This window comes from Cheilinus undulatus, linkage group 4 (genome assembly GCF_018320785.1).
Source record: "Cheilinus undulatus linkage group 4, ASM1832078v1, whole genome shotgun sequence".
NCBI classification, from domain to species: Eukaryota; Metazoa; Chordata; class Actinopteri; order Labriformes; family Labridae; genus Cheilinus; species Cheilinus undulatus.
In genome coordinates, this window is record NC_054868.1 from 49,243,075 (window position 1) to 49,380,777 (window position 137,703).

At 40.8% G+C, this 137,703-nt stretch overlaps 1 protein-coding gene and 11 non-coding genes across 12 annotated transcripts; 1 reads left to right on the top strand and 11 right to left on the bottom strand.

Moving 5' to 3' along the window:
- Positions 1 to 22,732: 22,732 nt before the first annotated feature.
- si:ch211-79m20.1 (bromodomain-containing protein 4) lies at positions 22,733 to 60,417 on the bottom strand. The gene is made up of 7 exons (XM_041785667.1): positions 59,538 to 60,417; positions 36,034 to 36,136; positions 33,062 to 33,127; positions 32,721 to 32,917; positions 29,270 to 30,368; positions 23,794 to 23,932; positions 22,733 to 23,676 (listed from the first exon to the last, which is right to left on the bottom strand). Exons 1-6 carry the CDS (start codon positions 59,622 to 59,624, stop codon positions 23,802 to 23,804), a joined length of 1,683 nt encoding a protein of 560 aa, XP_041641601.1. The 5' UTR covers positions 59,625 to 60,417; the 3' UTR covers positions 22,733 to 23,676; positions 23,794 to 23,801.
- Positions 60,418 to 72,831: 12,414 nt separating this feature from the next.
- Positions 72,832 to 72,903, bottom strand: trnac-gca. Its single transcript has one exon. It is a non-coding gene; the product is annotated as a tRNA-Cys (tRNA).
- Positions 72,904 to 73,298: 395 nt separating this feature from the next.
- Positions 73,299 to 73,370, bottom strand: trnac-gca. Its single transcript has one exon. It is a non-coding gene; the product is annotated as a tRNA-Cys (tRNA).
- Positions 73,371 to 73,999: 629 nt separating this feature from the next.
- trnac-gca lies at positions 74,000 to 74,071 on the bottom strand. Its single transcript has one exon. It is a non-coding gene; the product is annotated as a tRNA-Cys (tRNA).
- A 1,225-nt stretch (positions 74,072 to 75,296) lies between these two features.
- Positions 75,297 to 75,368, bottom strand: trnac-gca. The gene has a single exon. It is a non-coding gene; the product is annotated as a tRNA-Cys (tRNA).
- A 399-nt stretch (positions 75,369 to 75,767) lies between these two features.
- Positions 75,768 to 75,839, bottom strand: trnac-gca. Its single transcript has one exon. It is a non-coding gene; the product is annotated as a tRNA-Cys (tRNA).
- Positions 75,840 to 76,234: 395 nt separating this feature from the next.
- On the bottom strand, positions 76,235 to 76,306 carry trnac-gca. The gene has a single exon. It is a non-coding gene; the product is annotated as a tRNA-Cys (tRNA).
- Positions 76,307 to 76,479: 173 nt separating this feature from the next.
- Positions 76,480 to 76,551, bottom strand: trnac-gca. The gene has a single exon. It is a non-coding gene; the product is annotated as a tRNA-Cys (tRNA).
- Positions 76,552 to 76,950: 399 nt separating this feature from the next.
- Positions 76,951 to 77,022, bottom strand: trnac-gca. The gene has a single exon. It is a non-coding gene; the product is annotated as a tRNA-Cys (tRNA).
- Positions 77,023 to 77,410: 388 nt separating this feature from the next.
- trnac-gca lies at positions 77,411 to 77,482 on the bottom strand. Its single transcript has one exon. It is a non-coding gene; the product is annotated as a tRNA-Cys (tRNA).
- A 200-nt stretch (positions 77,483 to 77,682) lies between these two features.
- Positions 77,683 to 77,754, bottom strand: trnac-gca. The gene has a single exon. It is a non-coding gene; the product is annotated as a tRNA-Cys (tRNA).
- A 1,369-nt stretch (positions 77,755 to 79,123) lies between these two features.
- Positions 79,124 to 79,195, top strand: trnac-gca. The gene has a single exon. It is a non-coding gene; the product is annotated as a tRNA-Cys (tRNA).
- Positions 79,196 to 137,703: the final 58,508 nt, after the last annotated feature.

Consider the following 137,703-nt stretch of genomic DNA (forward strand, 5'->3'; position numbering starts at 1 on the left):
AAAATATGCACGAAATACTTGACGGATGCTGAAAAATATATTAAAATGAGCATAAAAAAGGATGATCTCATTTAGATGTCAGGTGTTGTTTAACTTTGTTTGCCTGGATACAAACTCACGTGACCAATAAAATACGAACATTCTCACACTATCTAGATTAGCATGTATATATTTAGCCTCATTTACACCATGTTTACATGATCTTTGTATATCATATGCACAGCTGCAGGGATCTGGCACGTGTCTGACAGCGTGTGACCTCATTGTTGATGGTTTAACCAGCCAGACTTGCTGAATCAGTACTGAGAAGTCTTTAATCAAAAAGTAACGCACACTCAGACACTCTCGCACGTAGAAAAAGGGGCACCATGTGTGCACACGCCCTTTAAGGACAGGCTACGACATGGCAACTGTGCTACATCAAAATAAATGGGCCAGTGAGGACACCAGCGGATTAAAGAGTGACACAGAGAGATCAGGGTCATTTAAGAGAGCGAGAGTGTTCAGTAGGACGAACAACAAAACCAAAGAGGAACAAGGGGAAGAGGGTGAAATACGGGGGAAGGGATGAGGCCAAGGAAGTTGCTCTCAATCCGGTCCATTTGGCCTCTGATAATCAGTGTTTTGAGAAAAAAAACATTCAGTCGGTACTTCACTTTCAAACTTCGGAATTCATCGCCATAATGTCAGATTGATAACCAAACCAAAGTGAGAAAAATTGTGACTTGTCCCGGAGCAGGTTATGTTGAGGAAAACAGGTCAGCTTGCATGAATCTCCAACTCTCTTTGTCTTTATCCTGGAGGTGTTTCCAACAAATGGAATCTAGCCCTTGGTGGTGGAGTTTACAGGGAGCATATATACAAATGATAAATTCCCCACTTGCCCCTTAAGGCCAACATGTGTCTCCTTAAAGCTCTGGTCCTCCACCAGAGGCCTGGCAGCCTAAGGGTTCTGCACAATATCTTAACTCTTGCTCTCTTCTGGACAGAAATCCAATATGTCCAATCACAACAGGTACCACAGTTGGCTTTTCACCCCACATCTTCTCTAGCAGTTCTTTCAGTCCTTGGTATTTCTCAAGCTTCTTGTGTTCCTTGTTCCTGATGTTGATGTCCCTTGGGATTGCTACATCAATCCCCTTGATGTCCATTTGATTAGGCACCACCAGTTTTTTAACCATGCAAAGTTGATGGATGTATCCCTTTCCTTGTTTCTCACTGGCAAATCCATCTTGCAAAGCTCCCATCTGAATTGTTTGGGTCCGGTTAGAAAGTGACAGGACCAATCAGCAACGAGGGGCAGTACTTTCAGGTGCTGCAGAGTCTTGACGTAAGCAAGTAGCAACAAGAGGCCGGTACAATTATGGTGGAAGACATTAGCATGGATGCTGCTAAAGTGTAAGTTTTATCAGAATTTGATGACATTTTTTCATTAAAAGAAGAACAAAGAACAGCAGTGAGCTGTTTTCTTTTCAAAAATGACAAAAGTCGTGTACTGACATGTCTACAGTCGCCATAGTTTACGTTTTGCAGTTCTATATGGAGTTTACTCATACATCCAATCCATCCATCATCCAATCGACCTCCAAATTTTTTTCAAAGGCTCTGCCCTTTCCCAAACACTGTCTATAAGTGGTTTACCAGATAGATGTTTAAACAAATCCACCTGGCATGCCAGGTTACAGTTTATTGGTTGGGATCTGGAAATCCCACAGGACCTTGGCTCTGGTATTCAACAATTTTGTGGATGTCCTCCATCTTGATCCAAGAACCTCCAGCCCATACTTGGTGCATGTGTTTCTGCATACTACTGTATGCCGGCCACTTGGTATGCCTTATCTGCTTGCATCTTACATCAAACTTCCCTGTACTCTGTCTGCACAGTGATCTGCACTTGCAGCATACTGCAGAGCAAATCGCTCTCTTTCTAGCTAGTATTTGCTATTACACAGCGCACGTTCTGATCCGTCTCCTGTCTAAAGCACCAATCTGCTTTGTGCCACTTGAGAGATCAATGTTCTGTGGTGGCTGCTGCGAAAACACATCAACAACATATTGCATCGACTACAGATTGTAAATATCATCACTGTATCAACAAACGTCTCCTTCTAAAGCAAATGCCATGAGTCATCATTTGATCAGAGGGTCCAGAGATAACACAAAACCACAACCTTTATTATGAAACCACACATCCTTTCAAGCTTACATAATCCTTTCTAAAGGTAGAAGCAAAAACCTCAGAATATCATTGAAACTAAGAGCAAATCAACCTCAAAAAGGCGAAATAGTATGTTCATTTTTCATGCAAATTCACAGTTCTTTTGTGATCTTGTGATCTCACGTCTCCAGCTACTCAGGGTTGCCCTGGATTTCTCTAGAAACACATGCAGTGGGCAAGGGCGTGCATCGCCGGTTGGAGCAAAACCACTGCAACACTACCGGTGGAGTATGTGGAACTTGCAGGTTACACCCTGCTGTAATGTGCTGCACTGTCTCAGGGGCATCTATGCATAGCCTGCCTCTGGAGTCCTGTCAAATGTGGTGGACCTCCACCTCTACTGATCCTTTGCTCAGGGTCTGTTCTTTTTGAGGCCTTCCACCCCAGCCTTTTCCAGCCATTGGAATGTTTTCCCAACATCAGCCTCTTTTCCAATCTGTCAATAATGCATGCCCTGCAGGGGCTTGTCCTTCCAGGACAGCTCCTCTGGCTCGTAGTCTCCCCTGGGTCTGTGCTGCCTGGGATATTCACTTGACTGGTCGTCACTAGGGGCCATCTTTCTTATGTACTCTTGGATGTTTGCCATTTCATCCTGGTTGGTAGTAGTGCTCCCAGCATTGACAAACAAGTGGAGAAGAACATCCTGGCAACCCAGAAAGAGTTTGAAGCTCCATTATTTGCATGAAGATGGTACAGCTTTCAACAGGAAATCCACTGAGGGCAGGCTGGAAAAACCCAGGGTTTAGTGGAGGTGAAAAAGTTGGCAGTATGCATCCACATTTGAAGCTTTTCTGGAAAACTTAAGAGTTTTGTGTGTGTGTAAACTTAAAAAAGTGTGCTAGGGCCACTCAAAAACAATAAAAAGTACAGGTGGTTGACTTATTTTTGAGAAAAAAAAAGTATTTGAAGGGTGTAAATTAATGAGACAGAAAGTCAAATTTTTGTTAGTTTAAAAAGCTGTATTTTTGCAAGATTATACAGTTGGAAATAGCCGATGATTGGCAGAAAATCATACCAGATGAAGCAATTCCTTGCACAAGGACTGCAGCTGAGAGCATAATCAGATTATGCTTCAGTCAGGAACACTCTTATCATACATTTAACCATTTTGTTGCAAAATGGATGCACAGTTTTACTTGGTGGAGAAGGCTCTGCTCTAAAGATGCTTACTGGGATAGTCAAGCAGCATGCTTTGGATGGCTAGGAACCCCTATATGGATGGATACATTTATGACAATGCATACTGGATACAATAAAATAAAAAAAAGCTATATGAGGGTGCAACATGTTTTGTGCTATAGGGGAGGAGGCTGGGGTGGAGGAGATTAAGCTTTGTCAGCAGCAGCAGCATGGTGCATCAGCATTAATGCAAGCAGGGATTAGTAAGAAGTACATCACATTTAAATACACCACTGTGTTGAGAGAAAGGGCTGTGATTGGCTGTGGGAGCTGGGAGGCGCTAACTGGTATGAGCTGGCCGTCAGCTGATCACCACTAGGTATATCCAAAACTAACACTCGCCAATTACGAGTAGATTTTGTCTCTGGCTGGTAAAAATATAACTCGCCACTCTGGCGAGTTATATTTTTACCAGCGAAAGATTCATTTTTTGTTCCTGGAGAATGATGCTGGTATTGGCTGGTTTCCTGGCAGAGTAATGTGTATTTCAGGCCGAGACGATCTTTGGTCATGTAAGTGAGTCAGTCATGACTTCATTCACAGCGCGCCAAGGTGGATAGCTGGTTGTAACTGTGCCTGTACCTCCTTGCAGTGTTGCTAACTTAGCGACTCTGTCGCTATGTTTAGTGAGTTTTCAGACCCCTCAAGCGACTCTTTTTCAAAAAAGCGACTAGCGACAGATGTAGTGACTTTTTCTGGTGTTACTGGAGACTTTTTAAGACTCTGACATGAAAGCACGTATCGTTGTAGTGCCTCTGAGCAGCGGGTGCTGCCGTGGGCCCCGCTCCGTCCCAAAGCACTGACAGGCAGCCCACTCCTCGCGCAGCAGTCCCTCTGAGCTGCAGTCAGAGCAGGAGATGCTCATGCCTCCATGCCCAGACTACAGATTAAGCGCACTGTAACGGTGCCTTGACAGTTTTTGCTATTGTCTCTTTTTGGTCCATTTAGATTGTTAATGAAGACTGTATACAAAAAAACAAAAAAAAAAGATTTGTTGTAGGCTCTTAAGTGGACCATAAGGTTTAAAACTAAACCAAACGTAAGAAAACTAAACTTCTAAGAAATGAATAATAAATAAATGATAAACCAAAAATAAAATTTAAAGTAACTCTGCCAGAGTGTCCTTTGAGTCATTTTGCCTAGCCCAGATAAAGGAGGGTTGGAATTGTGACGTTATAAAAACAAGAATCGACAGAAGCAAGTTCATTTGTTGTTCTAAACATAATAAGGGTCTTTTTACACACTTTTGGTCTCTTTTAGCAAACATTATTGTTAGTATTAGTGTATACTATGAAAATATTAATTGAGAATCGCATATAAGACCCAAATGACATGTTAAATAACCCTGATAGCAAATTACAGCACTTAAAAGCAATTTTTATTTGGTTGGCTGGTAAATTATCTGCTTGGCTGGTACAAATTTCCCTTACCAGCCAGCCTGGCTGGTAAGGGAAATTTTCATTCTTCTAGTTTTTAAGAACTGCCTAATATGCAATATGGTCCTATTTTGAACACCAGAGACATGAAAATGCTGACATCCCTAACCAGTGTTGTTTGATTCTTCACATGATATGTTGGCATTCGAAGGTTATTTTTAAATGTGGTTTTCTTGATTCAGGAAAAAGTCCTTGCATAAACATAGACAATAATGTTCATTAGAAAGACAGGGAACCTAGTGACCAATAAAACCATGCATTGGGGTTATTTTCGGTTATTGAGTCATAAAAAATCTGGGTTTCGACTTCTGCACAACAAAACATCAGGAAAAGTATGCAAGTTATTTTTGAGGAAATGAATATATGAACAGTGTTGCAACATGGAGGCCACCTTACACCACATCCCCCTAAAAACCAGAGACAAATATAGTCCCAGTAAGAAGAACAATCATTTCCTCTTTCTTTGCTGCTTCCCTCCATTTTTTCATGTGCAGAGCGAGTGCAGAGAACATGATGAGAACAGCGTGGTGGAGAAGAAAAGGGGATTGTAGGAGGGAAAGAATGGATTGTAGCACTTCTCTGCAAACAAAAGGGCGGGAGGAAGACATGGAGGAGCTTGTACTTCTCGTTTCACTTCTGTAAATCTGACTGGATATCTGGAAATTAGCTAATGCATGGCTACGGTAACCAAGAGCCCAGGGACAAATAAACTTGTTCTGAAAGTACTAGAAGCTGGAGCTGTCCTGATCTGCAGGCTCCTTTAACACTCCTGCTTTCTTTTTTCCAAGGATTAAAATCAGGGTTAATGATGAACCGGCTTTAAGTCCCAGAGCAAATAAACTCTCTTCGAGTATTTTCAGATGAAGCATGAAGGCATGGCCACAAACCTGTTCAGACCCTGTGAACCCAGCTACCAGAGGAGGAGCGCTGATTTCCCAGTGGACTTTGAACACGTCCATTATGACCCCTTTTACAAATGTGGACAAGTTGTACATCTACTTAGCTCTTTTCATTATGCAGAGTGAATGGATCTAAAAGTGTTGTAACAAAACGCGACTTCTCTTTTTTTATAAGAGAGAAAAATGACTGGAGAAAATCATCTTTCCATCTATAGATTTTTTCCTCTCCCACACAAACACAATCCAGTAATTATGACTTCATCTCTGTGTCAGATAATAACAGGAAATCATACAGGATGATGTGCAGGAAGACTGAGTACGAGGCTATTGTGTGCTGGGCAAGAATGATGACAAATATGGAGCAGCTGAAGTGCTTTAAATATGTGCTGTTACTGGTGAAATTTGTGGGAGGTTCTCATGAGTGGAGTTTGACTATTATTGGAAAATGAGGATACTATAGTCCTGCACCTTTCCAAAGAAATATGTAAGGGTTAAAAGTTGATTGTAGAGTTTTAAAAAGAGTTGAAGTAAGATCTATAAGATTCAAGGCACACTGAATACTCACTTTCATAATAAATGCTCAGTATTCTCAAGTGTGGATTAATCAAATTGTGTTGGAAATGTTGTACAGAGACACAAATTTAACCTGTTAAGAACTTGCCTCCATTTTAAGTCCCTGCTGTGCCTGACCTATACACTGACAAGGACTGCAGTGAGATTGTATTCAAATACATGTACTTTAATGTGGAGTCAACCCCTCTTTTGCAGCTATAACAGCCTTCACTCTTCTCTTCTTGGAAAGCTTTCCAAAAGATTTTGGAGTGTTATATTTTTTTGCTTATATTCAGTGTAGAATCTATTGCAATGCCCACATTTCCCCCAGGAATTAATGAGTCCAATTCTGATGTTGATAAATGAAAATAAGTTTGGTTTAGTATTCAGAGCCCTATTTGAGATAAACATACTTATGTCCTAATGAAGGGATTAGCGCTCCGGAAAAGGCCCCTAATCTTAATTATGCCCCTATGTGCTACCGATAAGTTACATAATCTACCACACCGCCCTTAGCTGCCACAGAATCCTAAACAGCATCACCACCTTCAACAGACTCAGGCTCTGTAATGTAAGCTCCAGGTAGCAACAATACAGAAGCAGCCTAAGCTTCCTCATGGCCCCCCCCACGATCCCACTTCCCAAACTACATAGACTGATTGGGAGCAAGAGCCAGGACCAAGGTTAGCAAGAGGGAACCTCCCTTCAATGATATATGAAGCAAGGCCAAAAACACCAGGGACCAGCAACATTCAAAGCAGTGGTTCGCCACTGATCCAGCATCAGGACCAGAGTTTCTGCTTTACTGTTTTCTCTCCAGCCAAAATGACCAGCAGTCCTCAAGAATTCAGCCATTTAGAACAACTACTGTGTTTGAGAGAGCCATATGTGACCAATAGCCTGAATTTAACAGCAATAAAAAACAAATTTACACCTCATTTCCACATACGAATGGTTGTGGAGGTAAGTCAACAGGAGGTTCATTTAATTTTATGGGAAACTCCGTGGTGTCTGACCTGCCTGTGAAACTCCTCCCCTCTGTGGTATCTTCATCTGGAATGTTCTACATGTAAGCAAAAAAATTTAACTTTTTCAGTAGATTTCAGAGAGAAAGTACAGCAGTGTGCTAACTGACCAACAGGCTAAGACAAGTCATAGTATGACATGCAGTCAGATTATTCACTTTGATATGAAATAAACCAGGATTTATGAGTCAATATGAAGTGCTTTTGGATCATTTTGAGCTTTTTTTCTAAATAAGGAGCTGTGAAAATCACCTGCCAAGCCAGATAGAACAGTTTCACACATGGGCCAGCTTTCCTTCAGATAGAGCCTGAGGTATGAATGTAAAAAAAAATGTCAAGAAAAATCACTGCATGAACACTAAAATCCCAGAGGGAGAAAAGTGGGGACTTGTTAAATTTCACTCTGGTAGATTATGATGCAAAGGTAAGAGCAAATGCCGGATTCACATTGTTAACGTCAGGTTAATTATCTCACACTACAAGGCCATTAGATGAGACACAACACAACACCCATGACTTCTCAAGAGACTGAACAGTGAGCTAGAGCATCCCAGATCCATCCTCCTCCGTTTTAGCTTTCAACATACCAACATGAAGATGTCCTGTATGTTGCCCATCCTACAACAAGGCCATCACAGCTGAAACAACATCGCCATATCAGACAGACCCAGGCTCTGTACATGCAAACTCCAGGTGACAAGCTGATGCAGCCATCGGTACACAAGCCCCGCCCGAAGAACGACCGCTCCTGTGGCCAACATTAATGGCAAAGAGAACCTACCTGGGGCAAGAGAGATGGTAAGATTAGAAAGTTACTGTTAGTTTCATTGACCTTCATTGTACCAAGCCTCAAATAGGCTGCAGAAAGTTTGGCATGACTTTAGATTTGACTTGGACTTGTCCCAAAGGGGTCAAGGTTAGGGTTTTGGGTTGGTTTGTGTTTAAAAGACTAGAGTTGATGGCTATGCCAAGGGCAGCCTTGAAGATCAGAGATTTACAAGAATTCCCTTTCAAGAGCAGAGCATTTCCTTTGGTGTAATCTGGTTTATCCACAACTGTCCACAACAAAGCTCTGATCTGTCTCAGAGACAAACTCACCAGTGAAAGCCCAGAAAAATGTGCACATGGGCCTGCATGTGTGTGTCCTGTGACAGAGGGCGGACAGAGGACAAAGCAGAAAGGGGGTTAGACAAGGCCGACATGGAGCCACAACACCCCCACAGCAAACACTGGGGAGACCAAGCTAGCCGCCCTGCCCATACAAACACAGTCCCACCACATGACAACACCATTGTGGTGGAGGGAGACTGCGTCTGTGTGTGGGAGTGCGTGTTGTCTGCCGGGTGGGGTGGTCATCTTGGTTTCCTCTGGAGAGTGAAACAAACAGGGTGAGGGAGATTCACTTCCCTGTTAGGACAGACAGATAATATTGACACAGTCTGTCACAATTACAGGCAGACCGACCCCAAAGACTCAGCTGGCAAGACGAGGGGCTGCCGAAAGTCTGTCCTGAATATGAAGATGTTCAGGAAATTCATAGTCTCTCAAGTTGAATAAGTTACAGTCAGAACCAAAAATATATAAAAGCAGGTCAACAAATTAAATGTGCAATAAACACCATATGATATTCATCCTTCTTGGGTATAAGGTTTCAACAGTTTATTCCAACGTATGCTGATGACACCAAGCAATTCTCCCTCAAAAAACAGTGATGAGCATGCAACTGGTTGCTGAGCTATTTAAATGACTGATATTTATATGTTACTATAATGAAGGTTAGACCTTAGAAAAAGACCATTGACCAAGAGCAGTGTGAATGCGAACCAAACCAAAGGAAAGTGCAACAATGTTGCAATTTTCATTCCAAAACAGACCGAGTCCCCCGGACTATCAGGTGTGAAAACGACCTTGGACATAATGGGCCTCAGTTTCCATAAAGCTGAGATTATCCTGAAAATTTTTATATAATAACACTTGGGTATTGTGATATTTGGGAGTACCTTAAAAAGGTGAATTAAAAACTTATGTAAAAGTCAGTGAAATACCCTTAGACCTCAGAGGGTTTAGGAAGTGAATCTGCCTGCTGTGGTGTCACCCAGTGGTTTGTGGAAATCTCTGAGGAAATGACCATATTTGGACAGAGGTTTGTTATGAATTGCAGTGCTTTTTTTCTCAATAAGGAGCTGTGAAAATTGCCTGCCACACCAGAGAGGACAGTTTCACATACGGCTCTCCTTTAGATAGAACTTGAGGTATGAATGCAATAAAATGTCAATAAAAATCACTGCATGAACACAAAAACCCCCAGAGAGAGAAAAAGTGGGGACTTGTTAAATGTCATTCTTTTAGACGATGATGCAAAGATAAGAGCAAATGCTTTCCTTTTAGTAGTTGTCAGGATTCACATGGTTAACGTCAGGTTCATTATCTCATACTACAAGACCATAAGTCATTCCTGATACTCATAATTGAGTCAGACTTTTGACAATGACAACGTTGCAGTCGGGCCAAAATCTGGCACAGAATGCTGGGTATCGACTGATACCAAGTACCGATGTGATACCTTTGTAAACCTCATGGACCGACTGTGCTGTGAAAGACTATCTTTATTTTAAAGCTTGGGTATGTAACATTCAATGAGAGCCACGTAGAATCAACTCTACTCCCCCTCCCTTCCTGTTCTTCTCCCTGTTTGAGCTCCGTAGCTCCGCCCCTCTTCTCACGTACCTCCTCGCGAATGTGCATGTCCGCTGGATAGCGCCAATGGGACGGCACAACAGCTGTCTTCAAGAGGACAGACATGTAATAGGCTATGATTTATGGTTCAGATGTTATTCAACTTTAATGAGCCGTGTCACTTCTCGTTGTGTATGACAACACCTATCTAGAAGATTTGTTTTAAACACACATACAGAGGATAATCAGCCTCTAAATTTTGCTGCTGCAGTGGGTCCTTTGGTTCTTCACTGCTCTATAAACAGAAGCTCATGCATGCAGTGTTTTGTGGCAGTGTAGAAGAATTGATTTCCAATTTAAAAAGCTAACACTTAGCATGGCTAGACGTAGCAACATTTACAGTTAAACAAAACGGTCTTGGATGGGTGCATGAATATGTGTACTCACTGATACCAGTACCTGCATTTTAAGCACAATCGGACATATTTTAAATACTGGAATTAGAATTGTAACAACTCTAGTACTGGCCCTGTCAATGAGAGAAAGGTATTAGGAGATAACTTAACACAGTGGTTTCCAGCATGGAGTCTGGGGCTAGGGTAAGGGGCGTAAAAGATTTCGGGGGTGGGGCTGCTGTTGCCAAAATTAGATGTTCATATTTTTAAAAAAATCATGATTGAAAACATAATGTAAAATGGTGTATAGGGGCCAACCTAAAAAATTTAGACTATAAGGAGAATCTGTCATTTTCAGATTAAAAATGTCAAAATTTGGGTGGGAAAAAAATCTAAATTTTTAAGAATGTAAAGTCTTATATTTACCACATTTCAGTTTCAAAAGTCAGGAATTTCCAAGAAAAAAAAATCAAAATTTCAGAGTTCAAAAAGTCTTGAATTTTGACATTATAAACTGAGAAATTTAATTTTTTTTTAAATAATATCTTTACAACAGTGTAAAGTCAAAAATACAAAACAAACTGAAACAGTGGTCAGGTTTTGACTTTTGGGCTTTATAATCTCAAAAGTTGTAATCAGTGTTCAGGCACATTTAGTGCTTTTAAAGTCATAAAAATGTTTTTTTTTTTTAAATCATATTAACATTTTGAACTTAAAAACATTTTGTTTTTTCCTTAAAATTAGCATTTCTTTTCTCCTAGAGTGGCCCTAATACACTGTTGTAATAATGGATAGTTTGGAAATAGATCTATATTCAAGAACAAGTCTATATGTCTATATAGGCCTGTTATGTCAGGATTTTCTCAATGAAAATAATTACAAATCATGTGAACTTTTTCCAAGGGGGGTCCAAGGGGGCTTGGCTTTCTTAGATGGGAATGGGGGGGGGGGGGTTAAGGAAAAAAGGATGGGAACCATGGACTAAAGACATAAATCAGTTCAAACTTGTGCTGCCAATAGATTAAAAAAATTATTTAAGTTAATCACATCACTGTGCTATGATTTCTTTAGTTTTAGTAATTTTTAGATTTTTAAACATTCTTATTATCAAGTGTTTATTTTCATTATTTTAACTTTATGTACAGCACTTTAAAGGCTATTTTTACAAAAATGTATTTTTATTATTATTATTATAGTTGCCTTTTTAGCTGTCATACAGCTCACAGATTCTTGTGTCAGTAGTTCTCGTAGGTGTTCTGTGGTCATCCGAGGCGACCTGGATGATGTCTTGAAGCCCCTCATCGTCAACGATGTCGATGATCGCATTAGTTAGCTTATATGTTGTCATTTTGAGGGACAAATCCATGTCTGCTGGACTGCACCGGTGTAGCTTGACGTTAAGGCTTGGTCCCCTGTTGTTGTTAGTGTCTTTGCTAACATTAGCAGCATTAGCTATCATGGATTGGTCCCGTGTTGTTGTTAGTGTCTTTGCTAACATTAGCAGCATTAGCTATCATGGATTGGTCCCGTGTTGTTGTTAGTGTCTTTGCTAACATTAGCAGCATTAGCAATCTTGGGCTGTGTCCAAAACAACACACTCATTCCCTACTTCCTAGGGAACATCATCGTCATCTCACAATTAAAACGTTTAGCAGCAACGGCTGGTAAATGTCCTTGACAACGGCTGAGGATCGAAATTAATGGTAGAATTTCAATGAAAACTGATACAAAATGTAACGTATTTTCGCAAACATGTACTAATAGATAAAAAAGTTGTCTCTATAGTGACAAAATAATATAAATTTTTTGTTTGTATTATCACTTATTTTTGCATAAAGATGATGGTCTCATGTCTTGTAATGACCATAGGGGAAAAAGTTACTGTTTTGAATCCTTAATAGTTTCTTACAGATTTGGTAAAACCAGCAAACAAAAAGACATTTTGAAGAAGGTTTTATGTATGTTCCTGTGCTCCTCTCGTTCGTCCCTCATGTTTGAGAGCAGCAACCACGATGCATTACGGTAAATATTGCTGGGCTAGTGGGCATGGGTTGTTCATTACTTTTCACAATGCATTGTGGAATGGAATGAGTGCACTATATAGTGAATAACAATGCTCATTCTGAATTCACACACCACTACAAAATTGCGTATTCACTACATAGTGCACTATATAATGAATAAGGAGTGATTTTGGACACAGCCATGGCCTGACCCTGTGTTGTTGTTAGCATCTTTGCTAACATTAGCAAAGAAACTCAGATGCAAAGAGGTGGTACTTCAGACTCGCTGTGCTTCAGTGTATAGACAGTTCATCACTGCAGTATGTATACGCAACTTTTGTTTCATCCATTAGGCAGCTTTTTAAATTGAAATTTTCTGTGAAGCAGACCTGCTGTCTCCTCACTCATCACTGCTGGCTGCGTTTTACCCGCCTTTAACCTTTTCAACCCAGGGATGTAAACATCCACGCAGGGGGACTATGGGAGGAAGTTGTGGTCAAACTTAGTCATATGATTAAATTGTGTTATTTTTCTTTTAGCGCATTAAGCTTTCCAGATTAATCACAAGCATTAATGCATTCATATTAACAGGCCTAATTTAAACTGAATGACTGTAGGGGACAATGCTCTGGAAACAGTGCAGCTTTTAGAGCTGAACTGGGCTTTAGATGTCATGAAAATTCCCAATTTTACACGTCCTCCTTAAATTCCATGTCTTCCCTTTTTTGCTTTGCTGTTGTTTTAAATCTGGACCACAGATGCAGACAAAGGTGCAGATTTGACAGATATTTGTAAGATGAATTAAGAATAGATGAGACATTGCAGGGCGTGTGTGCATATTCAGCTGGATTAAAGTCAACGTGAGTCATCTTCTGGGTAAGTGTGTCCCCTCAGGTAAAAGGGATCTCTCTCTCACTCTCTGAGTGGTGAGTCAGGAAGGTGTGTCGGTGTGTGCGTCTGCTTTTATGGATGTTAGCATCTCTGTTTATCTGCTAAATCTGTGCCCTAACCACTGCGACCTCTCCTCTAAAGTGTCTGTCTATGTCCTCTCAGGTGTTTGTCAAATGTAGGCGGGACGACCACACTGTTTACACACGACGCCATGGTGTGACCTCGGAGGATGCCGGTGGCCATGATTGGCTGCCAACAACCAGCTCATTAAGCCGCTCGCAGGGGGACACGGTGCCAGGAGACACACTCTCCATTTGTTTCACAACACACGGACACAGTCGCATGCAGTCGTCAGAGGGACACCGCAGGTATGGCAGCCCGCCACTTGCACACTCCCACTCATGCATGTGCACACACAAACGCCACGGCTCATCAGCAGGGGGGTCCGTCTGGCCTCTGTGACCCGGCTGAACTTTGGCTCACCCTCATTGGTTCATTACACCGCGTACACTCACACCTAGCTGTCTTTGGCTACTGGACCAAACTGAAGGGTCATGACTTACAGGACGAGGAGAGGAGAATCAGAGGATGATGTGGGAATGTGTTCAAGTAAAAAAGACTAAAGAAGTGCAGAGTGGGAATAACATAATTACCAGGGAGATAACATGAGAAGAAAGAGCTTGAGGAACTAAGAAAATAACTGCTGGATTATATCTTGATGACTGTGTATTTTTCACACAGTCGTGTGCTTCTGAAAGAGTTTGGTCAGCAAAACTGGATGAGAATTTTCTCATCTTAGAGAAGGGAACGGCAAATCACTGTTCAATGGAAATTCCTGTTAACTGTCACATGGGACAGATTGCTATTTTTAATAAAGATGCATCTCAAAAACTCTAATACTGTGAAAAAGTTTGTCTTTACGGTAAAGGTCTTTGCACTCAGAGTCCGTCATTTTCATTGTCTTTCATTTTTGTTAACGGATGTGTTTTTAGGATTTGTAATAAATAATTTCACACCTAAACTCTGCGCACAGACTCTGATTAATTCAATTCTATTCATTGGAGTTCTAGTCACTGGTTGTTCCTTTACCCCAGGGGGTCAAACTCAATCACAGCAGAGGCCGGATGCTAAATTTAGATCTAACCAGAGAACCCTACAGGGTCAACATCTAACTATAAACCCCTCTTTTCACCGGAAATGAATTATGGAAAAAAAATTTTGAGTTTAAAGAAAAATCTAAATCAGTTTAAAGGCTCAAAGTCTGAGAAAGAAAGTCAGATGAATTACTCCAAAAGGTCTAAACACAAAATTAAAAGTCAGTAATATTTTTAAAAAGTCAAAATATGAGATAAAATTTGAAATCATGAGTTTTTAAATGGCAACACATGAGTTAAAACTTTAAACGATGAGTTCAAAAGGCCAAAAAATGACTTATAACTTAAGATTGTTCATCTCAAAGGTCAAAATCTGAAAAAAGGTCAAAATTCTAAGTTTTAGTCGTGATTGTGAGATGCAGAGTTGGAAAAAAGAAACTAAAACAAATTAAATTTATTTTCCCACATTCCTGACTTGATTGCTCTGACTTAAGGATATTTTTAATCATCAAGGTTTTTATAGGTTGTGGACCAGTTGTAAAAAAAATATGATAAGACCTTGCTGGCCAAGTTTTAACTGTGCCACGGGTCGCATTTGGCCCCCTGGCCTCGAGTTTGACATCCTTGCTCAACTCCGTCTGGTCCATCCATCTAGACAGTGCCCTTAATGTGGGACAATTGTGCAAACTGATGTAGCATAGAGCCATGCCAAGTTTAGAGACAGAGCACAGCTTTTCACTTCAGTCTTTACTACCTGGCTGTATGCTCCACTGTCAAAATCCTCGATGCATGGGCAAATTACTACTGATGGGAATTTTGGCTCTTTTCAGTGATCTGGATCATTTGGTTATGCTCAGCAAGAAGAGCCGACTCTTTCTGCTCCCAAACGGCTCTTCATTCGGGTACCAGTTATGTTTATTTGACCTGCAAGATTTAGCAATATCATGACATAAGATTGATATTTGTGCTGGTATTTTAGTCCAACTATGCTCAATTTATTGAATTGATAAAAATATAATGCTTTTATTTTTTTAAAATATACTGTCGCCCCGAAACGTCTTGCTGGTTAAATGAAATCTGCTCACTGGCTGGGCTGTTTGACACACCTGATATAAAACATTAATGTTATACCATCAAGCTTGTGTCCCTAATTTGAGATGTGCCTGTGGAAGTGAGGAAAAGAACATTCCTGATAATCGATCACATAACACAAACAACATACAAATAAATAGTAAAAGTAATAGTTAAAATGGTATAAAGTGGCTCTCAAACGGGATCTGGATCTTCTTAGTCACGTAAAAGAGCCAGCTCTTTGAACCGGCTTGTTCACGAACGACCCATCACTACAAATAACAGTGTTAAAAGTGAGGTTTTTACCACCAAGGAGAGAAAAAGAAGATGGAGGGAAATTGTTAACCATTTTAAATGACTTGGATGGATATGAAAAAGTCGAATCTTTTCAGAAAACTACAATGGCTTACAAAAGTAAGGGGTCAGTGTGAAATAGTGTTCCCCACAAAATGTCGCTCCACATTGGTGGCCTCTGCTCTTTTGACAGTATCCATCAGCAGTAGATTGTATAAACACTAGAGCAGATTTTACTGCCTCATTCTTCATGATTTTGAAGCTTAATTTTTCAAATTTAGAGAAGTTTTATGTGACTGAAATTTGACCTGGTGGTTCATAACACAGTAACCCATCATACAACAAACCTAAATACAGATTTATTTTAAACTCTTAGGAGACAGAGAAAACTAATCTTAAGAGACACAAATGCCACCAGACTGGTGTTATCAGAGAAACAAAACTGGCTTCCAGCATTTACACACTGAAATCTGCTAATTCTTTACCAAGGTTCTGAATTGTTTAGGGAGATTGTTGCATTCAATAAAAACCCAAGAAAACCCACAAAGATGCTCTCCTTACCTCTGAAGGCTTGATAGTGATTCAGCAGTGCGCTGCAGTTGAAGAGTTTATGCAAGCTGGACACACCTGGGCCAAATCAGGGGCAATCAGCAACACACACCTGGCACTGCAGTGACACTCAGAGAGAACCGGCTGATTTCCTCACACTTATGGGCATGAAGAGGGCATTTCTCTGTGCTGATTAGATGAAATGTGCACATGCTTCCAGCTTAAGAGTACCTGGCATTCATCATCTTAAGAGCACAGGTGCAAAAGATTCATCAGTTTAACCTGTCATGAATACTATGTAGGTTTCTTTAAGAAACTTTCATAAAAACAAACGTAAGATTTTGGCGATTAAGGCCCAAAGTTAACTCATTATCTGCAAATCCTGTGTCCTGCAGGTCTTGATTATTGACCAGAATGCATCACACTGTTTGAAGTGCAATTGAATTTTAATCCCATGGGATTGATTGTGCATGCCCTTAGCCTGGTGGAAAAAGGAGAGTCTATTTTTCCAAAGTATTGGCCTTTTTCAGTTTAATCCCTTGAATCAAATGACGTGCATCTGTGCCGTATCATTGTCACATGCAAGGTTCTTGACATCATCGGAAATGGAAGAGCAAATTAAAAGTGCTTGGTTTAGAGGTTTCATTTTTAGAATTCACTATAAAATGTTTCAAAGGGAATCACATTTGTTAAAAAAGAGAGATTTCAACTCCTTCCAACCTTTTGAGCCCACCCGCTACAGTTGTTGTGTGCTTTAAAATGATCAGCTTGTAGATGCTCCACATTTTAACTTTTCATCCAGATCTCTCATCTGCTCCTCACACCCACTAATCTCTCCATGAATTTTCCTTGTTTATTATTTGGCACAAACTGCACCTTTTCATAACTTCTAAGCCCTGGACAGGATCACGGGTTATTAAGCGTCTTTTGATTATTTATTTATTTCCCTAACCCCTGAGTTAAGTACAGCTTGTGCCTACTTTGACAATTGAGATTTTTACTGGTGCCATCTTTTCCACAGTGACTCAGTACTACACCCTCTGGCAGGACTTGTGACACTACAAAAATAGAAAATCAGGATCAAAAACTGGGAGGAATTTTCATGTCTGTTTCCCTCAAACATCACATGAATCACGCCATCTTCATGTCAAAGTTGCTTTATCCAGACTCCCTTAAAGTGTTTGTGTTTTTCACCTCGAGGCCTGGTAAAGTACACGCTGAGTCATCGTTCTTAAAGAGGAGAATTTGCTGACTGAATTGGCTTTGCAGGGGGAACCCCGTTACTCTCCTGAATGACATTTAACTTGCTCTCTCTCTTACATTTTAGTCCATCTCTGCTCTGTCTTGTTCTTTTGACTGCGTCATTTATTTTCAGTGCTTTCATCTTTTAGTACAAACATATATTAATATTTTTACGCCTCTTCTGTTTTTTCTTGTTGCTGAGAAGCTTCAGAACGCTTTTCCCCTCTCAGGGCCTTTCTCTCCCTCTCTGCCGTTCATCTTCTCTCCATTCCTGGACTGACACTCCCCCCTCTCCCCCCCCCCCCCTCCCTCGTCTCTCTTTCACCATACGATACTTCTCTGTTGACGGGTCCGTCTGCAGGTTCCTATAGCAACCAGACATTTCTGCTGACCCCTGCCTCGCTTTGCGTGACAGAGCTGCAGGACGTTCAGGGCAAAGGGGGTCTCCTGTATGAGTGTATGGACACAACTGAACACGCACACTATTTACAAGCTTGAGCTCATAGACATGCATGCACTTGTAGGAGGTTAAAATTGGCTTTCATTGTGGAAACAACTAAATATTTACAGACAAAAAACTTTGCACACTGCAGTACGAAAGTGTTGCAATAAGGGCAAGGCTAATTTTCTTCTGAAAGTGTGAGTTAATCAAAAACTTTTTTAGCTTTTGAATCAAAAACAGTGAATTTACTGAGTATAATTTCAAGCAGACATTCCCATCCCAACCCCAAAAATCTTCCTAAGAAAACCTGAGCCTTCCCTAGACACTCATAATAAAGATATGCCTTCTTTTTTCTAAATAATATTTATTGATATATTCCCTACAAAATGGGCCCACACTTGCCTCCAAAAGGCATTTGTATAAAGCGCTATGCAAATCTCATTTTGACAGCCTCAGTGCAGGCTTTGCACCCCCCTGAAATCTATGGCCCTCAGACCAGGTTGGGAACCAATAATATGGAGGGTCTTTCATCTCTTCAAATTCTGCTCATTAACAATTAAACAATGTGTTTAAAAACGCAAAAAAAAAAAAGAAAAAAAAGAGGAAGAACTAAATAATGAGCATCAAACTAAATTATTTAATTTGCAAACCAAAATTTTGCATTCAGGAGCTAAAGAGCTGCAGACCTATTTGCACACACGAGTTATAACATGAAATCTACCCCGTTTTAGCACAGTATCCTCAACAATTTGGCAGCTGAGTGCAATTGTCACCTGTTTTGCAACTAGCCATGTGTCAAATGAATGTCTTTGCACCAAGATCCCACCAGAAATGACAATAACAAGAGTGAAATAAAAAATACAAACTACAGTTTTCAGACTGAGTTGTCTGGGCTGACGAGTTGCAGAGACATGCATCCAAATTCCTGTCAAGAGATCCCCCAAAAAACTGAAACAGTCTAAGTGAACATAGGAGCATAGGAGCATTTTATGTTATGAACATAGGAGCATAGGAGCATTTTATGTTTATGTTTATGCTGGATGTAACATAACATTGTTTTATTTTGCTATGGCAGCAATTTGCACCTTAGATAAAAAGCAAAGACAGACATGAATGCACATACACTATATTGCCAAGAGTATTCACTCACCAATACAAATAATTGAAATCAGGAGTTCCAATCACTTCCATGGCCACATGTGTGTAAAATCAAGCACCTAGGCATGCAGACTGTTTCTACAAACATTTCTGGAAGAATGGGTTGCACTCAGGAGCTCAGAGAATTCCAGTGTGGTACTGTGTTAGGATGCTGCCTGTGCAAAAAGTCCAGTCATGAAATTTCCTCACCCCTAAATATTCCACAGTCAACTGTCAGTGGTATTTTAACAAAGTGGAAGCGATTGGGAACGACAGCAACTCAGCCACCAAGTGGTAGGCCACGTAAAATGACAGAGCGGGGTCAGTGGATGCTGAGGTCCATAGTGCACAGAGTTTGCCAACTTTCTGCAGAGTCAATCGCTAGAGACCTCCAAACTTCATGTGGCCTTCAGATTAGTTCAAGAACAGTGCGTAGCGAGCTTCATGGAATGGGTTTCCATGGCCGAGCAGCTGCATCCAAGCCATACATCACCAATTGCAATGTAAAGAGTCGGATGCAGTGGTGTAAAGCACCCCACCACTGGACTCTAGAGCAGTGGAGATCCGTTCTCTGGAGTGGCTAATCGCGCTTCTCCATCTGGCAATCTGATGGACGAGTCTGGGTTTGGCGGTTGCCAGAAGAACGGTACTTGTCTGACTGCATTGTGCTAAGTGTAAAGTTTGGTGGAGGGGGGATTATGGTGTGGGCTTGTTTTTCAGGAGCTGGGCTTGGCCCCTTAGTTCCAGTGAAAGGAACTCTGAATGCTTAAGCATACCAAGAGATTTTGGACAATTCCATGCTCCCAGCTTTGTGGGAACAGTTTGGGGATGGCCCCTTCCTGTTCCAACATGACTGTGCACCAGTGCACAAAGCAAGGTCTATAAAGACATGGATGAGAGAGTTTGGTGTGGATCAACTTGACTGGCCTGCACAGTCCTGACCTCAACCCGACAGAACACCTTTGACATGAATTAGAGCGGAGACTGAGAGCCAGGCCTTCTCGTCCAACATCAGTGTGTGACCTGACAAGTGTGCTTCTGGAGGAATGGTCATTCCCATAAACACACTCCTAAACCTTGTGGAAAGCCTTCCCAGAAGAGTTGAAGCTGTTATAGCTGCAAAGGGTGGACCGACGTCATATTAAACCCTATGGATTAACAATGAGAGTCACCTAAGTTCATATGCAAGTCAAGGCAGGTGAGCGAATACTTTTAGCAATATAGTGTATGTATGCATGCAAGTTATATCAATATTTAGACATGCAAATACCCAATACTGGAGTGTTTTTTCAGAAACAAACTTCACAGGCATGTTTTGGGGACCTTTGAGACCAATATAAACTTGTCCTAAAGGGGTAAAATTTGTGACCTTTAAGTGTTACCAAGATTTGCAATTTGCTCAAGGAACCTCAGAGATGTTCACATCTAACTATTAGGGCTTCCAAAAGATTAACATTTTTAATTGAGGAATTTATCATACCATTTTTAGCACATTTATTTGGGGCAGCAGGAGCTCCCTCTGTAAGGACTTGGGCTGGGAATTGGCGAGTTGCCAGTTCAAGTCCCAGTTGAACCATATTTCCACTTTGGCTGGTAGCTGGAGAGGTGCCAGGTCACTTCCTGAGTACTGCCAAAGTGCCCTTGAGCAAGTTACTGAACCCCAAACAGCTCCTGGCAGTGCTTCAACGAGAGCAGCAAGGCCATCGCTCCATTAGTGCATGTCGATGGGGATGCTGTTTGCGCGTGTGTATCTGCATGTACTTCAGCCTTATGTGTGTAAACTGTGAATTTCCCTTCAATGATTAATAAAGTATGGCTTCTTCTAAAATTCCACTGTTCTGCATTTTAAACAGTTTTAAAGTCATATTTTTTACTGTTTGAAACTAGGGGTATTTGACATCCTGTTTGGATACAAGTCTGATTTCATTAGTAGTCAAAGATTTTAACATGAACTTGACTGTGGAAAAAGGAAGTTGTTATGGATTTGAAATGAAATAGGAGACAATTTAAAAGATCCAGATGACTTTGACTTCCACTGAGCTGTCTGTAAATTCATTAACACCGAGGAGCAGTGCTGGACTTATTTTACATCACTGTGGCTGCAGGGAGACGCTGACAAGCCTTGATCAAAGTATATTAAAAGGGACAATAAAGCATGAGATTAAAGACCCTGTAAAGTGAAAACCCAAATTTGTGTCTTAACACACTAGATCTGTTGGAATATGGTTGCTGTAAACATGTGAAAACACTGAGACCAACATGTGACATGAATCTGAATTTAGACTGTTAGAAAGTTTTTCCTCTCTTTCCTGGCTTGGTTTAATGTCGGTGGGGCCAACATGTGGGCTCATGATGTCACGAGCCCACAGTGGGGGATGACCTCACCCCTCTGATACTATAATTTAAAATCACAGAGCAGTTTATCTCAGTACAGTCTGTTGTTAGCTGATGTCACTGCCTTTATTGAAAGTAAACAGTCAGTTAAATGCTGTTTTTTTGTTCATTGTGAGGTAAATTTGCTAAATCTATCAGCTACAGTGGTCTATGGATTATTTAAAGCACGGGTGTCAAACTAAAGGCCCTGGGGCCAAATCCGGCCTGTGGAACAGTTAAATCCGGCCCAGTGTGCAGTATACTTGATTTCCTCAGGTATAAAAACGGAAACTTTTCCTTGATGATTTCAGATATCCTTGTTAAGTCATCAAATCTGAAAAAGTAAGGAGTAAATATAATTAGATAAAAAGTCAGGAATGTGGGAAAATAAAATGTTTTGTGTTTTAATTTCATATGCAACTCACAATAAGTACTCAAATTGGGATTTTGACTTTTTATTTCATACTTTGGGCATTTCAGCCCATAATTTTGACTTCTTATATAACATTTTGAGCTTTTAGATTCATAATTTAAAACTTTAAGTCATGTTTGACCTTTTTAACTTATGTTGTGTTTTATCTCATATTTCAACTCCTTACTTTGACTTCATGATCTCTCATAATAGTTTGACCTTTTAGGCTCACAATTTAAAATTTTGAATCATATTTCGACTTTTAATTTCATGATTAAAAATTTTATTTCATATTTTGACATTTTAAACTTGTAATTTTGACTTTCTTTCTAATGTATTTGTCTTTAAAAAACATAATTTTTCCAATTCAATTTCATGTTTTGACCTTTTTGAACTAATACATTTACTTTTCTCAGATTGTGAGCCTTTAAACTTATCTTTTTTACTTTTTTAACCTCAAAGTCTTTTATCATCAGTGCAAAGGTTTTTTTGTAATCATATCTTATTACTGGTGAAATGAGGATGACAGCTTCCGGTTAAAAAGGTGACCCTGTTAGGCCCTCAGGTTAGACCTGAATCCCAAATCTGGCCCCTGCTGGGATTGAGTTTGACATAATACAGTGACCTGTCATACAACAAAGCTAAATACAGATTTATTTTCACTTTACAGGGTCTTTAATCGTGATTAAAACTAATTAGTGCACTAATAGTTGAACTTGATTAATCATTTGACATCCCTACTGTCTATTATTTATACAGACAAAACCATGCATGCAGTCAAACATACATAGAACTAAGAACACTAGAACAACAGCATATTTGTTGAATATTTTAAATTTTTTATTAAAAATAACATTCATAACAGTAAGAGTTGTACAACCAATAATTATAATCTGAGACATGTCTGCAACAATAATTACACTTGAGAACTGGAGGACTTCAAATCCTCCTCTTTTAAATAAGTTAAGAAATAAAGTTTTTTTCTTCTCCCCCCCAGAGATAATTTTCTAGAAGCGTTTATACATACAGTGTTGGCTATAGCTGGCTCACAGCGATCTCTAAAAGCCAGGTCTTTAAGACTTGCTTTAATGTGGATATTCATAGCATGTTTTCTAGGCAGGCATTTGGTTGATATTTCATTTTGGATCTGGCAGTAGTACAAAATGAGCAGGCTATCAATATTTTCCAGTACATTAAGCTACAGTACACAGTAGAGCTTTTCTCTAGTCAATGTAGTATGATCAGTGTATGCTACTCCAGTGTTAAATACAGTTAGATTTAGACATTGTAGGATAACAGTAATGTTTGGCATTGAGGCCTGAGCTGCACACTCCAGTTTCCAGTCTTCATCCCAGTGTAGAAATCCAGTTCCTCACATCTCCAGTCCAGTCTTTAGCTCCAAACACAGCCCCAATAAAGACTCCATTTGTGGACCAATCAGTAGTTAAGCCGTCTAAAGTGTTAAAGCAGCCAATCAATGGCTGCAGAAGAGTCTGATAACCTTCCATCGTCACTGGATTTGTGGTCCATATAAGTTACATCCAGTGTTTTGTGTGACTGAAATCCTCCATTACAAGGAGTTCATAAGATTGCACTTTTTTAGATCCATGAAGCTTGACGCTCTGCGGCAGCTCTGGAGAAGGGAAGGTGACTCTCTCTGAAGATTTCCATCAGCAGTGTCCATCATGTCTGCATCAGTCCACAGTGTCAGTCTCCCCACATTCAGACATAACGTTCTCTGTGTTCCTTTGGTGCAGTGCCGAAGCTCATGGTAAGCCTTTACATTTCCTGTGTGGGGGGAAAAAAAAAAAAGGATAAGATGATCTTTTCCTTTTTTCCTTATAAACAAATGAGTGCAACAACCACAAGCTACGAGGATTTTCTCTATCAGGCTCATTCACTTACATGCAGCTCTACATGATCATGGCTCTGATGGCTTCTTTGCTGATGCGTTTGCGGTGTTTCCTCCTCCTGCGGCGAGGGGAGGCTGGTCGGAAAGGGGCCTTTTGGGCTGAGGACACAGCAGGAGACCCTGTGGAGAGGGCTGGAGAAAAACCAAGAGAAGGTAGAGAACACAGTTAGTATACACACTCTTTTAAGGGAAAACACTTTAAAGGTCAGATCACATCCATGCAAAAAAGATAAAAAATTTTTTCTGCATCCAACTCATCTATCGTTCTGCACCTCCCTTTTTTATCTCTCTGCATCTGCAGTTCCTCCCAGTGTTTTGATTGGGGAATTTAATAAATACAGAGAGATGTATTCTCTGATCTTGACCTTAATCTACTAATCAAATGAGTGCTGAATGGCTGCTAGGTCTGAAACCATAACTTAGAGGTATAGATAAAGAAATATGCAGGAGTGCATGTACAAAATGACTCACTGATGTCCAACATTACCCAAATGGTTGGACTAAGAGTTTCTCAAGCAGCGGTTCTTTCTTATATATTTACTTTTTAATTTTGTACTGTCTAAAGCAAAGAGTACTGTTGTTCTTGCTCAGATATAATCTGCTTTTATTTTGAAAGATAACAAGGAGCCTACTAATAAATTGACAGAAAGCTTTAACCAGTGATACTCAAGCCGTGGGTTTTGAGCCACATGTGGCTCTTTTGTCATGATTTGTCACTCTTTTCAGTTTCTAATTTTGAAATATTACCCCAGAAAACCATAAAAAGGGAAACTTTGACCTCAGAAATTATCCATTGCAAGTCACTTTAACCGTTTGTTTCCCACACGTACACAGATGGCTTTAATTGCCAACCAATTATTATTGTCTGTGTATTGCCATTGCCCTTATTTGCAGTTTTTTGCCCCTTGTTTCAATTTTTTTTTGCCACTTTCAATCCATTTGTACTGCTTTAAGCTGGCTTTTGCACTCTTTTTTTGCCACTTTAATCCCGTTTTTGCTCTTTTTCATCAGTTTTTGCCCCTTTTCATCCATTTAAGCTGGCCTTTGCCATTAAATGCCCCCATCCCTCCCCCACCCCTACCATTTTTGCCATTTTGCTGCTTTTTGCCCATGTTGCCCACCTTTGTTGCTGCTTTTTGCCTGTTTCAGTAACTTTTCACTTGTTTTTGGCCATTTTTTGTTGCTTTTTGACCATTTTTGCCTCCTGTTACTGATGTTTTTGTCACTTCTCACCCATTTTTGCCACTTTCTGGCTGCTTTATGCCTACTTTGCCCCTTTTCACCCACCTTTGCCACTTTTTTGCTGCTTTTTGACCATCTTTTGCCACCTTTAACTTATTTTAACTGCCACTTTTAACCACTTTGATGACAGTTTGGTTCTTTGGTTGAATAGGGTTGAGTAACACTGGCCTTACCAAAAAAAAAGAACTTGCTATGGATATAAAATTGATTTAAAAAAAAAAAACAACAACAAAAAATAAAAAAAGACTGAGGGGGACAGCAAAAATGTCAAATGTTGATATATGCAAGCTTTAAAAGTGAAATGAGACATTCAAAGTTGCAGTAGTGTTCTTGTTTTCAGTTTTTACTCTGCAAGAAGACACAACAGCGACTAGGATTCACCTGCAGCCCAGCTTCAGTAGCTTCACTGGTGCAACCAAAAGGATCACAGAGCACAAAATTAATGCAATTCTTAAGGTTTAAAGCATAGTTTTGGACTTTAGTTTCCTTGTGATTAACATGTTAAAGCTGATGGTTGAAATGGAGTCCTTTAAAAAAAACAATAAACTCATAGGAAGAAAAAATAACAGAAAAAATCATATTATACCATACACAATACTATAAACTGCATCAAATGAACTAGAGCTTCATCTTTGGTTCAGCAGCAGAGGGAAGTGCCAGCATGAAATTGAAGCTGGGCGTGTAGCTCCTGTTGTGGCTCTAAAGGCGATGTGAAGGGCAGATCATAACCTTGAGGTCTGCCTAACAAAGCCTGTGACGGCCTGCAGGTTTAAGTCAAACATGAAGCTGTGGGAAATCTCGCTCTCTCACTGCAGAGTTCTCAGGGGATGGTGGAAGAATAGCAGGACACATGTGGTCCAATGTTTAGTCATACATGTTCAGGGCGCTGCTTCCTGCCTGGGAAACTGGCCTCTGATTCTCACATACATTAAAGCAGTAATTACAAGAAATGCTCAAACACAGAAACAATACACACATGGCTGCTGCAGAGGAGTCCAACTGCTAATACCTGACTGGCATTTGTTTTAAAGTCTTGACTTGAAGCAGCAGTAGTGCACAGTCAATGTTATCAGTAACCTCAGAATCTTTAGAGGAGGCTTCTCGGTTTGAGAATATCATCCTCAGGATGCCTTGTTTACATGCTTGAATGCAGTTAAGACAATCTACAATTAAAGCTCCCATAGAGAATTGTTTTTATGATGGCAGTGTGCCTGATTTCTTTTTCAGGAGTCTACTATTGTAGTGAGCAGTGACTCAACGGAAGAGCGAGTGCTACTCTGGGATGTCTTGCACCAGAATGATGGGGTTTATGTTAAATATGTTGATGCCACATGGAAAAGGAAGTTTTGCCTGGAAATCATTTGATGGCATCACAAGAATTGATCTCTAAATTGATGTTGTTCATGGAGGAATACACCATCTATCTGGCAGTGATACTGGCTGAAAGGTTGGGATTGCTTCTTGGCTAGCTTGCATACAGAGCATGGGTTTGTTAAAGCTATCGATGCTGTTTGGGCTGTAGCAGCCTTTTTTTGTCATGCAGTAGGCTCTGTGCCAGATCTGGAGGGAAAATAAGCATACTCAGGGTGGAGAATTTCTTCATGTGATGCTCCCAGTGACCTATTTCAAGTAATGCACATGATTAGCTGGCTAAATGGTTTCATTTGGATCAATCTGGAGGCAACACAAGAATGACAGGTTGGTTAAAGTAATTACTAATCAATCCCTATCAAACACTCCTTCTAAACTGTAACACAGCAGCCGGACACTAGTACCCCCACAGTAGCTGTTCTTAATGACAACTGCCTTGCTGCCACAATTCTCTTTAACCCAATTTAAACAACTACCTGCTATGGCGTGGATAGCATCTAGAAGAAACAGCCCAGCTCAGAACTATTTTGATCTAAAAAATGGGAATTAAGTTGTCCAGAGGCTGCATCAGGTTATACTTGCATGTAACCAAAGCATTTAGTGATGACATTCAGTTAAACAACAAAGAGAATCAAAGGTCTACAGTGCTAGCACTGCTGAAGGTAACTATTTTAAATGCAATAATGTTGTGTGTTTAATTGGATGGGATATGCCAACGTCTGTGGAATATTTAGGAGCAAGGAAATTTCATGACTGGACTTTGTTTTTTTACAGGTGGCATTAGCATCTGATTAAATGTAAATTATAAATGCATGAAATCAACCAGTCTAAAGTAGAAAAAATACCCAGAATAAAAATCAAAACCATGCACTTTTTACAGGACAGAATCATAAAAAGAATGGATCATAGTGGCAATTGGAAAATGGTGTAAAGCAGTGATTCCCAACCCTTTTTCTACTGAGCCTCCCCTTCACATACCTAAGAAGAGCCGTGCTCTCTCAGGACCCACACAGAAAAAAGTGACATGTTGCTGTAAAAAAAAAATGTAAATTTGAATTGTTTTCATCGTTTAAAGCCAAACACAACAGCCCAAACCACACATTATCAGCAAAAGACCCTGGTATGAACCATTTGTATGGGTTTGAAGTAACCTAATATTAACAACCTCGGAGCAGATAGGCCATTGCAGACCCCCTGAAATCTGTGCTACCCAGGTTGGGAAACAAGGGTGTTAAGTGTACAGAATGTGGCCACCACTGACCTTCAGTCCATTTGGTAGTTGCCATCAACATTCATGTACTGAATGTCATCCTTCAATACTTCAGTTATATGTGTAGTATGTACAACTTCATCCCCGTTTTCTAGATCTAAATAGTGTTAAATCGTTGTTCCTACATGATGCAATTGATGCTATGCTATTGTAGGTTTACTGTTTTAGATTAAAGATCGTTGTGGCAGTAGGGCAATAGTTATTGCATAAGTTAAAGTGGCAAACAGCGGCATACAACTGGATTACAGTTAAGATGGAGCATTTGAGGAGTGCAGATGGCCTAGTGGTTGGGTCGTGCCCGATGTACGCGGTCTGGGTTCAAGTCTGTGCCTGTGCATGTCTTCCCCCAGTCCCTTGCCCCTTTTTCTGGCTCTATCCACTCCAATAAAGGAAAAAAGCCCCATAATAAACCTGAGCTCATTCTTGTTCAATTGTTATCTATACACTACGCATATTAGTGCAACAACCTTGAGCTACTAAGATCAGGAAAAATAAGCATTTGAGTGGCATTGTGGGCCTGAATTAATTTAACAAGTCAATGAGTTAACTTGACTAGTAATTCTAGTATCGACTCCCAAGGGTCCAACTTCATCCGTGAAGCTGGCTAGTTGCATGCATTCCTAGTCTTTTCTCTGACTTTTTTCACTCATCTTTTTTATTAGGGAAAAAATATCTGGTGTGTATTTAAAATATTATGTTATTTGTGTGCAGATATAATCAGTAGACAAGTTAGGACAAGTATCTGCATAATGTTACGCAATCCATTAAATGCATGATATTATGACAAGATGAGTAATGGAGAACATCGGGTTTTAACAACATGTGAGCATCAGATGTCAAGTTTCATCACCCAGCACTGCAAGCTGACTGTCCAACCCGCATCCCTTAAAGATTTAATTCTCTGCATTGCAGTTTTCCATTGTTTAAAAATGACAACTGTTCCTTTCATTTTGATTGCACACATAAGCTGAAGAGTGGTGCTTTTCATTGACGAGCATTTGACAGTTGTGAGCCGACTAGTTTTTCCTGTGTTGACACAAGTTAGAGCAAAATTTTCAGTCATGGATTTGGATGTCATTGATGTACACCTTTCTCCACTTTGCAAAGCAAGCTAGCGAGCTCTGTTGAGTGTGGTTAAAAAAATAAAGTCAAGGATATATTCCTATCAGATGCTCCTGGTGTCTTGTCATCTCCCCCTTTCCTTATTCTTCCTCATCTTAGGACGCCTCCATGGTTGCTTCCCATTAGGACTTTCTGCAATTTGGCTACAGCAAACCACACATTAACTCCAGTGAAGTCTTGGTTTTCCTATTTGTACTCTAACACAACTAACACTGATGATTTCCTACAGCAGCAACTTCTTGGGTGAATAAGAGGCAGCACAAAAGCTGGGATATCTCAGCCTGTGCTGTTTCAATTCGAACACTAATGAGGCCAAACTTAATGAAAGATTGTTGCTAAGATATTCAACAGCCCCTCTCACAAGTTGTCTATGTATAATGCTCATAAAATGTAATATTGCTAACAACACTCAAAACCCACCTTCCATTCATAAAGACATAGATCTACACTTGGCTGAGCAGTACCTGTTTTAAATGTGGTCGGTTTTGGTCTCTGCTGAGGATGATGTGGATGAGGATGCGTCTCTCGGTCCAGCTCCCTCTGTATTGTCTCCAGAGTGAGCCGTCTCCTCTCTTCCTCTGTTAAATGACCATACCCACTGGTCACTTTAGAGTCTTTTTCCTTCCCCTGATTGGCCGGCTCTGCCCCGGCCCCACTATTTGCTGACCCACTCTCTTCCCTCTCCTTCCCTTCTTTCTGACTGGCTGTTGCAGTCTCAGTCTGTTTGTGATTCGTGACCTCTGTTGTTGTAGTTTTTAGGCTGGTCACTGAGTCTTTCTGGTTGGTGCTTAGAGGAGGGGTGGGGTTTTGTTCTAATGTGGGCAGAACGGTGGGGCCGGCAGGTGGAGAGGCGCTGTCTGATTGCGGAGCGTCGAGTCGATATTGCGTCCTCAGCCCTTGCTCATGTGTAGCTCCAGGGTTGTATTGTGTTGGATAATGTGGCTGTTGATGATACTGATATTGTTGCTGAAGTTGCTGCTGCCTTTGTTGATGCTCTAACAACTGCTGCTGCCTTTGCATGTGATCTGGATGATGCACTTCCCCACCGCTGTTTGCTACATGCATGCCACTCTCCTCCTTACTTCCATCATACCCGCTCCCGTGCCCAACAGGCTGTGTACTGATGCTATGCTCCGCCCTGGCTTCAGACGGCCAGCTGCTGACTGGTGCGAGCCCCCCAGTGACCGGCTGGTGCACCCTGGGCTGGGTCCAGTGAACCAGCTGGGTGTAGCTGCCCTGCTGCCACTGCCTCGCCACTGGATCTCGCTCATCAGGGCGGTAGTGCTGCTGGTTGTGTTTCAGGTCGTCATGGCGGTGGAGGTCGGCCTTGGAAGTGTGAGTCTTAGGAGGAGCTGGTTGGACAGGCCGCAAAAGGTGCGAGGATTGTGGAGGCTGCTGGGGTGGAGGTGGGTTGGGGTTGATCAGCGTGGGAGAGCGAGGGATGGGAACAGAAGAGGAGGAGGCAGGGGAAGGGGCCTGGCACCTGCAGGTGACATGGTCCTCCACTGAGATGATGGCTTTATCATAGTGGGGTTTCCTGTTTATATATTGGATCTTATACACCTGGGAAGGACATAAAAGGACAAATATTAGAAGACAAAATCTTTAAATATCCAATGAGGCTTTTTTCCTGATATGATGGAAATCAAACAGACACTATTTAGACAGAACCGGAAAAAACACTCAGTTGGTTTGGTGTCATTTAAATGAAAATACTTTACTACTAATGCAGCTGTTGTAATAATTCAGCTTGCCATCATTTGCCTACCATAATTTGCCCTTATTCTACTGTTTTGATAATATACAGTATTGAATATACTTTTCTTTGAGGGTTTTTGATGTTTTTCTTACAAGTTTCCACAGAGCCTGGTACTTCATGTGACATGAGCGCCCTTTACTGGGGCCCCTGCAGACATAAGTGGTTCAGCCCATGTGCCATAGTCTGTTTGCTCCCCTTTGTAAGCTGATTTAATTGAAGTCTCTCTAAAATACTTTAAAATAAGTTTGTTTCTCTTGGTAAAAGTGCTATTTATCAATGCCAGAGGTTCTCAAATGGTATGGCAAGGCACACTGGTGAGCCTTGAGGCAAGTCTTGGTGTGCCGTGGAAATTTGCACAACCATGCATTGATACTACCACTACACAATGACTAAAGATACAGTAACAAGTACAAAACAGGCTATTTAGTATAGCTATGAGGATGGTATGTCTTGAGATTTTGGCTTGATCTCAGGTGTGCCTCTCACAAAGACTTTTGAAAACTTCTGATCCATGCCATGTGATTGTAAAAACCTCCTAAATCAAAATCAAACATTTCTGTGACCATATTGATTTGTTTCTGTGTGATTTAGGCTCATCACATTATGCTATGCTACCAAAACTGATAGCTTCACTGTTGACCACTGTGGTGCAGATCATGTACCCAACGTCGCAAAGCAAAGCCAAAAATGGATTGGCCAGCTTCCACCTCTGTCACCAGGCAAATCTATCCTGCAAAGCTTCAAGCTGAAATGCATGTTTGTGGTCAGAGAATGACTGGACCAATCAGCACCATTCAAGGAGAAGGAGGCGGTAGCTATGGGTGGGGCTTAGCTGCACAGCAAGAATGTAAACAATGGCAGCCAGGTAAGAAACTGACACTATGGTAGTAGTTTTATCTGAACTGGTGATTAATGGTGATTAATGTTGGTCTGTATTGTAGGGTATAGCCTTTGTTATAATGTTGATAATTAACTGGTCTATTATAATAGGCCACAACAGGGTATGGTCTAGAACTGCCCTCTTTGTGAAGCCTCTTGAGGTAACTCTGGGTATGAACTGGCGCTGTACAAACAAAGATTGACTGACTGATATATTATGCATTTTCTGAGCCCATCACTTAAATAGTAGCTGTAAGCAACCTAACATTCTTCTGTTCTTATCAGAAAAAAACAGCATGGTGCAAAAAGTCAAAGTTTCTGCCTGGTTTTTCACACAATGTATGAGAGGAGTCAACCCCTACACTGATAGCCAATTATACTGTTATGTTTCAGAAATGCCCATACAGGCGAATGATTGCAAAATTAAAGCGATGTTGGTAGATGGGACCTTAGGGGGAGCAAAGTGAAGCATAAAAACCGCAATTTTGAGCAAAATTTTATACAAAATCTATAAATTTTTACGATGTTGTCATGGTTCCAGTTTCGACCCAGTATGCCCAAGAAGTCCTCTAAGAGGTATGAATGACAATTGGAGCAACAGGGAGGTTTGCAAGTCAAGACATCCACACAGACAGACAGCTCTCCAATTATAGTAGTTAGATAGAAATCTAGGGCTATGGTCACCAAGTAAGGATCCTCTATATCAGTGTTTCCCAACCATTTTTCCTTGGAGCCCCCCCCTCCCCATGTTCATAAGAAAAACAGAGCCCCCCAGGACCCAAAAGAGAAGAAAAAATGGCACACTGCTGCCAAAAAATCATCATCAATTTTAATTGTTTCACTGATAAAACCCTTAAAAAGGCCTATGCATAATTTTCTCATCAAAAGACCTCTGTCTTAACTTAACATAATAATTGCTTTTTTCATGGTTTTAGTCAAAATTTGCAAATCTAATTTTGGCAGCCTCAGAGCAGACAAAGTCTTGCACCCCACCTAAGATCTTTGGTGCCCTCCCTGGGGGTCCCTGACCCCAGGTTGGGAACCAATGCTCTATAATATAAACAAGAGAAAAAAAAGATCCATCCACCTGAATACACTGAAAAAAAACATCCAATATTTACTTTTCAAGAGTTAGACTTATGCAGATCTAGAGTCAAAGATCTACTTGAAATGTGTCAAACATTAATACTCCACAAAGGAAACCCTTTTGTTTCTTCTTCTAATGGTGAAATATAACAAACATGCAGTGTTTTTTTTTATTCGTGACATCTGCGTACCTGCAGGTATCTGCTGGAAGTGAATGTAGGAACACACTGCAGCACCCTGGTGTTACAACACCCAGAACATCGCTGCACCTCCACGCAGGGTGGCCATAATATAAAGTTGGCATTACGGCGATCTAGCATGGACCTCGTCACCTCCATCACCTCAGTCCGTACTTTACATGCTGCCTGCTGGGCCATCGGCGCCTCCACTATTGCAAGAAGAACAGAGGGGAACAGAAAAAAATGAATATGCATGTCATAAGAAGTGTTGAGAGGCAGATGGTAGAAACAGACGGATAGAAAAAGACTCTAAATGCAGACAGGAAGCGACAGGAATAGATGAGGAAACCTACCAAGACTTCTTGTGTATCGTCCATGGGTGTGGTTTAAGGGTACATCGTGCACGTCTTCTTCCTCCTCTACAGAAAGGGACGAGAGGGGGAAGGAGGAGGTAGGGAGATAAAGGGGGAGAATGAAACAAAAACAAAAACAGAGGGTTATTAAGTTAACTAATTTCATTACAATCATCCAACAGAAAACTGGTCTGCACTGAGCCGCCACTTTAACAAGCGATGACAGAAACTGAAAAGCTTATGAGGCTGTTAGGGCTCATTTTTGAAAAGCTCATTGTTCACCACAGAAAGGAAGCCATTTTTTCTCCTCCCGCTAAAACAATTAGGCTATTTTCTGCTGCGATTTGTCCCGGCGCTGTCAAGAATACTGGTGAGGACAGATATGAGTTGTTAAATTTAGCTCTAGTGAGGACTAGTGTGTTTGCACTATAACATATGTTGTCATTCCATACTGTAGCCCCTTGGTCCTAATTATAACCCTGCTGCAGAGCGCTGTCACTCACTGTGAGTGTGCAGATCACACAGAAAAGCACAAGGTGTTATTAAGTTGCCTTTTAGGCCTAATTAAGTGTCCGCTGCAGAAAGAGAACACTTTTGCAGCTCTCAAAGCCTTTTTTTCTAATTCTATCTCTGCATTTGTCTTCATCTGAATGTTTTTTTCTAACACTTTTTCTTTCATGAAACAACATTAAGACCTATTTCATTTTAATTTCTTTGCATCGCCATAGGTAGCCTGAAGTTTGGCATTAGAGTAACACTTCACTTTTTGCATAGCAAGATTTGCATATAGATTGTCAAAAAAGGCACCAAAAACACAGAAATAGCCAAAAATGTTTGGTGCATTGATGTCTCGCACACAACACACTGGAACATTTCATTCAAGATGTTATACTGTAAATGCAGACTATATATTATGCCAGTATATTTGCTCCAGTTCAGTGTTTTAAAGAGCTATCAAAATGGTAAAATGGTTGAAACCATCCTCCTGCATGCTGATTTCCATTTCCTTCACAAAAGTCCACGTTGGCGAGTTTCTGCTATGCCACTCTTTAAGTACCATCTGAATTTACCATGCTAAATGACCACTGGACATTGCTTTAAAGACAGATTCTCAGACCAAATCTCTGCCCTGCCAACTTTTGACTCACTGGGAGTATTTCCAGTCAAACCAGCGCTCAACTAACCTTGCAAAGCAGATGGACTCACCCGTTTTCGTGTTTCTCACTGGCGAATCCATCTTGCAAAGCTCCAAAAAAGCTCCATAGCTTTAAACAGTGCATTTGCCATTTGCAATACATGTGTAAGACATAGGCTGTACTAACAGGGTGACAAGCACTCGGGTCTACTAGAGCACTGGTTTCCAACCTGGGGTCCAGGACCCCCCGGGGGGGCGCCAAAGATCTTAGGGGAGGCATGAGGCTTTGTCTGCTCTCATGCTGCCAACATTATATTAGCAAATATTGACTAAAACCACAATAAAGCAGTTACTAAGTAGTTTATACAAATGTCTTTTGGTAAGAAAAGAATGTATTGGCTTTTTTAGGGTTTTATCAGTGACACAATTATAATCTAGGTTGATTTTTGCCACTTTTTCATCTCTCTCGGGTCCTGGGGGGGTCTGCTTTTCTTATGTACATGTAGGGGGGGCTCCAGGGAAAAATGGTTGGGAAACACTGTACTAGAGGTGAACTAGACAAAAAAAGTCTGCATATACCTGAGGTTGTTTTTATTTTGTTAACAGATAGCTAACTTTCATGTAGTTTTCTTTAGCCCTCTCACTTTTCAGTCTGACCAGAGTACCTGTCATGGCTCCCTCTGCTACTCTCACAACCTCCCAACAGAAAGTCTTGGCGTTAGTTCATGCAGGACATGGTAGTCATACACCCAGCCATGATCAGCTGATGCCCAGCTGACCCCAGTTATTGCCTCCCAGCTCCCAAAGCCAATCCCAGCTCTTTCTCTCAACACAGTATACTTCTCACTAATCCCTGCTTGCATTAATGCTGTTGCGCAAAGCTGCTGCTTCTACCTCCTCCACTCCAGCCTCCTCCTTTATAGCTTGTCTACAACTGCGTTCAATTTATGGCTATGTGATCGTCTAATCTTGCACTGGATGGTGCAGTCTTTTAGTCAGCATCAACTACAACACCTTTTGATTGCAGTGCTTCAGATTGTCCACCAGTTTTAGGGTGGAAAACGATCAAGTAAGTGCAAAAACCATCCATAATGACAACAAAGGATCCATAAAATGAATCATTCATGTGCTGCCTCAACTCAGACAAACTTTATTCCTGATAAAAACCCAAACTGAGTCACTTCCTTGTGCCCTGTTTCTGAGGATCCCTCCCCCTGTGGGTTCCTCTCTCTGGTCGCTGTTATGTCACGATCTTATTTATGCATTAAGGAATGATCAAAGAACTGCCCATTAATATATGTATGTGTGACTCTGTTCCTCTGAGTGATTAGATAAATGAGCTCTTTAATCAGCTGCCATCCAGCTTCTGCATGCGTCTGCATGCATGAGTTTGTTTTGGACTTTTGTTTATGAGGAGGGGGGAGTTGCAGGGGGGAGGGGTGGTCTCCGACGGTCACACAAACACAAACATGTTCATATTTCAAAACTTGGAGAGGAATACAGAGCAGGAGAACAATGCAGTGACCTTGTGCTGTAAGTCTCTCTCTCTCTCTCTCTCTCTCTCTCTCTCTCTCTCTGGCTCTGTCTTCGTTGACCAAAACACCAAGGTCAAAGTGACTCTCTCTCTCCCTCTCTTTGTCTCTCGCTCTTTCTCTCATCAAGCTGGCTCATCATTCTAGCTGCTGTCTTGGGTAAATATTGCCTTAACGTGGGGCTTGGCATGTATGCTGCTGCATTCCGATCCCCTCAGGCCTCTGTAGACACACCCACACGTTTACCTCCTCCATGTCTGTGTTATTATTCTGTGTTTGTGTGTGTGTGTGCCGGTCATTTGTACCTATTGCGTTGGTCTCCTGCTGCAGTAGAAGCTTCAGATCGTCCACAGAGGAGATGGGAGAGTTCCTCACCAGGTCGACCAGCGACGCAGGGAGAGGATCGCCCTGTGGAGACAGAGATTGGCAACACTTAAAAAAAAAAAAAAACTTTTCAGGTTAATGCCAGAGGAGAAAACCCAGATATTGCAGTGCATGCCAGTGAAGTTTCATTTGTTAAATATTTAAATAGAAATAGTTTTTGTGTTTCAGTTAAGAAAATAATCATTTTGATCTGCTATTGCAGGAAAAATACATCAAAATGGGCCATCAAAGCCAGAAAAATGCAGACATTTTTTAGTTCAATAGACTAAATTTGCATTTCTTAACCTTGTTTGGCCAATGCATCTTTTAAAAATCTGGAATTGATAATGATCTCTAGTCACCCCATCCATCATCCATCCATCCATCTTCTACACCACCTATCCCATTTCGGGTCGTGGGTGGCAGGAGCCTATCCCAGCCTATTACACCTACGGGCGATTTAGAGTCACCAGTTAACCTACGGAGCATGTTTTCGGTCATTGGTTGGAAGCTGGAGTACCTGGAGAGAACCCATGCATTCACAGTGAGAACATGTAAACTCTACAAGCCCCCTACCTCAGTCCACATGTATCAATCTTAATTATTCAACAACTATTTTAACAATTTAACAATTTATCGCAAATTACATTAAATCGCAATATGGCCTGCTGCAATTTTCCAATTGCAGAGGGTGCAATATTTCTTTAACCTGAAATTTGTGTCAAAACACCAGTGTGAAACTTTTTTTGCTGCAGAGACTTCATGCATTACATATCATGCAATCATTCAAGTGGCATATTTTTAGAATAGTGTACAAAAAAATCCTATTTTCTTCATTTTTGAATGTGTTTCTTGTTAAATATGAGAATCATTTAAAATTATCATTCCCTTTAATACAGGGATGTCAAACATTTAATCATTAACTGTCAACCTCATTTTCACCAACAATGAATTTTGGGGGAAAAACCTTAGTACAGATGATAAATGATTTTGAGATTTAAAAAAGTAAAAATGGTAAGTTTAACGTTTCAAAATCAAGTTTTCAAAAGGTAAATATATAAGAAAGTTTAAATCATAATTTTTAAGGGTCAAAACATGAGATTAAAACTTAAAATGATGGCTTTTAAAGGTCAAAATATCAGATAAATTTCAAAATCATTTGGTTAAAAATGTCAAAGCCTGAGAAAAAAATAATACATTTTGAGTTTGACAGGTCAAAATATAACCTCAAATTTAAATTGAAGATAAAAAAAGCCAAATTATGAGATAAAAGTCAAAGTAAGGAGCTAAAATGGTCAAAACATGAGAAAAAATATAAAATTCTGAGGAAAAAGGTGAAAATATTGCTTCAAATTTTAAAATTGATACTCAAAAAAGGTAAAAAATGAGATAAACGATCAAAAATGTGAATTGATTGTCAAAATATGAAATAAAAAGTCAAAATGTGGGTGGGGGGGGGGTGATTGGGGTTTGGGAAAAGGACTGATGTGTGGATGGTAATAAGGTAGAGTAAGGGGGGTGGGACTTGAAAAGCTTCTGCTTCTTCCTACTCCTTTTTCGGACTTATGAGATGAACTATGATGAACTATGATTAGTTCGATTGTTTGCCTGATAACTGTGAGATGAAAAATCAAGAATATGAAACGAAAACAGACATTTATTTTCCCATATTCCTGACTTTTTAACTAATTATTTTAACTTTTTCTTATTTTCATGACAGAACAAGGATAGTTTAAAATAATCAGGGTTAGGTTTACATTTTTAAACTGCAGGAAAGCTGCAGATCAGTGGGCCAGTTATAATAAAAATATGATTTGATCTGGCCAGCCAGGTACAACAGTACCACGGGCCGGATTTGGCCCCCGGGCCTTGAGTTTGACACCCCTGCTTTAATATGACAATTCATGACCAATTTGCAAATTGAGTCAAAATCATCACAATTAGATATTTTTTTTCAAAAGTGTCCAGCCCTAATTTGATTTAATATTGTGTTGGTAATAGTTTAGAATGAATTATGTTTGTTTTTGTTGGAAAATACACGAGATGAGGAACTCAAGAAATAATAACTTATTAAATTGCAATTCGCAAAATTAGATAAAAAAAATCGCAATTAGATTATTTTCCTGAATTGTTCAGCCCTGATTTTAACTAAATGTGACTGCAAAGGGATTCATGCAGTTATCATTTGGCAAGAGACGATTAAAATGTCTTTATTTTCATGGAATGAATATGCACTTTGACCTTAAAACCACACTTTTACGCATGCTTTGATGCCTTTGTCATAAGGCCTTAATCCAGAATCTGTACAGACCTTTAAAACACACTTCACTTTTATCACTCCATAAAACACCTGAGGACGAAAGGACTACTTGATTCTTGTGCAGTGTTTACTGACTATTAACTCGCCTATCCTGATGTATTCCAAACTGATTTCAGGAAAAGAGCATTTTTAGACTATTTTGATAATTAAACTTAAATAATTGGCAAATTTATGGTGGACTTTGGCTAAAAAAAAATGCATTTTAAAGGCACCCCTGACAATACCAGAAGCTAAAAAAAAAGAAGTTGTGATTTTGTGCACCATTATTTGGAAAATCAGGAATGAAAGACCAAAGATCAACTCTAAACTTGTATTTCATATTCTCAGTTTGAATACATTTTTTTAAACACTAACTTCAAAAGTGCTGTAAAACTAGAAATCACTAGATGGATCCCAGTTGAGCACTGAAATATGTTAAACTGCTAAATATTAATATTTCTTTGAATATCAAAAGACAAAGCTATATAAATTGATATCTTCAAATTCCTTTTTCTATCAATTGCTCTAACTTTTGCGGCTTTGTTTAGGGGAAGTCTCATTCAACTTCCTCCTCAAGTTCTTATCCTTTATAGCCAGCATCCTCAAGATCAGTCACTGCCATCCTTTTCCCCTGGAGCAACCCCTGGCTACAGGAAGCATTCAGACCCCCATCACTTTTTCAGTTTGGCTTTGTTGCAGACTGATAAAAATTTGTCATTAATGTACGCCCAGTACCCCATCATGACAAAGTGAAAGAATTTTTGAATGTTTGAAAATGTATGAAAAATAAAAAAGCTGAAATACTGAAATAAGTATTCAGACTCTCCAAAAACACTAGGAATTTAGCTTAGGTTCCTCCAATTTCTCCTGATCTTTGCTGAGATGTTTCTAAACCATGATTGGAGTCCATCTGGGGTAAACTGAATTGATTGGACATGATTTAGAAAGGCACACGCCTCTCTATAGAAGGCAACAAATCACACATTTTCAGAAGGCTACAAAGAAAAATTCTGTTGCATTGAAGGTTGCCAAGAGCACAGCGGTCTCCATTGTTCTCAAATGGAAAAAATTTGGCACAACCAGGACTCTTCCAAGAGCTGCTCATCAGGCCAAAGTGAGCAACCAGAGGAGAAGTGCCTCAGTAAGAGAGGAGACCAAGAACTTCTTGGGCTTTTCTATTACATTGAGAGGCTTGGCTGTACTTGGTTCGACTTGGCACGGCAGCCCAGCATGGCAAGGCATGTGCTCACTACAGCTGAGCTACCAGGGCGTGTCCAGAGCTGATGACGTGGCGTTTTGAGTCTGTCATTAAACAGTTGTGTTCCAGTAGGCACTGTTTAATTCTGCTAGAAGAAGAAGCACCCTTTAGTTTAGCAGTCCACTCACATCATCTTCTTCCATTAGTAAACCACAAGGTATTTTCAAGTTTGGTGCAGCGGTTGCTACGCCGAATAATGACCAACTGCTGTGACATCGCTGTGGTGCACTTGGAGGCAGATGCGTTTGGACCATTCTGGGCAAGTATCGGCATAGCCCGGCGCAGCCAAACCAGTGATGAAAAAGTGAATCAGCACGGCTTGGTTTTGATTGGGGCAGCCAAAATTAGGGAAGAAACCCCATCCCTGGTCACACTCACTGAGTTTGATTGAGCCTGTGTGGATCAAAGTTCCAGAAGGGCAACCATAACTGCAGTCGTCCACTGATCTGGGCTTTATGGCAGAATGGTTAGAAGCCTTTACTTTGTGCAAAAAACACAAGGAAGCTCACTTAGAGTTTAAAAACTCCATGTGAAATGCAGCCCCCTGGGGTCTGGGACCCCAGGTTGGGAGCTGATGCTCAAAAAGATCCATGCTCTTAAAAGTATGTCAGCTACTTCCAACAACTTTCAAAGCCAAAGAAATCCTTAATTTTTTAATAGCACTGATGCTTTTTTGGCCATAAGACTAGACTGATCAATGCACATCACCACAAACACACCATCCCCACTGTGAGGCACAGTGATGGCAGCATCATGCTGTGGGGATGCTTCACAGCAGGGCCTGCTAACAATCAGGTTTGGCTTTATCTTCAAAAATCATGCCACAAGTGTTCAGGCCTATAAGATATCAGCAATCAGGATGCATTCTGGATGCAGTGAATCTGCTTCAGCACACAGTGGTTTTAAACTCTGAATACCTCATGAAACATGAACAGTAATCCTCTGTCTCCACAGTTTACTACGCTCATGTTGTTGAGAATCAAACCATTTAGTTCAGCATTTTATTGTTGTTATTGCTCTGATGAAGGATTTACATTCTTTGCATTAAAGATGGACATCGTTATTGTTTCCACCTGAGACCAGGAGTGAAAGAGGGGGAAAAAACCCTGCAAATGTCGACGACAATGCTAGAAAGTTTAAACTGAAACAGGACAGTGGAGGAAAAACTGCAAGACTCTTTTAATTAATAGTTACATATGCAGAAACATATCTTTATAAATCTTTGCTCTTCTAGTTTCTAACGCTCTGAAAACCTCAAAAGAGAAAGTGTGAGGGGAGAGAGACGATATTTGCAACCAGAGAGAGAAAAGGCCTCATATCTCATTCCTCATCTCCAGTCAGCACTTGCTCCAGTTTCACTTCCTCTTGCAGAGGAAATGATGCTTGTGACTGGTGTTTGTTGCTGCTGTTGTCACTCTCTCCCTGTCTGTTTACCCACAAACACCACTGTTGCTCCCGGTGTAACTCGGGAAATTAGCCCTTTTCACTCTCTCGCACTTTTCCTTTGTGTTATTTCAGCTCAGTTTACCTCGCCGCACCACATGAGATAGTGAAAATACCACTCCCTGGTCCAGAGTTATATTTAAGATTGTTTCAAAGAACATTAGAGATGTTTTTCCAAAGTCATCGACATGTTCAAAGAGATAAAAAGCGTTAGATCTGTTTTTGAGTCAACAAGTTATGCAATTAATTTGATTCTGTCTTAAGAAAGAAAAGGGAGAAATTAATGAGATTTTAATGAATGCCATAGCAGGAATTCATTAAGCATTCAGTGGTTGGTTTTAAGGACAGACTCGTGTGGTTTCTGTGCCAACATCAAAGGCAGATTAGTCAGCGCTCCATGTCACATTTGCTCTTTGCTGGGCTGTAAGTTGATACTATCTCAGAGCGCTCGGAGCATCACTTGATACAGTCACATGCCACCGAGATGCCAAAACAAATTAAGGAGTGTTAGGAATGAGGGAAGAAAATATTTGGGCTCACTCGTCGTGACACCAAGAAAGAAAGTTGCAGCCTATATCTGCTCACTGCAATCATGATGCAATATTTATAGTTCACATGTTTAAATGATCATTAAAGAAACATCTACAGCTCTATTGAAGCAGAAACTTACACTGAGAAGTCTCTTTAATGAGACTATTGAATGTCAAAGTGAAAACAGATTTATACAAACTAATGTCAATTAAGAAAAATATTTAATGTCAAAAAGTTACTGCATAAATATTCACCCCCTTCCTTGGCTGCAATCACAGCTCTAAGTCTGTGTGGATAGGCCTCAATCAGGCTTGCACATCTGGACAATTTTGCTCCATTCTTTGCAAAACCCAAGCTCTGTCAGGTTGCACAGATATCAGGAGTGAACAGCCCTTTTCAAGTCCAGCCACAAACTCTCTGAGGTCTGGGCTTTGACTCAGCCACTCCAGAACATTCACCTTATCTTTAAACCATTTCTGTGCAGCTTTCTCTGTATGCTTTGGGTTACTGACTTACTGGAATATAAATCTTCTCCAAAGCCGTAGTTCTCTTGTAGGCTGAATAAGCTGTTTTCCAGGATTTTCTACATTTTGCCACATTCATTTAATCTCTACCTTTACAAGCCTTTTAGGACTGGCTGCTTAGAAGCATCCCCACAGCATGATGCTGCCACCACCATGCTTCATAGTTCGGATGGTATGTTTGTGGTGATGTGCAGTGTTTGGCATCTTGTCTGATGGCCAAAAAGCTCCATTTTGGTCTCAACAGACCAAAGAACTTTCTTCCACTTGACCATAGAGTCCCCCACATACTTTTTGGTGAACTCTAGTCCAGATTTAAAGTGAGTTTTCTTCAACAGTGGCTTCCTCTTTGCCACTCTCCCATCAAGGTTTGACTGGTAAGGAACCCGGTCACCAGTTGTTGCATGCAGAGTCTCTCCTGTCTCCGCTGCTGAAGCTTGGAACTTTTCAGAGTAGTCATAGGTGTCTTGGTGGCCTCTCTAGTCTCCTTTTCTCTGAATTGCTTGGAGTGTTCTTTTGTCTTCATGGTGTAATGATAGCCAGGAATACTGATTAACCAGTGCCTGGACCTTCCAGACACAGGACTCTGTTTATTACAATCACTTTCACTGCACTCAGCTGATCCCAGTTTCACTAATTGTGAAAGTACTAGCACAAATTAGCTAGATCTCTGTTAAATTAGGTCATTCACTTTAAAGGGGGTAAATATTTATGCAGTCACCTTACATATCTTTATTTAATTGGCATTACTTTGTAGAAAGTGACATTATATTGATTATGATTGATTTATATAATCAGCAAAAGGGGGAATACTTTTTATAGGCATTGTAAAGATTTGCTTATGTATTGGCAGATATTTGTACTTATTACAACCAATACCAGCATGCTTTTTTGATTTTCATAGCTTGAAATAAAATCTTTTTACATATTTTTTCATGTAAATAAAGCTTATACTGTACAAAATTAGATATATTTGATTAAAAATGGGCAAATACACAAACACTACTTAAAAATTATAGGATTTTTCATAGTACAGCCCCCAAAGACAGGGATAAAACAAGTCTAAATACTAGAAACACTGCTAGTAAGATGCATTCAACTCAGATTTTTCCTCCTATTTTTTGTACCACTGGCTTCCAGTCCTTTCCTTTCCTTTCTATATACTTTTTGGGCTTTTTTCTCTTTTTTTTTATAGCGATAGGACAGTGGAAAGAGCCATAAACTGAGATGGTAAGGACCGGGGGAGCCACAGGCTGGACCTGCATCCAGATCGTTCATAGCTCATAAGCTTAACATGACAGGAAGAAGCAAATGAAACATTTTAAAAGTTGGTGCATGAACTATTAACAGAAGAGGAAAATGTTAACCTCTTGGTTTGCAGTTTCTCCTTTTCCTGAAATATCTCTGGCCAGTTAAGGCTTAAATAGCCAAGTTAAATATAAAATTTTAGGGACACAAAATCCAGTAACACCACCGCCTCCTTTTACTACTAATAGTACTCACAGCAGGTATCTACAGCAGGCGCTCTCCCATGCTCTGATAAGACAGCAGGTTACTGTTTAGCTAGACTGAGCGAGAGCTCAGGTTAACCTCACCTGAACTCTCTTTAGCTCCCTTTAACCATCCATTTAAACCAGAGTGTGTGTTTTGGAAAACAAAACATTATCGAGAGAGACTATTCTCAAATAACTGTGATGTAGAGCTACAGTCATGATCAGCTACACGTGAGAACACTGGCATCAGAATCAGCGAGTTAATGATTGTCAAATGAAGACATCTGAGGGCAAGAGGAAACGTAAATTACCATCAGATGTTATTAGTGCTAATAACAATGCCACGTGCTTTTTAACAACCGTCTCAGGTATTTTAATGAGCAATCGTGGTGATAAGGACTGATGCTTTAAAAAAATACTATCTACATAATTCAACAGGAGCACAGGAGAGGGATGAAATAGTAACACAACTCCTGCATACTCCATGAGTTTGCGAGCCCAATTCATAGTGCAGTTTAAAGCTATGATATTTACACCACTGTCACATGCCACCTTCAATATGATTATTGTGGGAGACTCACAGAGTGGGATGGGGTGAGGAGGGTTCTTGCAAAATTGTGAGCTTCATACATGAAGCAGCTTAACTCTTACTACTTGACCTCTCAGCCCCCTAAGCTAGCTACTTTCTGCCAGAGGTGGACTTCTCCTTATGTCTGTGGAAAGCCCTGCTTAAACCCTGGAGCTGCCTTTAAATTCATCATGTAACCAAGTCCAAAGAAAAATCGTATTTCGAGATCCATTGCTTCATTCATTTTCTACACCGTTTACCACATATGCATAGGTAGAACATGCACAGGCCCTGACTGGTTTTCAAGATTTAAAAAGCCATATATGGGCTCAGCGGGTGGAGCAGGTGACCATATATCGAGACCATAATCCTCGGCACACCGGTCACAGGATTGATAACTGGTCTTGGTGCTGTTTGGTGTGTGTCTTCTCCCATTCTCTCTCTCCATGTTTCCTGTTTCTCTTCAGCTGTCTGATAGAAATAAATAGACATAAAGGGAAAAAGCCCCTGAAAAAACATTTAAAAAAGGCCAAATAAAATGCCTTCCCTATTTCTCCAATGCACACAGCTGCAGCTCTTAGACCTCAGATATATGGAACCAAAACTACCGATGGTGGTTACATGCCACCGCAACAATTCCAGTAACTACACAGTGAAAGCACAGTGGTCGGTGAAAAGATTTATCTGGGGCATTTTTGTGCCTTTATTTGATAGATGAGGACAGTGGATAGAGTGAGAAACAGGGACGAGAGCGAGGGAGAGACATATGGTAAAGGGCTTCAGGCTGGATTCAAACCTCGGCCCCCTGCGTACATGGGGCATGCCTTAAACCATGAGGCCACCTGCACCCCAGGTTGTTTTTTTGTATTTTTTTTGCACAAACTTGTTCTTCCATCTCTTTGGAGCAAGAGACTAAAAAACAATAATCCTGCAATAAAAAAAAGTCTTCGAAATACTCACATTTTTGCAAAAAAAAAAAAAAAAAAATCCCTTGCACTTTTGAGAATTTGAGTCATTATTTTAAGTGCGGTGACTCTGAGGGACAAATCACAGCCTCCTGTATTCTGACATTTTCCCACCACCTATCGTTCTTCCTCTCCCCTCTCTCTCCCTCTCTGTCTGTCTGTCTGCTTTGTGGGCGGCGGCGGCTCGGGACACCTGGATGACTTTCACGAGCCATTGGCTGACCTAGTTAAGCAAACACACTCACACACCACTTGCCCCCTCTTTTCCAGTTCACACACAGATGCTTAAGCACTTAACTACCCGCCCAATTTGTCCTGAGAGCCTCACACACTTGAACACACACATGCTGAGGCCATTTGTAAATAAAGCAATCATCGCAGGGACACTGTTGACCACAAAATCACACAAGGATGTCACAGAACTTTGATACACTTGTCAAAGTCAAATAAAACTAATAGCTATTTTTATTTTGCAGCAATAAAAATAGTCCTAGACAAGCAAAAGTGTTGAATTTCTTCATTTCAAATTGTAATTATTGCACTAACTCCTGCTTATAGCCTCGGCTGCACATAAATGTTGGTGTCATTTCAGTGCACTGATATGATACTGATAACTGTTCTGAAAGCATTGCTTGAAAAATTGAAGTCCAGAGGAGTGCACAATAAAACAAGCTCAACATACTCAGGCTTTCTTTTAGTAAGTTAGCTCCTGAAACATCAGGAATCCTTAAGTTGTGATTTTCTCTGCTTACTTAGGCTTTCTACTGCAGGCAGTGTTGGTGCTAAAAGTTGGTGTTAGGCATCATATGATGCTTTTTCTTCACAAAGAGGAACGATTACTGTCTGATTCCAGTGATTTGAAACAATGCAGAAAAGGTTAAGTCAGCATCAGTTCATGCAAGACATGGTTGTCATACACACCGACAGCCAGTTGATCCCAATTATCACCTCCCAGCTCCCACAGCCAATCACAGCTCTTTCTCTTAACACAGCGGTCCATTTAAATAGGACGTACTTCTCACCAATCCCTCCTTATATTGAAGTTGATGCGCCACACTGCTGCTGCTTCTGCTGCTGGCAAAGCTTAACCTCCTCCACCCAAGCCTCCTCCTTTATAGCATAAAGCTTGTTGCACCGTCATTGAGATTCATGCTACAGTGGATTGATTGCTTTTGAACTAATTTCATTGTGTTCAGTGTGCATTGTCATGAACATATCCATCCATATCGAGGTTTCTATGCACCCCCTGGAAAGTCACAGCATTCTGCTTGACTAACCCCGGGAGCATCTTTAGAGCAGAGCCTTCTCCACCAACTAAAACTGTGTATCCGTTTTGCAAAAACGTATACATTAATGACTTAATTTTGACATCCAAAAAACTTTCAGTGCTTCTTTTGTTTTTCTTCTGTGAAAACATCACCCTCTAAAACTCTTTGACTTTCACAATGATTTCAGCAGGATAATCGGGAACTGATATAAGGTCTTAGTGCCTAAAGGATTAATTTCTCTTCATGCATGCTGTTGTGTCACCTCTCTGACCGACTGATGACCTGTGGCTTGTTCCACTGGTTGGGTCATAATGCTGATACAGTCATGAGATTTACTACCAGGAGTCTAAACATAGTGTTGTTTTTTTCAAACTCACCAGATGCTTGTACATTCTTGGTCCTGTTTGGGTCAACATGCTCTCTGTGGATTTATGCATTTTAGCAGTTGCCTCTGCCAGTATATGAAATCCTTTATTAGAGTTTTGCCGGTATCTGTTATGCTGACTTGACTAGAAAAGGATAGATTTGCTGTACATCACTGCAGTTTGGACTTGAAGAGAGCTTCAAAAGGCCAGCAGCATGAATTGTAGATTGGTATGATCTACCAACTCTGCCAATGGTGGTAATGTTGGGAAAATGGATAAGCACTCTGACAGCTACTAACCCGACTCGCCAGATGGATTATTTTGCATATTCACTGCATGGGATATGTCTCACATCCATTTCAGAAACCTCCCATTAAAAGAGTATTGGAAGGGCAGAACCTTTGAAAAACATCTCAGAGGATGGATCTATCTGTCTCATTCATAATGGGCCAATCAGAGCAAAGAGGCATAATGTCGTGGGCACATGCAGCTCTGGAGTGAACTTGCCACAGTAGCTACTATGGTTTCCTATCATTATGGGCACCAGTTGGTGAATAAAATCTATGTACATACTATAGTAATATACAAGGTAATGGCTACACCTGTTATTATTATTACAGGTTTGCAGTATAATTAAATCCGGCCTGTAGCCATGACCTTGTGTCCTTCAAATGACGATGATTGGTCAGGTTCATGCTCAGACTGGGCACAATGGTTTCAGACTGAAGCTTTGCAAGATAGAGCCACCTGAAAAATATGGAATCTGGCCAATCCTTTGCAAGTTTTGCAAGGTAAGACATTCACAGTGATGAATAGAAGTGGCTGTCTGGCCAGCTCCAGCTACGGAAAAGCAAACCAGTTCTCTGATGATTCTTACATCAAACCAACTGTGAATGCTTCCATCTTTATCCTAGCAGCTGCCCTAGAACTTGCTTGGTGGAAAAGGGGGAAACTGACTTCAGGAACCCCACTTTATATCACCCTCTGAAAAAAAATCATTTTGTCCAATTGTATCTGCGATCACATTCTTTCAGTCAATACCCAGAGTTCATGACCACACAGTAGGTAAGGGGTTGGGAGGAAGATTGACCGGTAAATCGAAAATGTTTCAGCCCAATGCTCACAGAACTGCTGACTCTGCACCAATCCGCCTGTCAATCTTGTGCTCCCTTTAACTCTCACACATGAACAAGACCCCAAGATACTTAAACTACTTGACCTGAGACAGAGATTTTCTACCCAAAGGGTGCAATCCACCGTTTTCTGGCAGAGGACAACGCCCTCAGATGGAGGGCTCTGACTCTCACCCAAACTGCGTTGCACTCAGCTGCAAACCATACCAGTGCCTGATAGAGGTGCCCCAGCTGAGGAAGCCAGCAGAACATCATCTGCAAAAAGCAGAGACAGAATTCTGAGGTCCCTGAACCAGAAATCCCCCTCCCACCAGCTGCGCTTCGAGATTCAGTCCATGAAAATCACAAACAGAATCTAAGAAAAGGGGCAACCCTGGCAGAGAACAGGTCTGACTTTGTGCTGAGTATGCAGACACAACTCTCACTTTGGTTATACAGGGACCTGATGACTTGCCACAGTGGCCCCAGGATCCCATATTCCCACAGTACTTCCCACATGACCCCCAGACAGACACAGTCCTAAGACGTGAGTTTTCCAAGGCCAATAAACACGCAAGACTTGATGAGCAAACTCTCATGCTACCTCAAGAAGCCCTGCCAGGGTAAAGGGCTGGTCCACTGTCCCATGGCCAGGACGGAATCCACATTGGTACCCCTGTATCCGAGGTCTGACAATCGACCAGAGTCTTCTTTCCAGCAGCCACTAGGCACCATACTTTTCTTTTCCAAATTTTTTAGTTTCTAAGTATTGAAAACAAAAGCAAGAGTCTTGGCCCAGCTAGAGAAAAGCAATGGTCACCCCTGAGCTTCAACTTTGACCTTGTTATGGCCAGAAAATGATGATGGTTGAGAGAGTCTTGGCTAGATTTTCAGAGGCAGATAGAGCTACGTATCATCAGCATAAAAATGGAAAGACATGCCACGCTTCCTAAAACTGGATCTGAGTAGGAGCATGAACAAAGAAAAAGAATAGGACCAAGTACGAAGCCCTGGGGGACTCATACTTGGATTAAACTTTAAAAGTGCAGTATCAAGTATTAGTTACCTTAAACTTCAACTGCAGACATATGAGAGCAAACAAACACAGAAATAACACGGAAAAAAATAGTTCCTCTCATACACAAACACCAAACCACTGGTTAAAAAAAGGCTAAGAACTGGACAGCCAGCTAATAATAGAGGACGAGCTATGTTGACAAGAATGGATCTGACATGCAGTTCTTTATTTACTATCCAATACACACGCATACTCACAAAAATAGGCTTCTGTTTGTGTTTAGTCTCTCAGCAGCATTTAAATAAATGTATTTTCTGCACAATGTTGCCTTAAAGAGGGGCCTTTTTGAATCTTAGACTAGGTTACTGTGGGTTCCTAAGATCTGCAGAGTCTAGTAGGATGTCACAATCGACACTCAGGTCACACTCAAGGAAAAACACACACTGCATGGGGCCTCGAAGGAAGCCTGGGAGGCAGAGAGATTGTAAGGAATGTTTGAGGAGAAAGGTGAAGTGTAATGGAATGTAATTATGGGGCCAGCTGACTGCTCTAACACAGGCTGTCACACACGAATAAAGTCACACATAAACAAACGTGTAATCAAAAAGAGCAACAAGCTAGGAAAAATAAACACAAGCAAACACTGAATCCAAAAGTATGACTCACAATCACACCGCCTGTCACAACACACACCTTCTGTTATCAGAGCAATGGCAACAGGCCAACATAGTGTCGAATAAAAGTGATAGACTGGCAGAGCTCTCTCTCCCTCTCTCTCAGACCCATGAATTCCTCTCAGCTTCAAGGATGGGGGTAGAGATGATGGATGGAAAGACAACTGCTAAGAAGAGGAAAGATAGAAGAGACAAGGGAAAAGTAATCCAGAAAAATGATGGAGATGATGGAAAAAGAATGTGAGCAGGACCTCCAAGCAAAGCAGCAAACTCTTACATCTATTCATTTACCTTTTACGAATCATGTGAATGTAACACAGTTATAGGGTTCAAATCCAGGGAGGGCATCCAAAGAGTTAAAGACTCAATAAATGGCTGTTTGAAAAAGGGCCTACAGGGTTTGAGGCCTGATGAACAAATGAGCCGACTGTGGAGCTGAGTACAAAAGAGATTCTAAGATTTCTTTATGAGAAAGTATAAGAGAATTAGGCCAAAGCAGGAGTTTCTTTGCATTTACAAAATGATAACCTACTGAATTTTAAAGGTTTGACAAGCATTTTGGAGAGGATGTTTGGGATATCATTGCATTTTTGCACCAATCTTTCAGACCAAAACAAGCCCACTGCTTCCCTTCTTCCCCACCCTTCCCTGAGGTGTAGCCATTCATAGAACAGATCTCCAGTCAGATATGCACCCAAAATAGGATTTGGTTCCAATTTCTTGGTGTAGTTTTGAGCAAAAAGTCTTTCTTGTGTGTGGAAGGGCTGTTATTCCTCTATGAATGTGCTCTTGAGAAGAAAAATCAGCCATTGTTTCTCGACAAACAAGAGCCCATTTTGCTTTACTAACATATCAGCAGGGCAACAGTTGGAGAAGAATGTTTTTACATAAAAAGCATGTATTAAACGTGTTCAAGCCTCTGAGTGCAAGATAAACAAGCTGGAGAAAGTGCTGTCCCATTTGTATGAACATGGTGCTAAGAACAACAAACCCAGAAGGAATCTGACTTACTGCACAGTTAGAAAAATATCTATACCTGCAACACTGCATGTCATACCTCTAACATCTTTTTGGTTAATGTATTTTTGGTGTTGTTAATACTTTGTTTTTAAACTGTGTAAAGCATTTTGTGCTGCCATGTACTATTGGCTCCTAGCCTAGGGTCCAAGGGCCAATTCTGAGAAGTCAAAATTAGATATACATATATTAACCAAAACAGTTGCCATAAAACACTTATTGTATACTTCATACAAAGGTCTTCCGATAAGAACAAAATCCTGAAAGTCAAGACCTCCTAATTGGTTTAAAAGGGGACACAGTTTTTCCTGAACAGGAAGCGGGGTGGCTTACAGGAAAAAGTTTGAGAACAAATGCCCCAAGTGTTCTAAGAATGAACCCACTTGAACTTTTGGCTAACTGTCGGTAGAGACTTATACCGCCATAAGCCAAAAAATCTGACAGCAAGCCCACTGAGTTTACATTTTTCCCAATGGAGTTTATCTGGAGAACAGGGTGCTCGGAGACTGAAAGGAGGAGGACACGGAGCAACACCACACCTACTGCCAGTGAGGAGGAGGCAAAGACGGCGTTGTACAAGGAGGCGGAAGTGGGGCAATCAAGCCGGGCTGCAGGCTAGGCTTAGAGCTGCCCCACACTAGCCTGTCGTAGTGAGCATCTTTCTCCTGGTTGGCCGCTCCCTCGCCAGCAGGATGGATGATGCGGGGCTGCAGATTTCTAACCACCACTTGGACAATGTGTTCGCTGCTACAGAGGAGACTGCCAAACATACTTTCATTGTGTTTTTACAATACAATGACAATAAACGACTATCTATCTATCTATCTATCTATCTATCTATCTATCTATCTATGTCAGCTGACATTGATCAAACAAAAAGCAAACTGATGCTACTGTGGGTTTCAGGAAATAGCGGTAGGAATTTTTTGGGGCATTTTAACAAATCACAGTGAGGGCTGAACAAACCAACATTTATTAACAACCAACATGATTTACCAAGAATAGCAGTTTCATTGGTTCCTGCCATGCTCAATATAAATTCTCTACCCTTCCAGATTTTCACAAAGTTGCTTGGCCTCTGGCACACTAAACTGAGACATGAATCTCATATGACATCAATTCTGATGTGTGCAGACTGTACGATGACTACTCCCACTAAACACCACTGAATTGCAGACTGCGACGTATGCTGATATGCAAGAAATAAATGTACACCACCAGTGCTGTGGTGAATAATGAAGCAAAGTAACAATAAAGCCATTGTAATTGTCAAATTTCTATGCCTAGAAAAACATCTGAGATCAAATTTCCTCCTTGTTAGAATGCCACAAACTTCCTCTTTTTTGTCATTCTCTCCATTCTAATGCCAACTTATTGGTTTGTTTACCCCTAGTGTCATGTTTATCATAATGTCACTTCTTTATGCAGTATCACTGGTTTGCAAATATAGCAGCAGTCACATTGTGAGACGGTCATCCTACATTTCTGACACAGTTAGAATTTTATCCCAGGCTATCTTTGGTCGCATGACCATGACAATAGCTGTGTGTCAACCTGTCACACAGGGCAACATAGGACCACCGTTTAGAGCCACGACCACAGATGTTGCCACAACTGGTCATCTCTAGTCTGGGACAGACCAAAATCGCAGTGTATACCAGGCTTCAAACAACATCCTAGTCTTAGGCCAATACAAGTCTCTTTGTATACTGATGATGTGCTGTTATCTTGTGTCTTTCTCTAAAGCAGAAAAGCAAACGTCTTCCCACTGTTATTCATAAAAAAAGAACTGCATGGCATTACTTTAGGCCTCAAGAAATAATCATAGAATATTTGTTACTGGTTTAGACATTCTAAAGACATTTAGCGAGTGGTTAGGGTGATGGTCAGATGATAAACTGACAAAAGACAGTTTTATTTATGTAGAGTCCCAGCCACTTTACCCTTCGAGATTTTCAGAAATTAGCTCAGCCTTCCTCCCATTAGATATCACCCATCCTCCTGTGCAATATCTGCAACTAAAAAGGCATAAAATGTACCAAAAAACAGTTCATTTCAACATGCTTATCATTCAAAGCTAGTTGCATCCCTGCAGCTAATGTTGAGTAAAAGCCCTCAGGCCATCGTTAGTGTCGTCTTACATGGTGATATGCAGATATGTTTTTCCTTCTGGCAAAGCAGACATCCTTGGACTTTTGATCAAACACGAACACAACCTCGGGGTTGAGAAATCATGATGGGATTGATTCATGCATTTCAGTTGTTTAATCAATTGGTAGCCACCCTGCACAACATAAATACCATATCCCTCCCTTAAAATTAGTTAGGCTCCTTTTTTATTGTAAAAATCAAACATTCTTTTTTTCCACAAAATCTTTAAAACTGACAATATCTATGAAGTGAAGAGTCAGTATTCCCATCCCAGACAGGCTCCTTCTGTTAAAGCTGCATGTGCAGGTAGTTGAAAAAGAAAGCCTTCAGGCTGCTAAGTTTGACTGACAGCTTTGAGGCATCGCTACAGGGCTTTTACTATGAAGGAGTCAAAGTCTTATTAAGGAGAGAGTTTGATTTACCCTGAAGGGTTGTTTATCTGAATGATTAAAGGAAGTCTATATTTATTGCATATTCTACAGAGTTGTCTGAAACATCTTCCAGCAGAGCATACTTTATAAGTCGTAACTGAAAGTTTAAAAAAAAGTCAGCCAGCCCAATTTTAGAGAACCTTAAAATAAATGAGGGGTCAGTGGATGAATGTTCTGTCTGTCACATTCATTACAGGCCAATCAGAGCAACAAGACACATGATGCAGTGGGTGTGCACCACCTTAGGGAGTACATTACATAACGTGAGCTCAACAGGCAGCTGTTATCGCTGATCACTATCAGCGGAGCCAGCTGGTAAACCGAACTCTTGCCAAATACAGTCAGGAAAAGAGCAAGCACATCTTTAACACCAAGCAAAGCTTTCAGTGAAGTTCACACTCTTCATCAATAAAGAAATGTCGTCCTGGGATTCTGTAACTTGAATTTCAGCCTGGAGCTTTGCAAGATGGATCAGCCTGATGACAGACATGGAATCTGGAAAATCTCTCCGTTGTGCAAAGTTAATAGCTCCATCTCTCAGCACCAACTTCATCATTCTTTCGTTAAGATGTGACTTTTGCACATGCAGCCCTCTGTGCTCTCGCTGGCCAATGTCACTGACTTGTTGGAACAAAACGTGGAAGGCAGAAGGAAAAAGGAAACATGTTGGACTCTCTGTAAGGAGGTCTTGGGTCCCAGATGTGGCCTTTATCGTGATGTAAGAAACAGCATGAAATGATTCACTTTCATGGCCAACAGGTCCTGAAACCCTGAGACAACCAGGCTGGGCTATAATTTTGCACAGTGAAAAACATCAGATGGGGGCAGTATGTTACACTATTTATAGCTCCGCCAAGTGTTGGAATTTTGGGGAGCAATTTAAGCAACTTAAGAGCCCCAAAAGTTGAGACAGATTTAGGCAAGAAAGTCTAACAGTGGCCACCAAGCAGTCCTGTTCGGTTCAGTACAGTTTGTCATGGCTTTTTCCACAACTAATATCTGTCCAGCCTCATTCGTAGCAATGGGAGGTCCATCTCTTCTCAGAGATCCTTTTCAGAGACCTTTTGGTTCAGCTTAGTAGTAAGAGACAGTCTTTTGACTCCCAAATGGTTCTTTATCTGGTACCAGTTTGGTTTTTTAAACCAGTTTAGCTTTACAACATAATGACAAATATAGAAGAAAGGAAGCTGGCTCTCTAATGAGAGCGAGCGCCTGTGCTTCATACTAGTCGTTTAGGACTGGCTCGTTCCCAATTCCCAACAAATAACTAGTCGATTGCCTACCCAAAAAGGTTTATTTGCTTCGCAGTACAGCATAGTTTCAATTAAAAGCATTATTATGACAAAATGAGGGGGAAAAGCTGTTAAAGAGGCACCACCTAACCTCTTAGCTCAGTACAAGACTCAACACTCTTGTCTCCCTACATCCCTCCAACAGCAGGTCTGCAGGAATAAGTCTGCAAACAACCTATAACGAGTGATCTGACCTCGACATAAGAAATGTGGTATTGATCGCCTCCATGTCAGGAAAACTGGTGGGAAAGTGCAGGGATCATAGCCAATGTATGTGGGAATTTCCTGATGGCATCTGCAGCTTGCAGGTCATTCATACATATTGATTTCCAACCGGTATTCTTCACACCCTGGCCCTAATCTGATTTCCTCATCAGAATCATGTGATTGCAAATAACCTATAACAAGTAGCCTGGCCCTGGCATAAGATATAAGTCTGCAGCCCTAAATCCAGCAAAATCTTTGTATCATCATCTGTACAGTGTTTTTATATGACCCTTAAAACTGTACTATTACTACCCAAACCACTATCAATTGCATGCATTTTTTTACTGTATAATACAATCAACTGCAATCTCTGAATTCCCTTCCATTCTATAATTCTTCACCACATGCAGCTTACAAAGAAATTCTTGTAAGCAGCATTGTGCTTTTCTATGACACACATCATCACATGCATGCACAGCAGCAGTCCCCCCCCCACCCCCCCGCTGCCCACACGCAGAAACACAAGCACATATGTCTACTAACACATCAGCAGCAGGCCATGAGACCAGATGTGAGCGCACACACAGACATACACACAGCACACAGCGTCCGTGAAATCCCTGGCAGATTATTTGTTGTTCTTATGTAAAATGGATCAAGAGGGGCAGCAGCAAATCATCCCAGCTCGCCCCGCTGATACAATGGTCAGACTGCAACCTGTTCAAAATGCCACCAATCAGCTGGGAGTGTTTGTATGTGTGCGGTTTGAGCAGCAGATGAGAAAAGAATTGAGGTCTGACCTGATGTGTGAGGGGTTTGTGTTTGACTCTGTCTAAACTGCTTTATCATAGTTGTACATTTCTGGATTTGATTATGTGATCTCTTTGGTTTGATTGGATGCTCATTCATGCAGAAGCTGCATGCTTTAAAGGTGATCATCCTCCCTGATAAGTGGCTGCAAAGGTGTCTGGATGCACTCATGTCAGTGTTGGTGAACTTGTAGTTACTTTTGGGAATAATCAATGTGTGAGACCTTTGAGTGTGTGACTGCTGTACTGAAGTCTTTTCCCCAGACAGATGTGGAGGAACTGGGACGTCATAAACATCTCCATTTTTTCCAAACATTGTGACAAAAGGAGGATTAGAGGGTCATGTGGCAGTTCAGTGTTCCTTTAAATGAAATGAAAGAAGCTGACGTAAAACCCTTCATGATCAAGTCAAGCATGTTAACAGTTTCCACAATGAGACAACCAAGGTTTAACTCCCATAAAGCCTCAAAGGAGACAGAGAGCATTCATATACAGTGTGTTTGCAAATCTCCAAGTATTGATACCAAACTCTTCAGAATATGATCTTTTAGAAAGGCTATGGCATGCAATTTTTTTCTTTGTGGCATGAAGCAAAAGTACAACAAAGCTGCAAAAACTCTGCAGTTTGCTGTCAAAGAGGAAGTGCTAATGCTCCTCCATCACCAAGCTGCAAAAACTTGAATCTTTGCAAATTATTTTTTCTCATTTCTAGCTAATTTGTATAAGCCACATTCTTGCAAACCCAGCGAGCATCTTACAGTGAGATATTACAAGCAAAAAAGGCCAGAACCAGTGGCCAATGTGGCAAGCAAACTCAGTTTGTTAAAATTCTTTTGTTGGATAATTGCATGTACTTTCAGGAAACATGAAGATTAGAGTTTGCTTGTTGCATTGCTATCTGTATTTTGCCCATTGCAAGCATTTCTAGCCTATTTCTGGGCAGTGAATTCATACCAACAATCTACATGCACAGTTTAAGTGGAGCTACAGTTTTAGCTTAGTTAGAAAACTTAAATGCAATACTGCCTTTGTCACAGTGTACAAGGCTCAGTAAGTAGAGTCTGTCGTGTCCCAACTAGAAGGTCGTGGGTTTGATCCCCAGCTCCTGTGGTCATGTTCAGGTGTCCTTAACCCCACTTTGCTCCAGCTGCTGCATCAGTATGGATGCATATGATTCAGCAAATACTAATGGCCACTTTCAGTAACATTTGTCATCTGTGTGTGAATGGGTAAGCATGAGTCGTCAGATGACTGGAAAACTGCTATACAAACTCATGACCATTTACAAACATCCAAAGAAATCCATTTATAATATATGAGTGTTCTTTTGGTTATTACCCAAAGTTCATAACAAAAGGGGAGGGTTGTAATGAAGACTGACCGCTAGATTGACAGTTTTCAGCTCAGCTCCCTCTTCACCATAAATGTATGGTACGTCTGCAACACTGCTGATCCTGCACTAATCCACCTGTCAATTTTACGGTCCATTTTACCCTCACTTGAGAACAAGACCCCGAGATACTTGAACTCCTTCACATGGGCCACAGACACCCTCCTTGTCCAGACGGAGCAATCCACCGTTGTCCATAGCCTCGGACTTGGAGGCGCTGACCCTCATCCCAACCTCTTCACATTCAGCCGTAAACTTCCCCAGTGCCTCCTGCAGGGAATGACTGAAAGAATAAGATCACAGGACATCTGGAAGGGTCTCCAAGTTGAGTCACTGCTCCTTCGCCTCAAAAGTAGCCAGTTGAGGTGGTTCAGGCTTCTGATCAGGATGCCTCCTGGTTGCCTCCCTGAGGAGGTCTCCCGGGCGTGTCCAACTGGGAAACCCCAGGGTAGAACCAGGACTCGCTGGAGAGATTATATATCTCATCTGGTCAAGGACTGCCTCAGAAACCCCAGGGAAGAGCTGGAAAATGTTGCTGGGGAGAGGGGTGTCTGGGTTGACGTGCTTAGCCTGCTGCAATTGCGACCCAGCCCAAGATAAGCAGAAGAAAATGGAAAGATGAATCCAGTTTGGATTCGATTGAGGTATGTATGCAAGAGTAAATCACTCTTCAGATAGCCAGACAAGAACAATCAATCAACTAAGGACATCTACAGGTGATACTGTAGCCATCATGCCACCTTCTTTAATGATTATTTTAAGTCATAGCATCTTGCAAATCGTCCCACAGACAATGTCAGATGGGATCAGCCAACAGGATAAGTGGTACAGATGAATGGATGGTTGGATAAATGAATGGATGGATAGATGGATAACATCTTGCAATATCACACAATATAATCACAGACCACTGTCCTCAAATTTGTGCAGACTAATTTGAAGAGAGCATGCATTAATCACACAACAAGCGATCATGACCAGCTAAGCCGGAGATCATCTGACAGCTAATCCACATGACAAAAAAATTAAGAGATGACCAGATGAGAGTCTAAATGTCATTGAATTAGAAACACTTTGACACAAATTAACACAAAAATTGCATTTTTGGTTTGTATGGCATTCAAGTACAAGAGGATGAGTAGAAAAGAATCATTGTCGCTGGTAATGATGGTCATTTTTGTTCAATTTAAGTTGAGACAGGATTATGTGCCGCTCTCTTCTCTTCTACATCACCAGTATGTTTCTGTTTTCTGCCTGCCAACTAAAGGAATGCATGTCCAGTGTAACTAAAACCATTGTCCTGGTGTGACAGTGTGCAAACAGCTGCACAGCTCATTGATAAATTTCAGCTCCAGATCCTGGATCAGGATTCACCGGTATGACACTTCAGGTTATGAAACATGAAAAGACACCGCACAGGGAAACAGATCTCTCATATGACACCAGTAGCAGTCTCTGGAGCAGAACTAGTTAGACTTAAATGCAGGCTGGCACAAACACAAATGAATGCACAGACACACCACGTACACATCAGCGCGTCGTGTTTGCCCTGCAGTTAAACTGTTACTCAAAACATCCAGCCTAGAGTTTGTAAAGTCACCGCAGGGGGAGGATGGAGATGATGTATGTCAAATACCTCTTAAGAGCGGAGAAAATTCTCACCAGTTGATTTTGCATCATCCAATAGCTGTCAAAGTCAGCCAAGACATGAAGCTATGATCGTTTGTTTCTGCAGTTTTCTTCGGACAGCAGTCGCCGAGATCATACATGTGCATGACTTTTTCTTACTAACCAGGCATATAGGGAAGAGTGAAACCACCTTATTATAACCAGGAGGGGTTAGATAGGAGGCATCAAGCAAAGAGCAATGCAAGACCTTTCCCCATTGAGCTAAAAGCAATCATTACGAGTGAATGAAGCATTTTGGTTCATCTTTTATAAGCCAGAACATGCCCAAATCTGCAACGTAAATACCAAACATCCAACAGTGCTTGCCCTTCACCTCTTAGAGAATCATCATAGCACAAAATCACCACATCTGAATATTTAAATAGCCTCTAGGCAAGGCAGAAATTGTAAAAATAGGAAACAAGAAAGAAATCATTGGTCAAAAATATCTCGTTTAGGTGTATTGCAAACCATTTTATCACACAGTAATCAACCAGTTGATTGTTATAATGTGTCTCTAGGGATCTACCTAACTATATTGCTTGATATGAAATATTTGGGGAATTTTCAAGGAGTTTGGATCTTGTTGTTGGAGCCAGGAGTCCTCCTTTGGGGACATTTAGGGTGATCAATATCTATCCGGATGCTTCATATCCAGCCTTAGCCTGAATTTGGTGCACACCTATAGTGACTTGAAGCCCCTTGGAGCAAGAGGCCCAAAGTGGCCTACCTTACCCTATAGATCATAACCTGAGCTAAGGCTGGGATTCTAACCTTAGATTTGTGTAGAGGCTGCAAATACAAACTGGCTAAATCTCCCTCAAAATTTCAGTCTCAGAGAGAGATCACAATGTATTAACCATAAATGCAATTTAATTCAGGAATCAATAGTTAACAGGTTGTCCCGACCATGTAATTTCAAACCAGCTCTTGTTATTCTGAGGTCATATGTTCCCCTGCTCTTACCTCAGCGCTGCCGAGCCGCAGACGTGCCGCTGAGAGCGCAGCCAGTAGCAGCAGCAGGATCCAGGACCTCATGTTGCCGCCCAGCATGAGGAGCCGCAAGCGACCGGCTGGGCATTTAGCACCTCGGCGTCCAATTCCCCCCGTCTGCACCGAGCCTCGTCCCGGTGTCGTGTGCTTGGCGCTCGTGCAAGGCTCGCACTGTTAGATATCCTCAAATGTGTCACAGCTTAAAAAGCGCAGCGCGTCCAAATGTTTGCTCACGGTGACTCACACGCAGGCTAGACGTCTGTGTCCACGCTGCTGTTTTGAAAACTCACTGAAGGAGACGTAAAGGGTGGTGGGACAGGTGCGTAATGCAAGGTCTTAGGATAAGCTATAGGCACACAGTTTCTTTATGCTGTATCGGTGTGCACTTAAAAGAGTACCATGAAGCCTCCAGTGAGATTCCAACAATGTCTCCAAATGTGCGATTTAGTTAATCAAATCAAATTCGTAAACGTGTGCCTTCAAAATTCCAGGTGAAAACCTTTAAATTAAGACCTCCTGTTCAGAAATCGCAGCAATTCCCTCCTAAGTGAAGCCCCGCATCTCCAAAGGTCCGTGCGTAAAAGTTGGTTCATCTGAGAATGGCGCGTTCGTGCGTAAATCTCTAGACGCCTCACTGCAAAAGTCCAATTACTCTCACCTCAGTGCGATTCACCAGAATGCAAACAACATATCTGTCTTATCTCAGCGTCTCTCTTATCGATAGCTCCTCCCTGCACATGCCTCACTCTGCCTCCCTCTCACGGTGTGCCTCCGTTTACCGGCAGCGCTGGATCAGGTTGTTCTCGCCCCCCGCGCTTCTCTCCTCTCTGAGTGCCTCTTGAACGGTGCTCAGCTTTTCCTCACAGGAACACAGGCTGCCTCCTTAAGTTTGAGGCGTCAACTCCAACGGGAGAAAGGCAGATGAGTCCGGAAATTTGGCGATGTGGCTTTCAAAATAAGAGACGTGATTGGACTTTACATGAAATCTTGTTAAGTGCTGAAACTGGGTAACCGGCAACTTCAGATCTGGGAAAGCTTCAATAGGAAACGTTTGAGAAAAGGCAGAGGCTTTGAAAAAAAAAAACTCGGAGTGTGATTGGATGAACATTCTGTCTGTCACATCTTTATGGGCCAATAAGAGCAACAAAACAAGTGACGTAGCAGCTATGAAGCTGAGCGTGCGCAGCTACCGGGGAATCACGCCAAACGTGGCCACTATAGACATGTAGATTCTGTAAAAGTAAGGACTTTTGTCGTTTTTGAAAAGTAAACAACTCACTGCTGTTCTTTGTTCTTCTTTTAACGAAGAAACGTCATCAAGTTCTGATAAAACTGGTGCTTTAGCCGCATCCACGCTAAGCTCTTCCGCCATAATTGCACCAGCCTCTTGCTGCTGTTTGTTTACGTCACGACTCTGCCTGAAAGTACTGCCCCTCATCGCTGATTGGTCCTGTCACTTTCTAACCGGGCCCAAACGATTCAGATGGGAGCTTTGAAAGATGGATTCGCCAGTGAAAAACAAGGAAATGGGCGTATTTGTCTGCTTTGCAAGGTTAGAAACTGGGATGATGTCACGGAAAAAGATGGAACATTGGAGAAAAAAATCAAGAAAATGTGGAATGATAGAAAATACAAAATGATGCTTAGTATTGATTAGAAAATAACAGAGAAAGAAAAACCACAATAGCAGCCCCAGTAATAATTAAAAAATCTGGAGATAGTAATGTTGTCCCATTAATAGCCTAGTGGTCAGATTGCAACCAAAGTACGGAGGCTACAGGAATAAATACGACCTATGGCCTCTTTTCCCATGTTTTATGCCATTAACTTCCTTCCACATTTTCCTACTCTCAAATGTCTGTAATAAAGGCATTAAAATCCCCAAAAGTGAACAAGAACATCAAAACTAAAATATCAAATGCCATCTCTGATTAGTACTTTCAAACCAGGCTGCCTTTGAAAATATTTAGCCTCTCCACCTATTGAGTCCGAATTTTCCCCCATGAAAAGTGTGTAAATGTAAATGAATCCAATAGAAACTCTCTATCAACCATATTTTATTCTCCTATGTATTTCCCACAAATTTAATGTCTTTCTTTTTCCTTTTTTCCATACGATCCATCTCTTGATCAATAATGACTGTGAATTAAATCCGGCTCATTCAGAAATAAATCATTTTACTTTGAAAGGTCCCTACTGGAAGTCTTGATTTGTATGCATCTAACTTCACTCTGACTCTCAAATTTGTGCCAAGGCCCCCTGCCTGTTCCTCTCCTCTTGAAGTCACAGTTCACAACCTCCTTTTTAGGAGCAGGGAGACATGAGCACCTATGGGTGCTCTTAAAGGTAAAGTCTTGAGAATTTATCCATTTAATGTTGATTATTACAGTTAATTATTTTTCTCATTTTTAAGGATATAAAGAGCTGTTCTTCTCTCAGATAGTGCTCTACAATAAACAGATAGCTATGAGTTAAGGAAGCCTAAATAATCTTAGATTATATAAACATGTTTGCTACCTTTGCCATTTTTAAATATGATATAACAACAAAAGCACAGATGATTAAAAACACAGATGCAATAATTTATGGGATGTTATATAATGAGAGATATCATGAATTATTGGATACGAGATATGAAAACATATTTAGTCTGTTTTTTCTCCCTGTAATTCAAAATGCAACAAGACCATTACATCATCAGTGTTTGTTCTTTTAAAGATATGGGTCAGGAACAAGGCAAATCATTTCCCCCAAAAACCACCAGGGTTTGTTGTAATCTGCCCGGATTATTGTTTGGAGAGTAGCGTTGGGGTTCATGAGGGAGCAAAACAAAGACATTGGAAATGATTGGTCTTTAGAACATTTTATTGGCTCAAACAAAAACAAAAAAAAAATGGTGGATTTCTTTGGCATGCCAGGGCCTTAAAGTCAGCTCTCCCATGGGTCAGGATTTAGCGTTGGCGTGAATGGACTGAGACTGATGGCTCTTAAACTAGCCAGCAGGACATGTTAGGAGTTCAAATCAGTAGTTTGTCTCCAGGTTGTTTAGATATTTACTGATTTAGTTTTTTTGGTTGTTATACTTTTTAACTCTGTTTTTGAACACTCTAAAAGTGATGGAAGAGGGCAGGGCCGTGCATTTACAAGCAAAGACTCTTTGCAGAAAGATGTTTTAAGTAAAGATTGGCATCAGGAAAATAGGTTGGCCTTTTGAAAACTTTAAAAGAAACCTGAGTGGATCAACTTAAAGAACAGGTGTGCAGGAAAGATGTACTTCAGTGAGCTGTAGCCGACGTCTTTACTCTTGTGCGTGCAATGCTGTGTTTGTGTCTGGCATGGAAAATTGACTACTTTTCCACTCACTTGCAGTCACAAGGATGCGTTTAGGTACTGAAACATGGTACCATTTGAGTTTACGTGAATCAGTACTTGGGAGAACCAACATAATTTGGTCAGCACCTATAAAAGTACAGAATTCGGTACCCATCCCTAATTCCAGGGTATTAAAAAAATCACAGATTGGTGCAGCATCAGCAGTTTTGCAGGCGCTGTACCGTATCGTGTTGGAGAGGGAGCTGAGCCAAAAGGCAAAGCTTTTCGATTTACTTGTCATGAACTATGGGTAAAGACCAAATGAATAAGATCTAAAAGAGATTCCTCAGGGAGGGTGTCTGGGCTCACCCTTAAGGTGGGCATATACTGTACTGTACGATTTTTGTCTGAATCAGCCACAAATTTTGGGTCGCACAACTTATTTTGAAGTGGGGCTGACTTTCAGTCAGATAGGCGTTGTTTGTTGTGCTGTGTACAGGAAGATACGATGGCCGACCATGGCCCGGCTATGACCCGTGAAATCACACAGTGTATACCCGGCTTTAGAGACAGGGGGAAGAGCGTGCACAGAACAGCTGCTCCTTCACATCGAAAGGGGCCAGCTGAGGTGGTTCAGGCATCTGATCAGGATGCCTCCTGGGTGCTTTCCAGGCACATCCAACTGGGAAGAGACCCCTGGGCAGACCCAGAACTAGTTGAAGCAACAGATAAGCAGAAGAAGATGGTTCAATGGATGGATGGATTAAAAAGTACCCATGGTATTACTGTAACTGCCATGTTGCCGATGGAGCTGTGTTGTGAGTGCTTGTTCATAATAAATGCCTTAGAAATACTTGTCGATTTCCACCAGCAGCACCACTGTCGGAGTGTAAAGATGTTTTAACAGTGACAAAAGAAATCCTGCCAATAATTTCAGGCCAATTTGGGAAACAACAAATGCACACATGTATAGTGGCACATATATACTTGCGTGACATGGCCTGGCTCAGCGTTGGCACAATGTTGTAGTTCTAAGGAATATAAGGATTGAATGAAACGGCTCAAGCGCTGCTCACTGTTCTCGCATGCACACTGAAATGTGGGTTTTAAACACCTGGCAGAAATGCTGCATAGTAAAATTCGAGTATTAAAAATGTACTAGTATACTGCCCAATCCTAGTAGAAACATTTCCTACATTCTTGATGGTTTCAACATGGAAAAAGGGAAAATATGGGGAACAGATGGCCATTTGTGGTTTCAAGTTCGGCTTTATTAGCCTACCTCATGTCTCTCCCCCACTCTCTCTTACTCCTGTTTCCGACTCTATCCCCTGTCCTCCTCTATAACAAAGGGATAAAATTCACATGGAGCACATACACATATATCCACAACACACTGGTCTTAGCACTGATTGGTACATGTCTTTCCCCACTGTCTCTCCCCGTATTTCCTGTCTCTCTTCAGCTGTCCTATCAAATTAAATGGGCAAAATATTTTTAAAAAATGAATTCTGGATCTTTCTCAACCCTGTTTGAACCCTTTGAGCTCCCCTGACTGCGTGCTTGTATTCCATCACATTTTTGCTCATAGAAGTCGATAAGAAAATACACGTTGTAGTCACCCATCTTTAAAAGATATTTTAAATCCTGAATCCCCATCTTTAAAGTTCAAACTCAAACTGAAATCCATAACAAAAAATATAAATATGCAAAAGAGAATGACTCATGCTGACACCACCACTGCTGGACTTTATTCTTTACGTGAGAGCCCAACACCATGACAGCTGATCTTTATCACACCTTTCATGTCTGCTCTGATGAATAATTTGGATTGCAAAGAGAGTCTCTGAGAAAATTAGAGTAAATGTGCAGGGATACACACAACATGGCAATATTTGAATATTTAGATGCAGTGATGGTATTATTAGACTTACATGAAGTTCTTTTGGCTCTGAAAGGGTTCATTAGTACCACATTCTCTCCATGCTATCCCAAAAATGTAACACTAGAGCATTTATAAAATCCTGATGAGAGACAGAAGAATGTTTCTTTGATAAAGCAGAAGAATGTTAAGTTAATAAAATGCACATCTCTCCTCGTGGATGCTGGTATAAACATCCAGTCTGTTCCCGTTTATCTCCTTTAGGTGTCTGTATTTGTTGTGACGTGCTCCATAAATCTGATTTGCCTTGTGCTAAAGAGGTCACCAACTAGAGGATAAATCCGCAGACATTTCTAAAGCAGACCTGCACTGTTTTCAGTGAGCTGCGTGTTTCATTTCAGGGTCAGGGCTGGATGGGTCGCCATGGAAGCTGAGGGTCATGGCAGATTCTTCCTCCCTGTGGAGATAGAGACAGAGGAAGCAGGCATCCCTGTGCTGCTATTCCTGGACTGCACACACACATGAACACACACTTGGATGTAGTGGTATACCAGTGTAAACAGTGACCTGTGACCTTCATGCTCAGAGAACAGAGTGACTGACAGGCGGATGGGACACGCTGCTGCCAATGGCAGGATGAAGTAAACCTCTCAGCTCGGTCATGACTGCAGTTAACATGTACAGTATGTATGTGTGTGTGTGTGTGTGCATGAGCATGCATGACAACTTTAGAGGGTATCAGGTTAACCGGGCTGCCGTCAGTCCTGGATGTGCAGCAGAGAATTCACAGTAAGTCTCTGAGGAAGAGGATGGGCATGAATGTATTTGTATGTGTGTTTAAGAGGTAAAATGATGAAGAACAAATAAATAAGGACAAAGGACTTCTGAAGTTCCCATAGAGTGATACCATAGACTCAACATACTCAACATCTCATAGTTTTCTTCTATTTCACTGTCAGCAAGTTCAACACAACTAACCCTTCTTTTCTTCTGTTTAAAACTTTAACCATTGACTCATTATTTCCCTCTTAACATATTTATGCTTCAAACATTTTCACCTGTTTGCCTGATGTATTCCTTTTACTGTAGGCATATTGAGCAAAAACATCTATATAATGTTAGATATTTTTGTTCATCACAGTCATATTGTTGGGTTTCACTGGAATCAATAAAATATGCATCAAACATCCATCTAAACAACATACATCCAACATCTATCCACTCATCTGAGCAACATCAAACCAACATCTATCCACTCGTGTAAGCTACATCAAACCAACATCCATCCACTCGTGTAAGCTACATCAAACCAACATCCATCCGTTCATGTAAGAAACATACATCCATCCATCCGTCAAAGCAACATCCATCCAACTTCCACTCATCTAAGCGAAACACATCCATCCATCCATCCATCCATCCATTTGTGTAAAACTGATCTTTATCTACATATTCTGCATAGAAAAGTAAAAAACAAACATACAATGGTTGTGATTTTACCACTTTTCTTTTAGTAATCTGCTTTGTGCACACTGCAGTGAAATCTTAGAAAGCTTGAGATGGTGGTTTGATGCCTGTTCATTTTTTAAAGTGTTCAACAAAGCATCTCCTATAGTCCTGTCTCATTTGTAACATGAGCACTGAATGAACCTATGCTAGGAAACACGAATGTTAATGTGACCCTAATATTTAACCGAACATGACGCTGAAAACTCTCAAACGCCTCTCTGTGCGGTCTGATGAGAATATTTGACATTCTATTGAAAAAGTAAACAAAGAGGTATCATTATGAACAGCTCCATCAGCATTATTTATTTATAATTATTTCACCATAAATGGCAAATATATTTTCTTAAAAATTAGACATTTAGTAATGATATTTAAAATAATCTATTTGAATTTAATCTACATTTTGCTGATCTGTATGGCTGGAATACAAATATTGGCTGAATTGTTCAAATCTGCTGAAAATTACCTTTTAAAGCTATCATCTGCCAGTAACCACTGATGTTATGCAGATAATGATGTGCACTCCTGTAATAAACAAGGACTCTTATATTGATCATATATAAGTGGATATAAACAAGCAGGTTTCTTGGTGTGCATGTAAATACCACAGCCTGAATATGGTCAGAACAAGGCTCATAACCTGGATACTCAAGTCCATGTCAAGGCACTTACCAGCTAATAAATCAACATTAATAACAACATCGTGACAGCAGCTTTAATGTGTATTTAGAAAGCCTTCTTCTAGAGTGTCCTTCAGGGTTTATATGGGGACAAAGCATGTCTATTTAACCTAGATTTAAACATGCTGGTAGATAACTGATAGCTAACATACTGTAGGGAAATTAGGTTTTAGAGTGTTTCAGACTCATTGAATTTCAGGACCTTTAATAGTCTTATTGTGACATTTCTCCCCTGACCGGACAACCAATAGAGTTGTAATCAGCGGAGGTTTCAGTCACATTTAGTTCAAAGACATATAAGTGCTTTTTATTAGGTTAGTCAGAGTCGGACTGTCTACTCCGGTTCCTTTAAAAACAGCATCCTTCACGTTATTTTCACTCGAAGAACTGTAGTTTTGTCTCCTCTCCTGTCACTCTGCTGTTTTTTCTTTCTGACACATCACTCCTCACGTGAGTTGGTAAAATCCAGTCTCCTGATCTCATTAATGAAGTGACTTTCTTTCCTTTCCTCCTCTCTTCTTGCCAACTTCCTCTGTCAGTGTCGCTGGTTGCAGCATGAGAACGCTACACTCCCATCCAGAGTTCAAACAGAGGTCAAAGACTCAGCACTTGACCTCTTTAGGTCACTCTGCTGCTGTCTCGCCATACTGTCTTAATCAGAGAATATTACATCTACAGGGGATCTCCTTTCATAGCTTATCTCTGATTAATCCCACAGGATCAATAACAGCAGGTTTGGATTTAGCGGCCCAGTTTATTTACACTCTGCCAGCTTTGGCAGGAAAACTGTTAGCTCTGGAAATCTACAAAGTTTACACGGCTGACCAGGTCAGAAGAGTGAAAGCAGATAACCAACACAGTACACCACACGTACAGATTCATTCATTCATTCATTTACCTAAGTGATGTCCACAAACCTCCTGAAGGTCCCGTTTCTTGGCTGAGTGTTCAGTCAGTAAGAAATGGTGTCAGTCACTCAGAGGGATGGGGGAGTCATTTTCATGATGGACCACAAGGACTTCTTAAGACCAAGCATGGACAAAATTTACATAAAAAGTTTGGAATTTCTTGTAAGTTTTCTTTTCCAAAAAAAAAAAAAAAACATAGATTATTCCCCAAAGAAGTCCAATCAAATTCACAAATATTACAGACAAATTTTACCAAATTTCCATTAAAATGCAATAAATAAATACATCTATTAATTGGAAAGTTAAAGAACAAGCAAAATTCCTCCATAACATCCAATGAAACCCTCCAAAATGTATAAACATATTCCCCAAAATTTCCTTTAAAATACTTTTCCTAAATTCCAAAAATACCTCAATAAATTCTCTTAGATTCTCATTTAAAGTTCTTAAAATTTCACAGCAAATTCTCCAAACATTTTAAGCAAATTGCCTAAACTTCAATAGATTTTCTGGACAATTATCTAATAAATCTGAATAACATAAATGATCACAATGTTGTATAAAAGCCAAGATATAACGCCCTCATATGCACATGCAGGGTCTCAGGAGGTTGAATGTTTTACATTTATGGTAATTTTACAATTTGGCTGATTAAATTAGTTAAAAAACAATAAAAGTAAAAACTAAAAGGTAAAACCTCTTTGTTGGTTGAAGCTGGAATAAAATCATTTACATTAAATGAAAGGGCATTTGAATCTAGGACTTGGACTAAATTTAAGATAGCTGCCAAAATTGACATTTGTTGGCTCAGGTTAGAAGTGGGATATCTGAACCAAAATTGACAGTTATCCTGTTTTACTCTAGTCAGCACTTGGGCTTCCAGGACACACCCTATGAGCTGCAGCTTGTGCCAGAAAAGTCCTCTCTGCTCTGCTTTAATTGCACGTGCTCCAAGTTCATTCTTGTTGGACAGAAGAAACACAGCATTGGGTCATTTTTAAAATAAAACCTTATGTGGGTCATAAAACCTTGAAAATTTGTCTGACTCTTACCTGGGTCAAAGTAAAGTTGCTGCTCTTCACTGGTAGCTCCCTCTCTGTACTTCATGGATCCATGCTAAGTAGACTGGTAAGTGGACTGGAGACGTATCAAACTTTTCAAGATAATGTTTGACAACTCAAAGCTTTTTGTACACTGCAGGTCACACTTAGGCCACACACTAGCTGATTTTTTAATCTGAAACAATTTTAAAACCGTGAGAAACCACAGACTTAAGCACAGTTTCCAAAGATTTTTCATCTTGAATCCTCTGAACGCACACACTAGACGATTCAGCCGGACTGTCAGATCACTGGAGACCACACACCTGCCGACCTGCCTATGACCTTGCATGATCAAGTGACTTCAGAAAAAAAAACAAAAAAAACAAGGATATCTGTCGATACCGTCTTGCTGTCTCTCCACAACAGGCTGTCCTGGCATGCGTTACAGGTGAAGCAAAAAATCATAAAACAAGGGAAAGACTCAGGATGAAATCATGGCTGAAATTAAGGTACAGTTATGTTTATGGTTGAGAGCGGTGAAAGTACGTATTATCCGGCTGTGACGCTACCCCGTCTCCTCGCTCTCATTGGTTGTTGTGGGTACTCCGTTAGCGGCATTAAGACCTAGAAACATAAATATCAAATTTATGATTCGGGATTTTGGAGGCTACGACACGTTTTAGAGCAGTGAAACAATCGTGATGACCCCACACACGTGAGGATTATTCAGACAAATAGCCGTTTGCGACGAGGCTCCTCTCGGGATACGCCCCCATGATCGTCGGGGGGAGGCAAATCTTGTTGGGCTTAAAATCCTGTAGTGTAGCCGGCCCTACCCATTCGCACAACCATGGCAAAGACTGCTATGCAGTGACCATCAGTTCTAACTAATCCCATTCATACACACTGACACACCACTGATGCTGCAATGGGAGCAACTTGGGGTAAAGTGTCTTGCTTAAAGGAAAATTAGAAAAATATCATTGATACAAGTTTATGCTAGGTAAGCCGATCTTCCATTTTAGGGTTGGCTAAGGCCGAGTGGGTGAGCCCAGGCTTATAAGGCTCTCTCATAACACCACGTCTAATTTTATTGATCCAATATCCCCCGTCCTGATCCAATATCAATCAGTTACCAAGCATGAGTACCATCAAGTTCATGACCCATGTAAAAAGAACAGTTCTGGAAAACACCAGCTGAATTACTCTTTACAAATACATATTGTTCTGTACCCTTAAGTTAACAATCCAGAAGTTACAATAGAACCAAGAATAGTAAAGAACAAGCATGTAACTCTGCCAAACTGTGAGTAAGAGTAATATGTGCTGGTCCTGATTTAGATTTCTCCGCCTCTTATTCCTTTTTCAGCTCTTATATTGTAACTGAACTGGTGCTAATCAAATCATAAGTGTGATCCGGATAAACATGGCTGCCCATTGGCATTGTTGTGGCTCTGTGAATCACCTCACAGTTTCCTTCTCAAAGGACGCTTTGATGAGATGGAAAGGGAATGAGGGAGCACTGAGTCAGGGGAGGAAAAAGGGGGAGGTAGGGGAGGATGCTGAGAGGAAAGGAGAGGGAGGGAGCAGAGTGGAGAATCACGGCCGTATTGTTGTGTGTTTTCCCACCGTCAACAGCACAGGAAGTGGAATGAAGCAGCTAAATATACAAACAGCACAATGAGGCAGTGAGTGTGGAGCAGCTGTGGAGCGCGGCTGTCAACAGGTTCAGGAGTGTGAAACGCAGAGGAGCACCGTTTATTCATACAGGAAGAGATGACTGAGAGTACACAGTGGTCTCAGATACGCCCCCACATCAGACAGTCAACACAGGTTCAGATACAAGCTTACACCTGGGGGATTACCTGTACGACCACAGTCTGCTCAGGTTAGTTCCAACAGCTTTGAATCATTGAGCCCTTTATAACAAGAAGAACCCAAACACTGACACATGATCGAACTTTTGATCATCACAACCTGATTTGTACTGCGAACTGCAATTACATCAGAAATTCTCTATGCAAGCCCAAGACCAGCCTGATGGGGCCCATAGCCCCAAGCCTGGTTAGGCCAAGATTCCCTGACCCCTCTTTTAGGCTCATGCTGTTGGACAGTTGGACACTACATTGTGGTTTTATTCAGTAATGTTACATTAAGGTCAGTATCCCCATCTGTTGTCTTTGTTGGGCTTGAGATACCATTGTATGCTCTCATCATATTTCTTTGTATGCTCTCATCATAATTTACTGCTATGATTGTAAATCATCTTAAAGCAGAGACTCAGCAAAACTGCTGGTTAAAAAGACCAAGCTGGATTAGCAGGCACGTCTCGACTTCATGTATGCCTCGACTTACAGTGACATAATATCGTACCTTTTGCAGACTGTTTATGAGTGAGAGGGTGCTCATGTATGTCCGGTTTCCCTCTTTCCAGGTCGTTTGGGAATCAGACCTCTTGGCTGGGGGAAAAACAGGAAGAAATGCAGCAGACGTTTTTTCCTCATTACTGTGGCTGCAGCGGATGAAGTTGTTATGACTCTATATGGACCTGCAGTGTGACTCGATTAGTGATAAACACATGACAGCATGACTGGGCAACATTTTCATCTGTAGTGGTGTACATGTGCCTTTTAAAGGACATTTTTATCCTGGCTCTAAGAGGGATATGATACATTTCCATCACCTGCAACTTTCATCATCATCATCTTCGTTCATGTAAACCTACTACTTCTTCTTCTGCTCTTTCTACCTCTGCATTGCTAAAACTCTTTTCTGCACCATTGTGGTCAGCAGTTTAAAACAACTTCTCAGACCATTAATTTCTAATCTGTCCTGATTATCCATGATGGTTTTTATAGTGCTATCCTGTCTAAGGCCCATTACCACTGCACAATATTAACCTGTTGTCCTCAATTGAATACGAGTGCAGCTGTAGTGAAACAACCAACGGTTGTGCAAATGGAAAAATGCCGAAGGAGGTTTTGATTATTAAAGTGGTAATGACTTGACAGTATAGGTAGCCCCATTTATTTTACATAAACAACTGAAAAGTATGAAAATTAATACATTTACAGGTTAAGTGAGTGCTGTATGTGTTAGGCTTTTATACACTATTCAAACAAAAGAAACGTGCTCTCAGATATAAATTGGGCCCCACTGATCTGGATACGCTCTACCACTGAGCTACACCCACATGAGAAAAGAAAGTAAAACACAAACTACCAAAAGAGAGATAGGGTTAGGCACCTGAACCCTCAAGGTAAGGGTTTAGGGGAGTAAGATGAAAATGAGCACATCACAAACTTTGGAAAGATTCAACAAGTGTAAGTACAAAACTTGCGGCCCCACGGTCAAGGGTGCCCCATGTACATCATCCCCATGTATGCTTCATGAATAGCACAATATGACACTGGTGGATTTTGAGTCTAGAAAGTGTCTAGACAGAACAATGTCTAGCAATCATTTTAAGAGGCTTGTAGTAGTGAATGCAATGTCAAACACAGGGGTAACACAGGTTGGAAATGGGGACATCTTGATTTGAAGTCTAATGCTCTACCACAGAGTTATACCCCCAAATGACACAAGATAAGTACAATGTAAACTTAGGAACCTCCAAGGGGGGTTAGGGTTAGCCACCCTAACACAAGAGATTGGGTGAGGCGCAGTGTGGACAAAATAAAAAATAAAGACACCCCAAGCTATGGAAAACTGCAACAAGCATTACTACATAATTTTTGGGCCAATCATTGAGGGTGTCCATCTAAGAGGTCAACAGGGGATGCCTCTGGAATATTGAGACATTGGAACAGTCATCTGGCATACAGTATCCCGTATAAGCTGTTCCAGGGTTCTTCAATGAGGAGCAGGGCGTGTGTGGTTTGATCAACCTGCATCAAAATGTAAGCATAAGGTAATGATTCCAGTGTTTATCAGAGGGGGCACCCAGATTTGAACTGGGGACCTCTTGATCTGCAGTCAAATGCTCTACCACTGAGCTATACCCCCATGTAAAGCAATGACACAATGCAAATTAAGTAGTACCCAAAAAGGGTTAGGGTTTGGCCCTCAAACCCTTGTGATGAGGTGAGTCAAGTGGGGACAAAATGAAAACGCACTACAAGCTGTGGAAACTCCAACAAGGGCTCGTACTTCACTTTTGCCAAACTGGTAAGGGTGCCCATCCAAGAGGTCTGCAACAAATGAGTCTATTGAATCCCTGCATAAAGGTCTGCAGGAGGACGCTCCTGGAATATTGAGGACCCTCAACATTGGAGCCATTCCTCCGAGATAGTTTCTTTCAGAGGAAGGGGCTCAATGATTCTTCTCTGGGAAGAGAGTGTCTGGTATGATACACCTACAGCAAGGTGTGGTCATAAGGTAAAGGCTACAGTGTTTAAGAGAGGGGGCACCCAGATTTGAACTGGGGACCTCTTGATCTGCAGTCAAATGCTCTACCACTGAGCTATACCCCCATATTCAGGAGCAACACAATGCAAAGTAAGCAACACCCAAATATGGTTAGAGTTTGGCCCTCAAACTCCTGAGATTAGGTGAGTTGAGTGGGGACAAAAAAAGAACTAAAAAAAGCACTCGGAGAGCGCAGACCTCCGCCATTAGCCCTAACTCCCAATCGTAAAGAATACTTTAAAAAATTCCTGGATCCAGACGGTGATCCGGATCACTCCTAAAATCTAATCAGTTCTTCCTTATGCAATTTGTGACATTTCCTAAATATTTCATCAAAATTTATCCATAACTTTTTGAGGTATGTTGCTAATAAATTAACAAACTAACTGACAAACCCTGTCGATCACATAACCTCCTTGGCGGAGGTAATGAACACACTACAAGCTGTGGAAAACAGCCAAACTGGTTAGGGTGCCCGTCCAAGAGGTATTCATTACATGAGCCAAAACATCCACACAACGAGGTTTGTAGGAAGATTCCTCTGGAATATTGAGTATTCTCTTCATGGAACCATTCCTCTGGTATGGTGTCCTTTAGCAGAGGCTGATCTAGACGTCTTCTATGAAGAACAGATATTGTCTAGTTTGATAAACCTTACAGTAAGGTTTAAAGTAGTGACTCCTGTGTTTAACAGAGGGGGCACCCAGATTTGAACTGGGGACCTCTTGATCTGCAGTCAAATGCTCTACCACTGAGCTATACCCCCATCTAAAGAAGAAGAAGAAGAAGAAGAACACACTGGAAACAATGCAGCACCGAACTAGGGTTAGGGTTTGGCCCTCAAACCCTTGGGCTTAGTTGAGTTGAGTGGGGACCAAATGAAAATTAACACACTACAAGCTGTGGAAACTCCAACAAGGGCTCGTACTTCACTTTTGCTAAACTAGTAAGGGTGCCCATCTAAGGGGTATTCAACACATGAGCCAAAACGTCCCCACATAAAGTGCTGCAGGAAGACTACTCAGGAATATTGAGGATCCACTTTGTTGAAGTCATTCCTCTGGTATAGTGTTCTTCAGAAGAAATTTTTTGAGGATTCTTCTATGACAGGGGTGTCAAACTCAGTCACAGCAGGGGCCGGATTCTGAATTTAGGTCTAACCTGAGAGCCTGACAGACTCAACATTTAACCATAACTGTCAACCTCATTTTCACCCGCAATAAAATATGAAAAAACAGTACCGATGATAAATTATTTGGAAATTCAAAAAAGTAAAAATGATAAGTTTAAAGGCTCAAATCTGAGATAAAAATTCCAACTTATTAGTTCAAAAGATCAGAACATGTTTTTTAAAATAGAAAGATAATGCTTTCAAAGAGCAAATATATGGGGAGAAAGTTGAATTCATACGTTTGAAAGGTCAGAATAAAAGATCAAATTTGAAATTATGAGTTTAAAAGTCAAATTTGACGTAAGATTTTAAATTGGGAGTCTGATAGGTCAAAATACAGGATTAAAAAGCCAAAGTAATGAGCTGAAAAGGTAAAAATATGACTTGAAATTTAAAATTGGGAATCTTAAGGATAAAATGTGATATATAAAGTCAAAATTATGATTTGAAAAGGTCAAAGTATGATATGAAAAGTCAAAATCATAACTTTGAGTCATAATCTTGAGATGCAAAATTAAGAATATGAAAAAAAATCCCACAAATAACTACTTTCCCTACATTCTCTACTTTTTATGAGGTTTTTATGAACTTTACTTTTTCAGTTTTTTATGAATCAACAACTTATACTGGAGGACATCTGAAGACCTCATACTGGTGGGCCAGTTATAATAAAAAACACATGATATATGTCTTGCAGGCCAGATATGCCCCAAGGCCTTGAGTTTGACACCCCTGTTCTTCAATGAGGAACTGAGAGTGTGTGGTTTGATCAACCAACAGCAAGGTCTGGACATAAGGTAGTGACTCTGGTGTTTAAAACAGGGGGCACCCAGATTTGAACTGGGGACCTCTTGATCTGCAGTCAAATGCTCTACCACTGAGCTATACCCCCATATTTAGGAGCAACAAAATGCAAACTAAGGAACACCCAAATGGGGTTAAGGTTTGGCCCTCAAACCCCTGAGATTTGGTGAGTTGAGTGGGGACAAAATAAGAATGAACACACAACAACATGTGGAAAAGTCCAACAAGGGCTGCTACGTCACTTTCGGCCAGACTGGTAAGTGTGCCCAACTAAGAGGTCTGCAACAGATGAGCACAGAATATACGTGCATAGAGGTCTGCAAGAGGACGCATCTTGAGTATTGAGGATCCTCGGCATTGGAGCTATTCCTCCAAGATAGTGCCCGTCAGAAGAAGCTGTTCCAGGATTCTTCTGTGAGGAGCAAAGAGTGTGTGGTTGTATCAATCTTGCAGTAAGGTTTAAGGTAGTGACTCCAGTGTTTAAGAAAGGGGGCACCCAGATTTGAACTGGGGACCTCTTGATCTGCAGTCAAATGCTCTACCACTGAGCTATACCCCCATGTTAAGGAGCAACACAGTGCAAACTAAGGAACACCCAAATAGGGTTAGGGTTTGGCCCTCAAACCCCTGAGATTAGGTGAGTTGAGTGGGGACAAAATAAGAGTGAACACACTACAAGATGTGGAAAACTCCAGCAAGGGCTGGTACGTCACTTTTGGCCAGACTGGTAAGGGTTCCCATTTAGAGTTCTGCAAAGGATGAGCCAAAAGATCCCACAAAGAGGTCTGCAGGAGGATTACTCCAGAATATTGAGGATGCTCAACATTGTTGGAGGCATTTCTCTGATATAGTGTCCTTCAGAGGAAGTTGTTTCAGGATTCTTCTGTGTGAAAAGGAGAGAGGCTGATTTGATCAACCACCAGCACATAAGGTAGCCACTCTAGTGTTTAACAGAGGGGGCACCCAGATTTGAACTGGGGACCTCTTGATCTGCAGTCAAATGCTCTACCACTGAGCTATACCCCCATGTTAAGGAGCATCACAATGCAAAATGATGTGACGCTTTTCATCACCGTTAAGGAAAAGTGAATAGGAAAGGACTTTGGACGTAATTTTTTGGACTTTTCTAATAGACCCAGAGTTTCTGGTTTGATAAACATTCAGTAATGTTTAAGGTAGGTGACTCCGGTGTTTAAAACAGGGGGCACCCAGATTTGAACTGGGGACCTCTTGATCTGCAGTCAAATGCTCTACCACTGAGCTATACCCCCATATTTAGGAGCAACAAAATGCAAACTAAGGAACACCCAAATGGGGTTAAGGTTTAGCCCTCAAACCCCTGAGATTTGGTGAGTTGAGTGGGGACAAAATAAGAATGAACACACAACAACATGTGGAAAAGTCCAACAAGGGCTGCTACGTCACTTTCGGCCAGACTGGTAAGTGTGCCCAACTAAGAGGTCTGCAACAGATGAGCACAGAATATACGTGCATAGAGGTCTGCAAGAGGACGCATCTTGAGTATTGAGGATCCTCGGCATTGGAGCTATTCCTCCAAGATAGTGCCCGTCAGAAGAAGCTGTTCCAGGATTCTTCTGTGAGGAGCAAAGAGTGTGTGGTTGTATCAATCTTGCAGTAAGGTTTAAGGTAGTGACTCCAGTGTTTAAGAAAGGGGGCACCCAGATTTGAACTGGGGACCTCTTGATCTGCAGTCAAATGCTCTACCACTGAGCTATACCCCCATGTTAAGGAGCAACAAAATGCAAACTAAGGAACACCCAAATGGGGTTAAGGTTTGGCCCTCAAACCCCTGAGATTTAGTGAGTTGAGTGGGGACAAAATAAGAATGAACACACAACAACATGTGGAAAAGTCCAACAAGGGCTGCTACGTCACTTTCGGCCAGACTGGTAAGTGTGCCCAACTAAGAGGTCTACAACAGATATGCACAGAATATATGTGCATAGAGGACGCATCTTGAGTATTGAGGATCCTTGACATTGGAGTCATTCCTCCAAGATAGTGTCCTTCAGAAGAAGCTGTTCTAGGATTCTTCTATGAGGAGCAAAGAGTGTCTCGTTTTATCAATCTTACAGTAAGGTTTAAGATAGTGACTCCAGTGTTTAACAAAGGGGGCACCCAGATTTGAACTGAGGACCTCTTGATCTGCAGTCAAATGCTCTACCACTGAGCTATACCCCCATATTCAAAATGTTCCCACATAGAGGTCTGCAGGAAGATTGCTCCAGAATATTGAGGGTCCTCATTGTTGGAGCCATTTCTCTGATATATTGTCCTTTAGAAGAAGCTGTTTTAGGATTCTTCTGTGAGGAAAAGAGTGTGTGGTTTGATCAATCACCAGCACATTCAGGGCATAGGGTAGTCACTCTAGTGTTTAACAAAGGGGGCACCCAGATTTGAACTGGGGACTTCTTGATCTGCAGTCAAATGCTCTACCATTGAGCTATACCCCTGTGCATGATAAAGTAAATACAATACAAAATAAGGAACACCAACATAAGGTAAGGGCTAGGCACTAGTGATGTTACGTGCTGTGCTGATGCTTTGAAGTGTTTGTAGAGTAATGTAGGAAGTGCATGCCGAGGCTTGTATCATTTCACATAAGTGACATCATTGGTGACATCTGAAGCCTCACTGCCCGGTTGTACCATGTGACTGGTTCGGCAAGTGGTTCAGATCTTTGCGCTGAGGTTTGACAGCAATATAAATCCAATGGGTTCCATCTAAAACGTGTGGTTATGAGAGGAGATTTTTGGATAGTTTTGGGTTTGTATATTTTGGATAGTTTGGTGGGTTAGACAGTTAAACCAATGCCATTTCCCAAAAGTGACACAGAACATGAATATTACCTTCCATATTACCATATTACCTTCTTATTTTCTGCAGGTCTCCAAGTATTGTTATAACAAATTATGAAACCTCAGAGCATTCAAAGATCTGTTGAGATTCGAACACATACAATGTTACTGTTACTACACTCACCTCCTCTTTATGCTTTGTGGTTGTGGGAGTTGCTGCCTTCCTCATATGTGTCAGGCATTTTTCCTCTTTCATGTCAGATGTTATTAGACTCTATTGGAGGTCAAAAGTCGAACCGCCCTCTTCCTACTATGTATATTTGCTGCCAGCCTCTGTTGCTCTCTCTTTTAACATGTTAAACAGATGCAACCAAAAGTCTCCTGCGACATCTGAGTTCTGATTTGCTTTAAATTTTAATGATGAGGGAACAAGTGGAAAATGGCCTCTAGATTTTTTTTGGTTTTGCTCTGTGGCAGATCATTTCACTGCAAATGAAACAGTCTCCAATTGACATCTGGGTTGGAGAATTCGGGAATCCCAAATGAATGTCAAAATGTCTCTGTTGGACACAGACTGCAGACGTTTAGGGCTGATCCCATCAAATAATACTGGGGCAGTCTTGAATGACCCCTATGATTTGCCAAAATGGTGTAGCTATCTTGATTACAGCGCCTTAGTTGGATATTGAGAAATTAACATCTGGATGATACGTTTGTATACTCTATAAACCAGTGTAATGATGAAATAGTTTTTTTCTTAAATGATGTTGGCATGAGTCTCTACCATATTTGGCTAATACCCCAAAAGGAGATAAAACTTCATAATGATAAGATAAATTCTCATTGACTAAAGCAGGCAGGTTGTGTTAAATGGGAAAATGCTGTGTAATGTAAAGGTATACTAAGGGACTAAGGGAGTCTTGATGGTATGAAAGAAAATGGCAGCAAACAGGGTCTGATATTAAAATATTTTGTTGAAACACAGCCATGATGCTAATAATGAAACATTTATCCAATATATTGTGGGGGTATAGCTCAGTGGTAGAGCATTTGACTGCAGATCAAGAGGTCCCCAGTTCAAATCTGGGTGCCCCCTCCACCTTAGTTTGTTATCATTGCAGGAATAAGGAGCTCTCTATCAATTATTTGGATGGTAGTGTTCCCAAACATTTCCTCGTTGAAAAGCAACTTAAATCCCATTGAAAATGCCTTCACTGATTGTTTGCAATTGTGTCATCCTGAATGTCCGTTGGCAGGAGGTGACAGGCAGCCGGGAGGAAAGTTAGTAATTTAAAGCTCTATATGGACATCTATGCTGCATTTGAGTATCTGCACTTAAAAAGCTGATTTTCTCCCACAGTTCAACTGATTTTATGTAGTTTAAAGGTGATCAAGACACCAAATTACTCACTGCAGACCATCTGCCATTATCCAGCCAGATGTATGGACCAGCATCAGCTAAGAAAACTTTGTGATCACAGTTCAGTAGAAATACCTTTGACAGGCAACACAACAAAATGTCTCAGTTATTTAATTCTAGATTTCTTTAACTTAATATGAAACAATGTAGGAGAGGGCCACATCACAGCCTCTCTGTGTCTCTTCCTCTCCATTATAAACTCCCCACACTGTCTCATCCAGTTTCAAGGTGTTGAAGCATGCAAAACATGACATGATAATGGAACGGCCTGCCATTGGTTGTCACAGCATGTCATAATACACTGTGGTGGCTAATGCTAAAGCTAGCAATAGGAATGATTAAAAATTTGATTCGAAAATGGAAAAAAAGATGCTCAATGTTGCAGTGTTAATTTGGCAGCTATTTTTAATTTTAGTCTTAGTTTTAGTCTTTAAAATCTAAGCAGATTTTAGTGATTTCTATCCTTTTAGTTTTAGTCTAGTTTTAGTCCAAGCATTTATTTTCTTGGCTAAATCTGGTACCAAATCATGGTGGTGTGTTCTATGCATGCTGCCAAACCTAGGGTCGCTGCTTTCTACAGCTGAGAGGCAGAACAGATACAGATGCATTGTATTTTGACAGATTAACCCACCGTGGAGAAATATCACAGATTTTGAATGTCCAAAGAAAACTTCATTACATTTTAGTCTAGTTTAGTCATCTTGACAAGAACTAAACTCACTTTTTGTCAGTTTTAGTCATCACAGATCTATTTTTGTTAGTCTTAGTCTAGTATTTCTCATGAAAAAAAGGCTTTCAACGACCATTTTTAGTCATAGTTTTAGTCATTGAAATTAAGACTGCAATGTTGGAGTTACTGGTGTGGATATAATCTTTGAACATCCTGGAAAGTCAGCCAACTTCCGGACGTGCGGTAGAAGCCTCTGTAAGAGCTACAAAGACATGGTTAGCTATTAGAATGGTGCAACAGAGAGCGAGAGAGAATAAACAAAAGCAACTGACTATGATTTATGGTTCAAAAGTTATCTTCTCGACCTACATCAGGGGTGTCCAAACTATGGCCTGTGGGCCAACTGTGTCCCAAGGGCCATTTTTGATTGGTCCACAGAAAATTCCATGGAAACCCATTCCATGAAGCTCTCTACGCACTGTTCTTGAGCTAATCTGAAGGCCACATGAAGTTTGGAGGTCTGTAGTGATTGACTCTTCAGAAAGTTGGTGACCTCTGCGCACTATGCCCCTCAGCATCCACCGACCCTGCTCCGTCATTTTACGTGGCCTACCACTTGGTGGCTGAGTTGCTGTTTTTCCCAATCGCTTCCACTTTGTTATAATACCACTGACAGCTGACTGTGGAATATTTAGGAGTGCGGAAATTTCACCACTGGACTTGTTGCACAGGTGGCATCCTATCACAGTACCACGCTGGAATTCACTGAGCTCCTGAGAGCGACCCATTCTTCCAAAAATGTTTGTAGAAACAGTCTGCATGCCTAGGTGCTTGATTTTATACACCTGTGGCCATGGAAGTGATTGGATCACCTGATTTTAATTATTTTTATTGGGTGAGTGAATACTTTTGGCAATATAGCGTACACTGGATTAGTCTAACTAATTTTAAAATCCTCATGTCGAGGAATATGAAAAAGGCCCCACCATTCTAATAGATTTCAGTATGTGGCCCTCCTTTCGAAAAAGGTTTGGACACCCCTGACCTACGTGGTTGGCCTTTATCAAGGAAAAATTAGACAAAATTAGTTGTAAGTGACATAAAGGTCGAAACCAGCATGATTCAAGCCTAAAGGAGGTGACTTTTGATATGTCCAGGAGAAACATGACTTCAGCATGGGTGTAGATTCTAATCATGGGGCATGGAATCATTTCTAGACCAATATACTTATTTATAATCATGTTGGGCTATGGCTCAGATGAAGGGCTCCCATTTTCCTCTCTGGCTGATGTGGCTCAATCCAAGCACACGTCTTCCACTGGTAAATTGAAACATGATCCGTCTTTAACACTTTGCCATACAACCTCAGTTAAATATAAGACTATTACATTACAGCTCTAGTTAAAAGCAGTGAAACAAACCTGCTCGAGTTCCTGCTACAGCACTGAGACATACATACTTCAGCAGTGAATTACAGCCTGCTTTAACAGGTGTATACTGTCTGAGAGCATGTGTGTTATAACTATGAAAACACACAGTGTTAATCTCTGCCTGGTTATGCTGTCCCTGTGTCTGAGCAGTTTTTAAAGCCTGCATTCCTCCAGAACCTTTGAGCTCCTCTTCTCTGCTGTTAAGGTGCGGGTGGCTCTGCACACAGGTGTCTTTAAACACACACATAAATGCACACATGCACACTTTGATCTGAGGGGTGGGTCCTTCAATTGGTGGGAATTTCCCCTCATATTGCTGCAGGAGGGTCTCCTTCCTCTACCTTCCAAAAGTAGAAAAAAAAACTTCCATTTCTTCTTTTTTCCCCTTCTGAAACTTGACAAAGGATGCCCTTTGGGGTTGGAGGCCTTCCTCACTCCTCCTCCTCTTCCTCACTCCCCTTTTTCTCCTTCTCCTCCTCTCTTGGCCACATTCAATCATCCTCGTTGTTCGGCGCTCTGTGATCCCTCCACATCCAGGCCACCATGCGTTTCCATAGGTCTCCTATAAGGTCTTGGTGTCACACATCAAACAGCTCCTTCATGCACTTTCATAACATGTTCTCTGTGTTCCTGACAAGAGCTTAAAGAAGAGAGAGGAGATGCCAAGTGTGAATGAGGCTCTCTGTCTTTCTCCTCCATCTTTCAAGTCAACTATTAAGAGATTAAAAAAGCAACCATGCCTTAGACTTTCATCAGAGTTTGAAACACTTTTAGCCTACCTTGTTTTAAGATTATTGCAGGAAAGCTTTGACAGGATTTTCCGTTGTAAAAACAAATGACGGCCTTGAAGCAGCTCCTTTCCTGACACCCTCCACCTCTCTGCTCTCCTCTGGAATGAAGTTTGAATCTTCTCTGGTTTTCAGCTTTCCACAGACAAATATTAACACTGGAGGATGCACAAGGAAACTACAAAATTAGTGAAAGAAAAATAAATCCTCTCTGCTGCATCAGCTTTTCCCTTTCCAAGTTCACTGGGTACGAATATGGCCAGAAGTATTTTCTTTAAAGGGATATTTCATCCATCCATTTACTATACCGCTTATCCCGTTGGGGTCGCCGGGGGGCTGGAGCTTATCCCAGCTGTTATTGGGCGAGAGGTGGGGTACACCCTGGACTGGTCGCCGGTCAATCGCAGGGCTGACATATAGAGACAGACAACCAGGCACGCTCACACTCACAGCCAATTTTATAGTCTCCAATCAACCTAATGAGCATGTTTTTGGTGGTAGAGTGAAGCCGGAGTACCCAGAGAGAACCCCGCATGCACGGGTAGAACATGCAAACTCCACACAAAAAAGGCCCTAACCGGGTAGCAAACCAGGGAACTTCTTCCTGTGAGGCAACAGCGCTAACTCCTGTGCCGCCGTAAGGGTTAGGGTGCAGTCCAGTGTATTTCAGTCTTTTTTAAAGTTCAGTCATATGAGGCACCTAGCAGTAGTAGAAAAAAGGAAAAAATACCCCAAAGTTGAGGATTTTGCTCATGTTCCTGCTCTCATTTTGGGAGTGTCTGGAGTTGTACGACCAAAATATCAGGGGTTGCTGTCTAGGCTGCGATCGGGTCGTTGTTGACCATCATACCCCTCTGTACACAGTGGGGCTGTTGCGATATACCGATATTGACCATAATCGTGATATTAAAAAATAAAATTTCAATATCGTGTTAAAAATGTGCATATGATAATATCGTGTAAATGATCCAGTGCCACTTGAATACAGTTTGGAAATAGAATAGAAACAGAAAAAGAGAAATATGCCAGGGATTGTTCAGTAGACACTGGATTATTCCAAAGTTATTAGTTGTCATTCTTCAGTTGCATACAAATGCTATGTCCCCTGCTATCCACAAATGATTTTGTTTCAGTTAATATTGTAGTTAAAGCAGATGTTGCACCTTGTGGATTTTCTGTTTATCATTTCATCTGGTTACCTTTTAACTATCGAGTGTAATTGCACTTTTTATATGCAGTTGTACAGTTACTGTTTTTATATTATCTCAGTATGTCCTTAGACAGGTATCTTGAGTGTAATTCATCTGCCAAAAGAGAGAACACAACATTACTAAAGTTAAAGATAAATTTGATTAATTGTCCCATTATTATTTAAATTTTTTTTTTGATATCATGATAATATCATTATCGTGACATTTTTTGCCCATGATAATCGTAAAGTGAAAATCTGATATCGTGACAGCCCTAGTGCACAGCATGACAAATGATCCCTAATGCCGGCCTTACACCAGAGGACTTTGCTAAAACTCTTAAAAGACTCTCAAAAGACTGACATCTGAGAACTTCTCACTTCGAAAAAGACAATTTGTCGGCAAGTTGTTGAGTTTTTAGTCTCAGACTAAGATTTTGCAAAGACTGGTGGTCACTAACTACAAGACTAGAATACGATTCCTTTTGAGATTATTTCCCATCATGTATCTGGTGGAAATTCACAGCAACAATTTCAGAGCAGAGAACAAGATGTAGAAGGAGCTGGAGAGTAGATCAAGTCGAAACAAAAGGAAAGTTAAACACCGAAGCATGTTACAGCAACAACCAAGGAACTATCTCGGAAAAACTTCTGAATAAAAGTACCATATGAAAATGTGAGTCGTGTCACCACAGAAACAAACTGATCTGGCTTGTGTTTGAAAATCCCAACGGAGGTTTATTGTACCTGTCATGTCAGCCTGGAATGAACTGACAGACAAGGTGCACAAACACACAGGTGCAGAGATCTGACTGCAGCAGAAAATGTTTTCAATCTTAAGTTATGCTTATGAGCAGTGTTGGGTGGCGTTACTTTTGAAACTAACTCATTAGATTACTGCATTACATACTTAAAAAAGTAATTAGTTACGTTACTGTGTTACCTACTTCTATAACTAACACGTTAGAGTACTTTTGCATTACTAAATACTAAAACCCTTTAGCCACTCGTTCCACTCGGCGGTTGTAAAAACGACAGATAACGACGGCACGTCTGCATTTGAATGTGCAGACTCTAATGCCAATGTACAGCCTGATTTACAGCCCATAATCTGTATCTCTGCAGCCTGAGAACACTGCTAACAGACAGGAAAACCTTTACAGCTAGTTAACATGCACACAATCTGACAACAAGTTGAGCAGAGGCAGACAGAATCACTCAAACGCTGTGCGTAATAACAGCGCATAATTGGAACGGCTGAACAGCTGATTTAATGAAAGCAAACGGAGCTTTTAAACTTGCGTTTCACTGTGATGCTGGTCTTGTCCCTTTTATCCAAAAATCCATCATAATGGGGATAATTTAACAGTGTCAGTGTCGTGCTGCATCTTGCTTGTTCAATAAGCTAACAATGCACGCGTAATGGCACAGAATGTTCACCTTCCACTGGCACATGCCAACGTGACTACAGGAAGAGAGAAGGATAGATGCTTCAAGGAGCTTCTTTTTTTCTTTCTTTCTTTTTGAAGCCATGGGAGAGAGAGGAAGTTTGGGATTTTTCTTTCAGTAATGGATTACTTTTATGAAAATGTAAATTATAACGGGATTACTTGAATTGTAAAACTAACGCGTTACGTTACTCGTTACTCCAAAAAAGTAATCTGAGCACTCTAATGGATTACTTTGTAACGTGATACCCCCAACACTGCTTATGAGCGGCTCTAGTTGCTCAAGTTCATGTTTTCAAGAATGAAGTGAATAAATGTGCTTACGCACGACACTGGCTCCCATTGGTTGTGGACGACAGTCATGACGGAATAACGGAATTTGTATACAACCAGACACAAGACTTGCGATGATATCGAACAATATTTGATATTATCGTAACGCCAAGACTGAAGAAAAACTGCCTTAAAATGGCTTAAATCGAGTCTTATGACCACCTTACACCTAACGACTGAGAGAACGGGAGCAAGCTGCGACTTTAGCAAGACTCTCATGATTTTACGCCGACTTTGGAATTTTGTCTGCGACTTTGAAATCAGAGGAAAAGTCATTAGGTGCAAGGCTGCCTTAATCCAACTGAAAGTTGGCCTGACCTCCAAGTCAGTCGTGCGACTCAAAACTTGGCTGAATCGCATGAACTTCACAGTGTATGTCAGGCTTAACACAAAGCTAGAAGCTAGAGACTCCCTGGAGCTTGAGTGAGGCTCAAAATGATGCTTACACCTGCCAAGCAGCCAGAGCTTGATTTTCTACATCAATAGGTAACCACAAAAGCTGGGATGAATAGGCTTGTGGCAGAATTCATGATGGAGGAAATGTAACCTCCTGTAGCCCTGTTCTTGACATTTTTTTTCTGTAAAGTGCTGTTTTGGTCTGATTTTCACAACTTTATATATAAATATAACATACAGTATAAATGAGTGGTGTGGGCTTTTTACCCTATTGATTGTTTAATTCTCTTTTTATTGAGATGAAATATAGATCATCCAGCAGCTGAAATCCCCAGCTGAAATTCCTCTCTCTTTTTAAACTAAAGAAACAGATGACAGAAAACAAGTATATATCAGCCCCTGTATGATGAAAGATTGAAACCTGGGTTTCCTGTTCAGTCTTAAAATGACATTTAAAACTCTGATTTTCTTGAAACATTCTCTGATGTTAGCAGAATCAGGGTCAAGTTAAGGACAGGAGGTAGAGAGAGTGTTATATAACTCAAATGTCACTGATGTAATCTCTACTATACATCCTTATGAAAGTAAAGTTTCTTGGCATTGACTTAAAATAAAAAAGGAACAGGCTGCAGGCTTACCGATCTGAAATAACTCAAAACTTTCCTGCACCTGTGCGCCCCCCCTGTCCACAAATCCAGCCGTTAACCTTTCAAGATGAACGACTTTCAGTGAGCCACGACCGCAGCTCTTTCCACTCCGGGGTTTTATTCTCCCAACGAGCAAACACACAAAAACAAACCTGGACTCCAGTTCTTAATTTTGGTACAAAGCATCATAAGTGTCACAGAAAAGGAACAGCCTGGTGTGAATGATGAACACCAACATGTGCGCACACAACCAGGGCCTGAAAAGCACGTACGCAGACGTAAATACACATATCACACATGCTCGAGGGAAAGCCACTTCCCCAAAGCTCCCATCTGGGGAAGTTCGGGTGTTTTTTTTCTCTGCAAATTTGCACAGTTGCGGTTTCTGCTGAACTGCTAAGAAAAGTCTGTGCAGACATTTGGAGATGGGGAAATGCGTCAGGAGAGGAGAATTACTAACCATTCAGGACAAACTCATCCATTTACACACAGACTAGTGAGGCTGTGTATGAGAGAGTGTGTGACCCCACAGCCTTAAGGTCACAGTCTCACCATCCTGAGTGTAGTAGGATATTTTACAAAAATCCACTTTTCTCCAAGAGAGAATGTACGTTAGAGTTGTGTCATGCAAAGAAGCCAACATGAGCCAGAAATAGAGCTGTCTTCTCTGAGCCAAAGCTCATTTAATATGGGCTGAGGTGAAATGGAAAACTGTTCTGTGGTCAGAAATGAAATTCTTTCTGAAAACCACAGATGCCATTTCTTAAAGACTAAAGAAGAGAGACCATCCAACTTGTTAACAGCACACAGTTCTAGAGTCTGCATCTCTGATCATATGGGGTTGCATTAGTGCCTAGCATGGGCAGCTTACACATCTGGAAAGACTGCTATCAATGCTGAGAAGCAGACAGAGGTTTTAGAGAAACATATGCTCTCTTCTACACAACATCCTTTTAAGGGAAAGTCTCACATGTTTCATGAAGACAAGACAATGCTAAACCACACAGAAGTGTGGTTTAGCCATCAAATTCAAAATAAGCTAATATTTGTCATGCAATGGTAAAATGTCTCAGTTTCAACATCTGATATATTGTTTGTGTTCTACTGTGGAAAAATATGGGTTCAGGAGCTTTTCAGATCCTTACATTCTTTTTTTATTCATATTTCAGACAGCTCTTTTACCTCTTTGTGTCATGATCCAGGTTTTGATTTATTATGTTTCTGAGTTTTCCTATGGTTATCCTTTGTGTATTCTGTGATTTCTAGTTGACTTAGTATTTGGTTTAGTTCTTAGATGTTATCTGTAGCCCTTGTGTTTCCTTTGTTCAGCTTTTCATGTTTTTTATAGTCTTTGTGTTTCTGTGTATTTTGGGCTTTTGTTATTTTCCATGTGTCTAGTTTTGTTATTGTATTAAGTAATTCCCTGTGTTCCATGTTTAGTTTTACATCCCTTGTATTTCATGTCTAGTTTATTTCCCTGTTTCATGTTCAGTTTTTGCTCCTTGTGTTATGTTTAGTTATTCTCTGTTTCATGTTAAGTTTCCCTGTGCTTCTTGTTTTGTTTCATGTTTTAGTTTTACTCCCTGTGTTTGAGTTTCCCTCCTTGGTTCTTTGTATCCTCCTGTGTTTTCAGTGTTTCTGTAGTTTAGCTTCTTGTGTCCAGTTTTCAGTCCTTGTGTGCTTCTTGTGCTAGGTTCCATGTTTCCTGTTTTATTTTGTAGTTGCCTTCCCTTGTGTGTGATTCCAGTTTTGCTTCCTGCCTGAGTTTCCCTCCACTTTGATTATCCTTCACCAGTTTCACCTGTGTCTGATTGTCCACACCTGTCTGCCATTGTTAATCACTCCCTGTGTATTTAAGCTCTGTGTCTCCCTGTGTCTGTGTCGGTTCATTGCATATGTCTTCCCAGTGCTTGTTACTCCTCGTGCTTCCTCGTGCTCCTTTGGATTTTGTTTTGTTTCTTTGATTTTGATTCCGGCGTTTTAAGTTGTAAGTAGTTCTTTTGTTTGTTTATTAAATCAGTTTTGTATTATCTGCATTTGGGTCCTCCCTTTTGAGTTTTTTCCCGTAACCCGTGACACTTTGACCCTCTGACCAGCTACTAACCTGAGACTTGTACCACTTTTTGTGTCATGATGTCAATCTAGTAGTGATATGTACAGTTAGAATGTGCATTGTGTTTTATTTTGAAATTGAGTGGATGCTTTCTGCTCTAAGTGGATTAATGTCATTCAAAATAGACCTGGTGCCTATATCTTGAGTGGAGATGTGCTTCTGGTACATGCTGGACATGGGCTGGAGTAAATGTAGTGGACTTAATGAGACTTAGGGTCAGTCCCATTTCTACCCCTTCGCCCTTATCTTAACACCTCCCCTTGGTTTTGCGCGTTCACTTCAGGTGAAGGGGGGTCACAATTCTTTTTTGAATTGAGGGCTAGGGCAAAGGGTTACACAGCCCTTGAAACAAAGATTTTCAGGACCACACTTGAAACCAAGGGGTATGATGAATTTCCCACCATGCACTTGTGAAATGGCACAATGGACTACAAAGGAGGCATTTAAATTTACATATTATATATTATATATATGTAAATCAGTGCTATTAACTGTGTAAGTATATGGACGTTGATCCATAGTATGAAAAAAATGGTCAAAGCTTCATTTTCACCTCTGATGACACGCTGTTTATCAGCAATGTGTGATGATAAACAGCGATCAAGTGGCGTCTCATTTCTGAAGGGAAGGTTTTCACTTCTACCCCTTACCACTCTGTTTTGAGGGGAAAGAGGAAGGGGTAGATGAAAGGAAAGGACTAAGGGAAGGGTAAAGGAGTAGACATGAGAGTAGTTCAGTCCAGTCCTGCTCTCATCGATGGCTTATCCTTCATTGCTGCTGATAATTAGCCAGGACACCCCGAGCATTAACAACCAGCTAGGAGGAATGGATAGAGCCCTCGCTATCAGTGATTCTGTGTTGAATTCAGTCCCACTTTATCAGAGAATAGGTCACTGGGTGATTTACCCACTCATCAACATCCACTACAACTCTGCTCGGCTGCTGCATCGGTGTTTAAGCGGCTCAGCTGACTGCAGTTCTTTGTTTCAGCTTCTTTATTATTTGCAGCGATGACTACCTCAAAATCCTTTCTGATCATATTGAACCTTTTTTTTTAATCCAGGAAAACCTCAGTGAGATTAAAACTGTTTTTTTTTTAGTGTCCTGGTAAAGATTTTCCTGCATAGTCTCCAGTGTTGCTGAACTCCCTCAGAAATGGGGTTGGTTTGACATCATCCTAGTCATCTTATGAATATAAAGATCCCTTAATTAGCCATGTGCTTGCTGCCTGAAATCCCAGCACAACATAGGAAGTAGTGTGGCAGGGTTACTTTGAGTTTATATAAAGGGATTCTTGCAACACATCTTCTAGGTAACACAAAATATAATGTGCAAATATTAGTACTCATCTGGTCACTGGTATATTTTCTGCCAAACATTTTGACCAGTAATATTTTTATCTGCTGGGTATCTGATCTTGAAACTGGCAAAAAACTAGCAAATGCAGGTTATGGAAACTCAGGTTTTAAGTGCGTAGGAGAAACTTTTGGGTTTTTTTGCAGCCCACGTCCCTTTAGGAGCTCCGTAAGAGTGTGTTTTGTACGTGCAGACGGACTGTTTGAGGATGAATGTCCAATGCAGTGAAGTGTATTTCTGTACAGATGGATAGAAACCTGAGAATCTAAAGGTTCTTGGCATTGCCATGCAAATCCCATGCAAATAAACCAATTTGGTACTCACTTCAGTTCCAAAACATTTCTTGTTAAAATGGCCTTTTGCATGTTTGCTTTTGCTGCTTTGAGGTCACAATGTTTGAAGCATTTGAATATGCGGCCATTCAAATGTTACTGATTTATATGATATGAATAAAGCATGTGTCTTAAAAACCTGCGGCAATATATGTAGGAGGTATTGCATTTTGAAACAGTGGCTGAGAAAAATGAATCCACAGGCTTTTGATTCCTAGATAGAAAGAGAGGAGAAAATGGGTCATAACTGGCAGGCAGGTGAGAGGGTTAATAAAATATGTAAGAGACGGGGAGATGGAGGGAGAGAGAGACTGATGGAGAAAATGACTGAGAGGTAAACTATTTCTGGTATGCACCTTCTCTTAAAGTCTAACTAGGTAACACACACTAAACCCACACTCACACACGGTGACAATGTTTCTACAGTGAGATAAGGTAATGGGGGCATTGGGTTTCTACTCTTTCTCCACAAGCGCTATCTGATTTAGGGGACTTCCTGCACCCCCTCCTCCCGCTGCCTTCATTCCTTGATATTAATACTTTATGTGTGCGTGCTGCTTCATGTGTGTGTGTACTCATGCCAGAAACTATATACACCTATAAATGTCAATCCAGCCGGCCGGGACTGTGTGAGTGTTTCTGCTAGAGAGGTTCACTTTATCCAACACTGTGAATGTAAACTGATGAAATAATGTTTGTTTAGACTTTATCTCTGGCTGACCAGGGGATTCCTCCCAGTGTATTTAATGTGTCAGTCACAGTCCTAGCTTCTTAATGCATTTACGTGTGTGGTGGTGTCCCTTACTTTTTATATTGTTCCTTTTTGTGGCTGTTTATGTGCTATAATTTGTCATCATTTGCATTCTTTGTCATAATGAATAAATAACTGTGTACTAATATGGACATGTCTATTCCTCTGTTGTTTAGAAGTGAAGCCAATGTACACCCACAACAGGTGTTGACATAATAATACAATAATAGCTATTTGTTTTGCACTTTTGAGAACAAGGATTTAGAAAATGTGAAAGCAAACATAAGAACAAAGTAGCAGAACTGAGGTCATACCTACCGCTGAGGTCACAAGGTCAGGACCATGTTTTTTTTTTTTTTTTCTGAGGGGTCTACCTAAGAGGTCCACGGTAGACTGCATCCTGGCACTTTGGGGCCTCATTGAGTGCTTTTAGGAATTCAGTAGAGGGTAACTTACAGCCCATGTTGACTTCCAGAAGGCATTCAACTTGGTGAGTAGAGATGCCCTCTGAAGGATTCGGGATCTCTGAGGGATCTGCTCATCCCGCTGAAGTAGGCCCTGTGATTCTGTGTTGAGGCAGGGGTGCACCTTAGCCCCTACACTCTTCAGAGCCTGCATGGACTGGATAATGGGGCAGGTAACAGGGGCAGCAAATTGTGGAGTGTGCTGATGATACTGTGATCCTTGCAGAGACCTTGAATGTCCTTGTGGGGGCTCTTGCTTTGCTGAGTGAGGAGGCAAATGTTTTGGGAATGCAAAACAAAGGTTTTTAGGGATGCCTTGTATGCTGCCATCGAATCTGTTTTCTGTGAATAGTGAGAGTGTGAAAAGTTGTAGAGCAGTCCACCAACCCTGGCAACATAATCTGTTGATCTGCTGATTGTGAGGCAGGGCTCAACTGTAGACTGGGACTCGGATAGGCATAGGGCGATGGGTTCGCTGAGCAAGACAGTGTGATGTTCCCGGTATCTGAGCATTCAGGTGAGTTTTTCAGTCTTTCCTGTCTTACTATACACCCTGGACGTTGACTGATGGCCGGAGGCACTGGCTGGAGTCCTTTGAGATGACTTCTCTTTGGCACATCTTTGGATGTAGTTGACAAGACCATGTGTTTAATGCTGTCGTGCTCAGGAGAGAGAAATTAAGAAGGGTCAGCTGCCTGATATGGGAATGGCAGCTGTGCTTTTATGGGCACCTAGTGCTCTTTTCCAGGCATGACCCAGCTCACCGCAAAACCGGGTGCCCAGGACCTGAGGGGGCAGCTGGGAGGATACCTGGAGAGATGAGGTATGGGCCTAGTACAGGCCTGGAGGATGGCCATCCGGAGGCCAGAGGAGTACAGGACCAAAGTTGATGAACTGGTATATGCTCCCATACCTGGCCTGACCTGACCTGTATACCTAAAATCACTGAACTTTATTGTGTCAATTGCTATGATGTTAAAACTGATTAAAGTTACAGATTGTGTATGGGTTGGTGATGAAGTGAATGCTCTTCTTGCCGGCGGTATCGAAACCAAAATTGAAAGGAAGAAAGAAAGAAAAAAAGTTCAAATTTCCAGAATGCAGGTACAGTTTCTAGCATATGATTAATCCCTCGTCTTGCCAACACCGTGTCTTTATCCTTGCAGTCATGGACTCACTGCTCTTAAGTGGACTACAAGCTAAAAACACAGGCATGTCCATCACATAGTAAATTGGTAGCATTACGGAGCAGCTTAAACTGAGAAAATGAATCTGCATCCTGCAAGACAACACTCCTTTCTAAAGGTTACATCAGCTCTTTATCTTCATTCCTTAATCTTAAAAGTTAGCTCCATAGACTGAAGCTGCAGGTGTAAACTACACTTATATATAATCATATCAGTATTGGCTGGAATAAGTTTGGAAAAACTGGTATATGGAATATCTAGTTCTGAGAACCCCTATTAAAAAGGTAAAGACATCATGTCCTGGCATTTGTAACAGCTTGTGACCTGGGGATTTTACCCCTTACAATTTCAGACAACACAGCCACACTGGACAAGGCCCCCTCTGACCTTTTGGGGCCCCTAAGCCAGTACCCAGAAGGCCCATTCAGTACTCCATGGTCAGAGGTTGTAGATCCAGCCAGTGCTGAGGTTTTTTAGTCTGCATTTTTGACTCTTCCACAAAAGAAAGGCAGGCATCTTTCTATAGTGCAGAACAACACAATGAGGGGGTGAGAGTGGCTGGATTACCTGATTCAGCAGGTGTTGAGATGTTTGCAAACTTTGGCGAGCTCAGCATCCGTTTCTCTTAGTGAAGCACAAACATGCTGCAGGATGCATCCTCTCAGATATTAGGGGTTGTAAACAGACTGATGTTTGATATCATTCACAGTATGTAATGAACAGAGTCGGCCTTCTCATTCTCGTCAGTGTGACAGGATTTTATCCTCTTTAGAAAGGAGCTGCTGTGTCATATTAGTGGCACTCTTCCTCTAGGGCTGGACATTCGATTTTCAGTCCTTTTTTCTGTCTGTATAAATATTAGTGTGTGTTTGATGCTCGATTGACCCCTTTTCCCCTGTCACTGTCACATCCACTGTCCTCACTTTTTCCTGTTTACACCAGGCGACTTCCTCTGACAGCCCGCCGCAGACCTGTCTTCTCTCCCTCCAGATAAATCCACAAACAATACCACATAAAACAGCAACCCTGGCCTCTTTTCTTCTCTTTTGTCCGCCTAGAGGAATCGATCAATGCTGGAGACTAATAGCAGGAAGCTGAAAGTTTAAGGGACTCAAATGGCCAAATTTTCTTTCATCTCTTTCCCTTTCAAGATGGTTTAATGCTTAATACACACAAACACACGCTCACGCACACATAGAAAGTCAGTTTGTGGAGTTCTCTAATGTCTTGCCATGCAGGTGTGTGCTAATCTTCTAAATCCAATAATAATGGCTGAACTGATCTTCCTCTGATCCCATCGACATCAGTGGAGCAGCTGTCGTGTGTGGACGGATTAAGAGAAACGGGAGTTTACAGTATACACATACAGTCATGAGTTATCAAATTAAAAGAATATAATGCACACATGAAGTCATATTAAGGGTTTAGACAGTTCAAGCCATAGCTTTTTGCCATTGACACTTTACCATGTCTTTTAAGTGTCTGATTTGCGAGTTTTCTCTGTTTTTAGGAGCTTTATCTGTGGTATTGGATGTGTAGTTTAATAAAGGACCACTACTTTTGACCTAAACATTCACCATCACCTATAAAAGCAACAACACGATGATGTATGATTGCTAGTGCATGGGGCAACACTCAGCAAGACACTGTGGGTTTCCCAGCATCTGGGTATAATGACAAAAGTCAGAGTCTTTCAGTCCTTGGTCCTTCCGGTCTTACTATACTCTTGTAAGGCCTGGACCGAACTCCCTTGTGACTTCTCTTTGGTGCATCTTTGGGTATCATTGGCAAGACCATGTGTCGAGACAGGATGGGAAGGGTCAGCTGCTTGATACCAGAGCAGCAACTGTGCTTTCCCAGGCCTAATCCAGCATCCGGGTGCCCAGGACCCGATGGGCTCGTCCAGATGCTGGGGGCAACAGCAAGCATCGTGCAGCGGGCAGGTGGGGGGATACCTGAAGAGATGCGGCCTTGGCCTGGATGACGGCCATCAGGAGGCCAAAGCAGTACAGGACCAAAGCTAACGTGGATCAGTGCTGAACCGGCATATGCTCCCATTGATTATTTAAGGGAAAACAAGCCCTCAGATTGAATGGTGGTAGGCTTGAAAACAGTGGTAAGAATGTGATTAAAAGTCATTTTGTTGTGTTTTGTGTCTTGGATAATTAAAAAGCCATAGTTGAAGGCATGTTTTGTTCTACTCAAATGAAGAAAGAATGCCAAAGAAGAGTTTGGGGTCTTTTGGCATATTAGCACATCACTAACATTTTAACCACATTCAAATGTTTAGATCCAACACACATAAGGTTTGTGATGTTTGTTTATGACATCTCTAGTCATAAGATGGGACTGGCTGTCGAGTTTGACAGAGAGAGTCTGAACACACCCTCATGTACATCTATAATTAAGTGCATTCCATATTGTTACTGTAGTATTTTTCATAAATGTCCTACATTATATGTTTATCTCACTGGTCATTGGATTTCGTCTCTCAGTAACCACAGTTATTTGTGGCTCTTTAATGTCTTCATTTGAAAAATTAATCCCCTGGCAAACCTTGAAAAGAGGAAACTTTGACCTCAGAAATTATCCATTGCAAGTCATTTTAATCAGTTTGTTTCCCACACTTACTCACTAGGCTTTAATGGTCAAACTTATTTGTCAACTTTTATCTTACCTGTATATTTCCGTTAAGCTTATTTGTATTTTTTTTTTTTGCCCATTTTTGATTACATTTTATTGCTTGTAGCTCATTTTTGCCTCTTCTTTTTGCCACTTTTCTATCATTTTTTCACTTTTATCCTGTTTTTGCCCATCATTGACACTTTTATCCTGCTTTTTTGTAATTTACAATATTTAGCCCCTTTTTTTGCCACTTTTCACCTTTTTAAGCTGCATTTTGCTATTAAATGCCACTTTTTTCCCCATATTGCCACTCTTTGCTCCTACTTGCCCAATTTCCCCACCTTTTTGCAGATTTTCTGCCCATTTTAGTCACTTTTCACTCATTTTTGCTACATTTTTACCGCTGTTTGAACATTTTTGCCAACTGTAACTCGTTTTTTTTTTGTCACTTCTCACCCATTTTTTGGCATTTTATTCCTTTTTTGACCTTTTTCACCATTTTTGTTACTTTCTGACCCATTTTGCCACCTTTAACTTATTTTTATTGCCACTTGAGCCCATTTTTCACCACTAAGATTGTGACTCTTGCAAAGGTATTTTTCAACAATTTGGCTCTTTGGTTGGGCATGGTTGGGTAACACTAATTTAGGCAAAGTACCCAGATGGATTTCAACATTCTAGTACATATTATGCCAGTGGCATTACAGTCTATCTACCACTCAACAAAAATATAAACACATGAAGAAATTTTTTAGTTATTTTTATGTCATAAAATGTAGTACGTATCCCGAAATAACAGTGTATTTTTCTTAACAAATGAGCTTTAATTTGCAAACATTGCAATCAATTTTAAAGCAATAGTCTCGGAGTAATGGCAGCAAGAGCACAATGGGGGTCAACGGTCCAAGTTCACAGACGTCAGTAACGCGTGTGTCCACCATTTGCCTCCCGCAGGCAGTTCCTGACTGTCTGGGCTGTCTGAAATTTGCCTGTTGTGAAGACCGACAGTCTCATCAGCAGTTCTGGTTGCTGGGCAGACTCGATCACGAAGGTGCTGGGGCTACATATACCGGTCCTGAGCGGGCGTGGTCACACATGGCCGACGGGTACATGCACGGTTCACTGTGGTACCAGTCTCCCTGAAGCGAGTCTTCAGGCGGCTGACGGTGAAATGATGCACATTCAGTTGTTCTGCCACTGCTGTAACAGATAACCCAGCATTGAGCTGCCAATGGCACGCCCCCTCATGATTTACGACATCTGTGGCATGTTGACAATTGACAAAAGTGCATATTTTGGTGTGCCCTTTTATTGACTAGACCGTAAGGAGTGTCCATGCACTGGTCACGCATATTAACCACCACTCTGGCATGCTCCATGACTCTCGTGGGTTGAAAAACTCAACCTGGGATTACAGTCACTGGGAGTGGCCAAGTGAAACTGGACCACTGGGTTTAAGCAAAACAAATCAATCAATAAACAAATACATCATAAATCTGAGCATATTTCATGAAAATCTATTTTTATTCACCGTTTTAGGTTCGTGCATTTATATTTTTGTTGGGTCTATCTATCTCTTTATCTATCTATCTATCTATCTATCTATCTATCTATCTATCTATCTATCTGCAGTCCTTCTCATGTGGTTTTGGCAGGAGAATTTTCCCCTTCAGCCTCAGTATTCTGATGCTAGAATTTAAGCTGAAGCAGTGATTTGTTTAATGAGTTTTCTGTTTGATACTTTGTTTACAGATAAATTTATCAGTCACAATGATGTCTTGCTTATGATGATACTGGAGTCAGCTCAGTATCTGCATAGATCCTGTGAGAGAATTCACACCGGATCCTCTCAGTGTCGTCTCAGGTGTGTGAGACTGATTGGCTCTGACTGGGCACAGGTGTGTGAGGCTTATATATGCTTTTGGGCTTCAGCACTCTGCTGACTCATTGTCTCACTATCAGAGATTATGAGTGTATCTTTGTGTTGTCTTGTATAATTTAGGTTTAGGATTTTACAAAAGCGCCACTAGAACATTTTCAAACAGCCAGAGTTTCATTAGTCTCCTCATTTAATCTGGTTTACATTCAGATGAAAGACAGTAATGGTTTAGTTTCTCCTGATCTCCCTACCATGCAAGCACTTGTGATTTTAGTGGTTAGTCCTCCAGGATAACTATCAGACAACCAAGGTCTGAACTTGCAACCCACTCTTCAGTCTGACAGCTCCAGGTACAGCGATTAAGTGTCAATTATGCCCATGAAACAGAATCAGGCAGAGTTAGAAAAACCAGGGAAAAAATGCAAAGTATTTAACAGTTTTTTCTTAACCAGTTTGGGTAAAATTGTAGGTTTGCATGACTTATCTTGCAGACCAATTTTTGCACAAAGCAATGTTTAAACTAGCTAAACAAGAAAATTGCAAAATCATCACTCATCTTAATTTTCTCTCTTCAATAACTTGGTCAAAGTAGATCTGGCAGCACCCACTGCTACCTAAATGTCAGAGCACCTCTGGTCTGTGATTATCCATGCTAGAATAAAAAGGTTCCTTTTTCAGTCTCAAGTGCATTTAACAGAGGTACATAGTCGATTTTGTTCATCCAAAATTGATCAGTCATTCTTAGAAAAACACACAAAGAATAAAAAAAAAAACCACTCAGACAACTGTTCAATGGCCCTATTGTAATTTAAGGAAAAGAGTGTTTCACTAACAGATGGGGGGATTTACAGCACTGAGACAATGGAAGAAAAGGAGGAATTCAAAGGCACTGACATCACTAACTAAACACCAGGGAAGTGTTTGAACGTGTGAAATAAAGAGGGAAAGAAGAAGACTGGGACAGAAGTGCTGGAGAGAATGGGGTCATAAATCTTGCAGGATAAATTGATGGTTTCATTTAATTGGATTGTAATGGCTGAGGTTAAGAAAACAACTGGTTGTAGATTTATGAAGAGAGGTGAAAGAAGAGAAGAGGTAGAGATTTAGAGAGGAGAGATGAGATGGAGGGCATGAAGCTGGGGAAAAGAAGGGTAATATGAATGCCAGGTGTTTTTAAGCTGGAGGCACATGCATGTTTCTGCCAACAAGCACAGAGAAACGTGATTTTATGCCCACATCAACAAAATGCAGATAACTTCAGGAAGGTCATTGGTGAATGAAAGGATTATTATTTCTCTGCTTTCTTTTTGTAGAAATATTCCATTAGCTAGAACAACAACTCTTCTATTAAATCAATAGTTGTTTATTTATAACGGTCATGATTTCAATACAAGTCATGCTTCCAGTGAATATTTTACACTTCCACTCACAAAAAATATTTATTTATACTTTATTTTGGCAGGGAGGACCCACTGAGACTGAGGTCTCTTTCCAGGGGTGCCCTGCAGTCACACAGAAACAGAACAAATAAAAACAAACACAGCAATAGCAATATCAATAACATACACACTCAGAGCACGGAAGAGGATTAGAGACACCTTAGAAGAAGAAAATAATTTTGGGAAAGTCGAGATTGAAGTTGAAATGACGAGAAACCTAACTTTACACCTAACAACTTTTCCTTTATAAGGATGCAGACAAAATTCCAGAGTCGGAATAAAATCTTGGGAGTCTTACTGAAGTTGCAGCTCGCTTCCATTTTCTCAGTCATTAGGTGGGATGGGGATGGGGGTTTGAAGCCTATCCCAGCTGTCATTGGGCAAGAGGCAGGGAACACCATGGAGTGGTGTGTGCCTTGTCTGTCAATCCATTCCAGACTTATGACAGGTACGGTAAACTGCCACTGAGATTTTCAAAGTAAAAGCCCGATCAGTTTGTTTCTGTGGTGAGACGACTCACGTTTCATACGTTACTTTTATTCTGAAGTGTTTCCAGGATAGTTCTTCTGTTGTTGCAGTAACATGCAAAGATACTTCAGTGTTTAAAACAAAGTTGAGGCCTAACTTTTCTAATCAAGCAAGAAATGTGTGACCCACAAGACAATCTTGATCTAGCCTAATACCCAGGTATTTAAAATGATCGACATATTAAATGTCTACATTATCTAATGTTGACAGTGCAGCAAAGGGTTTGATGTTCTGTCTAGTGAAAAACATTTTGTTTTTAGGGGTGCAGCATGAGTTTAAGAGCTTGTTAGAAAGAGTTAAAACCAGTTTGTAGCTGGGACAGGGCTTGACCTTTAGAGGGCACAATAGAGTATAATATCATGTCATCAGCATGAATTTTAGATTTATTTTTATTTATTTATTTGGGATATCATGTGTATACAGGGTAAATAAAAGTGGCCCAAGGATAGATCCTTGTGGTACACCTTTGCTGATCTCCAAAAATGAGCTGACATTATCTACAACTTTAGCTTGAGTTCTGTTTGTTTAATAGTTGCAGAACTGGTTATAAGCATCACATCACGATAGAAGACAGTCTGCTAAACAAGACGGAGAGGTCCACTGTGTCAAAGGCTTTAAAGAGAATAGATACAAATATATGATGTATACCTTTGCATCATTGTGTAGATTCTTATTTTTTAAGAGGAAACATTACATTTAAGATTTTTATTTTAAGTAGTTAAAGTTTATAGTCAACATGAGCCAATGAGAGATCACCTTTTTGATAACCATTTGATCATCTCAGTCTTAAGCCGGGTGTACACTGTGCAATTTTCCTCAGATTCAGCCACGAATTTTGAGTTGCATGACTTCCTTTGGAGTTGTGCGACTCTCAGTCAGATTCGTTTCTCGTGCTGTGTACAGGGGCATACAACGGCCGACCACAGCCCGTCGTACAACCGCGTGACCTGCTCCCGACTGGTCGTGAGGTTTTCTGGCATGTTTGATATTTTCGTCATATGACTCCAGACACTTAACAGTATGAGTAGAAATACAAGCAGAATAAACAACTTTAGGGGATTGTCCAAAATTACCATGAAAACAAATGAATTTCTGATGCCCCTCCACCCACGCTATGATAAAGGAAATAAAGGAAATATTCCTACCTGTAGGCCTGCAGCTGACACAGATGGTGATGCTGTCTGTGTGTGTGAGACAGAGAGAGGGAGCAGGAGAGGGAGAAAGAGAGTGAGCGTGAGAGAGAGAGAAAGCGGGAGAGATAGAGAGAATATGATTGGAAACACTTCACCCTCAGACCCTGAGGCTTTTTAAAAGGAAACCGCATGGGTTTCTGTCACAGTCCATCCCGACTTCAGTTGTACAGTGTGAGCACACAACTTGTGCACGATGGTCGTGCGTCGTAAATGATTTAGTCGTACAGTATGAGATGACATTCTACCACTATGGTCGTACGGTCGGCTTGAAATTGTACAGTGTATGCTTGGCTTCAGAGGTGTCTGTTGTAGCTTTTATAATACTATTATAATTACCAATGTTCATCTTTTTTATTTATTTATTGTTTAAAATTTTATAGTTCAAATTTATGTGGATTTTTAGGTTTGCCTGTGTGGACCCCAGGATCAGTAGTCGCCACTTCAGCAGTGGCAAAAGGGGATCCAGATAAATAAATAAATAAAGGACATGAGACTGCAGGGCTGTGTGCAAACACAGAATGCAAGAAACAAGATATCAGAAATGTCGGAATGAAATACAACTTTAAAACGACTGCAAATCTTTGAAATACTGCAATCATTCTGAGATAGATGTAGTGCTTCACCAAATGACATGTAAGTTTACGACTTTTGTCATTTTTGAAAAGAAAACAGCGCTTGGGTACAAAACTGGCGCTTTGTACTTTGTACTTTTGTCCCTCTTTCAAAATATACAAACTCAGTGCAGAGTGAATGACATTCGAGCAGATGATACGAAGGCTGTCGCTGTCTTGCCAGTGCTGTGCCATCTTGCAAATATAAATGTCACGCTGAGTCCAAAAACAGCAATGCTCACCCCTCAGCTGCCAGCGTCCTTTTGTTGCCCAAAGTTATGGGCGCGATATTATGACATAGGCACGTTATGCCAAAGTCATCCTGCGTTCACCCGTTTTTCCCACTTTAGCTGGTTTTTCCCACTTTTCACCAAATTTGCATTAATTTTTTTTTTTGCCACTTTTGCCCATTTTTCCACTATTTTGCCAGTTTTCATCCACTTTTGGAAGGGGAAATGTTGTTAAGTTCTGATAAAACTCGCGCTTTAGCAGCATCCACCCCAATGTCTTCCACCATAATTGCACCGGCCTCTTGTTACTGCTTGCTTACGTCACGACTCTGCTGTGCTTAAAAGTACTGCCCATCAACACTGATTGGTCCTGTCACTTTCTAACCAGGCCCAGACTGTTCAGATGGGAGCTTTGCAAGATGGATTTGCCAGTGAGAAAAATGGAAATGGGTGGATCCATCTGCTTTGAAAGGTTAAGAGGGTACTAAGTACATGCTAAAAACACACTAATTGGATGCTACCACTGGTTCAGATGATAAATCATGCTGATGCATGTTAGAAGAAAAAGATGCATTCATGTATTAAAAGTTGTCAAATTGGGAAGGGAGTGGGGTGTTTTATTCCACAGTGATTTGAGACTAAAAAAGTGCATTCATTTTAAAACCAAAGGCTTTAGAATCATGAAACACAGGAAGAATGGCTGGAGGACATGGAGCCAAGGACCACAGGAATTAAGTGTGAGAGATGGTCACACCACAGGAGAGGAGATGAGGAGAAACTCCCCTAAACATGATGGCAGTAAGGGGAAAAGTGATGGAGGAATGGATGACATGTAATGATAGATTAGGAGAGAGGAGTGAAAAGGCCTGCAGAAATGTTGAAATAAAATATATTATTTGGAGCAACTCAAGAGGGTGCAGAAGAAAAAAGGGAGAAAGAAAGCAGGAAGGAAATAGGACACAAGAACATAAAGGTTAGGAAAGAAGGAGGCAGCAGAAAGGGAAAATCCAACTTCCTCATTAAAGCTCCGTTGAGAAAGTAACGAGTCTTTCATCACCGGTTCGGTGTGTCAAAGTGTGCTTGAAGCTCTGTCGCTGCATGCCTGCTGATGTGACGTGTGCGAGTGCGTCTGGTCGCAGCCCCAGGGAATGACTGAGTGAGTGACTAATTGTGCCGTCTGCTCACCATCACACACGCACGCACGCACACCGAGATTATGCAATCATCATAAGGATAATCTCCTTGGCCCGGTATTTTTCCCCCCTAGAGGATGAATATCGACACGTCTAGATTACTCTCTCGTCTGGAAATCCTTTGCTCAGCTTACCTAATCCCTGACCGCTTCTTACATGACACCATGCATGCACCCATCCATCCATGCAAACATCCCTGCAGTCACCCGGCAGTGATTAACTAATCCTACATTTCTTGGAATATTCCCATCTCTCCCGCCATCAGGGAGTGAGCTGTTTGGTTTGAATCCAAATTACATTACGAAAAGGATTTGGATGTTTTTAAGGTATTAAACCTGCAATACTTCCATGTTCACGGCTGGAGTAGGGTGTTATGTAAAGGGTGGGCCACTTCCAACATTGGATGATGAGCAAAGGGATCCATTTCACTTTACAGAATCATAAGAAACCAATATTTTAAGTAGTTTTTCTATAAACAATCTAGCTCTGGCTGCATAGGCGCACTCACAAGACCAAAAACTTTGTATAGATCATAAAATTCCCATTTCCATTATGTTGATCAGCAGTGGAGTACCTCTGGGTTTATAGGGCCACATCTAGTTGTAATTCTCCTCGGTTATCAGGCCGGGAGCTGGACCCCTGACAACCCCAGAAAGTGGGCCCTCTCCAGCTGCTAGTGTCCTGGCTAACAGTTATCCCATTTTGGAGCTGAAAAGCGTGTCAAACTTTTATTGAGTTTTGATGTTGGAATGATTATTTGCTGAAGAAGCGCCCCTAATGAGGAGTAAATTCCATAGAGAACTGCATAACGCAAACCATGGCGACTGTAGACATGTCAGTACACGACTTTTGTTGTTTTTGAAAAGAAAACAACTCACTGCTGTTCTTTGTTCTTCTTTAAACAAAGAAATGTCGTCAAGTTCTGATAAAACTGGCGCTTTTAGCAGCATTCACGCTAATCTGTTCCGCCATAATGACACCGGCCTCTTGTCGCTGCTTGCTTTCGTCACGACTCTGCCCTGCTTGAATGCTGAATTGATGCTGATTGGTTCTGTTGCTTTCTAAGCGGGCCCACACAGTTCAGACGGGAGCTTTGCAAGATGGATTCACCAATGAGAAACACAGGAATAGGCTAATCAATCTGCTTTGCAAGGTAACCATTTTGCCACTTTTCGTCTATTTCTAGCAACTTTTGTCAATTTTTTTTCTTTTGCCAGTTTTAACCAATTTTTGTCACTTTCAACCCATTTTGCCACTTTTCATCCAGTTTTTGCCCTTTTTTAACCACCTTTTGCCCATTTCTTTAACATGTTTCTGCAACTTTTTTCCTACTTTAGCTGTTTTTTGCCACTTTTCACCCAATTTATATTGTTTTTTGTCACTTCTTTTCCATTTTGCCACTATTTTGCCACTTTTTATCTATTTTTGCCTCTTTTATACAGTTTTGGCTGTTTTTAACCACTTTTTTTAATCAATTTTTCTTCCCTTTTTGCCCATTGCTGTAACATATTTCTGCAATTTTTTTGCCTACTTTAGCAGCTTTTTATCACATTAATTTTTATCCCCATTGTGCCACCTTATCCCATTTTTGCGACTTCTTTGCCTCTTTTAACCCATTTATAATTTCATTTATTACTGTTTAACTTATTCTTGCCACTTTTTTACCTTTTTCCTTTGTCTCTTTTTTGTAATTATTCAACTATCTACTATATTTCCAAAAAAGTCACATTCTTCAGCGCATTGCCTGTACCTTTACAGATGATCCTGCCCTAGCTCTAGGACAGTGAAGGTCTGCTGGCCTGTTTTGGGATAGTGGAGAAGTGTTTATTTGCCTGACATCGTCATCAACTGTTGTGTAACGATTTGAAGTTTCGCAACAGGGTCTGACCGCAGAGAAGAAGCCTGACATTAGAGGTCTGCAACAAGACTGTCTTGCTTCATTCTTCAGTTCACAAGTATTTTCAGCACTTCATCTTTTTACTTATAATTTATATACATTTCTCCCTCTTTTGAATATTAGACATTACGCTTCCTTCTTATGCTGATGAAGTGATTTTGTATTCATTTGTGATGCAAAATCATTGATCTCTTTTACAATGAAAGACGGTTTTAATTCAATCCAAACAACTCTAGCAGGTCTTACAGTAATGCAAAAGTTAAACTAAGAAAAAGAAAACAGATACATGGTATTCTCTAAATAAAAGAATGACTCCATTGATGCACTCTTGTCCACTCAAACACTGATAACTCAGAACATGACCAAGAAAACTGGTGCCTGGCTAGATCACAACTAGTCTTTCAGGCCATGAAAAACAAACTGAACTGGAAAACTGAAGCCTTCTTTTGACTTCTCCTGGGGTGCTGGTTCAGCTCAGCTGGTAGGGCAGGGCCTGGTAGCAGGACTGTGCCCAATATAGATAACAAAATGTGCCATGCACACTGGACAACATGGTTAAAACTATCAAATTAAGGCCATTCTTCTTCATTTTTGTTAGTATGGATTGTTTTATTAGCTACACTGTTTAACACTGCCTTCACAATTACAAGTGATACCGTAACTGTTTTGTATTTATAAGCTGCAAGAGTGCAGGCAGGAGGCACTGTTCATATATTTACCAGATACTGTTCCTCCAGACCAGGGGTGTCCAAACTTTTTTGACCCAGGGCCACATGCCGAAAAGATACAACAATGCCTGGGCCACTTAGCTATACCTCACCTTTAGTGTGTTAAAGTTGGCAAAAACCAATCCAGTGTAGGATAAGCTCGGTGATTGCACATAATTAAAGAAAAAACAGCCTAAATTAGTTCTCCATTCATGCCTCAACATGCTGGGCAGCCATAGCTTTGTTAAGGCTCTGGGAACCTGCTTGAAATATATGTATCAAATGCAATTTCACAATATGATGTGTCAGTAAGCATCCAGAAAATTGACATTCATAAGTATGGGGAAACCTTACTCAAACAGCTTATTGAAGTAGTTTGGATCATTCTCAGAGTGAGTCAGCTTACACTGGATGCTTAGGTGCAATAATATATATAAATAGATACATGAACAATATCTTTTAGTTCACTTGAAACATTTTAGATTATGCAAAGGCAAATGATAGCATCATAAACGCTGCTACAGTTAGAGGAGGAGATGAATAAAACAGAAAGATGTAAAGATAGAAACTAGAGATCACAATTGTTGAAATTCTTGTTTAAATCACAGTCTTTTACTGTGGTCTTGCTGTTTAGCTATAATAACCTGGTGCACTTTGATGCTCAGCTGTATCCTCTGTTTCTGTTTGCTTTCACAACAGCCTCATTCCTTTCTAGGGATTATTAAAGTTTCACCTTACCTCTAATGCCATGAACTCAGACTTTTAAAAGCATCTCAGGTAGTTAGCTGTGGTGGCCAAAGTCCCCTGTGTTTGATCTTTGGAGACTCTTTCATCATCTTCACGCAAACACAGATATGAATATTAAAGTCATTCCTGCTTGATCTTTGTTATTTGAGCTGAAGGAACAGTATGACACACAGATAAAAGGTTCATTTTCTGTCTTTTCTTCCCTTCTTAACCCAGAGCTAAATCAGAAATCATTTATATTCCAGTCGTTATCTTTACCATTTGTCTAATTTAGGGTCTCAGTGGGGCTGGAGGCGATCCCAGCGGTCATAAAGTGAGAGGCAGAGTATAACCTGGGCTGTTAGTCACTCACAGAGAACACAACCGCATTCAAACCTACAGGGTCTACAGAGTCACCAATTAACCAAACCAGCATGTCTTTGAACTGTGAGAGTTAAGCTGGGGTAGCTGCAGTGAGTCCAGCCATGCATGGGAAGAACATGCAAACTCCAAGCTAAAGTCCTGACCAACAGTGGATTCAAAGCAGGAGCCTTCTGTATGTGAGGCACACACACTGTTCCACCCTGCAGTATCATTATCTACTGTTCTTTGGCCAGAGGTGTCAAGTAACTAAGTACAAATACTTTGTTACCTTACTAAAGTAGAAATTTTGGGTATCTATACTTTACTGGAGTAATTATTTTTCAGCCTACTTTTTACTTCTACTTCTTATATTTTCACGCCATTATCTGTACTTTCTACTCCTTACATTTTAAAAATAGCCTTGTTACTCCTATTTCATTTCAGCTTGTTTTCATTCCGGCTTGTCATCATTCAAAAAAACACACAAAAAAACCCCAAAAACCTATCCAGATAAATCACGCCATCTGGATAGAGTGAATTTGATTGTGGTTGGATGAGAAGTATAGACATAATACCATTCTGACACCCTATTGGTGTGTACGCGATCCAACACAAATCACGTCACACTCCAGCAAGGAAATAGCAGACGCATGTAGCCTAGTACGAAGATGTCTGTGGCAGAGACTCAAGAGAACTCCAGCAAAATGTCCGAACCAAGCACCAGTGAGGAGGTTGGTAGCCAGGAAGACCAAAACTTTTCTTTTAGGCAACTAGTCATCATATCTTTCGCTCCATGAAACATGTTAATGCTCAGAAGCACACATATATGGTTCTTGAATGTATTTGCATTGTACTTAAATGCGTTTATTTTCAATGGGCATGAATGCGGCTAAAACAGGTGCATCCCAAATTTTTCAACATTAACATTTTAAAATAACATTATAGTCATTATGGCCTTTACACAAATGTTTTTGGTTTTTTTTTTTTTTTTTGGAGAGGTGGGTTAGTGCACTATAGGCCCCTGTGGAGCAGCCTAAGCTTTTGTCCTTAATGGCATTTTTTCCCCCTGACATTACTTTTACTTTTATACTTTAAGTAGTTTTGAAACCAGTACTTTTACACTTTGATACTTCAACTTTGACAGAAGTTTTTTTAAACCCGAGTATCTATACTTCTACCTGAGTAATGAATGTGAATACTTTTGACACCTCTGTCTTTGGCATTGCCTCATGCAGTCTTCTGGGACAGTAAAGATGATCTCCACAGAGCTTTATGTCACAATTTTCTTGTTTTGTTTTATTTGTTTAACTCTATTACTGAGGGTTAAATTAAATATCCTGAGCTCAACAAGCAGCCACAGTCATGCCAATACACAATTCTTCACTATCAGTGGAGCCCGCTGATAAATAAAACTCTTGCCAACATGGGTCAGGAAAAGCACAAAAACATATTTACAATTTGAAAAAACACCTGCAGTAAATTTATTCGCTTTTCTTTTAAAGGGACAATTTGGTATTTAGTGGGGATGCTGAGCATCCACAAAAAAAATCAGTTTCTTCGTCATTCGACTGCTAGGACTTTTCTCATTTCTAACTTTTATCATTTTTAAAACATGCCTATTTTCATGCTATTTTCAGCTATTTCAATGCTTTTTCCAGCCACTGAATGCAATTTTCAGCTACTCTTAGGTCAAAATAAGCTATTTCTATGCTATTTTCAGCAATTTTAAGGCTACTTTCAGCTATTTTTAGGCTATTTTCAGCTATTCTAAGGCTACTTTCAGCTATTTATGTTCTTTTTTTTTGAGCTATTGGATTCCATTTTCAGCTACTTTTATGCCATTTTATGCTATTTTTATGCTATTTTAGGCTATGTTTGTGCTTTTGGCTATTTTCAGCAGTTCTTCCACAATTCAGCCCTCAGCATCCCCATGCAATTTCAGCAGAAAATTGCAATTTTGATCTAGTTAGAAGTTGAATTTCAAAGCCTTTAATTTTTTACCCAGAAAGCATCTGTGTTTGACACTATTTTACATAGCCAGGCTTTGGCTTTTGGCTACCTACTCTCCCGCCCCAGCGTATCAGATCAGTTGTTTGGGAATGCAGGCTTCAAAAGTGACAACAACAAACTAAACTAAAACTAGTTATTTCAGCTCAGTTTCCACTTCAACAGATGACACATTGTTTTCAGAAGTAACCACATTGTGTCAACTCTTGCTTGCCGTAGTGGAGCTATGCAGGAAAAGGAGCAACATGAACTCACAGTGCACATCATCAGTTATCAGAGTACACTTGCCAATAACTGGATTTTATTTTTTTTTAAACAGGCTCAGACATATACAGTCAAGTCTCAGCTGACAAATACATCAAATTGTATTTTCTTTAATGTGTCAATTCAGTGAAGTTTATGATCCCTGGAAGCATTTTCACCTCCACAGCTCTTTGTGTGGCTGTGTCTGAGTGCCGGATGGAGGTGGAGTGTCAGCCACAGTTCAGGTAGTGCTGAAACCCCCAGCAACAAGTGAAAATCAAAACACAGACAGCTGGTCCCACACAGAGTGAAGGATTTGCTGTGGAAGAGTTAACACAGACAAATAGAAAGAGGGAAAGCAACACAGATGAGAGTGATATGAGGAGGTGACAGACAGGCCAGGAAGGAAGGAGAGCACAGCGACTGTGAACTAGATTCATTTACACCAGTCAAAGCATGGCTGGAGTAAAGAAGCAGAAAATAACATGATTTAAATACCCTTAATGAGATAACCCGGCATCTTTTGATGGATTAAAATGATTCTACCACAGGACGCTGATGGCATGTAAAGCTAAAAAATTATAGCGAGAGAAAAGGGTCTTAAAGCATTATTTTTCTTCACAACAAAGCCAGAGAGCTTCGGGACACTCAAATGTAAAACATTTATTGCAAGCCATCAATCCTCCAGTTCTTTGGTCCAATAGGTTTCTTGGTACTTACCTATCTTTATTGATCCAGAGGTCCCCTCCTGGGACTTTTGGGGATATTTAAAATCTATTCTAAATGCTTACTAATGAACTCTTTGCCACTTATTTACATCCATATAAAGATCCCAAGTAATGTAAGATGCATAACTTATTTTGGATGCTTATCTAACACCTGGGTGGCACAGCGGCGTCAGGGTTAGTGCTGTTGCCTCACAGCAAGAAGGTTGCTGGTTCGCTTCCAGGTCAAGGCCTTTCTGTGTGGGGTTTGCATGTTCTCCCTGTGCATGCATGGGTTCTCTCTGGGTACTCCGGCTTCCTCCCACCACCAAAAGCATACTTGTTAGGTTGATTGGTGACTCTAAATTGCCTGTGAGTGTGAGCGTGCCTGGTTGTCTGTCTCTACATGTCAGCCCTTGGATTGACTGCCGACCAGTCCAGGGTGTGTACCCCCCCCCCCGAACTCGAGCGGGATAAGCAGTATAGTAAATGGATGGATGGATCTAGCAAAACATAAAGATATTTAACATCTCAGCCCAGTTCTTCAATATGAGACAAATAAACTGAAAGAACCAACACAGTACATCACACACTACTGACCACTAGAATCAAACCTGCTGCCCCAGGTTTATAAAATCAAGCACCTATCCATTTTTGATCCTAAATGGGTCAATCTGAAGAGCTCAGGGACTTCAGGCGTGGTTCTGTGATGGATGCCACCTTTCCAATAAGACAGTTAACGAAATTTTACCCTGCTGGATATTCCACATTCATCTGTAAGTGATATTATAAGAAAGTGGAAGCATTTAGGAACAACACTCAGCAGGAAGCTGAAGACCAAGCACAAATCGTAAGCAAAAAAATTGTGTGGCAGGAGCTTCATGAGCGGGTTTTCATGGCCTGTTATGGCCAGTGGCAATTGTCAGATGGAGTGTTCTGTGGAGCAGTGTTCATTTTGTGAGCTATTTTTAATTTTAGACTCAGTTTAGTCTTTAAATGAAATGCATTTAGTCACTTAGTCTAGTTTTAGTCCATAAAAAGTCCTCACATTTTAGTCCTTATTTGTGGTCCAAGCATTTATTTTCTTGCCTAAATCTGGTAGCAAACCATCACAGTGTGTTCTATGCACTCTGCCAGAACTGGGGTCACTGCTTTCTACAGCTGAGAGACAGAATAGCTGCAGATGCACTGTGTTATGACGGATTTACCCAGAGTGGAAAAATATCACAGATTTTGAATGTCCGACGAAAACTAAATTATATTTTGGTCCAGTTTTAGTCATCTTGATGAAAATTAAACTTAGTTTTTGTCAGTTTTAGTCATCACAGATCTATTTTTGTTAGTTTTAGCCTGGTTTTTGTCATGGGAAAAAAAGCTGTTGACAAACATTTTTAGTCATAGTTTTAGTCGACAAAATTAAATCTGCCATGGAAAGAGGAATCGCAATTCTCTTTTTGGCAGTCTTGGCTGAATCTAGATGCCAGGAGAACCTTACCTGTCTAACTACATTGTGCCAAGGCATGCCTGCATGGCCTAGGTCACTTGTCTCCAATGAAGGCCAATCCTAATGCTTCAGCATACCTAGACATTTTGGACAATGCTATGCTTCGGACTTTGTGGCAACAGTTTGGGGAAGGCCCTTTTCCAATCCAACATGACTGTCCCTGAGTGCACAAAGCAAGGATTATAAAGCAGTGTTTCTTTAATGGTGTGGGTGTGCCCTCTGACTTTGTACAACCATAACTACAACTGTACAAAAACTAAAGAAATTTAAAAACACATCTTAAAGGGGACATATTATGCAAAAATCACTTTTTCAGGCTTTTCCAACACAAATATGTGCCCCTGGCCTGTCCACAATCCCCCTCAAGTACCAGAAAAATCCATTCACTCTCCCCCGTCTTTTTCTCCACCTTTCAGAAAATGTGTGCTGAAACAAGCCATTCTCAGATTTTACATCTAGTGACCTCACAAGGGGCGTAAGCACCTGCCCCCAGGTTTGGTTGGCCCTCCCCCACCTGGAGGAAAGTTCCATCCTCCTCTACTGACCCTCTCAGGTACCAGCTGAGATGCTGGGTAGCTTAGCTGGTTACCCTTCTGTCTATACTCTGGGAGATTGATGGTTTGAATCCCAGTCAAGTTCTAACCTTTGAATAAAAGTGTCTGTAACATCAGGAGTGCTGCATCCATTTCCTGAGAGGGGTGTGGACAGGGGTGGAGTCAGACAGCTAATTACCATTAAAGCCACAGAAACGGCTCACTCTGAGAAGGGCTGTAACAGAAGGGGTTATTGACATGCAAAAATTTAGTACTGGAGTGGTTTTTCAGCAACAAACTTCACAGGCATGTTTTGGGGACCTCTGAGAACAATATAAACTTGTCTTAAAAGGGTATAATATGTCCCCTTTAAAGAGCTATTTTGCACAGGCATGAGCATGGTGACCCTCCTGATTTTGGCTTGATCTAAGGTGAGCCTTGGTAAAATAAAGTGTTAAAACCACTGCACTACAAATATGGTTTGATGAGCTTGGTGTGGAAGAACTGGACTTGCCCACACAGAGCCCTGACTTCAACCCCATCTAGCACCTTTGAGATGAACTGGAACAAAGATTGTGAGCCGGGCCTTCTTGTCCAGCATCAGTGCCTGACCTCCTAAAAGCTCTACAGAATGAATGGGCACAAATTCCCACAGAGACAATCCAGGAAGAGAGGAGGTTGTTATAGCTGCAAAAGGAGGGCCAACTCCACATTAAAGTACATGTATTTGATTGCAATGCCAGGCAGCTGAATACTTTTGTCTATATAGTGAATATTATGGTGACTTTCTTGTGTGTGTTTCTGGCTTGACTCCTTTAATTCTTGATATTTTTGGCCTTTCCAGGCACTTTATTTGGTATGGTCTTTGCTGTGGTCCCAGTCAAGCTGCTGATACTCAGATGTGATCCAAAGACCCTCCTGACCCCTGAGTGCTCATAGTATCATCACCAGGAGCATCATTAGAAGGAAATCTGAACCAATGCACTGGACTTGTTCAGTCACAGTTTACAGCTCCCTGACTTCAGACGCCAGGGGGAACTTCACAATGAATTAAAGGGGGATTTTAAAGACTGAACACTCCTGCCAAAGAAAGCTTCTGCAGCTTTTGCCAAAAAGATCATTTATTGCAGTTTTGATTCATCGTCAGGTATGCTGTCATAAATCAGAGCAGAAGTCGTTTCCATGGCTTTTATTGTGATATCGGTCACAACAAATACACAAATGAAGATCAGAAAACTTAGGAATCTTGGGAAAGAGCTGAGTCAAACACAGAAAAATGGATGAAAGTAAGAAGGGTCAAACCAAAGAAGGGCTGTCGATTGTTTCTGGCAGCAGGAAACCTCAAGTCTACTGTCTGCAGGTCATGGAAAAATCAAACTCACTCTAAGGTCACGACCCGGGCAAACATGGATGTCTGGAGCTTGCCTCACACTCTACATCTGGAGGATTTGTTCTCGTAAATCTCTTCCTCTCACACTTTCAGACACACACTCACTCTAGCACACTCGCCCCACACTCCCTCCATCCATAGCCGGCTTTCATGTATCAATGGCTCCATTGATAGGCTCGCGTGAGTCTCCCTGGGTGGATCCAGCTTTCAGAGTTCAGTGCGCCGTTAGACATTCTGACCTCAAGTTTCCTCACTCATACAGCCAGCCACAAATACAAATATGGTCATAGATCCACCATGAGGAACTCACAATGTTTGTTATCCAGCCACTTTAACATGATGATAATATTAATCTCTGCACTTCACTTATACTTAATTTAGCTGTTTTGAAATTTGAGAAACATTAAAGATAATTCAATAAGAATAATATAGATAGAGGGAGTATTCTGCTTTTTTTTTATGGCTCACCATGAAATAAAAACAAACAAAACAATCATAGGTCACTTACAAATAGTCACTGTACTTTTAGAAGAATTCAAAGCTGTGGTGCCAAGGCTTTCCTGCTGGGCAGGTTCCCTTTTGCAGATAAAAATGTTTCATTTTTAATACCGTGGGTCTTGATTGATGATTCTCTGACGTTTGAGCTTCATATTGAGCAACTTGTAAAGTAGTTAAATTTGCAGCTGTTTTTATATTCCTGAAATAAATCTTTCTTTTGTTTCATCAAAGAAAAGGCCTGTTGCTGCCTCTTTTCTGCCTCTAATTGATTGCTATGTATTGTGAAAGTATGCATCCTCTCAATGGCTTCTTAAAGGGAATACCATGGGACACTGATGAGGTTCATTACCAATCTAAAGAGCCTAGATCAGTGATACTCAACATTTGTGGCTCTTTTATGGTTTAATTTGAAATATTAATGTCCCCCCAAAATTTTAAAGACAGAAAACTCTGACCTCAGAAATTATCCAATCCATGTAACATTAATGAGTTTGTTTCCTACACCTTAACAGTTTGCTTTATATGTCAACTTTAATTCTTTGTCTCCATCTCCATTGCTATTATTTGCAATTTTTTTGCACTGTTTTTCATATTTTTTGCCACTTTTAATCAGTTTTTACAGCTACAAGCACATTTTTGCCACTATTGGCCCATTTTTGCCTCTTTTATCCTGCTATTTGCAATTTTTTCCCTCATTTTTTGTCCTTTGTTTGACACTTTTGCCCATTTAAGCTGCCTTTTGCCATTGAATGCCACTTTTAATTCACATTTTTGCCTCTCTTTGGTGTTTTTTTCTGCCCTTTTTTGTCCCTTTCACTCATTTTCTACCACTTTCTGCCCTTCCCACTTCCTGCTGCCCTCAAATTTTAAAATGTGCCAGATATAGGACCCAAATGTAAGACTCGAGACAAAAGACATTTCCAAAAATTCACTGTTTAATAACAAGTCAGGTTCGGTACACAGGCAGGCAGTCAGACAAGGCAGAAGTATCCAAAAAACGTGAGGCATAAAGGCAAGGTCTATAAACAAACCGGGTCAGATCTAACGAGATTAGGAGACTAGGATAGAGTGCTGGAACGTGACTATGAGATTCAACGAACTGGCGACGAGACAGGAGGTTAAATACAAGAGGTAATGGGGAGTGATGAGACATAGGTGTGGGAAGGCACAATCAGCAGCAGGTGCCCACATGATGGGGGGAGGGATGGGACACAAACCTGAAACAGAGACAGGGGTGAGTGATCTTCAAAATAAAACAGGAAATACAAGACATGAAACGTGAGGAATAAGTAAAGAAACAGATACATAACAGACAGACATGACACTCCTCCATAGTTAGTCTGTTTTCAGTGCGACCACTGCAACCCTCCTCCACCCGAGCTACCTCCTATACCATCCCTCATCTGTCCATGTCCTCAGTAGTCCACTACACATCACTTCCTACATCCTTCCATAACCACCATCAGTGTCTAGACCCCACAGGGGGGTTCCTTTCCGGCTGTCAGTTTCACTGCCCATTCAAGGACATCAGGGGTGTCCAAACATTTTCAACTGAGGGCCACATACAGAAATATAAAAGGATGTAAGGGCCACTTAAATACCCATGAGGCTACAGGACATTAATTAAGTCAGATGCAGAATAAAAGAGGAGCTGGGGAGGAGGAAGGTTGCAAGAGCAGCTTGCAGAGAGAACGGCGGGGCCTGGCCAGACAAAAGCTGTGTGAACAAGGCAGCATGACAGTGACTGGTCTCAGCTGATGTGGGTTTGCATTAGATCAGCTTGACTACGTAGCCTGCCTGAGCTAATGCTTAAAGCTCCATTTGATGGTTAACAAGGCAAATGGACAATCAATTCCAGGTTCTGGGGGATGCCAAGCAGATTTCAGGGATCCCTCTTTTGGCCTGGCTGCTACTGGATATTATTGGTGCTGCTATTTACTGTTGAAACTCATCAGGGAGTTAGGAAACAAGATGTTATTATTTTGGTTGCCAATATTTTTACCATGTACAGTGTTGTCTTTATTTAGTCACAAAAAAAGCACATCAATAAATTCTTCTTGTTGAGAAGTTTGTTTACAGAGTTAGCATGGTAGCACCGTCTTATGCTGAAGCTGTGATATGATACAACAAAGCGCAAGACCCATGTTCAAATGTGGGCCATATATCATTTAATTTTTTTTGCAGCTATAACAGCTTCAACTCTTCTGGGAAGGCTTTCCACAAGGTTTAGGACTGTGCTCATGGGAATTTTTGACCATTCCTCCAGAAGCACGTTTGTGAGGTCACACACTGATGTTGGACCAGAAGGCCTGGCTCTCAGTCTCCACTCTAATTCATCCCAAAGGTGTTCTAGTGGGTCGAAGTCAGGACTCTGTGCAGGCCAGTCAAGTTCATCCACACCAAACTCTCTCATCCATGTCTTTATGGACCTTGCTTTGTGCACTGGTGCACAGTCATGTTGGAACAGGAAGGGGCCATCCTCAAACTGTTCCCACAAAGTTGGGAGTATGGAATTGTCCAGAATCTCAGAGTTCCTTTCACTTGAACTAAGGGGCCAAGCCCAGCTCCTGAAAAACAACCCCACACCATAATCCCCCCTCCACCAAACTTTACACTTGGAACAATGCAGTCAGACACATACCGTTCTCCTGGCAACCACCAAACCCAGAATTGTCCATCAGATTGCCAGATGGAGAAGTGGGATTTGTCACTCCAGAGAATGCGTCTCAACTGCTCTAGAGTCCAGTGGCAGCGTGCTTTACACCACTGTATCCGATGCTTTGCATTGCACTTGGTGATGTATGGCTTGGATGCAGCTGCTCGGCCATGGAAACCCATTCCATGAAGCTCTATACAAACTGTTCTTGAGCTAATCTAAAGGCCACATGAAGTTTGGAGGTCTGTAGTGATTGACTGCAGAAAGTTGGCGACCTCTGCGCACTATGTGCCTCAGCATCCACTGACCACACTCTGTCATTTTACGTGGCCTACCACTTGGTGGCTGAGTTGCTGTTGTTCCCAATCGCTTCCACTTTGTTATAATACCACTGACAGTTGACTGTGGAATATTTAGGAGTGCGGAAATTTCACCACTGGACTTGTTGCACAGGTGGCATCCTATCACAGTACCACGCTGGAATTCACTGAGCTCCTGAGAGCGACCCATTCTTCCACAAATGTTTGTAGAAACAGTCTGCATGCCTAGGTGCTTGATTTTATACACCTGTGGCCATGGAAGTGATTGGAACACCTGATTTCAATTATTTGGATGGGTGAGTGAATACTTTTGGCAATATATTGTATAGCCAACAAAATAACATTATTGATGTGATTATAGCTCAGTGTTTACAGCTAATATATTAATTGAGTTTCTTATAAGGTGCCATCTATAAATAGACATAAACAATGGTGCTGTATCATCCCTTTTTTTGGGGGGGGGGGGGCTTCTCAGCTCCAGACATGAGCTCACAGGGAGACTCTTTCTGGTGTGGGGAGGAGCAGAGGAGTGAAGGTTTGTGGTGTCTGCAGCACCAGGTGGGGGTGCACCTTTGAGCTGCATCATACCAAGTGTTCAGAAACACACCCAGCCACAATAATGAAAGCATGCACACACATGCACAAGTGCATTCATCCTTGTGAATACTTCATGTGCACCCAAATTACTTGCACAATTAATAGCACACACAAATGAAGAGCTTTTGTGAGAGGTCTATTAAGGGATCGGGTTCTAATTCTCTGAAAGATTCAAGATCGTGATGATCAATGACCGAACTTGCTGACAAGGTATTAAACCCTACAGCCTGCCAGTGGCCCACATTAACACTGTGGTTTTACCAGGCACAGGAGGAATGTATTTATCTGTTCCCTCGGGTCATTGTTGCATAAAAGAGAAAAGAATCTTCCCTTCGTCAGCTCGTCTGATTTGGTGAAAAACAAAAACTCACATACAAACATCAGACACACCAGGTCACATTTTCCCTTCATTGTCTGAACATAAAGTTTTACAGCCTGCTCCCCTTTTTATGTCTCAATCACTGTCTGTGTGTACGTCTACTGCTGGGGCTGTAGCCATCGTTACACATCATACAGACCTTTTACTATTTATAGTCTGCACAGTGTGTCATTATCCGCTGTGATTCACAGTTACAGTGATAAGATTAGGTAGTCATGTACAGTGTAGCTTCACCTTTCACCTTCACCAGGAACAACACATCTCAGTTTCTCCTCTCAGTCTGTCATGATAATACTAATTTAAAAATTCATTTATACATTTGAATCAAACTCAGTTAAAACCCAAGAGGAGTCAGTAATGTTAATTCACATTTATTGTTGTGAACTCATTTCATCCCCATTCTGTTGACTACTGTTGCAAACATGTTGGACTGACCAGATCCATGTCTGCTTTTAGGGATCCAGCTTCCAAAGCTCCAATATGAATGAACTGTGCCCATCTGAGAACAGACATATCAGTCAGCAACATTTAACCCTTTATGGCCTGCCATACAAGTTCGACAGAGCATATCTTTACATTTTTACTTGCTGTAATACCATTTTTTGGAGTATTTGAATTGGCTACATCAATACACCCTTAGAACCCAAATTTTACTATGTATGTGATAAGTCCATAGTAACAAATAAAAAACAAAAAAAAAGTCAAATGAAAAGCGTTTTACACATTTTCCTACATATAGAGATGTCATAGCTGTATCCCTCAAAATTGTGATTGTAAAAAAGTTGCACAAGATCATTTCAACCCACCAAAAAAATATTTTGAGCATGGTCATAACTTCGTTTTTGAAATACACTCATCTTCAACAGAGAAAAATGAAAATAAAATTTAATCATGTTCAATTTGCAAAAAAGACAGCATCTTTTTGAAAAAACAAACTATTTACAGTAATAAGCACAGTGATTACATAAAATTCATTTTTATGAATCGATTTATGATCCAAATTCAAGTATCACTTTGCACAGACATAATATGCGACAGGAGAGTGGCTGGCTGGCTGGACGCCGTTGTCGCCGCCATGTTGCCAGAGGCAAGTCTACATCAGTCAATACAGTAGACAAGGACTGTGCACGTTTTCACAATAAAAGCCTCAAATGATCAGATTAATATATAAATTCAAAATATAAAAATATCTATACATATATGAAACTGTATTATATATAAAATTAGTTTATTTTAAATCATGGAGTAAATCTTTTCATTTAACTGAGAATAAACAAGAAAGAGGATTCTGCTTTTATGTTTCACTGTCAGTTATTATTTTTATAAATGATTCATTAAAATCCATGTAATCCCGTCATTTGAGCTTTTTATTCTGAAAACTTGCACAATCCTTGTCTACTGTATTGAATGATGTCACGACTTGCCTCTGGCAAAATGGCGGCGATGTCGACGTCCAGCCAGCTAGCCAATCTCCCGTCACATAAACTTAAAACAAAACAGTAAGGCAATTTGTGTTTGGTACATTATTTCTTTGTTGTAACAATGCTTCTTGGTAATACATTTTATACCATTGGAAAGCCTGTTTATTACCCTTTTAAATGATGTCACGTTTGTAAGGATCATGCATTTGTGGGATGAGCAGCAGAGCTGAGTATGTGGGCTGCGCCCATGAAAAATGTGCCAGATCTTCTCTGCCAATGACAAACAGCTGATTCTGCCATTGACTCTTGTTTGGTGTTTGGTGGATTGGATGATTGAAGTTTGAAGAAACAAGACATATTGACAGTTTAACAGTTTATTCATTTAACAAACAGGAGCCTCAATAGCGTGCGAAAGAACCATACACAGCCACAACAGCCTGGCTCTATCTCCTCATGCTGGTTACCAGCCTGGTCACACACTGCTGTGGGATGGCATCCCATTCTTCCACCAGCATTTGTCGCAAGTCAGCCAACATGGTTGTGTTGGTCAGTCTGGTATGAACAGCACACCCAAGCTGATCCCACAAGTGTTCAGTGGGGTTGAGGTCAGGACTGCTGGCAGGCCTTTCCATCCTATCCACTCCCAAATTCTGGAGGTAGTCTCTGATAAACCCCGCTCTGTGGGGGCGAGGGTTGTCATATTGAAGGATAGAGTTCTTGCTGACAGGGTGAGAAAACAGTTTTCTTGGGGTGTTGTCTTCTTAGGACGCCCACTTTGCGGCCTGTCTCTGACATCCTGTAATATGGAACTTGGCCTTCAGTTTGGAAATGGTACAAGGGTTCACTCCAAACAATGCCACAACTTGGTTTTGCGTAACACCAGCTTGAAGTTGCCCAACAGATGGGCAACCACGGGCCCATGCCGATTCTTGAAGCAGACATCTACTGACCACTGTAGCAGGGCCCATGCTCACAGGTGCTGCCAATCAGGCACCTGATTGGCAGCACCTGGGGGTACCAGAAGCTCAAAACAGGAGTCAATAGCAACAACAAAATAAGCTGTTTAGCATTGGCAGAGAAAATTTGGCACATTTTTCATGGACGCAACCCACATACTCAGCTCTGCTGCTCATCCCAAAAACGCATGATCCTTACAAATGTGGCATCATTTAAAAGGGTAATAAACAGATTTTCCAATGGTATAAGATTTATTACCAAGAAGCATTGTTACAACAAAGAAATAATGTACCAAACACAAATTGCCTTACTGTTTTGTTCTAAGTTTATTATGTCTATGCTCAGTGATAGTGATAGTGGAGGTTCTCAGTTGCATCAAGGTACTCCTGCCCAGCAGGAACAACTGCTATAACACATTACTGTACATCTCCTCAGTAGCTACTCAGTACTTGAAATACAGTTTAAAATTAAAAATGCTTTACTCTTACTTTTGTTCTAGTCTATTGATTCTGTGTTATTAATTGGCAGCTTCATCTGTGCAGCTCTTGGAGTCCAATCAAATTTCCCTAAGGGGACAATAAAGTGTATCGTATCGTATCGTATCATATCGTATCGTATCGTATCATATGGTACTTGAGCAGAATTATAGACCAGTACTTTAACTTCCACTTAAGTAAATTCTAACTACAGTAACCGTACTTTTTCTTTAGTAAAAGTCTGGTACTTTTTCCACCCCTGAGAACCCGTTTAAGAGCAAACACTAACAACAGTACTGATATAACTTTATTAATAGCGCTGTGCTGAGAAACTGGAATGAGTTTTGACCTCAAAGGTTTTGGTGTTGGCAACCAGCCTTTTAGTTTAGTTGGGAAACCACTGCAGTTTCACTCAAATGTTAATGAAGGAAACCTACTTTGCCTCAGGCTATCTTACCATTCAATCTTTAACTAAATCCTGGCTCATATTAACCTCACTTGTAGTAATACAAGATTCATGTGATGCTACACTAGATTTTTATAGGGGTCAGTTCTGAGAAATCCCACTGTTTTGAATACAACACTATTCTGTCACTGCACCTTTTCTCAAGTTAAAGGAAAATTCTCCTGAAACCTGAATAAGACTTTAAGCATCAACTAAATCAAATAAACAGCTGGAATGACCCAAATAAAAACCATATAAACAAGGTGATATGTGTTTATACCATTGGATGAACTATTCATGTGATCAGTTAAGTCAAAGCAGGAGTTCTGTCTTCTCCTTTAATGAGAAATGATCGCCAAAATAAACCCCAGCTGTTGTTAAATGATGATCTATGATGACATGAATGGTGTAATTAATTTAATGGTTAAGCTGCACCATTCTTGAAAGTGTAGCTTGAGGTTGAATGCATGTGTTAGCTTGTAGAAGAAGTCAAACTTGGACAAAGCACTGACACCCACTTACATTCTTAAAAAAGCTACTTGAGGCTAATTCTTCTGACATGAAGTGGATTTTGTTTTACAGTGAGATCCACCGAGGTGGCCGACACTCACCTGCCAGCCCACTCATCCTAGAGACAATCTGAGGAAGTGGATGATCGAAATGAATAACAACACACGTCTCCTTTTAGGGAGTCTTCCTGACGGCTGCCTGGAACCCGCTGTAACTCTCCTCCTTCTCTCACTCTGTCCACTGGCTGTGATGTCACATGTGAAGAATTCCCCACCGGCGAGACTGCAGGGAGGTTTGAGTTAATAAGTGACAGTATGTGACAAGACTTAGCCTCCTCTGAACTGCATTATGCACCATCACACGTAGTCCCATGTCTGTTTGTTAGTCATACTCAGACACATAAGATCCCTTTACTGTGTGTCATTCATTAGTCTTTATTTGGTGCATCGATTCTAATCCTGCATTCAGCCATAAATGATCAGCAAAGTTTTGTGAATCAGAATTATTGACAATATTTCACATTATTTCATTTCAGGTTGAAGTTGGAAAGTTGTACACATGGGAGTGTAACTGTTATAGTTAAATACCGCAGTTTTCAATAAAACTGAATGCAATGATTTTCAAACCCACATTTTCTTCACAATTAAACATAAACAGCATATTAGATGTTAAAACTGAGACATTTTGCCATTGCATGAAAAATATTAGCCCTTCTTGAATCTGATAGCAGCAGTATATTTCAAAAAAGTTGAGACAGGGCCATGTTTACCATTGTGTTGCATCCCCTCTTCATTTAATAACTGTAGATATCTGAGAAGTGAGGAGACCAGCTAGAATTTACGGGAGGAATGTTGCCCCATTCCTGTCTGATGTAGAATTCTAGCTGCTCAAAAGTCCTGGGTCTCCTTTGCTGTTTTTTTATTATATCCTCCTGTGACCCTGCATGCATGTATGAGGACACGGTCACATTTTGGCATCCTTAAAAACTGGAATAAATTCTGCTATAACGGTTTTTTAGATAATTTGCTTGGGATGTCTACAGAATTCCCTTTCTTTTTTTAGGAATTTTCTCGCAGCGCATACTTCCGCCATTAGCCCTATCTCTCAAAAGTAAAGAAACCTAAAAAAAATTCCTGGATCCAGTGATCCAGATCACTCCCAAAATCAGTTCTTCCTTATGCCATTTCTGACATTTCCCAAAAATTTCATCAAAATTCATCCATGACTTTTTGTGTTATGTTGCTAACAAACGAACAAACCCACCTGATCACATAACCTCCTTGGCGGTTGAGGTAATAAAAACTAAGGAAAAATCCAAAGCTATTATAACCTTGCCATGCAGTGATTTCCAATGTAGAATCATGCCTGCAGCATCAAATACAGACTTTCTGCTTTATCCTTGTGCAGAGATTTCTCCAGATTCTCTGAATCTTTTGATGATATTATGCACTGTGCGTGCTGGCGCATTTAAGGCATTAACAATTTTACTTTAAAGAACATTTTCCTGAAATTTTTCCATGACTTTAAGATGCAGTTTTTCACAGAATGACAAACCTCTACCCATCTTCACCACTGAGAAACTCCAGTCCTATGATGACTTTAATCACACTCTCACTACAAAGCTAAGGAGACTGACCATCAGCTAAGCTGATAGCTGTTATATCAAAACATAATTTATGATCGGTATCAGCCAGTCTCACTTATAGTTAAGTTAATTAACTAAGGAAGTGGTGCTTTTAAAAGTGATGACTTGTTGTGAAATGGGAACAATGTTTCTAGAAAGGGATGCTACAGTTCTCCTTTCAATATTCAAATGCTATGGTGATGCAAAATACAAACTTTCTGTAATCCCAGTTCTGTTTACTCAAAATCTGTTTTTTTAATTTAGTATAATGCATATGACTTTTCTTGAGGAGAATATTGGAGTCAATGCACTGAAATACGGCTGCAGTGCAATGCAATATGGGTCAGAAGCAGAGCTCAGCACCATGACATCACCATCAGCAGCAGCATGGCACACTTTTTAATCTTCTGACACACACAGCGTTGCCCCGTGTGGTCGGGCTTAAGCTCTCCTGAGAACAGTGTGACAGCAGCGTACTGCACTTTTAATCCGCCACCAGCCTCGGTGCAGTATGACCTCACCACAGTGATGTCATCAGCGTGAGTCAGATGTCTGAGAGAGTTAGGGCGCGGGGTGTAATAGCAGCACGAACACCTGTGGCATGTTGCAATGTTACTGAGACTGTGACTGTGTTAGAGGTGTTAGACCTCTTGGATGAGGTCAAACTCACGGGTCCTTGGTCCTCCAGGTCCTATTTTTATAGTTTTTCTGACACTGGTGCTGATTTGAAACTTTAAAATCACGCTGGTGCCCAAACAATGCCTGAATCAATATTGATTTAGGGGGAAGAGTGACTTAACAGACTTTGTGCCTGTTGCTGGGAATGCTCATCAGGAAGGAAAATCCATCCTGTTTTTGCACATTCCAAATAAAACTAAGGTCATTCTGTGTCATCTTCCTGCAGGAAACCAGGCGTGAAGGTGGAAATGCCCCTCAAATTTCTCATAAAAGGCCGGTCACTATAGTGTTCTTTTTAAAGTTAAAAAAATAATAAAAGACAGCTGCTTAAATGGAAATGTCATTAACTATTTATTGTAAGTTTCTGTGTTTTTCCACTAGGGAAACCCCACTGACGTTCGGTTGTTGTCATCATGGTGAAGAGGGGTAGCAACAGAAAAACACATCACAACAGTTGGTACTGGAAGGGATGCAGCTCTGTGACAGTTTGACATCGTGCCTGTTTCTGTTCTCCTAAATCTGCATTTCTCATAATCATGGACGGATTTTTAGCCTCCTGACTCACTCTGATGTAAAAGCAATGACACAGGTTGTAGCTTACACTCTGTGTGTGTTTGTTTTATTATTGTTCTACCGTGGTCTTTATTTTATTTTACTTTCACCAATTTTCTGTATTTAACTGACTGCTTTTACTTTTTCATTTTGTCCAGGTACAGTGGGAATGATTTTCCACTGATCTTGCTATTCTCCTCTCCTTCACAAGGATCCTGGCTCTGGCCTGGACCATTTCCCACCTTGTCCTTGCACTTGCGTCTCCACACTGCTGGAAGGGTGCGGATCAGAGGCCTTGTCGCTGGTTTCATAAGTTGCTTTAGAGAGGTAATTGCCCGCCCTACAGCTGTGTTGGCAGACCACTTGCACCCAGATTTTGTGATACCTGCCTGTTTAACAGGTTATTACTGGAGTCTCCAAGGCTTGACAAGAATTAACCCTGAAGAGGGCAAGAAACTCTTCATCAATAAAGTACAGGTGAGAGCTAATTAGCTCCCTTTAGCTAGCTCACATTACTTAATCATTGCAGGGTCACTGGCAGCTGCTAGTCAGTGTTCTAGTACTGTAATATTTAAAGACAGTCACATTTTGATCAAATGAACACAATACTGGATTGCAGGACTTCAGAAATCTGTTCAGCACAGAATTGTCCCCTAAAACAGTGCTTTTCAAATGTTGTGCCTTGAGTCTACATCAGGTGTGCAGTGAGAGTTAATAAAACTAATTTTCAACTGGTGATCAGGGATCACTTTATAATGTAATATAGAATATAATTTGCATAATATCATTATGAGAAGATATTAGCTTAAAAGGTTAACAATCAGTAAAAGCAGATTTGAAAATTTCTTACAATTACAACCAGTATATTGATGGTAAAACTGGCTGGTAAAAGCAGCCTACATATATCGGCTGTAAATATCATCCTATGTTAATTTAATATTGGCCTCAAAGGGCTGAAAATATGACCTACATCAACCCATGTTGGCTGTCAGTATCATCCTATATCTTAGCTAAACATCTGTCTATAGCTAAGTATCAGCCTATATCAGCTCTAAATAGCAGCCTACATATATTGGCTGTAAATATGGTCCAACATTGACTGTATACATAGTCATTTATTTACAGTGAAGACCAGCTTAAAGGGGCTGAAATATCTGCCTATACCACCTGTAAATATGGTCCAGTATTGGTTGTATATAAAGTCATAATAACAGTAAATATCAGTCTAAAAGGGCTTAAATATTGGCCTATATCAGCTGTAAATTTCGGTCATATTTGGTTGTAAATATTGGCCTATATCTGCTGTAAATACTGGCCTGTATCAATTGTAATAATTTGTCTATAATGGCTGTAAATATCAACTTTTATCAGCTGTAAATATCGGCCTATACTGGCTTTTAATGTCAGACTACATCAGGTGTAAATATTGTCTAATAATAATATTATTAGCTGTATGTATTGTCATAAATTAACAGTAAATATCAGACTAAAAAGCTTAAATATTGGCCTATATCAGCTGTAATTATCCGCCCATGTTGGCTGTTAATATCAGCTTTAAATATCAGCCTAAATTGGCTGTAAATATTCTCCTTCATCAACTGTAAATTGCAGTCATATTTAGGTGTAAATATTGACCTATTTCTGCTATAGATATCAGCCCATGTTATCTGTTAATTTTGGCCTTTATCTGTTATTAATACTGACCTGTATCAATTGTGAATATTTGCCTATAATGGCTGTAAATATCAGCTCACATCAGCTGTAAATATCATGTCCAAATAAGTTTGTGGAGTTGTAGTCAGGACCAACATTAGCTAGCGTTGTTGTTTTGTCCATCTTCGTTCTTTAAACTTCAAGTGTGTTAAAAAGACTGAGGTCTCACATCTGAACTACAAATGTTACTGTTAGTATTGGCAAGTTAATCTTTAATAAATAGGCAAAAATCCAATATAATGCACCTCTACTAAAGATACAGTAACACATGCTGAAGGGGCCTTTTTACATGGATATGAATAGGGTGTGGCTTCAGCTTTAGCTTGATCTCAGGGATGCCAGTTCAATGACTGTGTGATGTCAGGTGAAAGCTATAAAAGACTTAATTTAAACAAATTCAATGATTTTTTGTTGTTGTTCAGGTTTAACACCTCTCACACATGGAAAGAAAAAGACAATGCAACCAGATATGAGGCAGAGCTTTGTCTGCAGGGATCACCAAAATCAACACAAACTGTAAAAAGAAAATCTCACAGGAGCTTAAACTCTGTAAATGTTTAATGATACAAGGCTACTCACTTAAAAGAGAAGCAGTTATGATGGTTGAATGAACCTCTCCTCATTGACAAGGTCAATAAGTTTCTACCAGTTTAGAATTACAGGTAAAAATCATTTGATATTGCTCTTCACCTGTGATCTTTCTGCTGTCGTGGTCTTTTTTTCTGCTTCTCCTTCCAGTAGTTACGTCACTTGGTAACCAGAGAAGTCTGGACTCCATCCTAGATTTAACCATCTAAATTTAAGCTTCTCACCAGACCTGCACCATAAAATATTTAGTGAATGTGACCTAGAATAAATGAAGCGTGGTCTGAGAGTCACATCAGAGAGACAGGGAGCTGGAGAGCGACACCATTTAAACATGCTCTGTTCCATGAAATCTACTGTAAATTCAAAGTACCCTCTGTAATACAATTCAGCCTCTTTGTTCTACCCTTTATCGTGCCTGAACCACTACTGTCTCCTAGAAAGTCCACCTGTAGTATTTATGGCTTTTAGCTTGTCAAAGCATTATGTCCTTAACAAATAGACACTGGGGGCTTTTGACTTAAAGACACAGGGAGGGCACATGATCAAATACTAAAATATTGCATGCTGTCCAAGGGAACTTGGACATTTTATTCACTGGAAGGCCACATGTGAGGGCACTTGGGAGAGCACTTCATTCTCCTATATTTGACAGAAGGGCATCTGGAAGGGCACTTGATTGCATTTTATCCATTAGAGAAGCTCTCGAATAAGTTTTTGGTCCATGGCGCACTGATCTTTCAATTCCTTGATTCTTGTCTCGGCATTGCCCAGCCTGTTTAACACAGCACTAGTGTCTTTTTTCAGGCTCTTAATTGAGTCATTCAAAGCATCAAATCAAGAGTCGAATGAGTCCTTTATACTGTTAACCTGGGATAAAAGCTGTTGAGCCCAAGCGGGTGGTTCTTCATCCCCCATGATTTATTTGTAAGTCACGTGGGCCGTGTTTCTTTTACTTTGTCGTGTCTTTTTGTTTCAGATGAGGCGGAATTTAAGTCGTTTAAGGTCTGAAGGTGCAAGAGACGACTAGCACTCCATTCCACTCCTGTCATGTGATGAGCTGATGAGTAGAGAAGCTCTGAGGAGGGCACTTTATTACAATCATCCACTAGAGGGCACCTGGAAAGGTTTTTTTTTTAATGTGTCTGTAGGAATTGCACCTGGGAAGGCACTTGATGACAATCTGTCCTCTGGAAGACTCATGGACTGGCAGTTTATCACAGTTTTTCTCTCTCCAGGCATCCTCCCAGCTCCTCCCTCCATAAGCAGTCGCCCCCTGGGTCCGGTCCAGCTCACCAGGGCCTGGGCACCCAGTAGCATGCCAGTTGCTTGTAGCGAAGCCGCTGTTCCCGTATCAAGCAGCTGACCCTTCTCATCTTCGCTCTCCTGAGACACACAGTGTTGCCAACAATACTCAAAAATGAGCAGGAGATAAGTTTTCACAAAAGAGTCCTGCTGGCGTCCCTGGCCATCCGTCAACATCCAGGCCTCACCAGGAGAAGGACCATGTGACGCTGACTTTCGTCCAAAAGCTCAGATACCAGGAATGCCACACTGTCTTACTCAGCAAATCCATTGCCTCATGTTCAAGTCCTGGATTGATCCCAGCCTCACAGTCAGCTGGTCGATGTATTACACCACCAAAGTAGGTGAACTGCTCTGCAACTTTCACACTCTCACCATTCATAGATGCAGATTCAACTGCAGCCTCCAAGGCATCCCCAAATGCCTGCACCTTTGTTTTGTCCGAGGAGACGTGCATTCCCAACCCTTCGGCCTCCTCGCTCAGCAAGTTTAGAACCCCCACAAGGACATCTACAGTTTTCACAAGGATCACAGCATCACAGTCCAGATCAGCGATCTGGACATCGCCAAATAACACTCCACATTTTGCTGCCCCTGTTACCCGCCCCATTATCCGGTCCATAATGAACTGAAGAGTGTAGGCGCTAACACGCACCCCTGCCTCACTACAGAAACAACTGGGAAGAAGTCAGAGGTGGAGCCACAATACTTCACAGTACTCTTTATTCCAGAATAAAGGGCACCTTACACACATTTTACCAACAGGTAAAGTACCTGAGTGTACTTCATCACATGAGCACTTTATAACACTTTATCTGTAGCAAGAACACTTGTTCGGGCTCTCAAGGTCACCTGGAAGGGCACATTTTTTAGATTGTATCTATTGGAAGGGCACTTCGTGGCATTTTTTTTCCAGCAAATCATGTTTATATTCATATAATCATATTTATTCAGTGAGAAAAGGCACCAGGAGGACATGTCATCACATTTTGTCTACTGGAAAGGCACTTAGGAGGGCACTTTTTTTAAAGATTTATTCAGGGCATTTTTGTGCCTTTTTTTGATAGAGGAGGACAGTCTATAAAGTCAGAAACAGGGAGGAGAGCAGGGGAGAGACATGTGGTAAAGGGCCTCAGGCCAGATTAGAACCTGTGTTCATGGGGCATGCCATAAAGGGGACATATTTACCCTTTTAAGACAAGTTTATATTGGTCTCAGAGGTCCCCATAACATGTCTGTTAAGTTTGTTGCTGAAAAAAAACTCTAGTAGAGGATTTTTGAATGGCTAAAAAGCTTTCTGTTTCAGCCCTTCTCTTCTGTGTCTGAAGCTTTAATGTTAATTAGCTGTCTGACTCCGCCCCTCTCAGGAAATGGATGTTGCATTCTTAAAGTCACAATGTTACAGACACTTTCATCCAAAGTCAAGGACCTGACTGGGATTTGAACCATCAAACCCACAGACTACAGTCAGCAGGCTAACCCACTGAGCTATCAAGCATTTCAACTGGTAGTTGAGAGGAAGATAGGCAGAGGAGGGTGGAACTTTTTTCTAAGCGGGGAGGGTCAACCAAACCTGGGGCGATGATAACTCCCTACATTAGGTCAAGTGATCACAATATGTCCCCTTTAAACCACTAGGCCACCTGCACCCCATTGGGAGGGCACTTTATCACAGTTTTCCATAGGAAGGACTACAAGGATGACATAATATCATCTTTTATCTGCTGGAGCAGAACCTGAATGTCCTTCCAACAGGCAAAGGTATACAGCTCGTCTGCTAGATACACAAGTATTAACCTGAAGGCAATTGGCTGAACTTCATCTTTTCATATTTGGCTGTTATCTGTTTATTTTTTCTTGTATGACTTGCATCAAGTATTGAAAGGACTACCTGTAAATGTAGTGGGAGAACAATGCATTTGCACTATTATCCCACAGGTCTTTTATCTTTGTATACTTGTATGGGTAAACCATTTTTGCTTATGCAGCCTGTTGCTGCTGTTTTTGCAAATTTTTCCAATTTGCATGATTTAAAAAACTCGCAGCTAGTTTCTCCAGATGGAAATCATAAGGGTTGTTGCAGCCTGATTGTACTTGTGTTATGTAGAATATGTTGGTATAATTAAAGCTTTAGACCAGTGGTTCTGAACCTTGGGGTCAGGAACATTGCGGGTCACGAGACACTGAGAGGGGGTCGCCAGATTCCTAAAAGAAAATCTAAGAATATTTTTTGAACTACACTGTTGTCACTTTACACAAATTTTAACCAATTTTCATCAATTTTCCCATCAATTTTAATACATTTTTACCATTTAACACCTATTTTTGTCAATTTTTGACTCTTTTCACCACTTTTTTCTGCCTGTTTTTGCCACTTTTAAACCAATTCTTGCCACTTAAGATTAATATTGCCTCTGTTGACCCATTTTTGCCACTAATAACCCCTTTTAACCCCTATTTTAAACCCAATTTTTCCCATTTTACCCACATTTCACTATTTGATATGCCAATTTTTGCTAGTTTAACCAATTTCTGCAAATAGCTGCCTATTTTCTCTTTCTTAGTTAACACTTATTTGCCAGTTTATATCAATTTTTCAGTTCAATTTTTCACCAAATTTTCACACATTTTTGCCAATTTAAAGCCATTTCAGCCACTTTGAACTGCCTTTTACCACTACTTATGTCAACTGTTTTCCACTTAAACCCATTTTTATGTAATTGTTGCCATTTCCCACCTTTTTCTGCCCCTTTTAAAATCCAATTTCACCACTTTTTTGCCATTTTTAAAGCCATTTTAGCTATTTTTACCCATTTTTAATTCTTTCTTTTCAACAAAAGGGATTCACATTTTAGAAAAAAGGCTATTTACTGGCACGCCGGTAGTCAAGTGGTTAAGGTGTGCGCCATGTACGCAGGCGACCCGGGCTCAAATCTGGCCTGTGGCACTATTTCCTGCATGTCTCTCTCCGCTCTCTTCCCTGTTGCCAACTCTATCCACTGTCCTATCTAAAAAAGGCCAAAAAGAAATCTTAAAAAAAAGGCTATTTACTACACAAGTGATTGAAAATATATTTATTTCTTGCCTCTCTCCCAGTGACAGCTAGGATAGGCTCCAGCCCCCCTCCCCCGTGACCCAGAACGGAATAAGTGGTATGGATGGATGGTAAGAGTGGTTATTTTATCAGGTTAGATAAATTACGGTTATCACAACTTAACTTTATAATGGATCATGATTTTACTGACCTCCATGGGCCCCCAGCTTGGCTGGGCACCAGGAAGCTCTCCCATTTACCCCCCTTATGGGTGACCTTGTCTGCACATGACTTTTTTGAAAGTGCATGGCCATGTTGATCCACCTTCAGGTACAGTGGGTGTCCCCGATCTGTGGCACCTTTATTTTGGGGGCCACGGGCTGAAAAGGTTGAGAAGCCCTGCTTTAGACTACGGTGCTTTCTGTCAGTAGTTTTTGGCATCCTTTATCCTTTATCCCTTAAAGGTTTTTAATATTATTAAACTTTTCATGAAAGGAAAACTGTTAAATACAGGCAGGAAAATCAACTCCTACTGTGACTTGTCCAAAATGTTGCATGCAAGTAAAGATTTCCTTGAGTAAACGGAGGTTTCTGAAGAGCAAATAGAAGATTTCTGAGTGTAAATAATCAGCCTTACATAATGCCAGACTACACAGTGTAAACACAGCTGCAGTAGTGTGTGACTGGTGGATTTACTACCTGTTGGCCTTGATAAGAGATCGCTCTCAGTGACTCAGAGTGTGTCACCGTCTGTAGGTGCGCCCCAATGGCTGGTTAAAGATTTCACCCTCTCACTTTTCGCTCCCTTTCCTCCCTCATTTTGGACCCTTATGTTTACTCCTTCTCTGTGTCCCTTTTGCCATCCCCACCTTCCTCGCTGTGTCACACTCTTGGTCTGAAAAACAAACGCCCCCTACATGCACACATTTCACTCTCACTCTATTTTTGATCACATTCCAGCCCAGTGACTTCAGGACAGAAATGGGGAAGCTTGTGCCCATGACGTCAGCTGTTTGTTGGTGTTGTGTGGTTGTGTCTGGGGCAGCAGCTTGGCAGATAAGGAGGGTGGGAGTGTTGAAATAAAGAGGAGGGAAATGCCAGACATAAAAGAGTTCTTAAGAAACGCTCTGTTGAAAGTGGTTGGATTTGGCCTCAGGAGGGATGAGCTTGTCAGCTTTATAGACTCTTCATTGTTGAGCATCTGATGATCGAGTGTATCCCCATTTCTCTGTCTCCCTCTCTCCCTCTCCCTCGCCCTGGCCGGAGGAAACTGCTGCATAATGATAACAGACTGGGAGACAATGGGTTCAACAGGCGTAAATACACACGTACTAATGTACAATGCACACACACACATGCTGTGATGGTGAAGCTCAGGGGTCAAAGGTGCTGGCTGTGCTGCTGATAGTCTCCAGACTGCTGAAATTATTTATCAAATATGGAACAATCCGGACATACCAGACGCATTTTTGAGCTTTTTTCTCCCCTCTAAAAATGACCCGTTGAATAAAGAATGATCTGTTTCCCTCCCTCCTGCCTGGACCTTGTCTGCCCGGTGATAAGGTCAGATCGGGTTTATTTTGGGCCACTTGCAATTCTGCAAAGAGTACGACTAAAGCCCTGAGGGTTTTTCCTTAAAAGCATTTGGTTATGGTTTTCAGGGAGATTTGGTCTGGAACAGACTGAGGGAACAATTATAAAACCTGGTTTCTCTCTGGGAGGTTGGAACAGAACTGGTACATTATGTAACACTGATGTTGTTTCATATTGTAACAAAGACCAGACCAATAAAGAAATGGGTTTAAGATGGTTTATCGTTATTATTGATGATCAGAGATGTCTGAACCAAGAGATGAAGGCAATGGTTGAGGAGGGAGAGATGAAGGGATGACTCAGTGGTGGACTCAGAGGAGGAGCAAACAGGGTGATTTGCCCCCTGATGCCCTGAAGTTTGCAAAAACAACAGGAAAATGCCCTTTTGGATGGTAGATAAACATGATAAAGTGCCATTTTTGGCGCCCTGTAAGTCACAGGTGTCAAACTCAAGGCCCAGGGGCAAAATCAGGCCTGTGGTGCAGTTCTACCCAGCCCACGGAATCATGTCATATTTTAATATGAGTTTTACCTGGCCCACAGGTACAAGGTCTGCAGATTTCCTCCAGTATAGAAATATTAAACCCTGAAGATTTAAAATATGCTGTGTTAAGCCAAAAAAATGTGAAAAGATGAAAAGTAAAAATAATAACGTAGCAAGTTAGGAATGGGTGAGAGAAATGAATTTGTGTTTTCATGTAATATTTCCAATTTGCATCCGAAAATTCTGACTTAAACTTAGGATTTTGACTTTTTATCTCATACTGTGAATTTTTGGTTTCCAATTTAAATTTAAGGTCATATTTTGAAATTTAAAGATCATGATTTCAAATTTAATCTCATATTTTGCACTTTTAAAGTCCTGACTTTGACTTTTAATCTCATATTCTGACTTTTAAAAGTAACAATTTAGAATTTCATCTCAAATTTTTGACCTTTAAGATTCACAATCTTAAATTTTAAGTTATATCTAGACCTTTTAAACTCAACATTTTGTTTTTTTATCGCATATTGTGACCTTTTTAACTCCTAACTTTGATTTGTAATCTCATATTTTGACCTTTAAACTCATGATTTTTACTTTCTATCTCATATATTTGCCTTTTGAAAACATTTTAACTTTTGAATTTGGGCTCTGACTTTCTAACTAATATTTTGACTTTGTATCTCAGATTTTGAGCCTTTAAAATTATCATTTTGACTTTTTTTTTAATCTCAAAATAAATTTTCATCAGTTTTTCTCCCCCTTAATGTATTACTTGTGAAAATAAGATTGACAGTTTATGGTTAAATGTTGATCCTGTTAGGCCCTCAGGTTAGTCCAGACTCCAGAAGCCGGCCCCTGCTGTGGTTGAGTTTGACACCCCTGCTGTAAGTAGACAAAATTTGACAAACTGCCCTCCACAGCACTTTCAGTTTCATAGGAAATACATTTAAACTCCCTGGTATGAAGTTACCACTATTACAACTGCTCTGGTGCCCCACAACATACAGCAGGGCCTGTTTATCATTCTCATCCTTGTCCCTCATGCATCCTGAGCCACCGCTGGGTTTACAATAAGGGGTAAGATTACGGTTACATTTATGGATGCATAAAATGAAGTTAGATTGTTGTGAGCTAGTCCTGGTAAAATGTGAGAAAACTTGGGGAACTGGGACTCTCGGTCAGAGGTTGTCAAACCTACGACCCCCAAAATAGAGGTGCCAGAGACTGGGGACCCCCACTGTACCTGAAGGTGGTTGAACTCAGCCATGCTCATTCAGGAACAGTCATGTGCAGACAAGGCCGTCCATAAAGGGGGATGAAGGGGAGAGCTTTCTGAGGCCCAGCCAAACTGGACTCCCATTGAGTTAGCAACATCAGTTATAAAGTTAAGCTGTGATAACCATATTTCATTATTTTTAACCTGAATATTAACCACTCTTATCAAAGCAGAAATCTTAAATCATTTAAAAATTTTAATCCCTTTTCTTAAAAACAGAATTATAATGGGTTAAAATCTGCAAATTTGGTGGAAAATGTGGTGAAATGGAATTTTAAAAGTAGCAGAAATGGGTTTAAAGTGGCAAAAATGGTGGAATGTGGTCTAAAATTCTGGATCAAGTCATCGCATCTCAACTGAAATCCCACCTCTCCTGTAACAACCTTTATGAACCCTTTCAGTCCGGCTTCCATCCCCAACACAGTACAGCTCTCCTCAAAGTCACCAATGACCTCTTCCTCTCCTCAGACTCCAGCCACATCAACATCCTCATCCTCCTCGACCTTACAGCTGCATGTGATACCATCGACCACTCCATCCTGCTCTCTCTCCTGGAAAACTCACTCCACATCACCGGCACCGCACTATCCTGGATCCGATCGTACCTCATGGACAGACAACAATTCATTCACATTAACAGTTGCTCCTCCTCCATTGCCCCCCTGACACAAGGCATCCCCCAAGGTTCGGTGCTTGGACCCCTCCTATTCATCATCTACTTGTTCCCCCTTGGTCATATCATCCGCCACCATGGACTCAATTTTCACTGCTACACCGATGACATCCAGCTATACATCTCCACCACCTCCATCACCTCAGACACACACTCCTCACTAACCAACTGCCTCACTGAAATAAACACCTGGATGAACAACAATTTCCTTTCCCTAAATTACAATAAATCTGAACTTATGATCATTGGCCCCAAGTCAGTTACCACACCCATCAATAACTTCAGCCTCCAATTAGACTCTTTTACCCTGACCCCCTCACCTTACACCCGCAACCTTGGTATCATTTTTGACAGTCACCTCTCCTTTCATCAGCATGTCACCCAGCTCACTAAAACTGCCTTTTTTCACCGAAAGAACAGAGCCTGCCTCCGTCCACTGCTCTCCTTCCCTGCAGCTGAAACTCTCATCCACGCCTTCATCACATCCAGACTAGATTACTGCAACAGCATCCTTTATGGCACATCCTCTACAGTCCTCAATAAACTCCAGTACATCCAGAATTCTGCAGCACACCTTCTGACTCACACCCGTTCCCGTGACCACATCACCCCTGTCCTCCAAAACCTCCACTGGCTCCCTGTCCCCTACTGCATCCCATAGAGCCCTGAACCAACAGGCCCCTCCTTATCTGACTGACCTCCTGCACCATCACACCCCCTCTCGTAATCTCCGCTCTTCAAACCTCAATCTCCTCTCCCCACCCATAAGAACCAAGCACCGAACCTGGGGGGACAGAGCCTTCTCCATAGCCACCCCCTCCCTCTGGAACTCACTCCCCAAACATATCCAAGACTGTACGGACTCTTCCACATTCAAATCCCTGCTCAAAACTCACCTTTTTAAACTGGCTTTTAATGTTTGATTCCTTTGTCTTGTCTTTTGCTGCCTGATTATCTGCTTGTTGTCTGTTTAGCTGTTATAGTGTCTTTTGATTTCTTTGGCATGTAATGTTTTTTTTTTACTTTTGTACAGTGTCTTTGAGTTCTTGAAAAGCGCTTTATAAATAAAATGTATTATCATTATTATTATTATTATCATTATTATTACAAAATAGTAAAATGTGGTTAAAATGAGCAAAATGGGTGTTAAACATGTAGAGGAGGAGGTAATAGTGGCAATAGTGGCTTAAAAGTGGCAGAAATGGGCTAAACCAGCAAAAATGGGTATAACAAATAATGAAATGTGGTAAAAAAAAAAAAAAAAAGGTCACAGTGGCAAAAACAGGCATACAAAAATGGTATAAGGGGTTAACAGTGGCAGAAATGGGCAGAAAAGATGGTGAAATTAAAATTAAAAAGTGGGAAATTTGGTTTAAACATGCAAAAATGGTTTACTGAGGCAGAAAAATAGGCAGAAAGAGGCAAGGATGAGTTATACTAGTAACATTGAGTATGCGAAATAGTAAAATGTGGTTAAAATGGGCAAAAATGGGTGTTAAACGTGTAGAGGAGGAAGTAATATTGGCTTAAAAGTGGCAGAAATGGGCTAAACCAGCAAAAATCACAACTGGGGAGGGCTTCGTCAGAGTCCCAGCCTATTTTGTGGGCATATACAATTTGTAATCAGTTTAAAAATATTCTTAGTTTTTTAAGGTGACCGGCGACCCCCTCACTGTATCTTGTGACCCCCACTCTGAGAACCACTGCTGTAGGTGATGGGACCAGTTGAGGTGGGGTAGAGTCAGAGGAAGGTGAAGGAGTGATGCTTATGTATGTTTGGCAGTGGAACTGGGATGAATCTGAGGCAAAGTCTATGTTCCTGTCAGTTTCTTCTAAGGTGCTTTCACAGCCAGCCTTTTTGGTCAAACAAAATTACATCTGTTTGTCAAATTAATGTGGCTGAACTGTGTCAAACTCCTGCTGCAGACCAAACTACCATCCAAGACTTCTTAAGAATGTGGGTTTTGGTCCACTTTGTTTCAGATTCTTTTGGTCTGTATTTGGTAAGAACATGAACCAACCTCAGTCCAACTAAATGGCAGTAAGCATTGTGCTTTTCAAAATAAAACCACCTATTCACAAGCCAAAATCTTCAGCTAGAGATGGGCCAAAAGGGTCTCTCTTTTCATCATTGCTGAACATTTGTTCAGGACATATCTGACAGATCTTTGGAAAGAATTTCAGTGGATGAACAGGTCGTTGCTCAGAAGGATAAATGTGCACCTCCACTTGGACTCTAGATAAGTGCCTCAGATACTCTGATACATCAATACATAGTTTTCAAGCTGCAGTTGTGCTGCATTTTCAGACTATCATTTGAAAAAATAAGGCCAGATGAGATGAATGCTAACATTGTAAAAACTAATAAGCAGAGCCAACATCAAAATGTGAAGTCGTCTCTCCATTTTGAAGCAGGAAACAAGGCTTTGGACTACAAAACTTGTACCCAAAATGTTTCACACGTGAATTTCTGAACACATAATAAGCACTTTCCTAGCTTATCAAACATATTTTTGTTTATTTGTAAATGCCCCCATGTAATGCAGATCAAACAAAGTAATTATGAAACTGTGAAACAAGTTGGTCCATGAAATGGGCGAAAGCTGAACTACAGTAAAAGTGTGTTGCATATTGCATCTGTGTTTCTGCATGTTCAGCCTGTGCCCCTGGTGTAAATGATTTTAAAGAAAATGGTATTTTCTGACTTGGTTGGCAGTTTGGGTTCAATGTGCCATCCATGTATGTTTCTTGTACTGTATAAATTTCTCAACAATAGAATAGTAGTTTCACTTTCATGTTCATGTCACTTTCAAGTTCTTTACATTGGCGTTCAATCCTAATTTAATGACGCGTGACAACAACAAAAAACACAGTAAGAGCCCTGCTTGGTTGTCCAGGACACTCTCAATCACAGCCAAATGGCTCCACCCTGCGTCCATAGCCTGGAAATGCAGCTGAAGAGAGGAAAATTTCAATAAAGTCATATTTCACCACGAGGGGGCGCCGTGTGTTTTGTTATTGCCAGATGCCATTAGTTGAGAGACCGGAAACAGTTTCACAGTGGACAACATCATCACTACGGTCGTGTACAGAGGATATATAAATAAATAAATTAAAGGAAAATCTCTGTCATAAATATTATAAGTATTTTCTGGTACATGTTTTAAATCGTATCTGATAAATATTTTTGATAATCATATAAATATAAGCTTATTCCATTAAAAGACATGGGACCACTTTACATTTTTTTTTTCTAATTTTACGGAAGTTGCAGGTTACTTTGAATATAGTTTGTTTTAAATATTCTTCTATATCAGGAACCAAAGTTAAATCATTTTATAGTCCATTTTAAGTCATAAGATAGATTTATATCTTCAATTATTTCTTAGTTTTCCCTGTCAGTGCTCAATTTAACTCACAAATATTCACATGTATACTTAAGTATGTGTTTTTTAGCTTGTGTGGCCTTTGTTTCGCTGTATTTTTAAGCATTGAAATATGAATAACTGTCAAAATAATACTAGCTGTT

Excerpts from the sequence above, each read along its gene's own strand:
- si:ch211-79m20.1 (XM_041785667.1), bottom strand. The coding sequence starts at position 59,624 with ATGCTGGGCGGCAACATGAGGTCCTGGATCCTGCTGCTGCTACTGGCT. Across the intron at positions 33,128-36,033 it reads GCAGGAGACCAACGCAATAG|AGGAGGAAGAAGACGTGCAC; the intron begins GTACAAATGACC and ends CCCTTTCTGTAG. Across the intron at positions 30,369-32,720 it reads CTTCCAGCAGATACCTGCAG|GTGTATAAGATCCAATATAT; the intron begins GTACGCAGATGT and ends TGTCCTTCCCAG.